Genomic DNA, 128,484 nt, shown 5'->3' with positions numbered 1-128,484 from the left:
TTCTTTTCCCCCCCCCCCCCCCCCCCCCGATTTTAGATAAATAAAATTTGTTGTTGAACTTTTTCTTTTTGTTTAAAAGGGTCAATGATATTGTTAAGGGATGCCAACTTTTAATTTTTTTGGGCTTAATTCCTAAATCAATTCCCTAAAAACATTTTAGGGTGTTCATTTTTTATTTATGATGGAAAAATAAAAATATTTACAAAATAATCTATATATATATATATATATTAGTATTGTTATTGATTTATTCAATATTATTGCAATAAATTTCTTTATAAGTATATTATTTCAAATTAAATTGTTGATAATTTTCTATATATTGATTTATTGTATTTATGTCCAAAAAAGTATATGGTTAATGATTTCATATTTTTATTGTGATATTTTAAATATAAATGTATCATACTTGTATTATATATGTACTGTGTATTTTCTATTTTCGTATTTTTTTGCCAAATTTTTTAAATGCGGTTTTTAAAAAGATACCTATCTATAGTTTCTATACCCGTCCGTATACTTACTATATTATACATGTACCGTATATCACTAACAATGGCAAGATCTATTGCTACCTCCAGTAGTAACTTACTGACACAACCATATGAAAGCTCTAAATCCACAGATTCCTTCTCTTCTTGGATTTACTACAACACAAGCACCAAAGCTTGTGACTTTGAGATCCCATTCAAAGGTTTCATATCAGCTTCACGTATTGATCTTTGTAGAAACAACTAGGTTCTACCAAAGCTTAATTGTAGATCTTGCTCCAGTAGACACTTGTATAGTTAGAAGGTACAATACCTCCTAGATCTTATAAGGAGTAACACACAAGTCTTCCAAAAGATCTCCAAAACGTAGCTAGGGTTTCCCTTTTATATGTGGACAAGTTGGATTGAAACCCTAAACGTTTTCACGGGATTAGACATTGTTTTAAACTTCTGCAAAATTTGATTTCTACAATTCTCGATAGGTCGAATCTAATTTTCGATTGATCGAGCTTGGTAGATTCTAAATATTCTTTTCTGCAGTTAGCTCAAACTTGAAGCTTGAAACACATACCTTTGAGCAACGCCTAACATATAGACTAAACATATTTTGTCCTCGGTTTGCCAACACATACAAAATAGAATTCTAAACATTTAATCCTAAATCTTTAGCACCTAACAAGATTGATTTTAAAAGACAAAGTCTTTTGGCTAACACTCCGAAAATTTTGTGGCTAATTAATAAATAAAATAATGAAGGTAATTGGAAAATTACAAAAACTAAGAAATGTAAACACAATTACAAAGACCAATAAGTTGAGTAACAACAAAATAATATTGTTGAAACAACAAAAATGTAACAACAAAAAATTTTGAGTCTAGGTAAATTGTTAATAGAGTAATGCAATGGACATAATAAAAATTAAAGTATTAATATAATTTTTTTAATAAAGTAATATTATGGATATAACAAAAATATTGCAACAAGAAAAGTTAAGTTAAGTTAAATTAAATTTCAATATAAGGAAATTGTAAAACTTGGTATGTGTGTGTGTGTGTGTGTGTTTGTTTTCCTAATGTCTATATATTCAAGTTCTCTTTTCATTAAATTTTGTATAATGTAAATATCTTAATAGGCCTCTTAGAAAAAATTTCTAGATCACTGTTGATTCAGCAAGATATTATTGAGCATAACACAATTATAGACCATCAATTATAGACCATCAGTTGATTTAGCAAGATATCATTAAACTCATCTTTTATACATTATTTTAAACTACAAAAATTTGAATTTAAACAATTGATTGATGACATGGATGTTAATCTTTGATCACCATAAAAATTTGCAAGCATAGAGAATATACGAAGATAATATAATCTAACAGTGAATTTGTCAAAATTCTCATCCAATTAAAAAATATTAAATGATGTAACATTGTTTAAAGTTACACCGTGTGTAACTCCATATATTTTAATGACAATTTTGATACAATGATATATATGTAGTTGCAATAAATAATTTACCACTTTAAATATTTCGTGGAAATAGGTTATTACTTCACAAATTTTATTGCAATAAATTACAAATAATTAACAAAAATAATCTAAGCCAAGTTAATACAACCATATTTTCATTGCAATAGATAATTATTTCATGTTTTTCATTAAAATAGATTGTAAAACAATTGACATCAGGTTATTGCAATGATATCTTCATTGCAACTTCATGTTTGTCGTTGCAATAGATTGTAAAATCATCTAATCAAGTTAATTAAAAAAAATAGAATATTTGATGTTGTAAAGTGGTGTGTTAAAATAAGTAACTTTTTTACGTGTCAGTCCTACCTATCTTCTTCGATGGGTTTTGCTCAGATTATGAGAAGTGAGAACTGGGGATTAATACTTAATAGAATTCAATCATTTTCTTTAAAGTAAGTAGTTTCTTTTAATTTGGCATTATAAAACTAAATGGCTATAGCCTCTCATCCACCACAGTATTACAGTCTTCACAGATTCACAAGACAACCTCCCTCTCACCCACCACAGTATCACAAATTCACAAGACAAACTTCAACTTCAACGTGTCTAATTCCAAAACTATTGTCACGACCACTCAATCTAAAGCAAAAGCCACTTCTTCATCAACTAATCCCAAATCAAAAGAAGAGATCACATCTGACACCAACCCCCAGCCCAACTGGGCAAAACTGAAGGACCCTGAACCTCCATAAGTGAAAACTCAATCCTTTACACTCTTTTTAATGTTTAATCAAGAGAAATCCACACACTAATAAAACTATTTATCTTCTACTCTTTCAGAAAGAGGAGGGGATTTCTATGTAGAAATGCGTTGAAACATACGACACGTATGAAGAATTATTGGCTTGCTGCAATTACCATGTTAGGTATGTGAGGAGCCTCAATCCCCTGTCATGCTTTAATTTTTTTATTTTTTTATTTTTTTTTAAAGAAAGAAAATCTCTCTTTATATATATATATATATAAGTTCTTAACAAAAAAAAAATTGGCCTGCTGAAGGAAAATATTTAGGGGTGGCACCAGTAACAACTAGGGGAGCGGGAGTGAGCTAGAGTAGCAGTAAAGGGAACAGGCAGCAGCTACAAAAGTTAACTATGTTAATTTCTACTTTAAGTAGTTTTAATTTTCTAGTCTAGTACTTTTTGGTGTTTAGTTTGTTTTAATTATGGGCAAGATCATGTTAGCCCTACTAAATTAATGACCTATTAAGCGATTGAAAATATTTTATGCTTGTTGTCAATTTGAACCATTTGCTCTTTTCTAATTTCATGTGGCCTAATGTTAATCTAGTTAACAATGAGAGCAGATTACCTCTTTTGGGAAACACAATATGAGACAACATGAAATTAGTGGTAAACAAACAAAGACAACCATCGAGAGAGGTGGCCTAGCGGTCTTAGTGTGAATACAGGAGCACCATGTCCCATGTTCGATTCCAATGGGCGAACTGTGGGATTTCTGCATGCAACTAGCCCAAGCTTCTAGCTCTCTCTTAGGGATAGGGTAAGGTCTGTGGTTACCCCTGATCATAATAGTTATGGCTCAATCCAACATTTTCTAAGGGGAGATGCCCCTATGGTCACGCCCAAAGGGGTGAGTCACAATGATTGCCCTCGCCCCCCCTCTGGCCATAATAAATAAATAATTAAAGTGCTAAGTTGCTCAATTCCATTCTAGTAATGTTCAAATCAAACTGAGCATTAAAGAAAAAATAATAATAAAAGAAATAAAAGAAAGCTACCCTTACAAAATGCCAAGTGAAACTTAAAGACCACTTCCTTAAGGTTGGAGAATGATTGCTTATAAAAAAATATTAAAATTTGAAATCAGTGAATGGAAACTTGTATAATACTTTGTCTTCTTTTTTTCACTGGGCTTAAAACAAACAAACAAACAAAAACAAAAAAACAAAAACAAAAACAAAAAAACAAAAAAAAAAACCAAAAAAAAGGGGTGAAAAACAAACAACTTCCAAATTTGTCTAGAATAGATTATATATAATATTGGCCAACATAAACATCTTGTATTTCATTTTTAATGCATTAAATTATATTCTAATCACTAGCATAGGCAAATAACCTTCGAAGGACACTTGATCTAGATATCCCAATATCCACTGGCTAACAAAACAATGTCAAACGCCAGGGACGGAACTAGAATTTGAACCTGAGGGGGGCAAGCATAACCAAAAAAAAGTTTCACAAGTGTTGATTTTAGCCAACCAAAAAATGCACACACATCATAATATTAATTTGTGGATGTATTCTAATATTAATTTTTAGGAATTTATCTTATGTAACGATTCAAAATATTTTTTGACTTGCAAAGTTAGGAATCTTTAACCTATATAAAAATTAATATATATTTTTTATTTTTCTTTCCGATATTTATTTCTTTATTTAAAAATTTTAAATTAAAAAAAAAAACCCACAAGCCACAATAATATTATTATTAGTAATTTAATAACTTTATGAATATAAGGTAGTGTATACCATATGATTAGACCCAAAAAAAAAAAAAAAAAACAACTAAGTGCACGTGGCTTTATGTTGGCCACAAGAACCACAATGAGTTGTAGTCATCTTTGCCACAATCTCCAACGTGCCTTTGTCAATTGTCATTTTGCAAAATAGAGAGAAGGCATGCAGTGAACTTTGAAGGTTCAGTGAAGTTAGAAAAAAAAATAGAAGAAGAAGAAAGCAGCAGAGGTGCAGCTGGCCAGAGAAGAAGACGATGGTGGTGTAGCTGGCCAGAGAAGAAGACTACGGTGGTGCTGCTGCACTAAAGGATTGTCTTGCTAAGGATTTGTTATTTGTACTTATCTTGTTGGTATTTTGTTTTTTCTGTACTGAATTTGTGATTGTCTAAAGGTTTTTCTAATTATCCAGTTTTATGAATTGTTTTGTTGGTTTGTCTAATGGATTTTCTTGATATGTTTGGGGGCAACACAGCAAAAGGATGGTTTGATTAAAACAATTTGGGAAAATTCATGGGTCAATTTGTAAAAATATTTGGTGAGGGGGGCAAGTATATACCATTTAGGGTCAAAAGTTAGAATTTTTGTATGGCTTATGCATACTTCTAGTTAATTTTTCAAAATTTGAGGGGGGCCATTGCCCCCCCCAGCCCAAGTGTAGTTCCGTCTCTGTCAAACACCAAAACTTGGAGATACCCCTCCCACCTTAATAACTAAGGCTAAGCAATGATATATATGTGATTGCAATAAATAATTTACCACTTTATATATTTTGTGGAAATAGATTATTTCTTCACAAATTTTATTGCAATTAATTGTAAATATTTGACAAAAATAATCTTAGTCAAGCTAATACAACCATATTTTCGTTGCAATAGATAATTATTTCATGTTTTTCATTATAATAAATTGTAAAACAATTGACATCAGGTTATTGCAATGATTTCTTCATTGCAACTTCATGTTTGTCATTGCAATAAATTGTAAAATAATTTAATAAAGTTAATTGTAAAATAATTAATATTGGGTTATTAATTGCAATGATATTTTGCAATAGATTGCAAAATACTTCATAAGAATATTTGCAAAATAAGACCTAATTGCAATCTATTGCAATTATTTTTTATCAATTGTTTTGCAATTTCTCAATTCCCATGACTATTCTCTCTACAAGTTAGAGGCAATGGTTTTCTTTCATTGTATTTTCTGGGTGTTTTAAAATTATTGTTATTATTATTATTATTATTATTTAAGTTTCTGATATGGTAGGGTGTTAAAAATAATTAAAATATTTTATTGCAGCAAAACGGTATTGCAATGAAATTTTTGTTGTGATAGTCTATTGCTAGAGACTTTATTGCAATGGTGTGCAACAAAATCTTTTCATTGCAATAGGGGTTTATTACAACAAAATTTCTTGATGCTTTTTTTTTCCCTCCCCCTAAAAAGAACAAGCATGATTAGATTTGTTTTATGGGTTAGAGAATACGCTAATTAGATTTGTTTTATGGGTTAGAGAATACGCTCCTCAAAGCCATTTATCTCTTCATTTTATGTAATAAATCCCCAAAACTCAATTCCAACAATCTCTCTTGATGATGCACAAAAATCATCAGTGAGTTGATTGCCCTTGATCGCACCAATGGTTACCTGAAGAACAAGAAAACAAGAACCAAACAAAAGGCACCAGTGGAATGCTAGCCAAAGACCCTCTGAAGGTTAAATTAGTGAATGAGAAATCTCCAAGAACTCTAAAGTAAGAGAGTTAGGGATTTTCTACGTACCTTGGAAAAGAGAAGGTCTGTTGTTTATATAGTGATGCGAAGGAGACCCAAATCCCGAGAATATAGGGGTTTTCCTTATAGGGAGGAGGTGGAGTTAATGCCACCAAGATCTTAGGGATACCCTCCATACTGGGAAGGTGAAATTCGTGTGGTAGGGTCTTTGTGCGTGGTGCACAAGATATTTCCATATAGGAACATGCGTGTAGACCACGTAAGGCCATGTGGGACTCGTCAATATGCCTCTCCGTCTGTCGATGTGATCTGTCTGCTAGGTATGGAAATGTACTTGTTTGCTTCACACGGATCCATCCACATAGCCATCAGCTTCTGCTGGTGTAGGGCACAAGTTTCCAAACGGACCTTCTTGAGACCAATGGCTCCTTCAGGGATTGGTGCCATCGGCTTTATCTTTGGTATGATAATTTTTGCTGGCAGGCTCTGATGTCAAGAATCCTTTTCTTATTCCAAAAATACTCTTATCATCTCCATTTAATTGAATTTTTTTTGAAGAGGAATGACTCTTCACTCATGAAGAGCCTTTATAACTTTTTAAAACAATTTTTGGGATTAAAATATTGTACATCTCATTTAAATTATGAGATTTACTTATTCATATGTGGGCATTTGAATGGCTTGATATGGTTTATTTTGGATGCTATTAATTCAAAGTTTAAATTTTTGTCTTCTTGGTTATGAGTGTGTCATTTACCTTTCTAATATGCCAACTAGAAACCCAGCTAAGGAACAAAATGGAAACAAATAAAGCAAACTAATATGCAAGGAATTTTTCCAAATCATGTAATTGAGAGAGAGTATGACCTCGTTCCACTTGTTTTAATTTAGCCATATGTCTCTATAAGTCTAGCTCAATTATGCCATTAAAGCTAGCCTTACTATGTAACTAAAGTAAGTGACATGGCTTTTTGTCATGAAAAAGTCTATTAGACAACACATGGCCACATCATATCTATCCACTTTGTCCTGGACCAATAATAAGATTTGTTCTTATCAACCTGTGATTGAATTTACACTTTTCAAAACAAAGGTAAAGCTCGTCCTTGTTCCCATTTTTGTGTGTTTTGAACTAGGTGATTTATAGGTTAGAAAGCAGTAAGCAGTTTTATGCTTAAATTCTTTTAGAGAGACTGTATTTTTGACATAAAATTGCAATGCATCAACTAAATTATGGTATTCACCTTTTTCTTAACAATTATGGTATGTACTTAGAGAAAGGAATTTTGGGATTCAAATCCAAAACCAACCCTATGAGTAATTGAGTTTGAATTTACGTCCCCACGTCCCAAGGATCTTGTTTTCTTGTTTAAAACTTTATTTGAATCTATTTTATCTTCATGCATATGTTTGCATCTCTTGTGTGGTAAATTCTCTCAAAGTGGCATCTCTTTATTACATCCACCTAAACCAACCACAAGTCCCTGATCCACCCTCAAGTTAACTCTTGACTAGCTGAGCTAAGTTCTTTTGGCCTCTGAAATATGAAGTATCACATAAGGGCAATCACGGTGGTCCCAAAAAATTTAAGATATATTTGGTAACTGTTTTTTATTTTATTTTCTATTTTCAAAAATAATTTTATATTTTTGAAACTAAAAAACCTGTTTGACGATTCAAAATTGACAGAAAACAAAAATTGTTCTCAAAAATTAATTTGTGAAGAAAACTGAAAACATGCAAAAAAACTATTTTCAATTTCTAATTTTCAAAAGTCAAAGAAAACGCATTTGATTTAATGAATCTGTCTCATTTAATGAGTTAGTATTAGAGTTCAAATCTTAATTGTAGGGAAATTTGTTTCAGCCCCTTGCAAGCTCATTGTCCTCTTTGGGGAGCCAGGCCCGCAAGGTTTTGTCCTCGGCCCCGAGTGCAGGCACGAGCAAGCAAGCGCCTAGCTTGGATTTGTACTCGTCGAGTCCAACATCAACGGTTTTATTTTAGCATTCAACACATTAAAATAATATAAACATCACAATGAAATAATATATCTAACACAATAAAAAACAATCACAGCCACAAAAACCACCGCACAATTGCCATCACCCACAACTGCAACACCCAACCATCAGAATCCCTACAAATTGTAGCCACCAAACCTAAAACAAAATAACCGCCCAAAACCTCCATCACCACCACCCAAAAGGGCCACAACCCCTACAAGCTAGAACCTCCACCACCCAAAATCAAATCACAAACCCACCAAAACCACATCACAATAACCAATCAAACCCACAACCCCCACAAATTAAAAATCACAAACCCACCAAAATCTAGCCACAGCTCGGTCAAGACCCAGTCACACCCACCAAACCACCACAACTCTAATTAAAAACCCACCAAAAACCATCGCGAGACACACAAACTAGACCACTTATAAACCATGAAGTCGACCCATAAAAGAGACCCATAAACCACCAAATCAACCCAAACCCACGACCTATGAGATCAACTATGAGACCAACAGTAAGAGAAGAAGAAAAAGAAGAAGAAGAAGAGAGGAGGGAGTTGGAGAGAGAAAGGTGAGAGACCAGAGAGAGGGAGAGAGAGAGAGGGAAGATTAAGTGTATTAAATAATTAGTAACAACAAACTATAGCAAAAGCATCCACATTGATGGTGCTAAAATTGCTAAAAAAAGACCTACATAGCACCTCAAATATAAAAAATAATAATAATAAAAAATAAAAATAAATAAAAATTTAAAAATCTTACATTAATGGTGCTATAGCCAGATACTTTTGGCCCACTGCAACAGTAAACTGCTACTTGTAGCAGTTACTATCGCTAGTTGCCAAAAGTGAAAAACTAATTTTTTAATACCCAAGCCCAACGTCTCTCGCTCTCTCTCCTTCTTTGTCCTCAGACTCTTCTCTCTCTCTCTCTGTTCTTTGCCCCTTTCTCTTTACTCTCTCGTACCTCTCTCACTCACAGTGTTCACTGTGGGTAGCGGCGTTTATGGTGGGTTTCGGGTTTGATGGGTTTCGGGATCGGTGGTTAGTGGTTAGTGGTTAGTGGTGGTGTGGCTGCGATATGGTTGGCGATGGTGGATTTTGACTATGGCAGTGGATTTGTATGGTTTTGGGTTTGATTAGGTTTCAAGTTTGTGTGATTTCGGGTTTGGTGGATTTAGGATCGGTGGTCAGTGGTTAGTAATGGTGGTGGCAGTGAATTTTGGCTGTGGCAGTGGGTTTCGTTGATTTTGGCTGAGTTTCGTGGGATTGATTGTGGCAGTGGGTTATGGATGAGATGGTGAGTTATGGATGGTGGTAGTGGTGGCTGGTGGTAATGGGTTCTGGGTTTCTTTTTTTTTCCTTTTTTTTTTTTTTTCTGTTGGGAGCTACAACACCGTTTAAAGCCTCTCTTTATAAATAAATAAAAAATTAACCGGTCAAACTTAGATGTACACCACAATAGAGACAGAGAGAGGCGATGAGTACACGGAGAAAGAAGCAGAGAAAGAGAGAGGCGATGAAATCAAAAGCCTAGGCAGAACGGTAAACAGAGAAGGCATGGAGTGGGGAGTGGGGAGAGAGAAAATCTGCCACCATCATCCGTTTTTCTTCGCGCTGCCACTCTCTAATACGCAAACCCAAATCATGAGATAGAGTTCGTAAGAGGGATAATCGTTTCGGTACAAATCAAAAGAAAAATGACTGGGATAGAGAGAGGGAGTTCACTAAGCCGTATGCCCGCAAAAGTCCGAGCTCCCACCACCATCAGACTCCTGTAACTCCACAGGTAAAATTTTTTTTTTCATTGTTAAAATTTATGGATTAATTATTATTTAGATTTTATTATTTTGGTCGGATTGATATCGATTTAGGTGTTTGGATTAAATTTGATTTTGATTAAGGTATCTGGGTACGAATGCTTTATTTTGGGGTGTTCGAATCCAATTCGGGATTGGGTTTTTATTTTTATTTTTTCCTCTTTTTCTTTTCTTAAGACTAAACGTGGGAATTGGAGTCTATTTTTTGGGTGGGAATGTTTTTTTTAATCTAAACGTGGGAATGTAGAATCTTGGCCACCTATTACCCTAATTTCCCATTTATTTTTTTCAATTTCTTGAGTTATGTTTTGTCAATTATTGTATTGGTTAGATTTTGTTTTTGTTTGAAAGATTTTTGTTAGATTTGTACTTTTTTGTTTGCCCCTGAAATTTGAATTGATTTATGTTTTATTGATTTTTGTATTTAGGTTACGTTTGATTTTTATTTGGCAGTTTTTTTGTTAGATTTGTATTTCTTTCTTTGCTTTCCCCTGAATTTTGAATTCATAGGAAAAAACATAGAAATTCTTTTTTCGCTTACCTACAATTAATGATGTTGTGACACATAGGAAAAAACACCAATCTAAAAATTTGTCATGTTCACAATTAAAAAGTGAAACATTAATTAAAAAAATTTCAAATTTTTTTTTTTTTTTTTTTTATGAATGGCTTTGATTATCTGTGAAGAGATTAAATTTTATGAGGACGTGTTGTAAAACCCATGTTTTACCCCTTCAACTCCAATATGCCACATCGTCTTATCACATAGTTAAAAATAAAAACAATCACACTCAATCAATTCTAATACCCTTATATAAATCCAACCAAATTGAGAATTTATTGAGATGTTATTAGGTATGGTAAAATGTATTGAATTTTAAGTAAAATACTGACATGACAATCACTTATTGGATGATGTAAAACATAGGTTTTACACTCCATCCTTATAGAATTTAATCTCATCTGTTAAAGCATAGTGGGTAACCACACGTTCAATTCCATTGCTAAGAATAGCTTAGTGGTTCAACATTCCCTGGTGGTTAGTCAGCTAACTTTTTCTTGACCTGTCTATATTTGATAGATGATGGTAACTTGGTAAAGAAGTGGACTGCTAAAGAAAATCTCTACCCAATCCGCAAGCTTGATCAGTCTAAAGTAAGTATTATTATTATTATTATTATTATTATTATTATGAGAAAGGGACTACTTTTTATTGTTTGAAATTTCCCCTTCTCTAAAATCGTTCTCCTGTGGTTTTTTTAGCTCACATTAGAAGAAAAGAACTCTGACAGGGTTTTAGTGGTTATAAGTAATGAAGATTCAAGTGATTGGATGAACTGGTCTAAAAAGTGATTTGGGTTTTGAAAGATTGGATCTTGAGGGCAAAGAGTAGCTAGAATCAGATCTTTAAGTTGCAGGACTAAATTAAATGGTTGTGTTTGATAGTTATTTGGACTGCGGTTTAATTATATATTGGAGGGTTTAATTTGAGAGATTATATAGGTTTACCACAATATTTATGTTTATTGTGCGTGAGTTCATATTAGTAGGTTTTTAAAATTTTGCTCAAGTTTTATTGACAAAAAAGTATTAAAACTATTGATTTTCATATACATATTTTGTGGCCTTTGGTGAACTTGCATTGGGTTAGTGATGTGAAATTAAGTTAAATAAAACCATTTGGTGTCAAAGCATATGAGAAAGTGGATTATTGATATATGGATGCATTTACAATTTCTTATAGCATTATTCTTGACAAATCAAAAGTAATCTATTACTCCTTTATGCAAAGCTTTTTTGTGCAATTGGCCTTATATTTTATAGAATGGTAAGCTTTGATTTAGAACCATTAGATTTTCCCCATGAGGATCTTCACTTAGAAATCAGATTGAATTGCATATTTGAGGTTTGAACTTGAAGTTACAAAAATAGTCAAGATTAATAGATAAGTTTTGAAGACAAGATAAAAATCAGATTATAGACAGATGTGCTCTAGGATTTCCGAATTTTCTTATTTGCTAGGCTTGCATTGGATTGGTTTTTTTGGGATAGTACTTTGAGATTCCTTTATATAGTGGTTTGTGGAAAATGAATTTCCACAACTTTTAGGGTAGTTTTAGGAAACTTCAAGAAGTGTCAATCAAGTTGCAAAACTTTGGCATTCTAGGTATTTTAAAATAAATATTAAAAATGCTTTGTGTTTTCTTTCCCTTTTTATTTTGCTTTCCTATTCATCAACTGTATGTATGTATATATATATATATATATCAAACCAAGGAATTTTGAGTTTTAGTTCACAATTTTACATTTTTTTTCACATCACGCCCTTTCTCCCTTCTATTCCTAAATTTGCAACCCCTCTGTTCCTTATATTTCTTATGATTCTTGCAGATTACAAACCTCTCCAACACTATAACTCTTTAGTCAAAAGCCTCTCTAATCTGTGAGATTATAATATAATCTCAAGTATTGGTTTTGCTATGACCCAATTACAAACACCCTGCTTATCTATGTAAGGAGGTCAGTTTTTCTTTGATTTTTTGGGTATTTTCTAATTATTTTTGAGAGTTTTTTCTACATATGATTGTGTAGATTGGATTTCTATGTGGGTTATGTTCTGTGTAAGTCTGTCTTTCTTGGGAAATTTCAGTTCCTTTTTTTTTTTCCTTAAACTTCTCTCTGCGATTTATCAGTTTTGAAAGATTTAAGTTTTGAAGACAAGCAATGAGTTTTACATTTTAAAAAAATATTTAATTTTGACCAAAACGTTGAAGCAAACAGAATTTGTACTGCTTTATTTAATTAATTGGGTTGGTAGAGGAATTCTGTTGATGGGCTTTGTTGGTGATAGAATGAGATATTTGAAAGATCATTTTGAACAATTTAGAAACTACAAGATGGGAACAACCCAGATTTTGTGGTTGAGGTTTTGTCTATTTTAGAAGCTATGCCTAGAGCACTGTGACTCATGAGTATTTGTAATCTATGTAGTTAATTTAGGAAAAAGTTTGTTTATTGATTTATTTTTTGTTTATGGGTAAAAGGAAATACTTTACTAATAGGAAAGATGTTTACTAATTTATTTATATATTTCACTTCTGTAGAGAACAGAAAATTGAGGCTTTAAAATAGGTAGATGTCCATGTTCAATTGTTCATCATTAGTTTGAGTAGTAATACTAATGCCAAATATTTACCCTTTTTTCTCCTTTATTCTGTATTGTCTCTTTCTGCATCATTATTGGTAGTATGTTTTGAGAAAGAATAAATTCTTTCAAACAATCCTGTGAACCTTTCACTTTGAGAGAGAGAAATGTACACACATGGAAATGAATATTTTACTTTTTATGTTTTCTAGCAAACATAGTTTTAACTTTTAATGAGCATTTTGCCTCATAAAACTTTTGTTTTTCATGTAGACACTAAATACTGAATATTAAATTTGATGTTTGTGATGTTCTTTCGTGATCAGATTTGTATTACTAGAAGGGTCATTTTTTAGTGTATGTTTCTTGAAGTTGTTCTCTTTGAATTTTGGAACTGTCTCTGTATTTAATTTAGTTTAGTGTAGTTGTTCATCTTTTCTTTGCGGGATCTCTTATTGTCACTGTCATATATAACAAATTTTTGGAGAAAACATCATTGTCTGATCCTTTAAGCAAAAATATAGATACTAATATAAAAGTGATTTGCACAATGAAGGCACCATTGTCATCTTTTATTCATGATGAGTTTCACTTTCACAGTTGCAGAACCTATTCACAATTATGGGGTGCTAATGCTGGATGGCACAATGGCAAAACAATAAGCCACATAGAGCAAACGGACGGAAGTCTATACACTTGAGGGTGGCCAATGCAATAATAGATTTGCCACGAAGTGTTCATAAAAGAAATGTTCAACCTATGTTGATGCAAAGGATAACTTCCACTCTTTTAAGTTTATGAAATTTTATATGTATTACTTTTGTGATCTATTGCCTTTATGAAATTGTAGATACGTTTCTGCAAATATTGTGGTTTAAAATGTGACAAAATGTATTAAGTGTTGTAAACTAAACAAAAAATGAGAAACCTTTAAATATTTGAATTCTTATTTTCAAATATGCCTTAGTGTTTTGCAAAAAACAGTCCTACGCTTCTTTTGTAATAAAGGCATTCTCTTTGTTGGTGTAAAAGTATAGCCTTTTTGGTTGCTATGCTAATCCAAAAGTATGCATTTATAGTCTTTCAATTGCTATTAAAAGTGTGAGGAAAATTATTAAAATACAACAAGATGCTAACTTTTGTTTTTTGCTTGACTTTGTGATTCATTAGATTGATTAGAAAAGCTTTAAGAAATTAAAAAGCTTTTGTTGGTTCTTGAAGTGGTGCTTCAATTTTATTGGTGTCTACATAATTTCAAAATCATATAATTATGATACAATTTTTTCTCTATTTTGATGAAATAACTTAAATTGAAGTATTTCACTATAGGTGCTAGAAAGCCATCTTCACATGGAATTGAAGTTGGTATTGTCATTGCAATTTTATCATGTTCTATCATGTCTGATACTTTGTACCTGTTTATAACATTTGGTGAGTTTGGATGGTTGTTTATGACGTAATCTAATGTTAAAAAATTTAGGGGAATTACCACACATTATATTTTTATCTTAGTATTAAAATTCAATTTTTTAATTCTAATTCAGATCTCAAGCTTCAGAGAATACACCTGAATTAATTTTATTTTTTCACCAAATTTCATGATTTTAACGTATTTAGCACACCCACTCCTATTCTTGCCTTTGTTTTTTTTTTTCTTCTTGGTTTTTAATTTTACTATTATTTCTCTTTTGATTTATGGCTCTGATTTATTGGAATGCTTTTTTTTTTTCCTCTTGATATTTAATTAAAAATTGTTCTATTAGACTTGGTATCTATTAATTTTTGTATTGCTCAGGCTATTAGGTTTAGTTTATTGGCAGGGTTTTTAAATATGTTGTTGTTGTTAGCTTTGCTTATTTTGTTTATTGATTTGTTTTTATTGTGTATGTCACATTCTTAGTATTAAACAGAGGCAAACCAGGTCATATGGTGCCAATGTTGTTGAATAGTAGTTAACCTCCTAACTTCTAAAATTCTTATTCCTTTTAAGTTTGACATTAATTATGATTGAATTATAGTCAAAGCTGACAGTTTTTTTTTTTTTTTTAAATGGTTGCATTTTCTATTGATTTAGGAATTACTACTATTCTGACAAGTAATAACGTAATAACTCAATTGTTACCAAAAAAAAAAAAAAAAGAGTATTGTGAAAAATATGTTGTAGATGATGAATGATTTAATTAGTAAAAAATAAAAGATAACAGAAAGATTCAAAAGACTGAACATTTACTTGACGATATATATTGTCACTATTGTTTTGCTGAAATATATATATATATATATATTGTCACTTGGATCATACATGACCCATGCATTTGATGAAAGATTTAGAAGACTTAAATGGGCTATGTTCAGTATTGACTTTGAAGTCTTTTATCTAGGAGTTCATGTTTTACCAGCAAGACTTAATATAACGATAGGTGTGGCCAGTCCGTTCAATGGAGGGCCAAGAGAGAGCAACAAAATCTAGAACTTGAGTTTTGACTCAAAAGACAATTAAAGAGGAAGTTATGTTTGACGAGAAGGAGATTCCCAGTGCATTACAGCCTTTTAGTGGTATCATCTTAATATCTTTTGGTTAATTTTTTGTTTATAGTTTGTGAAATTTCTATTGCTATGGCAGCCTTGAAATTCACCCCCCCCCCCCCCCCCCCCCNTCCAACCAACTGATATGAATGCTCTTAGGGTGTGTATGTGCGTATGTATCTATATCTTTCACACACACATTGCATTCCTATGTTTACTTGAAATTAAAAGTTACTGTTTGGCTCATATATGTGACACTACTATTCATTCTAAATAAACAAATGGATTACTTTACTTTAACTTGGTTGATTCAAGCAAATTTAAAAATTGATCATCCTTATGTTTAGTTTATTGATTTACCATCAACCTGCAATTCTTTCATATGACTTCTAATTTTACTTATCATGAACTTTCGAATTTTATATATGCAGTTATAGAATACAACTTTTATGGTCTACACAATTACTTACTTTAATAATGATATCTTGATTGTGGATGCAAGTTAATGATAATCTGGTATTGCATGCTTTCTTGACATTTGGTACCATGATAAATTTTTTTCACATAGCAAGGAAGTACACACAAGAAGTGATTTGAAGAAACAAATTTTTAGTTTGTTATAATATTGAAACTTCGCTCCAGACATTAGTTTTGATGAATGACTTTCATAAACCTATAGCCATTATTTCCATTTAAATATTTTGGTTGTAAAATTGAAATTGTCTTGCAAGTTTTAGTTCAGTGTGATTCATTGGGGTTCCTAGGAATAGTAGATTTGCTATTGGAAATTGTCATGTAATTTTTAATTGCTTAAAGTTAGATTTTTTTTTTTTAGTCTCTCATAGTAGGGAAGTACACAAAAGAAGTTTTTTTTTTTTTTTTTTTTTGAGAAACAAGTACACACAAGAAGTGATTTGAAGAAACTAATTTTTAAAATTTTTAGGGGATATTGGACACTATATGTTTAAATATACTACATTATTAAAGTTTGAATATATGTAGTAGAGGTATAACAACTAAGTTTATGTTAGATGCAAAGTTCATTAATATGTAAAACGATCTCGCGCATTGCACGGGTTAAACACTAGTTATTTTAATTGAAGCAGTAAAAAAATCGAATTATTAACGTTGGATGTATTATAAAGTGATGCGTTAAAATAGACAAAACGAGTTTTTGAGATGCTAAACGCTAAAAGTTTTAGTTCTATCATTGTGAATGCTCTTGCTACTGGTAGCAACTTACTGTAGCATGTTTGTCAAAAAATTTAGATATAGCACCACTAATGTTGGGTGGTTTTTAGTGTTTGGAGGGGTAAAATAGCAGCTATTTTACCACTTTTATTGTGACTGCTTGTAGAGTTGCTTGCTTGGCTACATTATTAGCTTAAGCTCTATCTATCATGCGTTTGTAGGAGGAAAAAAAAGATTGAATAGTTGTAATGTGCTAAGGAGTAGCCGAGGAGCAGACTTTGATGAAGGGGGTTGAACTGTCAAATGCTTTTTCTTTCTATTATTAATGATTATGTGCTTCTTATGTTTAAGGCTTGAGCAACTTGTTTTTGAATTATGATTATTTTTATTATTTTTAATGTTTTAAAAGAGCATCTGAGCCAACTTCAAGAACATCTTAGTTACAAACGTAGATTCTTAAATATATACATACACACATATATATTTATATACAAAAATTAGTTCCATAATCAGCAATTCTTTAGTTCCCTTTTCCATTCCTCGGGTCACCTTTCTATCCCTATTACCCATCCTTTCTAATAATCCTCTTGTACAATAAGCATGCTTCAGTTTGACATCCATCCCATCCTATAATGAAATCCAGCTTATGAGTTATGTCTATGCCCCCACTAAAAGCACCAGGTCCTGATGGATTTCCAACGTCATTGGCATCTGATGTGCAAGACTAGTCACTAGTGTCAGGATATATTTCATAATGGGATCATTCCCCAAAAGGAAGGGGAGGAGGGGGGGTGGTGGTCGTGGTGGTGGTTAACTAACCTTATCCTTATCCCAAAACTAGATCATCCTGAAATGATGATAACATAATATCCCCCCATAAGCTTATGTAATACTTTATAAAAATTAGTTTTCCCGTATTATAACCCAAAGATAAAAACCTTTTTTTTTTTTTGGCTAAAAAGATAAATAAATAAAAATAAAAACCTTTTTCTCTCAGAGATTATAAACCTTTGTCAGGCCAGGTTTGTCCCCCGGTAGACAAATAATATTATACTAGTACAGGAAAGTATTCGTTCGCTCAAAATACATTTTAAGTTTTTTCAATCCCCCCTCTTCTCATCACTATTATCATGAATTTGATTTAGTGCCCATTTGTTTGGGCGTTTTGAGCTCAAAAGTTGGCTTTTTAAAAAAGTCAGCCCAACTTCAATGTTTGGTGAGTACAAAACGCAACTTTTTGACAAAAGTTGCATTTTACATTTATGAAGGAATGCGCGTTTCAATTTATGGACATGTTTCGGTCCATAAACTAAAAGCTGGAGTGGGTGTTTATAATGTATCCGTTGGAGTGAGTGCAATTACCAAAATTACCCTTCAATAAAGGGCAAGGAGTCTTCTTCAAATCACGCACAGCCTCAGCACATTTTCCTCTCATCTCATCTCTCTGCTCTCCCTTTGCCATGAAGCTCACTCACGCAATAAATTAATCAAACCACAACAATAAAAGCAAAAAAATTCTTGCTCTCATAAAATTGATATAATTTAAATAACAAATCTAAAATCAAAACAACAACAACAGAAGATCAAGAACAGGAAAAAAAAAATTAGAACAATAAATGATCAAGAAAAAAAAAGAAGCCGCGATGGTTGAGTCAATCATCGTCTGCTTACACATAAAGATCATGCCCTCGAGATGGTTGAGTCAATCATCAAGGAGATGGATTTGGACTGTTGTTCTGATCAGAAAACTAAGGATTTAGGGGCGTTGGGTCTCTTTGATTTATCTAGGGTACATTTCTTCCAAATTACATCCTTTATGTGCTTTTTTGTCCATTCTTTTGTTAATGTTTGTCTTGATCTTAGGCATTGATGCATATGAAGGCGCTTCAAGATAGGTGCGTCACTTCAGATGGGGTGATCTATCAGTTTTGAAAGCGTCAGAGATCCAGAATAAGGAGCGGGATCAATACAAGGAGGCCACCGTACCCTTAACGAGGAGCTGACCGCCGATACTAAAAAGCTGAAGGAAGAATCCCGTCTCCGAGAGAAGGTGCAGAAAGCCAAGGCAAGCATGGTAATAGAGCTGACGACCCTACGTGAACAGACAGAAAAGGCCAAGGCCAATGCCGTAGCAGAGTTCAGGGCTTCCTATCCCTTTATTGACGCAAATGTTGTCTACTATGGTGACGGGTTTGATGACTGCCTGAAGCAAGTTGGGTCTATCTACCCAAATGTTGAATTGTCCAAGATTACTCTCGACGACTTAATACCGACAACTCCTATAGGTGGTGACGCCGTCAATGAAGAGTTTGATGATTCTACTCATACTGATGAGTAGATTCCTAAAGATGACGGTGTGGTTATTGCCTAACTTGCTCCTAGAGACCTCGTTGCTGCTTCGGTCCTGTCTACTCTAGGTGCCTAAAACCTGTTTGCTCAAGATGCCCAGAACTCATTTTCTTTGGATGCCCCCTTAGCTTAGTTCCCTTAATTTTTAACTTTTTATGTACCCCCTCTCATTTTTAAACAAAAGTGGGTGCTCTTCTATTTTTGGGCTTAATTGTAAACATTTTCCCTTTTTAATGGGTCTTTGTTTAATATTTTGTTATTACATCTATCGCTTTTATTTTGAGTATGCTTTTGTTATATGTTGATTCCCTATTTTGAGACATGTGTTTGTCCATCCACCTTAGGACTAGTATATATGTTAGGATGCACCCGTCCACTTAGGTGTGCCCGTCCACTTGGACTTAGTATTTTTAAGGCATCTGTTGAGGTCCAAAAAAAAAAAAATCACAATGTTGTACCAAGGCCTAAAACAATGTAAAGGATTGAAACCTAGGAAAGTAAAGCATTTAGACTTCCAATAAAGAAAAAGGAAGAGAGGTCCAAACCCATTAAGGATCCATAAGGAGGGACCCAAATCCATGAATGGGCAAGTCTCGGACCTCATGAAACAAAGGAAAGAAAAAGCCCAGCCTAGCCTTCAAAGGTCATAAAAATCACTAAGGAGCCTGGGAAAAGAACTGGGCCAGGATACTTGGGGATTCCCTGGAGCCTGGGATCCTTGGGACATGCAGCAAAGCCAGGTTGGGATTAAGACAGTTCAAGGGAGCATGCTAAGAAACACAAGAAACAAGAATAGATATATCTCTATCAGCCACCCAATGATGCAGAAAAGGGATCAGAAGGCTTGGGAACCAACAACTCATGACTAAGGGTCTGGTACCTCAGGGAACCTAGGAAGAAGAATCATGAAGGAAGGTAGCTGGGGATCTTTCAACCTGGCAGAAAGGAATCAACTCACTTGGGAAAATGACAAAAAGGAAAGAAGCCAAAAGTTGGGTCTGAAAAAGTGGAATCTAGAAGCCTTGGAGAAGGAAAGAACAAAGGTCAGCCTTTTAGGACCCCCAGAACAGGAAAGTCAACTAGAGGCTTTTGAAAAAGGAATCTCAAAAAGAAGAAAATAATGAAGAATGAGGAAAGGACCAGCCACCAATGTTGCTGACATAACATTGATTCTGGTACCCAGGGGAGCAAATTGAGGGAATCAATGGTACTCCGAAAACCCTAGGATGGCACTATGTTGAGATCCAAAATTTCACAAGAAAGCCCATTCCATGAAAAGTAAAGAATGCCCAATTTGTGCAGCAAGAAGAATCGACATCAAGGCCCTACATATGTTCAGATTTCCAGCAAAAAATGCCATTAAAAAATCCAGCAAAATCCAGTGAAAGAACTAGGCTAGGATACCCAAAGGCTGCCAAAGGCTCGAGATCCTCAAAACGTGCAACACAGCTAAAGTGGGATTGAGACAGCTCAAAAGGAGTACCACGAAATACAAGAAATGAAAAACAGATATGTCCTTCTCATGTACCCAGTGGTGCAACAAAGAATCAAAAAGCTTGGAGAGTGACAATTCATGAACAAAAGGCTAGTACCTTAGGGAACCTAGAATGAAAAACTATAAGGGGAAATGGCTGGAAGAACCTTCAACCCTGCAGGAATGGATTCTGCTCACTTGGGAAAAATGACAGCAAGAAGGACAGCCAAAAAGCTGAGTCTAAGAGATTAAAAAAAAGCCTTGAAAGAAGAGAGGGAAAATGTCAGCTCTCCAAAATGAAAAGTCAGTAAGTGGCTTTTAGGAAAACAAGACTAAAAGATGAAAACTATGAGAAACAGAGAAAGAATCAACGGTCAGAATGGCTGGCATAACAAGGGCTTTGGTACCCAGAGAGCCAATGGGGGAGAATCAATGGTATTAAAACTCTAAAATGACAATATAAAAGGGGAGAAGCAACCAACATTAAGGGAAATTATGCAGAATAGAAAATCACAACAGAATTATGCAGAAAACTCTGTCAAAATTCAAAGAAAGTAGGGAAATATCTCCCAGTATCCCAGAAACAGCCACTAGTATATACTTAGATTCAAAAGGATTCAAACTTTGCAAGTCTTAAAGGCTTAGATAGCCATCTAAGTCTGTAATTTTTAATCTTATTTGGACCTTGTATCACATCTTAGTGAGCATATTGTAATCCATAATTAAGAAAAGTAATGAAATACCTCATATTGATTTAAGGATCTCTAACAGTTATTTCGTATGTTTCTTTATTACATTGTTTTCCTTTGCTGCTTTCTGGCTGTTCAACACATATATTCTTGCTTGCTAGTTTTCCTTTTACTTAGCCAAAAGGCTGAGTCAATTTATCGAGGTCCTCACTTCAACTTGGGCCTTGGACACACTTAGCCTCTAAAGAAACATATGCCAAAACAGACACACATCAGATATCACTCTCTTCCACAAAAATCTTTCTCATCTAACTATCTTGGAAGGCAATTCCTAAGCAAAGCCACTTGGACTTGAGTTCCAAATCCCACAAGTCTTGTGTAAAAGCACTAAGTCTATAAGAATTGGAGCCAAGATCCTCATGGTTGAATCATTCTCATGAAATTCATTTACATATATGTATATGTATTAAAATGTATATCCTAATCTAAGAAACTAGCAATTATTTGAAGATATGTGTATTGTATAGTGTGTTTTTATGTAGCACCTATAGAAGTAAAGGGAAATGACAAAACTCTTTTGCATAATAAACATAGAGAAAGATCATATAGTTTAGAGAACCAGCATTCTGGGTTTTTACAGGCCTAGTACGCCCCGGGATCCCACGACAGTATGCCCGGGATCCCACAACAATACGCCCGAGGTCCTAAGTGAAGGAACTCTTTTAAATATTTATACAATAAAAGATAAACCTTATATACTCTATTTCAATCTCCTTCTCATTGTGAATATTATGAACACTTATTTTACTTATTTCGTAACAGTAAAGGGTCATTTTACGAGAATAAAACACTTATAATGGTATTTTATTGCTTAGGAGGAATTGCATTTTTCGTCTTAAGGAGCTTTATGTGACTTGCGCACAACTTGGTTTGTAATCAGCTCCATTCAGCTATGGTGAACCAAGCCCAGTCCACAAAAACAACAAGTATTTAGGCTCGGGATCCTTGTCTCTACTTGGGCCTGTGTGCTAAGAAAAAAAAAGCACTCTCACACACTATAAAATGGTAAGCAGCCAACAGTAAAGGGCATTCAACCACAATCAATTAAAGTAAAAATACTTGAGAAAACTCTGCCAAAATTCAAAAAGAGAGAAAAGAGAGAGAAAACAGCGTCCGGGATCCTTAAATAGCCACTAAAGAACATACTTGGATTCAAGGGGATTCAAACTTCACAAGTCTTAGAGGCATGAAAAGCCATCCAAGTCTATGATTTTGAACTTATTTGAACCTTGTAACATGTCCTAGTGAGCATGATGTATCATAAAAATTACGATAATAATGAAGTATTTCACGTTATTTTAAGGACCCCTGACGTCTTTTACATTATTTTCTTTTCTTTTTCTTCTTTATTTCGCTCTTTGTTGTTCCTTGCTGTTCAATACATATATGATTGTTGTATGTTAGCATGTATGTGTTATAGGATACACGCTTTGTGCACTACTTGGTTCGAAATCAGCCCAATTTAGCTACAGTGAACCAAATTTAGTCCCTTAAAGCATAAAGTATCAGGCCTAGGATCCTTGTTTCTCAACTTGGGCTTGTGTGCTGTTTTACCCAAAAAAAAACCCACACAGCATCCTTAGGACGAACTCGTCCACTCAAGGACTTAATAATTTTAAAGCATCCCTTGGGATGAACTCATCCACTTGTGGACTTAATAATAAACCTATCAACTTAAGGACTTGATATTTTCAAAGCATCTCTTAGGATGAACTTGTCCATTTGTGGACTTAGTAATAAACATAATTTTGTAGAAACGTAGACATACACATGTCATATCCGAATAACTCCTCTTATTGTGATAAATACATACATAACAAATTGTTTTTGAAAAAGAATATGAAAAGCTACCTTTGGGCTTAAAAGGTATTGTAGATAGTAAAAATTAGCTAAAAAGAAGTAAAATGGAAATGAGGAGTGTTATTGTTCGAGTTGTCGTCTATTAGTAGTATCTCTTCAGATGCTCGGTGTTCCATGGATGGGGCAACTTTTTTTCTTCTAGCATCTCCAGGTGGTAGGTGTATTTTCTCTGCCATGAAGTGATTCTGTAGGGCCCTTCCCAATTATGTCCCAACTTTCCCTAAGAAGGATTCCTTAGGATGAGGTTCCCTACTTGGAAATCTCTACATCTAACTCTGGAGTGGTAGTGCTTGGCCATGAGATCCTAGTATCGTGCTAACCTTTATTCAGCCATTGCTCTGACTTCGTCTACTAGGTTAAGCTGTAGGCGCATGGCTTCGTCTTTCCTATTCTCATCATGGTTCTCCATTCTATAGCTTGTGAGTCTGATCTCAGCTGGGATTATGGCCTTACTCCCGTAGGCTAGTTAAAACGGCATCTCTCTTGTAGGCGTCCTGGTCGTCGTCTTGTACACCCATAGTATGCTTTGCAACTCTTCTGGCCATATACCCTTTACCCCCCTTGAGCCAAGTCTTGATGATTTTGAGCAAGGATCGGTTCATCACCTCAACTTGTCCATTGGCCTAAAGGTGGGCAGGTGAGGAGTGGTGATTCTTGATTCCCAATTGTGAGCAAAAATCTCTGAATGAGTCGTTGTTGAACTACTTTCCGTTATCTAAGACCAAGACTCTAGGGACCCTGTACCTGCAGATGATGTTCCTCCAGACGAAGTTTCGTATGTTTTTCTCTGTGATGGTGGCCAGGGCTTCTGCTTCCATCCATTTGGTAAAGTAATCTATGCCGACCACTAAGAACTTCAGTTGTCTTATCGCTATGGGAAATGAGCCCATAATGTCCAACCCCCATTGAGCAAAAGGCCATGGAGCCGTTATTGGAGTGAGCTCTTCTGTTGACTGTCTAATGACATTGCTGAACCTTTGACATTTGTCGCGGGCTTTGACCTAGGCTTGGGCATCGTTTTGCATGGTAAGCTAATAGAATCCAACCCGAATTAGTTCTTGCACTAGTGACTGTGACCCTGAATGGTTCCCGTAGATCCCTTCATAGACTTCTCTCATGACATAATCTGCTTCCTTGGGGCTTAAGCATCTTAGGTAGGGGCAACAAAAGCCTCTTTTCTATAAGACATCTTTTATTAGGTCGAATCATACCACCTGAACCTTTAGCTTTCTTGTAGCCTCCTTACCGTTAGGTAGTGTGCCGTCTTTCAAATAAGAAAATATCGGTGTGGTCCAGTTATTCCTGAGTCTTTTTCCTGTACACCAACGCCATCTATCAAAGGTGAAAGGAAAAAAAAAAAAAAAGTACCTTACTGGGGATGAGCATGCGTTCTGCCGATGCGACTTTGGTAAGACGGTCGGCTCACTCGTTCTCTTCTCTGGAGATTTGAACAAACTTGGCTTGAAACTCGCCCACCTGTTTCCTTACTTGCTCCAGGTATTCCTTCATCCTTTCCCCTTTGCATTCGTAGTCACCATTCACCTGACTCGTGATCACCTAAGAGTCGTAATTCACAACCACACTCGTGGCCCCTGCGGCTTTGGCGAGATCTAGTCCTACTACTAAGGCCTCGTACTCCGTTTCATTGTTGGTCGTAGGGAAATCAAGACGAACCATGCGCTCGATCTCGTCCGCTTCTTGAGAATGAAGCACTATACCTACTCTACCGGCCTGCTTGTTAGATGATCTGTCTATGTGGATGCTCCATTGAGGATGCTCTTCTGCCCCCTAGCCTTCCATATTGGTGAATTCCGCAATGAAGTTAGCGACCACTTGTCCCTTTATGGTAGTACATGGCCGGTATTGTACGTTAAACTCGCTCAATTCTATCGCTCATAACGCCATCCGTCTAACGGCTTCAAGATTACACATTGCTCGCCGTAGAGGCTTGTCTATTAGAACAACCACAGTGTAAGCCTAGAAGTACGATTTGTGCTTATGAGTTGCAGTTACCAAAGCAAAGGCGAGCTTTTTCATCAGTGGGTACCTTTCTTCCATGCCTCAGAGTGCTCGACTAGTGTAGTATACAGGCTTCTGCACTTTCTCTTCTTTCTTGACTAAGGCCGTGCTGACGGCCACTGGGGAGATGGCCAGATAAAGGAATAGCTCCTCCCCCAACTTAGAGGGGCTTAACAATGGCGGGAAAGAGAGGTATGCCTTTAGATCCTCAAATGCTTGTTAACATTCAGCCATCCAATTGAAAGACTTCTTCAGAGTGCAAAAGAAAGGTAGGCACTTGTCCGTTGCTCTTGATACAAACCTGTTCAGTGCAAATACCTTACCGTTAAGGCTTTGTACTTCTTTCACATTCCTTGGTGGCGCCATCTCCATTATGGCATAGATTTTGTCTGGGTTGACTTCAATGCCTCTCTGAGACATCATGAACCTAAAGAATTTTCCAACTGTCACCCCAAATGTGCATTTGCTTGGATTGAGCTTCATATTGTAAGCGCGAAGGGTATCAAAGGTCTCCTTAAGGTCATCTAAATGGTCATCTTCCCTTTGGCTTTTTACTAGCATGTCGTCCATGTAAACTTGGACATTTCTTCCAATCTAATGTACAAACATCTTGTTCATAAGCCTCTGATACGTTATGCCCGCGTTCTTGAGACCAAACGGCATTAGTTTGTAGAAGAAGAGGCCTTGGATAGTGACGAACAACATTTTCTCCTGATCAACTTCATCCAATTTGATTTGGTTGTAACCAAAAAACGTGTCCATGAAGCTTAGTAACTGGTGTCTTACTGTCAAATCTACTAGGACGTCGACCCACGGGAGGGGCTAGCTATCTTTAAGGCATACCTTGTTTAAATCCATAAAGTCTACACGCATCCTCCAATTCTCATTGGCTTTCTTAACCATCACTACATTGGCCAGCCAGTTGGGATAGTACACTTCCTTGATGAATTCTACCTCTTGCAATTTGCAGACTTCTTCCGCTATAGCCTTATCTTGCTTCTGTGTGAATACTCATTTCTTCTGGTAGATAGGGAGAAAAGAGGGTTATACCTTCAACCTGTGCACCATAACTGAAGGGTCGATCCCGGGCATGTCTTCATGGCCCCAGGTAAAGACATCCTGGTTTTCTCTTAGTAATGTTGTGAGCGCTTGGAGAACTGGCAGACTGGCAAGGGTGCTAATCCTAGTCATTCGCTCAAGGCTGGAGTTATCGAGAAGTATCTCTTTCAACCCTTCAATAAGCTCTGCAACCGTCTACTGTTCTTCTATACTCATAGTCTGTAAGTGGTCATCCATCTCCAACATCGCTATGTAGCACTCGCGTGCTACCACTTAGTCCCCACGTAACTCTCCTACTACGTACTCAGTGGGGAATTTGATCATCAGGTGATAGGTTGAAGTCACAACCTTCCACAAGTTGAGGGTAGGCCGGCCTAGAATGGCATTATAAGTAGATGAGCAATCGACAACAAGTCACCGATTGTTACGGGCAATGTGAACACGCCAAGGAGGTATACTCTTGTTCCTCTGAACCCTACGAGCGGCGCATTGGTTGGTAGAAGTCGCTCTCTCTTGATCCTCATTTGCTAGAACACCAAGTAGTAGAGAATATCGGCAAAGCTTCCATTATCAACAAGGATTCGGTAATTGTTGTAGTCCTCTACCTGTATGCTAACAACGAGTGCATCGTCGTATGGGTGGTGGAGACGTTGAGCATCTTCCTCCAAGAATCCAATTATGGGTTGTCAACCCATGCCATCTTTGGGACAAAACCCGTCAGCTGGACATTTTGAACCATCCTAAGGTAAGTTTTTCAGGCCTTCTTAGATGAACCAGAAGTGGTGTGCCCCCTACAATCATTCTTATGTCCCCTATGGGTAGTGAGGGGCGCTCGTTATCCCTTCTAGCAACCTGTTCCTGCGGTGGGTCGACCTTTTCCTTGTTGACAAATCGTTGTAGTTTCTCTTGTCTAATAAGGGCTTCAAGTCATAGCATTCAGATGTGTTGTGACCGTGATCCCAATGAAAATGGCAATACTTGTCTTTGGACCTCTTGCTACGATCCCCTTTCAACTTGCCAGGCCACGTCAAGGTCATATTGTCCTTGATCTGCATCAACACCTGATCAATCAGAGCAATCAGCAAGGTGAAGTTTATGAACCTCCCAGTGGGGGGCTTGGAGCGCTTATCTTCCCATCGATCCCTAATTCTGGTCATCTTCTGTCCCCTGTCCTATCATGTGTCTTCTTGCCTTTCCCTCTTCTTGGGTTTCTCCTCCCGAGCTAATAATGTGTCTTCAGCGTTCATGTACTTAATAGCTCGATAAAGCACGTCTGACATAGTCTGCAAGTTGTTTTTGTATAAGGAGAACAAAAACTTCCCCTTACGTATTCCATTGGTGAATGCAGCCACCAGTATCTTGTCATCAGCTTCGTCTATCGAAAGGGCTTTCCTGTTGAAGTAGGTTATGTAAGACCTCAGCGTCTCATCCTCTCGTTGCTTGATGCTCATTAGGCATGTCGTGGACTTCTTATATCTGTGCCTCCCGATAAAGTGCGAGGCAAACTACGCTTTCAGCTCCTTGAAGGTATTGATGGAGTTAGGCGTCAACCTACTGAACCATACCCCTGTGAGACCCTTCAACGTAGTTGGGAAAGCTTGACACATGATCTAGTCCGCAACGCCTTGAAAGTGCATGAGGGTTTTGAATGACTCTAGGTGATCTAATGGATCCTTTGACCCATCGTAGGCTTCTACCTATGGCATACGGAACTTGCGGAAGGGGGAACGAAGCGACGAGTGCAGTAAAAGGCGAGTCAGTCTGATGGACCAACTCATCGAGGTCACTTTACACCCATCCTCTGAGGGCATTCATCATGAAGTCCATTCGCTCTTTCATCATTTGCATTTTGTTGAGGTCCAAAATTTCACAACAAAGCCCATTCCATAAAAAATAAAGAAGGCCCAATTCGTGTAGCAAGAAGAATCGACGTCAAGGCGCTATGTATGTTCAGATTTCTAGCAAAAAAGACCATTAAAAAGTCCAGCAAAATCCAATGAAAGAACTGGGCTGGGATCCCCAGAGGCTACCAGAGGCTCGGGATCCTCAGGACATACAGCACAGCTAAAATAGGATTGAGACAGCTCAAAAGGAGTACCACGAAATACAAGAAATGAAGAACAAATATGTCCCTCTCAAGCACCCAGTGGTGCAGCAAAGAATCAGAAAGCTTGGAGAGTGACAATTCATGAACAAAAGGCTAGTACCCCAGGGAACCCAGAATGAAAAACTATAAAGGGAAGTGGCTGGAAAACCTTCAATCCAGCAGGAATGGATTCTGTTCACTTGGGAAAAATGACAGCAAAGAGGACAGCCAAAAAGCTAAGTCCAAGAGGTAAAAGGACTTGAAAGAAGAGAGGGTAAACGTCAGCTATCCAAAATGGAATGTCAGTAAGTGGCTTTTAGGAAAACGGGACTAAAAGATGAAAACTATAAGAAACAGAGAAAGAATCAACAGTCAGAATGGCTGGCATAACAGGGGCTCTAGTACCCAAGGAGCCGAAGGGGAAGAATCAATGGTATCCAAACCCTAAAATGATACTATAAAAAGAGGGAAACAGCCAACATTAAGGGGCATTATGCAAAATAGAAAATCACAACAGAATTATGCATAAAACTCTGTCAAGATTCAAAGAAAGTAGGGAAAACAGCTCCTAGTATCCTAGAACAGCCACTATAGAAGGTACTTAGATTCAAAGAGATTCAAACTTTGCAAGTCTTAGAGGCTTAGATAGCCATCTAAGTTTGTAATTTTTGAGCTTATTTGGACCTTGTATCACATTTTAGTGAGCATATTGTAATCCACAATTTAAGAAAAATAATGAAATACCTCATATTGATTTGAGGATCTCTAACAATTATTTGGTGTATTTCTTTATTACGTTGTCTTCCTTTACTGTTTCTTGCTAAAATCCTTCTCACCTAACTATCTTGGTAGGCAAAGCCCAAGCAAAGCCACTCGAACTTGAGTTCCAAATCCCACAAGGCTTGTGCAAAAGCACTAAGTCTGTGAGAATTGGGGCTAGGATCCTCGTGGCTGAATCATTCTCATGAAACTCATTTACATATATGTATATGTATTAAAATGTATATCCTAATCTAAGAAACTAATAATTATTTGAAGATATGTTTATTGTATAGTGTGTTTTTATGTAGCACCCATAGAGGTAAAGGGAAAGGACAAAACTCTATTGCATAATAAACATAGAAAAAGATCATATAGTTCAGAGAACCAGCATTCTGGGTTCTTACAAGCCTAGTACGCCCCAGGATCCCACGACAGTATGCTCGGGATCCCACGACAGTACGCCCCGTGGTACCAAGTGAAAGAACTCTTTTAAAAGTTTATACAATAAAAGATAAGCCTTAAATACTCTATTTCAATCTCTTTCTCATTGTGAATATTATGACCACTTATTTTACTTATTTCGTAAGAGTAAATGGTCATTTTACGAGACTAAAACACTTATAATGGTATTTTATTGCTTAGGAGGAATTGCATTTTTCATCTTGAGGAGCTTTATATGACTTGCGCACAACTTGGTTCGTAATTAGCCCCATTTAGCCATGGTGAATCAAACCCAGTCCACCAAAACAATAAGTATTAGGGCCCGGGATCCTTGTCTCTACTTGGGTCTATGTGCTAAGAAAAAAAAAGCACTCTCACACATCTCTGCAACCATGTATGGCAGTGCCGTTTTCACGACGGATGGACGGCTGGTGTCTTGTTGCTCTTGCCTACTTAGGGCGTTGCTTCCTTCGGGTCCTTCTTGGTCCCTTCTTTCAACGCTGGTACCTTAAGTTAAAAAACTTTTACAACTCTAGAGTACCAGAACTGGGGTAAATTATGCATACCTTGTTTTGTGAAGGCTTTGGGGTTTTTATAGTATTGTAGAGCTGACATTCATTTCTTGGCGGAAAGGGTCTTTCCTTGCAAGAAGATCCTCATTAATACATGTATTTTACAGGATCCTTTCCTTATAGGGATTCTCTTGATTAGGGTTAATCGTGAGGTACAAGATATTTCCTTGTATAGATATTCATGGAGGTCAAGCTACGACATGCTAGACCTGTCGACCGACTTGTTTATTCCCGTCGGCTTCTTTATTCTCGCCGCTTCATGAAGATGTCGTCAGGTATCGAGGTGAGGTCGTCAGCCTACGATATCGTCGCTTTCGTACTTCCATGCGTGCTTGTGAAGCTGACAGGCCGTAGGAACCATCAGCTTCCTTGTGTGTAATGAACTTGCTCCTTTCCAAGAGCACCCTTATCACCTCGCATAGTTGTTGTCAACATCTTAGGAAAATTTTGGACGACTTTTGCACCTGTTCTGGTCAAATTATTAGTCCCAATAAATCTAAGCTTATTTTCTCTCATAATATTCGGCATCAAGAGAGAATTGTGTCCAGCTTCTTCCACATATCTCCATCAAATCATTTAGGTAGCTATCTGGGCACTCCCATTTTCAACTCAAGAACCACCACAAATTCCTACCAGTTCATTGTCGATAAAATTCGTTGTAAGATTGAAGGATGGTGATGTCGCGGAAGCCTGAAGAGAAACACACACGATGCTCTCTTTGATGGATAGAAATTAAACTGTTAGTTTCTGGGTAGTAAACCTCGAATCCATGAAGGGTTCCTTGAATCCACAAGGTGATAGGTCTGGAATCCACCAGAGAACACAATAGACAGAAGTCTGAATTTTTATTAATAATAAACTATGAAAAACGTTTACAAACTTAGGAGCCTATTTAAGGGCTCCTTAAAACTTGACTGACAAGAAAATATAATCTAAAATAACTCCTAATTGATACCTAACCATAACAGGAATCAAATTTGACCTAAAAACCATTAAATACACCTAAAAACAAGGAAATAAATCACCTAAACCTAAAATAACGTTTTTTTACATAAAATACCAAAAATAATAATTTACAATAATTAAATAATAAATTGTGTCCTACATCAGACCCCTCCACTTGAAACAAACTCGTCCTCGAGTTCATCTTTGAAATCTGGAATCTCCCATGCCAAGAGAACAAATACATTGAATACTTCATCTTCTTTGTCTTCTTGCCAAACTTGAAAGTCATTGACTGGGCAACTTGAACTTCTTCTCCCTTGATCTTCATGTAATTGACAATATTCACCAAATAAGAGTCAATGATCAAATCAACTCTTTCCACCCTAATAAAATCAATAAACTTTGTTTCGGTGTCTCCCAATAAAATAATAGGAGTTTGAATGTTGCAATCATCTAACTTGATTTCATCAAGATCGTTGACAACTTCCTCTGTAATTTCTTCTTTAATGGTCTCTACTATCTCAACCTCAAGATCTTTCTCTATAAAGGGGTCCTCATTAATCTCCTCCACAATCTTGATTTCAGGTTCTTCTTCTATAACAAGGCCTTCATTAATTTCCTCAGAAATATCTATATTTTCTTCTTTGACTTCTCCATATTCTTCAAGAATGATATTTTCTTTAACATGTAATTCTTCCTTTAACGGTGGAATATTTGGCTCTTCAAAATAATTCAAATATGAACTTCTTGGCCAATAATAATCTTGTATTGTATACGACAAGATTTCTTCACAATCCAAAAGATAAAATTTGATAGCAAGCATCTTTTTCATCCTTGGCCATGATCGAATTTTGTCTTTACCTTGTCAGATTCTATTAGATTGTACTCGTTCCCACTAACATAAGGCATACTTACTAAGTTTATACAAAGCAAGTCCAACTTTTCTCTCATAGCAAATATTCTCATAGTCAAATAAATCCTCTAGATCAAGTAACCAATCAAGAAAATCTTCTTTTAAAAAATGACCATTAAAACTTGCAATTCTCTTATAAGGTCTATATGAAATTTGCTTACCAATAGGTTGCCCATGAGTTAGGTCTCCGCTGCAGTTATCCCTATTGTTTCCATTCTTCAACGGCGCCATCCTAGCATAGATATTTGTGAGTGCTTGTTGTACGTCACGTAATACTCGCTAAGTTATTCGTCGTTGTTGTGGTGGTGGTTACCGTCTTGCCGGTTAGCAATCAGACCAGGGTAAGTCAAGGCTCTGATACCAACTGATGTCGCGGAAGCCTGAAGAGAAACACACATGATGCTCTCTTTGATGGACAGAAATTAAACTGTTAGTTTCTGGGTAGTAAACCTCGAATCCACGAGGGGTTCCTTGAATCCACAAGGTGATAGGTCTGGAATCCACTAGAGAACACAATAGACACAAGTCTGAATTTTTATTAATAATAAACTATGAAAAACGTTTACAGACTTAGGAGCCTATTCAAGGGCTCCTTAAAACTTGACTGACAAGAAAATATAATCTAAAATAACTCCTAATTGATACCTAACCATAACAGGAATCAAATTTGACCTAAAAACCATTAAATGCACCTAAAAACAAGGAAATAAATCAAATAAACCTAAAATAACGTTTTTTTACATAACATACCAAAAATAATAATTTACAATAATTAAATAATAAATTGTGTCCTACATCATATGGCAATCCCAATTTTTGTCCATAGCAGGAAGAGTTACCTAAATAAAATCTACATCGTTCTATACTCATTTATTCCATGCAAACAACCCTTTTACCCCCAAAAATTTGTCAAGAGATTGATCGTTTGAACCCGAAATTTCTTGTGGGGTGACACGCCTCAGAGGAGGACTTGTCACACTATCTCGTGGGATATTATATCTCAGCCCAAGGAAGCTGGAGGTCTAGGGAATTGTTCAAATCGTCATCGTAATTTGGCCATTCTCATGAATCAAGCTTAGCGTCTTTGGCAAAATCCCAATATGTTATGGGCTCGTGTCCTTAAATCAAAATTTCCAACAAAATCTTTTATTGAAAGCTCTTACAGTCTAGTACTGCATCTCACATTTGGAAAGCTATTCGCATGGGTAACGATCATTTGCTCCGAGGAACTAGTTGGATAGTTGGCTTACTCTATAAATCTCCCACAAGAACTAAAGTTATCATTGGGACTCCCCTCCCTCTATTTTCCACCCATACAGATAAACTAATATGGCCTAGCTCTATGGCTATTTGCTCGGTCAAGGAGGCCACTCAATACCTTTTTAAGAATTGGAAATGGGTATGGCAAATAATAATTCTCAGGGGATAAAATGCCGACAGTAATCTACATGACAGGGTAGTTCCCCCCTCAAGACCAATCATGTGTAGCTCAATAATTTTTATTTTATAAAAATAAAAATGAAAATTGTGAAGAGAATTTTCAGATGGTGAAAACTAGAAAGAGTACTTGATAATCATAAAACGACAATATCCACTGTTCTGTTTGGGAATGACCTATCCAAGTTTAAACCCTCAAAAGTAGAGCAGATTCTATCATGGGCACTCGGGTCTGACGGCAATAACAAGATGCCACGGGGAGTGTTACAAACAACATGCCCAGCCGAAGAGCAGCAAAAGAGACTGATTAGGGCAGCTATTACCCGTGTAAATTCAGTCATAAAAACATATCAACAATGTAAACAACGCCTGCCCGCCTATTGGACATTTCAGTCATGCTAAAACACATGCTCTACTCACTAGCATTTAATGGCCACAGAAGCCTTCAAATTTGGCTATATGGTAATTCATAACTCATTTGCCTGCATGGCACTAATTGTGCATGCCTGGACTAGAGTATATAGGACAGCATAACTATCTTTTTACTTCAATTTTAAAACATTCCAATCACCAGCAAAACTAAGGCCAATAAACTTCAGGCAAACCAAAAGCATCCATTAAATTTCCTCTAACAAGGACACTACATCTAGGTATCCTTGTGTTGGTTGATGCTGTCTAATTAGTTTACAAATATGATTGTAGTAGTTTCTTATGATAACAACAACATCCACATGTCAAACTCCAAAACTTGGAGATACCCCTCCCACCTTATTAACCAAGCTTTGTGAAGAAGCAAATTCCAAGCATGAATGGAGTCTATATTGCAGCAATGCACTCAATTTCAATCTTGGCATCCAATGGTAATGCTGCTACCTGGTATGTTGAACGTGCAGGGGCAGGCGAAGGGAAGTCTGCAAAACAAACCATTTAAGCAGGTGTGATCACGGGTATATTTAGCAACTTTTCCAATTGTATCACTATATGTAATATAGTGACCTTAGTAAAGCTAGAGATTCTTTATGTAGAAGCAAAATACCCAAATTAGGTCACCAATCCTCAAGAAATGTAGATTATATATTACATCAAAAATCAAATTTAGAAGAGTTCATCTTAAACAGCATAAGCAGAGAGATAACAAAGTTTTGGCCAAAAGACATGTCTAGCTTGAAAGCTAATACTTGCTACCATAAACTTCTTCTTTTTTTTTTTTGTTTTTTGATAGGTAATAACATCTTTATCCATACTTGCTACCATAAACTCATAGCACCTGCTACAAATCTGGCTCAAGAAATAAGAATTATGCAGAGCCCTGAAGCAGATAAGCTTTCACACCCACCAAATTGATAATTAGAGAGGGGATTACACTCCACTTTGTTAAATTAGTGTCATCCTTCTATGAGCAGGAGCCTCAGCTATCAATTAAAACCTAGAAAACTCAAGATTTCATGATCTATAATGTTCAAATTTTTTTCTGGTTCAACACAACATACATGGTGCAAAGATGGTGGACTCGGCATTTGTATGCATTCCTAATAAAAGTTTAAAATTGACATCAAAACATCTAGTTTGATTATAGAACTCACATTTAGCATAAATCTCATTCACTTTCTTGAAGTCTTTAAGGTCAGCTAACCTGCAGCAAACAGTGATAGGTAAACTTATTTGTTTAGCAACATTCAATTTCTAAAATCAAGGCAACATAGCAGAGAATTGAGGAATTCATACATAATTGTTGTCTTAACTACTGCAGCATAACTTGCACCACCGGCTTTAAGTATTTCCCCCATATTTTTGAGAACCTACATACTTCCATTGGCCTGAATAAGTATAAAACAACTGGCTTTGCAATTTGGAAACAAGAGCCATCAATTGCACACATCTTGCCTAGCTAAACGTCACCAAGAGAACTTAACCGCATTTATGACAAACAAAAAATTTCCATGATGGTTGAGTTACGAAAAGGGCTATATATATATATATATATATATGGGAAAGAGACCAGGAATTCAATATCCTGCTGAACATGCAAATACATTGAAATCTAATAAGGTAACAGCCAGAGAGGTGAAGATATGTAGATGTATCCTAAAAACATTAAAAGAAAGTGTACATGTCATTTACTTTACCTGCTCAGTTTGATCTTCCACAGAATCTGAGATGAACTTTCCAGTCTGTATTCATGTAGAAATCACATGTCATCAGTACAGTTACCCAAAACACTTTTTTTTTTAATTGGTAAGGTTATACACCCACCCACTGGGTCATGAACCCATGACCCTGCCTCGACCTTGCTCTTACGAGCGGAAGAGGTGCCATTTGAGCTAGAGCCCGTTGGCACTACTAGTGTGCATTGGCACATATCAGCAGTATGATTGCCAAGGCACATAAAAGTGCACATGTAAACCCATAAGCAAAATAAAGATAAGAAGTAATAAGCAGGATTGTCATGGTGACGCAACAAACCTCTGGAACAAGTCCAAGAACACCGGACACAAAGAGAAAGTTGTTGGCTTTTGTGGCCTGAGAATATGGTCCCAAGGCAGAAGGAGCCTTTTCTGTTTGAACAGCTTCCTTTATACCTACAGTCAGGACAAACATAAGCACACACATTCGGGAATTTGTGATACTTAATATTTGGTAATAAAAAGCAAATAAAAATGACAAACATGGCAAACAATTTTCAAACTATTATCAAGGTATTTGATGTCATTTGTTTAGTAATTAGTTTAAACAAGAAAATTTATCATCCGTGCTTGTGAGCCACCCAAAAAGATCACCAGCAAGCAACCCTTCTCTTTTAAATGAGGAAGCTAAGACAGTGGCCATACCATACACATGTTATATTGGTAAGAGAAGATGCTAGAATGCCAAATTCTGTTGAGAACAGTTTACTGGATTTCTTAGGTACTTTAATAAATCATAAAGGCAAAATGCATTTTCTTGCTTGAGCTTTTCTCTATAGCCACAAATATAATTCCCGTTAGTTCTTCACTTCCTCTTCCATTGTCTTTGGCTAATTGAAAAATGATCACAAATCAATAAAAACCTAGGAAGCACGGGTGCGTTTTGGGACTCGGGTGCGGGTGCGGGTACGGGTGCGGGACTCGGCAATTTTTAAAAAAGGTGGGTGCAGGTGCGGCGGGACTCGGCGATTAAAAAATTATTAAAAATATTTTTATTTATATTTTTAATATATTACTAAACATATTTTTTTACATTATATACACATATCCCAAATTTAAGAGTAATAGGAGATAATAATTAAAATATAATATTATTAAATTAAATAAAACCCATAAGATTAATCCTTTTTTCTTTTATTCACTACATTCACCTGCCACAGCAAGTCAACAACACATCTAGTCTCATCAAAATATTAACTTTACCTTTTATTTATTTTTTATTTTATTTCCCCAAAGCTTTTGGTCTCATCAGAGGGTCAACCTTATCTTTTATTTATTTATTATTTTATTTCCCCAAGCCTTTTATACCAAACCTTTTAAAAAAAATCTTTATACCAAGTTAGACTCAGCCATTTCCTTCTGGGTATTTTTTCTTCTACTTCCCGTTAGTCTCTGACTCTTTCTTACCCAACCATCTCCGCCTCTCCTCTCTGTCCCCTTCCCAGTTCATACCTTTTCTTCTTTTAAACTTTCTTTTGTTTTCTTAAGCCAGTCCGAGCACACACGCGGTCAGCAGCGTCCGACGCGCGTCGCCGCGTCGGGCCGCGTCCAACGCGGGTGCGGCGCCTCCGGCGCCGCGTCCGTGCTTTCCAGGTGTACAAAGCTCCCACTTTTGCAGGGTCTGCGAGAGGTGATTGATTGTTTTTGAGAATTAGAACCAAGAAAAAAAATTGTTTTTTGTTGTTTTCAATATCAAAAATTTATTTGGAAAGATGACTTAAAAACTGTTTTTAGAAAAATTCGTGAAGTAATTTCATTCTCAGTTATAATTTTTATAAATGATATTAGTGTGCGTTTCGCTCCAACTTAAAAAGCCAGCATATTTTACTATTTAGCTTAGTTTTGCTACTATTCATGAGCCCCACTGCACTTTTTAGTACTATTCATGAGTTCCACTATACTATTTTAGCTAACTTTTACCTTTATCTACAGTACTTTCAACAAAAAATTTCAGTTTTAACAAAATAAGCGGATCCCAAACAGACCCATACTATGCCCAAGTGCCAAAACCCGGACCACACATGCCCCAACCCCCTATCTACTAAAACCTTGCCCATCTCAGCTCTCACATATTGCATAACAGCCATTCCATAACCCCTTCATTTTGTCTAACACATCTCATATAAATCTCCACAAACAAACCATTTCTCAAGCCTCCAACCATTTTCAGCTCAAAGCATCGAGAATCCATTTGACTTCAATGGCCACCAATTCCAAACTCCTACTCTTGATCATCTTAAGACACTTGTTCACTGCTTGGAAATAATATTTAGCATAGAAATTTCTAAAAGTTAAGCATAGACTAATTTACAAAAGTAACAAAACGTCATAGCAATGAGGATTTGCACATGAAGATGGACCATCCATCCGACAATTTCTAAGATGACAACCAAAATGCAATTACAAGTAAATCAAAGATGCACTTTCCCTTTGTGGGGCCAAAATACAATTAACTCCGCTAATACTGCCTTGAACTATGCAAGTAATTTTTTTTTTTTTGGATACATCAATAGTTGGGGGTGGAAAGGATTTGAACCCTGGATGTCTTTGTTGGTGTTGGATTTGAACCCTAGTGTATGCAAGTGATTTTCATTCTGGATTTGAACACCAGATTTGTACAAAATACCCTGGATTTGAACCCTGGCTAATGCAAGTGATTTTCATTCTTAGTTATATATTAAATACACTTTTCCTTTGGGGGCCAAAAAAAAAAAAATCAATTTAAGTTACGGTGAATACGTCTCTTCGTTGTTGCCTAAACTGATGATCACAGTATTTTCTGAGTTACGGTTTTCAAAACGAAAATAGATAGGCAAACACCTTCTTTGTATAGTTTTCAATTCTTTTTGTTTTTAAAAATTTTACATCTATCTTACTAGTTCGAGTCCATCTACCAACAATACTAACACTAGACAGTATCATTTAACTGGACACTGTGCAGACAGTCATGATTGATGTATATAACTTAATGAGAACAAAAATCTTTGTATTCTTCAACAAGCTTCTGACAAATGATAATTGCTGCTTTCAATAACTCAAGTCCCAAATTAACGTATACACAATAAATCCAAGCAAAGTTTCAATGAATGCAGCTTTTAGATTAATGCACCGGTTAGAAAGAGTGGGTTGATTCAAATTGAGAGAACGAAAATAGACAGGGGAAGACAAAAAATAACATTAGTAGAAGTAATTCAAAAGAACATATCAATTAAGGAAGCAACAAAGGCTATGACTTTGGATAGAATAAAACGTAGGAAAAGAAAAAATGTGGTCAGCCCTAACTAATCTTGTTGAGGATCCTTAGCTGACCCCAAAAAACTTGGGACTAAGGCTTTGTTGTTGTTGCATCATTACAATAGTTGACCAGAAACACAATCCTTGTTATATTTAAGTCAACATTCATATAGTATAGTAGTCACTTTGTACCCTGTAGTGCATGTATACATGTAGGGGCCAAAATGCCAACGATATCAAATTGTCAAACTAGACAATTATAAGGCATTTGATTTTCTTTCTCTTTTTCTTTTTCTTTTTTTGGGACCAGTAATAGTGAAACTTTATTAGAAAGAGACAAGGAGAGACCTTAAGTATACAGGATGTGTACAAAAGAAACTTAAATAATATGTGATTCAGCTGGCATTTGAATTGCATATATCTAATAAACAATAAAACTTCTAGCAGGATCATAGTACTGATATTGATCTAGAGCTATAATAATCTCAAAGAAACCTCAAAACCAAAACTGGATTTCATGATCATATTACTCTTTCAATGTATTGTTGTAATTGTGCTTTAAACACTTAAGGAACTTCATACTACATAAAACCACTATTAAAATTTTTGTTTGTTGGGCCAACATTTATCATCTAGTGGCAATTTTGTACCAGTCTGATAAAGTTTAATGAGTTCATCTCTAACACTGGATGACTTAAATGGCAGATATTTCACTGCAGCAAATCTATAGTAGCAAGCAACAGCGAAATGGATTTTTCAAAACTCTTTCTTGAAACTGCCTCTTCATATTCTCAGATGCTCAAAAAGAAAGAAAAATATATGGGCGGGGGGGTAGGAGGGGTTCACATTGAATTAGAAGTTGGTTGAAGAGGCTTGTAGCAGAGGCTTGTAGCAGAGGGTTATATGTATTACATGAGTGAGTTCCTAATAGTAAAGAGTTGGTTACAAGCGAAAGGTCAGCTTGTTGCTAGTTAGAGACTGGAGCTTGCAATTTCAAGTGATGGTTATATGAATTAGATGAGTGAGTTCCTAATTCTAAAGAGTTGATTACAAGCTCCAGTTTCTAATTAGCAACAAGCTGAGGGGAGGAATTAAAATTTCCATAGCCTGACAATGGTTTTGACATGTCCACCAATTCTAAACCCTTCCAACTCCCTCTGTTAGGAATTAAAACTTTTTTTGTTTTTTAATTTTACAGTTTTGATATGCACCATTGCTTCAGTTTCTTGAAAACGGAAATCTTGAACTCAGCTAAGCCAACTAATTTAACTAATTTTAATGATTCAGAACTCTCAATGTTCTAATGTCCTACACAAAACACTTCAAAGACTCAAACTTTCTCTTCCATTTTCTATTCCCACCACATTTTCAGCACCCAAACAAAGCCAGCACTCACTAATCCAACACCACAATCAAAACCCATCTCAAGAAACACATAAAAAAAACGAAATTCAATCTTAAATGTTCTCATGTACTAAAAAAAAAAAAATAACACTTCAAAGACTCAAACTTTCCCTTCCATCTCCTATTCCCACAACCTTTTCACCAACCAAACGAACCCAACACTCACTAATCTAACACCACAATCAAAACCCATCTCAAGAAAACCGAAATTCAATCATTCAATCATTCACATAACCAAAAAAAAAAAAAAAAACCAACATTCACTTACCTCCCATCATGCAAAGCATCGAAAACAAAAGAGACCAAGACATGATCCGGGTTCTGCTCATCAACAACAAGCTTTAGCGTATCCTTAAGAATATTCACATCGTTCTTCACCTTCTTGGCGTTTTGGTGCTCCACATAAGGAGGTGGGTCCACAGCTTGTGGCCTAGGGGTAGGTGCGAGCCACCCATTAGTATGGTTAACATAAGGGTGGGGATGTTGGTTATAGTTGAAACGAGCAGTCATGGTCATGGGATTGGCATAAGTACCGCCAGAGTAGTAGTAGTTCTGGGGTGGTGGAGGAGGAGGAGGAGGAGGAGGGTGCGCAGGGTAAGGGTGGTGGGGTGGAGGATAAGGACCATAGTTATGTGGTGGCGGCGGTGGAGGTGGTGGTGGTGGTGGTGGTGGTTGTTGGTCTGAGTAATAGTATGGGGGAGGAGGAGGATGCGGATGTTGAAAATATGGGTTGTTTCTTCTTCTATTGGTGCTAAATGAAATTCCCATTTGGGTTTTTGAGAGATTGAAAAGATTGTAAATTTGGGAATTTCGGGGAAAGGGAAAAGGGTGTAGATAGGAAGAAGAGATGTGTGTGTATGGGTTTTGGAGTTTACTTTGGGTGGAATAGTTTGAAGGAAGAGAAGAGAAGAGAAGAGAAGCAGTGCAGCAGTTATGAAAGAAATGGTGTTAAAAATTGGATTTTTGCTGTTTTCTTTTGTAGAGAGAGAGAGATAACATTTTTCACCAGATTAAAATATTAATAAATTTTTGATATAGGTGATAATTGTCTTATATATTTCTTATATAATTATCAAAAATTTTAACAATTAAACTAACTCAAATCTACATTTTAGTTGTTTTCTTTGGTTTCTAGTTTGACCTCTCTCTTTCTCTATACGCAAGTTAATAGTACGGTTTGGGGATCTTCTGGAATTTCTACGGTCAAGTTTTTGAAAAATCCCTTGAGTTTTTTTTCTCATAAAAAAATTAAAAATTCATTCATCTCTTGCAAAAATGAATGGTTGGATGATGTTTTGTCATAAAAGAAAAATGGTTGGATCATGAATGATGCAATGATTGATTAAGACCAGCACATAGTCATGAACTATTTAATAAGTTATATGATTTAAATACAGGACCGCCCAACATTATTTAGGGCTATGCGAAACCTTTTAACATGTAAATATTAATTAAATAAAATTATTTAATTTTAATCAAATCAAGAATAAATTGATATATTAAATATGTAATTTAATAAATAATACCAATTAAATTAATGTTAATTTCATATAGAAAATTGAATATTTGAATCATAAATATTAATAAAAATAAATATAAATATATTACAATTAAAAAAGGTACCTTATTTTGGATATATGACAATGTATAGTTAAGTAAAATTGTAATCTAATTTTTAATTTTGTATCTTGTTTTTGAAAGAGAGATATAGATATTATTTGGTATGTAGTTTTGTAGGATATCAGTTTACAAAAATTAAAGTCTCAACTCTCAAATTATTAAGGGAAATTAATTTATAACTGATGATTAAACACATTTACAACATTTTTTTGAAACATTTTAGGGTTTCAATTGGATTAGGGTTCTATTAGTCTCATACTTTAAGAGTCTTAATATAAATGAAAAGGAAAAATGCGCTAAAAGCATTATAAAATGTTCAAAATATAATGTGACATTGACTCTCATTGATGAACTTCATCAATTTAACTAATGAATGTTTAAATTACATTTGTGATTAATAACATAGCAATTTGTAAGCCAATAATAAAATTTGTAATATCCTTTGATGGTGTAATAAAAATCCAAGTCCACGAGTCACGTCTCGTCCATAAATGTCGTCCAAAGAGGAGGTACCCCGTGCTCGTCCATGGCGACTTCGTCCATCCGTCCGTCCTTGAAGGATGGACGAGGTTGTTGTGTCCTGAGCACTTTGAGCCTTAAACATGCGTATTTTCACCAGGTATGAGAATAGATGAACCATTGTAAGCCAAATCCAACCGTTGTGAAAGGCATACCCAAATAATGTAACTTCCATGGCAGTTATGGAAGTTATCTCTGAATCTTTCGTACTACTCAGCAATAGGAATGGTTATCAAATAAGTAACCATTGCCCACATACTATATAAACGATCGCCAACAGGATGGTAAGACATTCAGAGACTTCCAATTTTTTTAGAATTACAGAAAGACTAACTTTGCCATCGGAGGATTCTTGGTCAGCTTCCACCGGTCTCCTCTGATTCTGTGTTTATTTTCTCAAGACTTACCATAAAATCATCAGCATCCGAGACTTTTAGCCCACTGGTATAACAGAATTCATCAGTTGGCGTCATCTGTGGGAAAGAAATTTGTCATCCTTGAACTTAATTTGTTGAGTTTTGCAATTTCTTTCTCTGACAAAGGGTTGAAATGGTTCGGACAAGATCAAGGGCCACTAATCCAGGCCCTCAACAGAGCAGGGACGCCTCAAGCAACCCTCATCACGACCGTCAATCGGACCCACCATGCACCCATCTCCTGTTCAACACGTGCAATCCATGGCCGCTGCTATGGCGAAGTTAACCCACCAGAATCAGGAGTTGGTGAGACAACTTAATTTAAGGAGGCAGCATCACGAATGGGACACTGAAGGATAGGCCCAGAGTCAAGAAGATGGAAGGAATGTTAAACCTAAAAGCTAGTCAAGGGGTACCGCTCCACGGAGGGTACCTCATTTGGAGAGGGAAATGGACCAAATGAGAAGAGTTATGGATGAGATGAGGGAGAATATGAGGATAACGAACCCTGTAGAAGATTTGGTTCACAGGACTATTCCCCCTTCGTGGCTTCCATCAATGCTCACCCTTTGCCACCCAAGTTCAAGATGCCTTCGTTAGATTCATATGATGGGACACGGGATTCTTTCGATCATATTGCCATCTTCAAAACTACCATGCACCTTCAAGGGGTCCCGGATGAAATAATGTGCAAAACTTTCCCTACTACCCTCAAAGTACCTGCACAAGTGTGGTTTAGCAAAATACCTCATAACACAGTGACATCATTTGAGGAGTTAAGCAAGTTGTTCGTTAATAATTTTATCGGAGGGTAAAGGCACAAGCGTTCCTCGTCCAGCTTGTTGACTATAGAGTAAGGAGAGAATGAAAGCCTGCATTCCTTCATCACGCACTTCAACAGGGAGGCCTTAACCGTGGACGAGGTAGATGACAAGCTCCTGTTAGTAGCTTTCCATAACGGGGTTAACTCCGACTTGTTCATACACAAACTTTATGAGAAAAAACCTCAGTCCATGGCTGAACTCGTCCACTCCGCCCAAAATTTCATGAACGCAGAAGACACGATCATAGCTAAGAAGAGGAAGAGAGTGGAAACAAACCCTGCTCGTCACTCTGAACAGGGTCCTCGTCCAAAGAAGGGACGAACGGAAGAAAAAAAGGATTGAGATAATAAGAGGCCAGGTTCTTCAGCGCAAAATCAACAATATACCCCTTTGAACGTGCCACTTGAGCAAGTTCTTATGCAAATTAAGGACGATACATCCTTGAAGTGGCTTGAGAAAATGAAGGGAGATCCCAACAAGCGCAATAGGAACAAGTACTGTCACTTCCATAGAGACCACGAGCATGACACGGACGAGTGTTTTGATTTAAAGCAGCAGATTGAGAATCTCATAAGACAAGGGAAGCTGAGAAATTTCCTAGGACGAGACCACAAGGATGAAAAATTGAAGGGGAAGGTAAAGGAATCATCACAACCGCCACTGGGCGAGATAAGAGTTATCATGGGAGGAAGTTTGGCAGGACAGTCATCCAAGTCAAAGAAGGCGTACTTGAAAGTAGTGCAGAGAGTCCAACTTTCCGGACAATCACCAAGAGCTAAGACCATAGACGAGCAAGCAATCACTTTCACGGAAGAAGATGCCAAGGGAATTCACCACCGTCACAATGATGCTATTGTCATCACCTTAGTTATTGCTGACTACACAACTAGAAGGGTGTTAATAGACAATGGGAGCTCAGCGGACATTCTGTATTATCTAGCTTTCCAGCAAATGAAGGTTGGACGAGACCAGCTCCGTCCAATTCACTCGCCTCTAGTGGGTTTTGGAGGAATGAAGGTACAACCTGTTGGCACAGTCACGCTGCCAGTGGTAGTGGGGACATATTCGCAGCAAGTAACCAAAAATGTAAGCTTCCTTGTGGTAGATTGCTCATCTTCATATAATACCATAATTGGAAGACCTACTCTGAATAGTTGGAAGGCAGTCACGTCCACTTACCACCTGTCAGTCAAATTTTTCACGGAGTATGGGGTAAGACAAGTACAAGGAGACCAATTGGCAGCAAAAGAGTGTTACTTGGCTATGCTCGCCATGGACAAGCAGCAGCAGACGATGAGCATTAAGGAAAGGAGAATTGTGGCCGAACTCATTGAAGTGTTAGAAGATATTTCCTTGGATGATAGCAATCCTGAAAGATGTACTAGGATTGGCGCAGATCTAAAAGAAGAAGTTAAAAAGGACCTCGTCCAGTTTCTAAGGAAAAACATTGATATATTTGCTTGGAGTCATGAGGATATGCCAGGTATATATCCCAATGTCATCACTCACCGACTAAATGTGTGTCCTTCCTCCAAGCTAGTACGACAAAAGAGAAGAGTGTTCACCCCTGAGAGAGATAATGCTATTAAAGACGAAGTTCAGAAGCTAATAGCGGCGAAGTTTATACGGGAAGTGTACTATCCAGACTGGTTGGCCAACGTGGTAATGGTTAAAAAGGCGACGGCAAGTGGCGGATGTGTGTGGATTTTACCGACTTAAACAAGGTTTGCCCAAAGACAGCTTTCTGTTACCGCGCATTGATCAACTGTTGGATTCTACTGCAGGCCACAAATTACTTAGTTTCATAGATGCTTTCTCAGGATACAACCAGATAAGGATGGACGAGGTTGACCAGGAGAAGATTTCTTTCGTTACTAGCCAAGGCTTATTCTGTTATGAAGTAATGCCCTTTGGCTTGAAAAATGCTAGGGCAACGTATCAGCGACTGTTTAACCACATGTTTTGTCCTCAGATCGGACACTCAGACGTTCGACACACTTAGATGTTACAGCATGAAGTTGAACCCCAGCAAATGTGCCTTCGGGGTAGCCTTAGGAAAATTTCTTGGATTCATGATTTCACATAGAGGAATTGAGGCGAATCCGGAAAAGATTAAAGCAATTCTGGATATGAAGCCTCCGCGAAATGTCAAAGAAGTTCAGTCCCTTACCGGGCGAGTTGCTGCCCTCAACAGCTCTGTTTCTAAAGCTACTGACAAGTGCTTACCATTTTTCAAGGTTTTTAGAAAGACATTTGAGTGGACAGACGAGTGCCAAAGAGCCTTCCAAGACTTGAAGACATACCTCGTCACGGCTCCGTTACTAAGTCCTTCTGTGATGGGTGAAGAGTTGTTCTTATATCTGGCAGTGACCCCCCATGCCATGAGTTCAGCATTGATAAGGGAGGAAAGAAAAGTACAAATGCCAGTCTACTATACCAATAAAGCCTTGAGGGGAGCAGAAGGACGATATCCAATGATAGAAAAGCTAGCTTTCGCGCTAATAACAGCCTCCAGGAAACTAAGGCATTACTTCCAAGCTCATGTCATTAATGTCATGACGGATCATCCGCTCAAAAAGGCAATGAACAAGTTGGAAGCTATAGGACGATTAATTCAATGGGCTGTCGAGCTCAATGAGTTCAACATAAAGTACCAACCAAGGCATGCCATAAAAGCTCAAGCACTAGCATACTTCATTGCAGAGTTTACCCCAACCCATGATAATATAAGAGAGATGGAAAATAAGAAATGGATCGTCCATGTGGATGGTTCATCTACATAGTATGCAGGGGGGATAGGTGTGGTTCTACAATCTCCAAAAGGGGATAAACTAAAACACAAGGTTCGCTTGTAGTACCAAGCTACTAATAATGAAGTCGAATATGAAACTCTCCTCAAAGGTCTGGAATTGGCTAAGTCTGTGGAAGTGAAGTCCATAGTTGTTTTGGGAGATTCTCAGTTAGTCATAGGCCAAGTGAGAGGGATGTATGAGGCTAAGAAAGAACAAATGAAGAAGTACTGATGCACCTTATGAGAAAATTTGAGGAAGCTAACTTTGTTCAAATCCTAAGGGAGGAGAACATAAAAGCTAATGCCTTGGAGAATGAAGCCTCAGCGAATGAAGCCATTGACAAGTTTGATGAAATTCAGTATATGCCAAGTATAGACATCCCAAAAGTACAACAAGTGAAGAGCAGATGAAATTGGATGACTCCAATTATATCATACTTAAAAGACAGACAACTTCTAGAAGAGAAGGACGAAGCTAGAAAGTTAAGAATAAGGTCGACCAGGTACGTACTTATGGACGAGGTGTTGTATAAAAGAGGCTTTTCGCAGCCTTATCTTAGGTGTTTGGCTCCCGATGAAGCAAACTACATATTGAGAGAAATCCATGAAGGGGTGTGTGGCAATCATTCGAGAGCCAGATCACTCATTCACAAAGTCGTCCATGTAGGATACTATTGGCCAAATATGCAAGCAGATGCAAAAGCTTATGTTAAGGTCTGCGATCAATGCCAACGATTTAGCAATATCCCTAAACAACCATCGGAGTATTTAACCCCAATGTCGGCCCCATGGCCCTTCGCGCAATGGGGACTAGACATCCTGAGTCCTTTTCTACTAGGTTTAAGGCAAATGAAGTTCCTCGTGGTTGGTATTGAATATTTCACCAAGTGGGTAGAAGCAGAACCCTTAGCTAATATCACACAACAAAATGTTAAGAACTTCGTATAAAAGAACATTGTGTGCAGGTTTGGGTGCCCAGAGTGCTGATATCCGACAATGGACGACAATTTGACAATGCACTCTTCAAAGATTTTTGTATGCATTTCGGGATTCAGAATCACTACTCTTCCCCAGCCCATCCATAAGCAAATGGCCAGGCTGAAGTAGCAAACCGATCCTTATTAAAAATAATCAAGACTCGGCTTGAGGGGGCTAAGGGAGTATGGCTAGACGAGTTACCAGGTGTTCTGTGGGCATACAGGACGACAGTAAGAACTCCGACAGGAGAAACTCCTTTCAAGCTAGCTTATGGAACTGAAACAGTCATACCCGCAGAAGTGCACATGGCCAACCATAGGGTGACAACCTATCAGGACAAAGATAATGAAGAGCAACTCCGTTTGAACCTGGATCTAATAGACAAGGTGAGGATGAATACTGAACAAAGGATGACAAGGTACAAAAACCTTATGGCTAGGCAATATGATGCAATGGTGAAACCAAGGCGATTCAACATAGGAGACCTTGTCCTGAAGAAGATATCTTTGGCAACAAAGAACTCAGCTCATGGGAAGTTGGGACCTAATTGGGAAGGCCCTTACAGAGTTATTAACTGCAAAAGACAAGGATCATATTACTTTAAGGCCTTAAACGGGAGGAAGTTGAAGCATCCTTGGAATGTTGAGCACCTGAGAAGGTACTACCAATGAAAACGCCAGCCTGGACGAGCGTGAAGACCATTTGTATACTTATCTACATAAGTCTATTTACCTGTTTTTAGTGTTGCTTTGTTATTATTATATTAAAGTCATGGACGAAGTTATGGTTTGGTTTGTATTTATTTTCCTAAAAATGCATAAACTTCTAAGTGTATGCCTCATTTTTGAGCAATATTTTTGCAATGTACATAATGTTGTGTGAATCACTACCATGTTATTTCTGTACAAATCAACCCATGAGAAGACAAAAAAGCTCAAAGATGAAAAAAACTCTCTGGACGCAGAGATGTAATGTCAGCTTGTCAATGAAATCAGGGTGTGCTCGTCCAAAGTAAAGGATGAGGTAAAACCCTATACCTTGAGCAAATCTCAATGCCCAAGGCATATTGATCCATATGATGGAAGAAGTAAGACGAGGTAAAACCTTATACCTTGAGCAAATTTCAATGCCTGATGCATATTCGTCCATATGATGGACGAGGTAAGCCGTGCAAATCCATGACATGGACGAGGAAATGTATGAAGTACTTATTCATGCACCAAAAACGTTCTAGCGCATGGACGCCAAGAATGTACTAACACATGGACGAGAAAAACATAAAGTCTTACCATTATTAAATGTCAGAGTCAACCAAACCTAAGGACAGGTAACGTTGATAATTACCATTTCACTTTGATAAACTACACTTAGTAAAATTCCAATAAAAATGGTTCAAGCATATATGTGAAATGTAGACGAGCTAAACAAGGTATGCATATATAAGAGAAATAGCATTCATTCAGTTGTTTCAAAAAGGCGGACGAGAAATGTCCAAACACCCTTACAAAATTAAAACTTAGTTTTATAAAAACTTGTCCTTAAACGTGGACGAGCCTAATGTGCTTGGATTACATATAAAAAAAAAAAAAAATTGATGAAAACATAAAACATCGAAATATTTTTTAAACTGGAGCATCAACATTAGGGTCGTCTTGAGGCTGGGTCATGGCATCGTCCTCTATATTGGCGTCCTCAGAGCCAAGGTGAAGGAGAGAGCTAGTGGTGGCAGCATTCAAGTTTAGTACAATAGAGCTAAAGTCTACATTGGGAAATTTTTCAATAGCGTCCATCCTAAAATTTTCAAACCCTGCTGCATAGTTAGTGTCCAAAACATCAGTATATTGTTTAGACGCTTTGAACTCAACCACTACGTCTTCCTTTGCCTTGGAGAGAAGAATGCTATGCTCGTCGCTCTTTTTCTGCAAGTCTTCAAGACGAGCATCTTTTTTCGCAGCACTAGCCTTCAAATCCTCAACCAAAGTTTTCAACTCCTTCACCTCATCCGTGGTTTTGACAGCCACTTCAGCCCATTGTTTAGCCTCATCCTTCAACTCCTGAATCATCGTCTCTAACAGGATCCTCGTCTTGTCCAATCTTGTGGCCTGTCTAGACGCTGCTATAAACTTGGACATGCTCTATAAAAAACAACAATAAATAAAAGTTAAAAAAAAAAAAAAGAGAGAGAGAGAGAGAAGGAGAATGAAAATTTAGTCAAGACGAAGTATAAATGTTACCTTGAAAAGGTCATGGACACCAGAGTATTCAAAATCTTTAAGGGACATGTCATAGCAAACGTTTATATCCTCGTCAGAAATAGCATTCTTGAAACATTCCCAGGCCAAGTCTTCATTTTCAATAATATTTGAAGGGACCTTGCGGGAAGGTTGAGACGAGGTTGACACAATTGTTTTAGACGGTGGAGTCTTGGACAGGGTGGACTCAACAGGAGTAGACGAGTCAACATCAAAGATGTTAGTGGGCTGGTGGGACGACGGAGTAGGCTTGACTACTTAGGACGAGCCATGCTTGGTCTTCTTGCCACGTCTACTAGGAAGATTTTCCAAATCCAAGTTTTTGGATAGAGTCTTCCTTTTATCTCCAGCCAATGGACGAGCTTGAAGCTCAGGCTCAAGACGAGCCCCCTCAGCACTTACTTCCTTTCCCTTGTTTCCTCTCATGGTTGCCATTCCTATAAAGAAAAAAGGGGAAGAGAGTTTACTTTGGCACAAAAGAAAATAAAAATAAAATATGCAGGGAATGTTTGGAATTTGAAACTTACTTTTTCTTACAGTAATCTCATGTGTAAGTGCTATGTCAGATGGGTTAGGGCCTAACCCCCACTTGGTAAGTCGTCTAAGATTGATCAAGGAATGAAAATCCTTGTCTGTGTGTAGACGAGCCCTGTGGACGCGGTCACGATGCAGCTTACTCAAGGAAGGTCGTCCAACGGCTGTAATGAAATAAGGGGAGGTTAAATAATAATAATAATAAATAAAAAAGAAGAGAGGGAAAGCTAAGGTACTTACCCTCAAGACGAAGGTTCCCTAAATCCCCAGTAAAACGACCAAATGTATCCCGGCCAACGTCTACGGGATTTCCAGCCTAGAATCTAGAGACGAAGAAAAACTCCGTCTTCCATTTTTTGTTAGACGAGGTCAAGGATTTCACCAGTCTACAATCTTTACCTCTGGCCGTGAATTGATAAAAGCCAGAGGATTGATGAATTTCTGAAAGTTTGTAACAGTACAGGAACTCATCTACAGTAATAGGACGGTCCCCTCCGAACACTTCCCTCCACAAAATTTTCATAGAGATAATCAATCTCCATGCATTTGGGTTGAATTGACATACTCCTAGACCTAATCTAACTAACAATTCTCTGGTAAAAGCATTTAAAGGAAACCTAAGACCTTCTAGAAGGTAAGCCTCATATACACCTATCCCAAAATAGGGATTACAACATCACTCTCCACGGACGGGCAATCTAGGATTAAACTCGTCTGGAATTTGATATCATTCCCTAAGGTTGTTTAGTCTTTCCTCATCCGTCTTAGAAGGAATATCTACAGCACAACTATATACAGTTATCTCCGTCTCGTCCAGAGGACTAGACGAAGGGATGGAGAACGAGGTGCCTACCTAGGACCCTAAAGTTTTTCTAAGTTGTTTTTGTACTACTTCTAAAGGAAGCCCAGGGACCTTGAGACATAATCCTCATCCGTGGTGTTTCCCCCACTACTACTACTGGTGTCACTAGAGTTATCACTACTCTCGTCATAATACTCGTTTATAGCTTTCTCTGTACTATCGCTAGACAAGGAGATAGTTATTTCTGACATTTTTTGAAAAGAAAATTTTGGAAACCTAAAAGACGAGAAAAGAGGGAATACCTGGCTCTAGGATGAACTGAAACTATGGACGCGAGAAAACTCTTAGACGAGGCTCTAAATGATGAATGTCAAAGAAGGAAAATCTCAGAAGTGTGGAGGGCAGTGGAGGCATTCCACTATTTATAGATGGCTGACCTAAGCATATGAAATGACACAACCAATCAAATAATGACAGGTAGTCTTCGTCTCGAAAAAATGAATCGACGAGACTGGTCACCATTGAAATGATGACACGTGGCACATTAACACTAGTTACTCACCCAAGTAACGCAAGGTCACCTCTTTTCCTTTAGACGACCCATATGGACGAGGGGGCAACTGATGGTGTAATAAAAATCCAAGTCCACGAGTCACGTCTCATCCATAAATGTCGTCCAAAGAGGAGGTACCCCGTGCTCGTCCATGGCGACTTTGTCCGTCCGTCCTTAAAGGACGGATGAGGTTGTTGTGTCCTGAGCACTTTGAGCCTTAAACATACGTATTTTCACCAGGTGTGAGAATAGACAAACCATTGTAAGCCAAGTCCAACCGTTGTGAAAGGCATACCCAAATAATGTCACTTCCATGGCAGTTATGGAAGTTATCTCCGAATCTTTCGTACTACTCAGCAATAGGAACGGTTATCAAATAAGTAACCGTTGCCCACATGCTATATAAACGATCACCAACAGGATGGTAAGACATTCAGAGACTTCCAATTTTTTTGGAATTACAGAAAGACTAACTTTGCCATCGGAGGATTCTTGGCCGGCTTCCACCGGTCTCCTCTGATTTTGTGTTAATTTTCTCAAGACTTACCACAAAATCATCAGCATCCGAGACTTTCAACCCACTGGTATAACAGAATTCATAATCCTTAATATCACTAATAAAAAAAATGCACAATCTTTAAAAAATATATATATATATATATATTTATAAAAATTTGAGTCTTTACTCATGGGAAGTGGGGCCTTTTTCCCCAAGGAGAATTTTTTTTTTCTTTGGTGGGCCTTAGGCCTAGGCCTAACTTGCCTGGACCTTGGGTCGCCCTGTTTAAATAATACATATGTGTGTTAGTATACATAATTTTTTTTTTTTTTTTTTTTTTGGTGCTGAATTGTTAGTAGACATATTTGTACAATACCTCTTAGTATCTATTATTTCCAAATCCTACCCTTGATTGAACTAAAATCAAAGAATAATTAATGTTGTCATTTGTCTCCCTTTGTTTAACGAGTTACGCCTATATATTCTTCTTTTTTTTTTTTTGGCTGAGATTTACGCCAATATATTCAAACCTACTACATGTTTTTAGTTGTATAGAAAATATAAAGAGTACATACACATTACAAAGTTTATTCATAGATCTTTCTCACTTTATATTCAAAATCCCCGATCCTCTTTTAACTCAAAATTGACTAATTGCACATATCAATTCTTGGCTACTTACTACTCATATCAGCATCACAACTCAAACTAAGGTCGATCCTGAGTCCTAATCCCCTTTTAACTAAAAAGTAATTGCACATAACAATTCTTGAATTCTTATATTGGCATGACAACTCAAACTAGGGTTGATCCTGATTTCATAGGTGCACTAAGAACTTTTTGCATGTCATCACAAACTCCATCCATCTCCAATGAACCTCACACACCTCCAACCTAGATCTTCCATTTGTCACCCTCTAGCTTTGCCATGTCAGCCCTAATGTCATCAATAGCCACATCTGCATATTTGACGCATCATCATCATCTACATCAACACTATGTGGATAGACCTTATTTGCCATGTCAACAACCTTTTGTCATCCCTATGTTAGTAATGCCGAACTCCAAACTCAGATTTGACTCTTCCCAATCTAACATAAGGGCCCGTTGGTTACTGTTGTTTAAACAACATTTTTTAGTATTTAAATAATATTACACGTATTTTCACACACTTTTTTACCCACACGTATTTCCAAAAAATACAAATAACGTTACTAGAACAACATTATCCGTGGTTCTAATTCTGACTTGAAACATGACCCAACCTTTAACTTGAGGATGATATCCATTAATATAATTTCAATACACTTAGGGTTCACAATAATTTTTATAAATTTTTTCACAACTAGTAATTTGTGAATATAAAATGATAAAGTGATGTTAATAATAAACCGAGATAAGAATTAATAGAAGTCTATTAACTCAACTGTTACAAAAAATAGTAAAATTATTTTGATTATAGCGTGGAAGTTAAAGCAAGCACAAAGGATCCAATTCGTCCCATCCCATTGGAAGCAAGGAAGGAGACAATATATTGGTGACTGAGTACGGAGAAAATTCCAAACTTGACGGGTTGGAGATTATCACAATTCACAAACAGTGGACTCCTACTTTGTCTAGTGACTGAATGTACAACATATATTGTATTGGTTAACTAAGAATTCACATGGCCACGAGCAAGTGTGAAAGGCTCAACTCAAATGAGTCAACTCCGTTGAAGTTAGGGTGTTTTATTTTAGATAAAACTTAGGTAAAGGTTGTTTGTTTTTGTTTGTTTGTTTTTTTTTCTAATGCTATATGCTTTCCAATTAAACTCAATCATATGATCTTAGAAACTACTATAGGTCATCAAACACTACAATTGATTGATTTTAATTAGAGAACATAAACTACTATATAAGTCATAAGTCAAAGAAAATGTACATAAGTTTTACTTATTTATTTTAGGCAAATAACACTATATGTTATACCATTTTTAGCCATTTATCGCTAAAAGCATAATTGGAAAGCACATTTAAAATCAATTAACTCAATTAGTAAAATTTCTTGTTGTTCAATAAGAAATTTGAAGTTTGATCCCAACTTTCATCAAAAATAAATTAGTATCAATTATTAAAAACGGACATCACAGGTTGAAATTTTTTTTTTTTTTTTTTAAATTGTATTATAGCTAAAAACATTAATCTAAGACAAGTATGTAAAAATGAAGAGGAAATATATATATATATATATATATATATGAAAAATGGCTAATCTCAGCAAAAAAATAAAAGACTAAGCAGCACCATTATCAACCCTACTTGCATGCTAATTGTAATCAATCTTATGCGCTAAATCATTCCAAAATCCGAAGGCCATTATTTGTCATCATGGCCACAAGTGTAAGTCTCTTTCTTCCCACCTAAACGGTCATGATCATAACTCATAAGGTTAATTACACTCTACCCTTTACCCTTGTAGTTTGGAAGGGAATTCCATTATGATCTTGTAGATTGAATTTTACCTGCCTGAGGTTTAATTGTATTTCTTTTATTCATAAATTTAATATATATTCATACTATCATGAGGTTACTATCTTTCTTTGTCAAGTGTTTATGTTTCAAAGGGTGATTTTAACTTGTAGACTACTTTTTATTTAAGAATTATACTAGGTAAAATGCAACTTTTCAAACCACAAGACAAGTTGCCAAATTAAATTAGGCCCAAACCAGAAAAATAGGTAGTGTGTAACTATCCATCATGTAGGCTACATCCGATGTCACTCTCTATAGCTCTCACCTCCATTATTTCATTAAGCAAAGACTCAGAGAAATCCCTCCAAGTTCAAACTATGGTGTGCCTATCTTGGAATTTTAAGTGGAAATCACAGTGCATTGAATTCATTCATTAAACTAGTGATTTATAGGCCTCATGTGATCCATGACTTTTTGTGTTCTAGACTTCTCTAGTCTCTTAGATAATACATTGAAGCAGATATTTCTCCCTATAATTATCCAATGCGTGTGATGGGATGGGAGGCTACACTCACTTGAAAATTAGGCAAGTTCTCTAAGGGCCCTGGACACCTATGTTAGCAACATACATACATAAATAAGTTGAAGAAATTTTTTGATAAATGTTACAGACCTAAAAATCTTCTTCTTCTCCTTCTTCTTCTTCTTCTTCTTCTTTTTTCTTTTCTTTTTTTTTTTTTTTTTTTTTTGGCAGTAAATTATAGTATACATTTTCATTCTCTACATGCCAGAAAGATCCCAGCATATACTAGCCAAATACAGTCTCACATAAACTAATAACTTATTAGTACTGCTTTTGCAAGATCTATTCACCAAAAGAGCAAGAAGGAACATTTTTAATTTTTGGGACTAAACTGAATTGGTAAGAAAACCAGATCCAACATCTGCACTATTTCATTCTGCAGAATACTTTGGTACATACAATAATATGACTACCATCTGAGTTCTTTCAAATACATTCACAAAACAAGAAGCAAAAGAAGATCCAGAGGAAAAGAGAAAAAAACAACAAAGAGCAAAGAAAACAAGCTCTACTGTCATTACCAACACATATCACTCAGACCTGTCATTAGTTGATACTTGGAAATAATATTTAGCAAATATCTGGCCTAGCTTTCTTGCGCACAGATATGCAGCCTCTCTGATGGTCCCTAAAGACTCTGATCTCAGAGTAGTCTCTCAGGTCATCAAGACTAATATACTGTTGCTTGACCATCCTTAATGAGTCACCACCAGTGTCATTTATCCAAACATAAGGGTGGCATGTCTCATCATAGTAATACAGCAAGCTCTTCATTCCCCCATTACTAATGCCACTCTTACCAGGCATATAAGCTTTGTATATGCTCTTGCATTTCAGTCTCTTAGAAAAGCCTGGCTTCAAAGTATGAACCTTCTTCAATATTGATCCCACCCTTATTTGCAATTCCACAGGCCGGTCGCTTAGGTTCCAGATCCTTGTGCCAAATCCTGAGGCTTGAGTGTGGTCGCGGCATCCATCAAAGCAACCACCAAATGGAAAAATGCTGAATCCTGGCATTTTTCCACAGAAGGGCTTGGAATTTCTTGCTACCTTTAACTTTGGGGCAACATGCATTTTTGTGTAACATTCACTAATTATAGCTTATATATAATAAGGTATGGAGTATGGACCCCATAAAGTTCAGTCATCAGTGTGTGTACTATTATTAATATACCAATGGCTGAGATTTTCAGCCTGTGGCCCATCCAAGAGGCAGTCATTGTGTTTGTGGTTCTGATCATATTAGGCTAGATATAGATGATAAATGGGAGTTGTACCATATAAAGTTTGGAATATTGTTAGCCCTTTCACTAAGAAATGGTAGGGTCTCAAACCCCCCCGCAAAATTGCACACAAGAAGACAGTGGGAAAGGTAACATGTAGGAACAAAATTTTAAAAAAAGAAAAAATGACACAGAATGGCTTTTCAATTGTTTCTTTGGAAAGGAAAAAGCAACGAAAACTAATAGCATCCACTTTGCAATTCAAAGGTTCATGATGAGACACTATATGATGTTGCTTCACCTTTCATCATTAGGGTTACTTTTGATTTACTCCAATTCCAAGTTTCAAACAGACGACTTTTCTTCCCCAGAAAAATTGCTCCAACATTTAAGTGCTTGCATTTTGTACCGCACCATCCACCATCTAGTCGGTGAGCCACTGTCACCAAGTCCATAGTTAGGACCACCAAAATCCAGATGAATGATGAACATGTTGCCATGGTTGTTGAATGTTGATGACAGTAGCATGTATCCAAGGATGCAACCTTGTGGTTGTAACTTGAAAAGCTTGTGACACAAAACATGAACTAAATGTCATAAAACAAAAAGCGTATGTATTTTGGTCAACACACGGTCCATCAAGTGGTGTCTTTTGTTATCCCTAAACACTCAATACTTCCAATCATACCTACTCTAAATCCATCCATTAACTCCTATTGTTTGTTACAAAAAATACAACACTTCACACTAACAAAACTTAGAATCCACCAAAGGTTGTCTACTTCACACTAATTTTTCAGGCTGTCTACTTCACAATCCTCCAACATCATTACAAACCAGCTCATATCCAACAGTGGCATTAATTCATCACGAAATTTCCGATCCACTGGTAAGCAAAAGTAATTCAATGACTTGGTAATCAATCTACCAAAGTGACAAGACTCCCTTGAATAGTAGTAGCTGAGTAAATATGAGTTCACAAATGAGTATTTGTATAAGGACTTTTAATCCAGAATACTATTCTGATATAAAACAGAAGCTTGCTAGTTGCTACCCATTTTAAATTTGGATGTGCTTAATGATCCAAACCAATCATTACAAATATCGCAAAAGGTCATATGAGCAAACACAAAAATCCAACAAGAATAATGTCAAGCCTCACTAATTAAGCACGAGATATCATATTGTTTGCTTGATCTCATTACTTAATCTTTATTTAGAAATCTGAATTTCTACTCATTTTTATAGATATATGCCAAATAATAAAACATTGAGGGGAAATAAATATTCTTTCCCATAATGGCCAAATACAGAACCTGCTCCTTACATGTGGACTGACCAGAGCAATATGTTCTGCTATTGTCAAATGCACGGTTGTATTAATGATATAGGTACTTTTGAGAGTGTGAATTGTCGAGAGAGAGAGAGAGAGAGAGAGAGAGAGAGACTTATCAAAACAAAGCCAAATACCAAATAAAATTCAGAGTTCAAATCAATACTTTCATTAATTCCTTTGACCTTTATTTTCCAGTTTCAGACATGAGCTACACTTGAATTATAATACATTCTTAATTTTAAAATCGGCCATTTCTGTTGAAACTAAATTACTAAAAGAAGGGACTGTACAGATCATGGATCAAAAGCTCCAAATGCCGCAAATGATAAAACAGACATGGCCTTATAAAAGAAGGTAGGGGAAGAATTTACACAGAACATTAATTTCATTTTTCATGATTGTCTTCAGAAGGGTCTATCTTGATTATGAGAGGCTGGTTGAGATCCACAGGTGGTTCAGCTACAATGGGTAGCTGTGGTGATGCTAAAACGCCATCAATATCCTCATTTTCAGCCAAAGCTTTTTCTAAAGCAGCCTTGGCAACTTTAGTAACACAAACCATCAAAACCACTGCAGACAAGCCAAAAATAAATAAATAAGACTTAAAGAATTGGGAAGATTCAAATACTAGTTTATTTTCTTTTTCTTTTTCTTTGAAAAAATAAAAACCAACAACAATATGGGCACATGTGGGCCCACAAGCCTCGCGTTCCCCACAACTCATGCATGGTGGACCTTGTTGTGTGACATGTTTCAGGCATTCACCAACACGACTGACTCCTTCACTTCTCTTCTTCCCCCCAACCACCCCTCCCCCCTCCTCCCCCTTACTAGAATTTTCATTTGTGATTTCACTTTGAATGTTTATAGATTGTTCCTGTAATGTGCACTTCATATTTCTCATGCTAGTCATTTGAAAGCTGAAACCCCTCTTTTCATCATAGTTACTAGAAACATAAGTTGATGATTTTATTTGGAATTGTTACATATACTGACAAGTGTAAAGGTGGGGCTTTTTCATAGACATTGTAAATAAGAAGGTAACCCTGGCATGTGCGTATGCATGAATTTTGATGATTGCAACTTACCAGATACTGCAAGGCCCATTATGATAAATGCCTGCATCCATAGTATAAAGAATGAACATGTATCAGAATAGGCTATAAAAAAGAGAGAGAGAGAGAGAGAGCATGCATCATTATTTCCTAAATCTCACTTAAGACAATCTGCTCTGCAAGAATCTTTCATGCCCTTTATGAACATGCATACCTCTGTGAGTTGCCAGTAGGCAATCAGATGGGCTATGGTTCTAGTTTCAGTAGCCATGTGCTGGGCTGGATAAAAACTTAACATGCCTAAATTGGGAGAAAAAGGAGGCGGGGGGAGGAGAGAGAAAAAAAATGTCAAGTCTCTTACCCAACGAGTCTTTGAAAACTCACTCCATCCATGTGTTACATCAGAAAGATCCTTGAGAGTTGTTCCAACATAAACTAATGCGAGTGTTATTGGCTGCAACAGAAACCATATCGAACACATCAACAAACCATTTAAACTGGATAGTATACTTCATAACTTCAATATCAGGACATACAAACTCTCTTCCATGTATACATGTCTCAATTGTTAAACTTAGACAAGTATTTATTTTTATTTAATTTACAGGCCTTCGAAAAACTAAGATTCAATAAGAAAATCTTAGTTGTCCTAGATGACCGTATACATAAAATAAAATAAACAAATTAGTTGATTGAGACACAAGAAAAATTGCATATGCATCACTTAGCTGATTGACATATTGCATGCATTTGGGGCACTCCTCAAACAAGACAGCTTTAACTCTTTTTGAATTGTCCTCATGCCAAATATCATCCCCATCCATTTGATTCAGATATTATGTGCCCAAATAATTTTATACTACGTTGTTATTTGATAAGTAAAATAACATTTCATTTAAGAGAAAAGAGGGGCATAGCCTGAGTGCACAGGAAGTACACAATGAGATACCCTAGAAGAAAGAAAAGAGAGCTACAAGGCTAACATCTAAAATAGTGTTGCATGATCACTACAGTACCATAGTAGAGATGCACACCCAGCACACCAGGATTAAAAGTAGTGTCACATGATTCAGTTGCATGACCCGGAGGACAATCAATGGAGAAGACTGCATTGCCTCGATGACAAAGCTTTCTCCACACGCACACACAAACACAAACAAAAAAAGGAATAGAATAAAAGGCAGCAATGCCCCCCTCTGCCCAACCAAATTTCTGTTTTACTTCACAAAGTTGGCATGCTGGCCCCTAAAAAGATTTATCCCCCCATCGCCAAAATATATCCATAGACTCCCTTGTGATATATATTAAACTAAAGGATGACTCTTTTTAGGGGTAAGTTAAGACATGCACCCAATGGGGTCTTGAAACTGCAACCTCATGCTCCATCCCATTATTATGGGAGAGGGAGGTGCCAGTTGAGCTATATTAAACAGCAACCTCTACTTTATATTCAAAATTTCTGATGACCATAAAGCATGTTTAACACATAAAGATCATTCGGCTAATCACTGAAAAATGAGAAGTAAAAGTTCAAGTGCAAAAAAGATACCATCATTCCCAACCAGGAAGCCAGCATGTATTCCCCTAGTGGAACGGGAGTCACAGACAGGAGGTAATTCAACATGTTAAATGGCAGTAAGGGAACAAGCCGAAGCAGCAAAACAATCTGCAGAGTGAGAAAAGAAGACTTTGAACACAACAGTAGTGCATTTACAATAAATTACAAAACAAGGCAGCAACTCTAGAGATGAGTTATTTTAAGCCAAAGATACAATAACAACAAGGCATTAGGCATCCTTTTATAAAACTTTTCAAAATGTACGAATTGACAGTAAATCTTATATTCCAAACCCCCCCCCCCCTTTTTTTTGGACATAAGGGTGTGGTTTCATATCTTAACCTACGTTCAATCACTATTTCCTAAAGTTGCATAATGTGTCTGATAAGTTTAATTTCATGATAATTTGTACAGTTTTAATCATCCCCCTTGTTCTTGTAAATAGGTATTAAAGTACTTCTCCTCCACTTACTAGGCATTTTGTTAATTGCGCTTAAGATTTTATTGAAAATGTTTGTCAACCAACACACACCAACATCACCCAAGCACTTCCAAACCTCAATGGGGATTTCATCTGGTCCCATAGCTTTTTCCCATCCTTTAGCTTGGTCTTCCTAATTCATCAAACAAATCTACGATTTCTATCCTCCATTGGGTTACCCATATTGCTCCAATCTTTCATGTCTTTTACATAGTTTCCATTAAAATAACTGTTCCATCTCTCTTTAATATGCTCTACTTTTACTAAGACTCTTTGCTCTTCATCTTCAATGCACCAAACACCATTCAAGTCTCTTGGTTTCATTTCCCTCATCTTAGCAAGTAATATTCTATTCTCCCTCCTCCGTCCCCAACTTGCTAAATAATTTATCATGAGACTTACATTTATTGGACAACCTTTTTTGCCTCCCTTTTTCGCCACATTATAATTTTTATAAGCAACATTGTCTCTACATCTAGGTAGGCTTCTATAACTATCTCCTTCTTTAATCTAATTGCTGCCTGAACCTCCATATTCCATTGCCAAGTCTCCTTAGTTGATCGCCTACGTCCTTATGACTCTCCAAGTATGTCTTTAGCCATTTTTTTAATACAACTAGCCATTTCCTTCCACATCTAATCAACATCTTCGCCTAAATTCCACTTGCCTTCTTTTGTCATTTTATCTTTAAATACATTTTTGATTCTCTCCCTTGAAACCCCACCACATAATCATTGAATTTATTAGTCTAATACCTCTTCTTTTCCATCTTCCAATACAAATATCTAGTACCACCACCCTATGTTGCGTGGCTACACTCTCTCCAGGTATCACCTTACAACCTTTACAACACCTACCATCCACTTTTCCAATATGACCATTCATGTCTCCTCCAATAAAAATCTTTTCCTAATTTGGTAACCCTTGAATCAATTTATCCATGTACTCTCAAAACTTTTGCTCAATGGATCCTTCCAGTCCTATTTGAAGAGCATACGCACTAATTATGTTAATTTTTTCTTCTCCAAGGACAAGTATTATTAACATACTTTTATCCCTCATCCTCCTAAGTCCTAACCTCAACAACTTCTTTTTTAGACATTTATCAATGATTATCCTTATCTCATTTTTATTTTTTATGTTTTCTTGTACATAAGAAACAAAAATCAGTTCTAAGAGAAATATGAATTTTACAAACCTTGAATCCAGAACCATGAATTGCAATCGCAATTGACCGAAACTGTGGATAATCCTTCAACTTGGAAATAACAAATGATCTTCCAATCTGTGCAGGAATCAAGATAAACATATTTACCCCATATGCATAAATATAAAACAAATAACTCCAAAATAAATTGTAGAACTGAAAAACGGAATAAAACAACACAAGCAAAAAAGAATCTGAACATTAGAGGAAAAAAACAAAAAATTAGTTTGGCAAGATCCTTTCATAACCTTGATTGTTAAGTTACAAATGCACCAGTGGGTCTTGTACCCATGACCTCACTCTCCACCTAGAACTTATAAGGGGAGGAGGTGCCAGTTGAGTTAGAACTCATTGGGGATCTTATCATTTGAATTTGTAGTATTGACAAACAATATATGAAATTTTAATAAATGAGGTGCCTCTCTCTCTCTATCAGCATGTACAATCGACCATTCAGTGGAACTAAAATACTAGCAAATATGCGCCGCCTTAACAGTCAAAGACTTACTGTTCTTCCAAGAAGAAATGCAGCCCCTGCACCAATACTGGCACCAATCGAGTCAGCCACAAAGCCCACGGGCAGCCCAAAAAGATAACCACCACCAAGCTGAAACATGGAGAGAAGATCAGATAAGGCAGCACTCTTTTTTTTGGGGGGGGGGGGTGGGGGAGGGGAAGGGGGGTAGCTTAACTAATGCTTTTCACAATTAGAAAAATTCAGAAATGAACAGAAAATGAGACAGGACTGCAAAGGGAAATGCTTATGAGAAACATAAGTCGATACCATCATTTGCTATTTTTGAGCATATTCAATTTTTTTAAAAGAAATCATAATGCTTCCAAAAATAATAAAAAGAAAAGAAAAGATACTAGTATCATTGAAGTTGGGTAAGGGTTTGCTAAAGCATTGCAATTGGGTATATTGCTTACAGTTAGTACTGATGCTGGAACTGCCAAGACTGTCAGGGGAATGTATGCAACAGCCCTGCCAATTATCCAAAAGAGTAGAGTTAAAAGGTTAACAAAAATCAACGTTCAGCATTAAGTTATTCATTATTCAGAGGACCAGTTTAATGCTTAAGTAAGCAATCCACCATGCCTAAATATTTCCTGATTGACTTAAAGGCTGAGAAATCAACAAGATTTCACATAAAAAATGTGCATATTACTATTTCAAAATATCGGTTGTTTCATAGAGATCTCAATGATAGGGTTCTTTTACTTCATGCCCTTTAAATTAATAACATAAATAACAGAGAAATCAAAGCTCTTTAATTTAGTTTAGAGGAATCAAGAAGCAAACTTGAAAGTCAAGGAAACAAATGAGAAACCACTTATTAATATCCAGTCCGCATAAGACTTTAATTCCTAAACCTATTGAACTATGAACTCATCTGTACTCAGACTTGTCAAGGAAACGAGATCATAAACTTAACCATTAATCTTAATAACAAAAAGGGCCAGTCTCTCAAAAAATTTCAATTAAGCAAAATAACTTTTTCGTTCTATAGCACCATTTCCAATCAAAAGGGTTAGATTCGAGTCAGTCTTCTGAACATCCCTAACCAAATTAATCAATGACAAATAAATTAAATGAAGTTCGAAATCAGCATATACGTTCCAAATATAATATAGTTTTCCATAATCCCAACATAACATAATCAGCAGGTTGGTTCAATTTGGGTTCGATTAAGCAATCTAGTTCAAAATTGTTTTTCCATTAGTATTATAAGTGGCCAACTTCAGTTTGGATATCCAAACGATATAACAAGTAGATAATTTACGAACTCATTAATATCATTCACAAATATATAGGATCTACTTTTTTTTAAAGGGGGGGAGGGGAAGCAAAATTGGTTAATCAAAACTTTCAGAATATGTATTATCAACCATTTTTAAGCTGGCCAGATCAGACTGTCAAACAGTCCATGAAACATCAAAATAGGATTAAAATTCTGCAAGCATAGTTGCATACAACTATTAGGAAAAAATTTACAAAGAATATACTTCAGGCCAATAATCAATTGAACTCTTCAAACAGCCCTTCTAACATGTGCCATCTATAACAGGGATTCCCACTTAAGCGATGAGTACAATAAAAATGTGATTTGCAATCATATCAGAGTTAAGAACCTTATTCCCAAAGACAGGAGCCAAAAATCAAGATTACCATTTGATGCAAAGTAGAATAGTGAATCACTAAGCATTAGAAATTTGTAATTGACTTACAGCACAAGCGGACCCCAAGGTCCAAGATCCTGCTCAACCCATAATAAGAAGTTCTTCAGAATCTGCAGAAAGCAGATGATGCGTAAACCCTTTACTTACTCAAAAAATATTGTAAAGCTTTTATAATAAAAAAAGGTTTTCCAGAATGTTCAGGATATAATGTTTATCAAGGACGAGATCCATAATAAAACACTCTTGTTGCAACCAACAAAATAGAAGAACAGATGCTATAGAGTAGAAGAACACACCCTAACATAAACATACTACATTGTCAAATATGATATTAAATGCAAGACTGTAGACTGAGATTGCAGGCTCTGATATAGTTACATAGTACCAAAGCACTATCCTTTTCAGGAATCCAAATTATATCAAACTTAGAAACTGAAGCTAGCATAAGAATATGAACTAGGTTTTGCGACCAAGCTGATATCCTTATCTGTAGACAGCCTGAATACCAAAGTGCTATACAATTTTTCATGATAGGAAATGAACTCTTTTGCAATTAAAAAAATCAAACTGGGTACAGAATTACATGCCTGCTTCAAAGTGAATTATATCCCCATAAAATTGGGGGGTTTTTTTAATCTTCCTTCTGTTCTAAATTTTAATTTGCAGTGACTCAGAAAATGACCATTCAGGAACAGAAACATCAGCTCAGATTTCAATCCAATTCCAGCAAATTGCTTACAAACTCAAAAAAACTCCCTTAATTGATCTGAAACCCCAACCTATCCTAACCCAAAATCCAAAAGATTCACAAACGCCCCACACAACAAAACTAAACAAAAATACCCACTAACCAATTTCACCAAATCTGACACAAACACAAGAAACCCATCTCAGGAAACCCACAAAAGATCCTCAAAACGCAAAAATGACAGAGACCCAGATGAAAAAATTGTACCTTTTCAATGGGGAAAGTGAAACAAGCGGTAACCACCGCAGCGAAGAGGAGTAAGATAAGTGTGATCCTGAGCGCTGAACCCCACGTGAACGCCATGAAAAGCCTGCGACGCCAAGGCCTACACTCCTCGTCGTCAACGCTGTAGTCGGAGATTGCTTGCTTCAGCGACAAGCGAGCCCTCAATCCTCCAAGGTTTGCCAGATTTTTCACCTTTTATTTGGTTTTGTTTGAGATTTTTTTTGTGACACTCGGAAAAAATCAAAAAAATGCACAGTAGATTTGGATAATTTGGCTTTGAAGTAATCAATTTTCCAAGTAACAACAACAATAACGCGAGGCCTCAAACAAAAATGTTCGTTCTGTCTCTCAGTCTTTGCGCTTCAGACTCATCAGATACATATATATATATATATACACACGCGCGCATCAATTTGCAATGCGTGTGATCGTGTGTTGGGTTAAAGTTAAGTAAAAAGACCTGTTTCTCAAAAAAAAAAAAAAAGTAAAAAGACCTGGGAACAATAGCTTAGGTATTATTTATTAGGTGTAGCTTTTATAGCTACTTAATTAAAAAATATATTTTTATATCATGAGAAAAAATTTACATAATAAAATCTTAAAAGATGGATTTAAGTAACAATACCTAAATACTGTACTTAAGTTTTGTCCTAAACTTAATCATAGAAACATGAAAAGTTTGTGATGGGACTGACGAAAACAAGCATAGACGAGGTAATTTGGACCAACGAGATAAGCCTGCAATGACGAGTATCTACTTCACTGACGAAGTTAAACATCTCATTTAATGCCATGGACGGTTACAAAACCAGTTGTACAGACCGTTAGGACAGAATTAAAGCAACATGATGAGGCCAGAAAATGTTACCCAGAAGGATATTAAGAACCACCATAATTACCCAACGGCTAGAGGGTACAACTATATATATAAAGCCCTCAAACACCCAAGAAAAAGGTATGTGCACATTGAGATATTCACTGTAAAATTCTTCAGATACATTATATTGTCCTTTCTTAGATAATTTCCAATACTGACTTTGGCATCGGAGACGTTGTGGCAGGCGCCACACCGGTGACCACATTCGAGGGTACATACTTACAGGAGGCCGGAGATCGTTTCTGTCTACACGTATTGGCTGACGAATTCACACTTCATCAGTTTGGCGCCATCTGTGGGGAACAACATTTTCGTGTTCAATACAGAAAAATAGTCTCACATGGAGTTTAATCCGGATTCGGCAGCCTTAGCTTAACAAGTTCAAGCCCTCGTAGCCACCGTTGAAGAACTGACTGGACAAAATCAGGAGTTGAAACTACGGCTTCAACAAGAAGAGAATCGATCTAAAGGGAACCAAAACGACGAGGGAGACAGTCGCAGAAGAAGTGACCATCAAAGGCCCGCTACTCCAACCGAGCACAACTCGAACCTTCTCCAGGAGATGAGGCGGGAGATGGACAAACTCAGAAACGCCATCAAGGAGAAAACAGATCGAAGTGTAGACCGAATGGTTAGGGCAACAAATTTGCCGTTCACCCCGACAGTACTTAAATGTCTAGTACCGTCGAAATTTCGGCTACCCCAGCTTGAACCATTCGATGGGCTAAAGGACCCTCAGGATCATCTGAATACTTTTAAGACGACCTTAGGGCTCCAGCAGCCCCTAGACGAGATACTGTGTCGCTCCTTCCCCACCACCCTCAAAGGAGCTACAAGGGAATGGTTCACGAAGCTGCCAACGTCGTCCATAGACAACTTCGAGCAGCTGAGCAATGCCTTCTTGCGTCATTTCATTGGAGGACAGCGTCCTAAAAGAACCACGGATCATTTACTTACTATCAAGCAGGGAGAAAAGGAAACTCTAAGGTCATACGTGAAACGCTTTACTCGCGAAACACTGGAAGTGGACGACGCAAACGATAAGGTGCAACTGACGACCTTCAAGGCAGGGTTGAAATCCAAAGAGCTTGTTTCGTCACTCGCAAAGAATCCCCCAAAAACGATGGCCGAAATGCTCCTGAAAGCACAGAAGTACATGAACGCCGAAGACGTATTAGTCGCCATCAGGGATGGAGGGAGACCCAGAGACAAAGAAGAAAGGAAAGATGACGACCGTAGAGGGCAGAAGCGGGAGCGCCCAAATCGTCGGACCAGTGACGGAATCAAAAGGAAGGATGACAAAGGGCCGCAAGCTGTAAAATTTACCCCTCTCGTTATGCCAGTCGATAAAATCTTGATAGAGATTAAGGACGAGCATTACCTTAAGTGGCCGCGACCATTGCACTCATCCCCTAACGTCCGTGATAAGAATAAATACTGCCGATTTCACAAGGACCACGACCATTACACTGAGGATTGTCGAGACCTCAAAGAACAGATTGAGGAGTTAATACAGAGGGGAAAGCTATAGAAGTTCATCAAGAAAGGGGAACACAGTAGATTCCGAGATGGAAACAAGGGTCAGCGCGAGTCCACCTCCGGGGGAAATAACCGCCAGTACCAGTCCCCTCAAAATGTGATAGGGGAAATACAAACGATCGCAGGAGGACCCATGGCAGGTGGGTCATTCAGGTCCCTCAAGAAAGCATATCAACGACAGGTAAACAGCGTCCATATGACACCCCCGTTGAAACAGAGACGAACTTATCAGGACATGATTTTCAATGAAGGAGATGCTATGGGAGTGAAACAACCTCACAATGACCCCCTGGTCATAACACTTATAATAGAAGGGTTCAACACAAAAAGGATCCTCGTGGACAATGGGAGCTCTGCTAACATCATTTACTTCCCTGCGTTCCAGCAGCTGAAACTGGATCCAAAAAGATTGTGCCTGTTTGACTCCCCACTTGTCAGCTTCAGTAGAGACAGGGCAAACCCCAAGGGCATAGTGACGTTGATAGTGACAGTGGGAACCTACCCGAAACAGTTGACCTGTGATCTGGACTTCTTGGTCGTGGATTGTCCCTCGACCTACAATGTAATCATTGGAAGACCAGCGCTCAACAAGTGAAAATCATTCACGTCAACCTACTGCCTGAAGATAAAATTCCCGACGGAGAATGGAATAGGAGAAGTCAAAGGAGATCAAGTCTTAGCTCGGGAGTGTTACCAGGCCGTTATGGGGGCAAAGGAGAACCATACGTGGACGATCAAAGAAAAAGAGAAAGAAAAAATAGAGGCCTTGGAGATAGTAGAATTATTCGATGAAGAACCAAACAAGACGACCAGGATAGGGACGACCTTAAGTCCTGAGATGAGGACAAAGCTGGTTCAATTTCTTAAAGAAAACTTAGACATCTTTGCCTGGAGCCATGATGACATGCCAGGCATATCCCCAGAAGTCATCCAACACAGGCTGAATGTAGACCCGGAAAGGAAGCCTGTCAAACAGAGACGAAGAGTTTTCGCACCAGAAAGGGATCAAGCGGTTACTGACGAAGTGAATAAGCTCCTGGCTGCCGGCTTCATCCGCGAAGTATATTACCCAAATTGGCTCACAAATGTCGTCCTAGTGAAAAAAGCAAATGGGAAGTGGAGAATGTGCGTAAACTTCACAGACCTAAACAAGACATGCCCGAAGGACAGCTTCCCCTCCCAAGAATAGACTAGTTGGTAGACTCCACAGCCGGGCACAAGCTTCTAATGTTCATGGACGCTTTCTCCAGATACAACCAGATAAAAATGGCAGAGCAAGATCAGGAGAAAACATCCTTCATCACAAGCTAAGGGCTCTATTGCTATAAGGTAATGCCCTTCGGACTAAAGAATGCCGACACCACTTATCAAAGATTGATAAATAGAATGTTCAGCAAGCAGATAGGCAGGAACATGGAAGTATACGTAGACGACATGCTCGTCAAGAGCAAGGAGGAACTCACCCATCTGGTCGACCTTAAAGAGACATTTGCTACTCTCAAGCAATATCATATGAAGCTGAACCCTAGTAAATGTGTCTTTGGCGTAGCTTCAGGGAAATTCCTAGGATTTATGGTGTCCTAGAGGGGAATTAAGGCGAATCCAGAGAAGGTACAAGCAATAATCAATATGACCTCGCCCAAGACTATCAAGGACGTCCAGAAGCTGACAGGAAGAATTGCAGCCCTCAATAGGTTCGTCTCTAGAGCGACGGACAAATGCCTACTCTTCTTCAAGACATTGAGACAGGCTTTTGCTTGGACTGACGAGTGCGAGGCCGCATTCCAGGAACTCAAACGTTACTTAAGCAATCCACCCCTTCTAAGCCCGTCAAAAGAAGGAGAGAACTTGTATTTGTACCTGGCGGTGTCAGATACAGCCGTCAGTGGAGCCTTGATCCGAGAAGAGGACGGGAAGCAACTTCCTGTCTATTACATCAGCCAAGCTTTCCAGGGAGCTAAGTCCAGGTATCCTCAGATCGAAAAGATCACGTTCGCGCTGATAATAGCTTCACGAAAACTCAGGCAGTACTTCCAGGCGCATCCTATCTTGGTAATGACGGACCAACCTATCAAGAAGTCCATGAATAAGCCTGAAGCGGCAAGGAGAATGGTCCAGTGGGCGATCGAGCTCAGTCAGTTTGATATTGAATACCACCCCAGAACGACCATAAAAGCACAAGCTTTGGTAGATTTCATTGCGGAATTCACCCACCTGGACGAGGACGGCTTAACCTGTGAACACCAACAATGGACAATACAGACCAACAGCTCGTCAGCCTATAAGAGAGGGGGAGTAGGGGTAGTCATAATTACCCCCGACAGAGAAAAGCTAAAATATGGGGTTCAGTTGAAATTCCCAGCGACTAATAATGAGGCCGAATACGAAAGGATCTTGACGGGGTTAAGGCTTGGAAGAGAGTTTGGAATTAAGAACCTGGTGATCCAGAGTGATTCGAAGCTAGTAATCGGGCAAGCCAGGGGAGAATACGAAGCCAAAGAAGAAAGGATGCGAGGTACCTCATATTGACAAAGAATCTAGCTCAAGAATTCGAAAAGGTGGAGTTCGTGTAGATCCCAGAAGCCAGAATGTGATGGCAGACGAAGTCTCAAAGATAGCCTCGTCAGATGAAAGAGCGGTGGAAGAAGGCCTGATGATAGAGGTTCAGAAGAACCCCAGTATTGAAGAGGTTCCAACGTTTGCAATCCAGAGCTCGAACAGCTGGATGACACCCATCCTGTCACTCCTTCAGGACGGGCATCTTCCACAGAACAAAGAAGAAGCCAGGAAGATCAGAAAGCGGGCAGCCAGATTCATAATCCTCAACAACGCCTTATACAAAAGAGGCTTCTCCATGCCTTACCTAAGGTGTGTCGACGAGAAAGAAGCAATGTACATCCTGAAGGAAATCCATGAAGATGTTTGCGAGGACCATGCCGGCCCCAGATCCTTGGCAAGAAAAATAATTCGAACAGGCTATTTCTGGCCTACTATGCAGGTGGACGCAACAGAATTAGTCAAGAGATGTGACAAGTGCCAACAGTTCGGGAATGTTCAGCGACTTCCAGCAGAGAAATTGACGACGATTTCATCCCCCTGGCCATTCGCACAGTAGGGAATTGACATCGTCGGCCCGCTGCCTCAGGGCAAAGGTCAGGTAAAATTCTTACTAGTTGCTATTGATTATTTTACAAAGTGGGTTGAAGCAGAGGCGCTGGCGACCATAACCGAGGCCAGGATCCAAAGGTTTGTATGGAAGAACATCATTTGCAGGTTCGGGATTACAAGAACGATCATATCAGATAATGGGCGACAATTCGATAGCTAAGGCTTCAAGGAATTTTGCTCGGGCCTAGGCATCAAGAATCAATTCTTGTCCCCAGGTCATCCACAAGCGAACGGACAAATGGAGGTGACGAATCGGACGTTGCTCAAGATTATCAAGACAAAACTAGACGATGCGAAGGGTGTCTGGCCAAAAGAATTGCCCAATGTGCTGTGGGCCTACTGAACAACCGCGAGAACACCAACAGGAGAGACGCCCTTTAGACTCACCTACGGCACTAAAGCGGTGATCCCGGTTGAGGTGGGAATAACCAGCATCAGACGAGAGGCATTTAATGAAGAAGTCAATGACGATTAATTGCAACTCAACCTGGACTTCCTAGACGAAGTAGGAGATAAAGCTTGTAGCAGAATGATGGAATATCAGCAGAAGATGACTGACTACTACAATAAGAAAGTGAAGCTTAGACAACTTGACATCGGTGACCTCGTCCTTCGTAAAGTAACCCCGGCTACCAGAAATTCCACTCAAGGGAAACTCGGCCCTACATGGGAAGGACCCTACCGGGTCGTCCACTACTCCAAGAAAGGCAGCTATTATCTAGAAACCATAGACGAGCAAAGACTCCCTAGGATGTGGAATATAGAACACTTGAAGAAGTACCATCAATAAGCGCGATCTCCGAATGTATTCGTTATTGGAATTAATAAATAAGTTATTCAGCTGACATTTCTCTACAAGCAAGTGTATGCGATCTCAAGTCACAAGAGTCTAAAATGACTAAGTAGCAAGATTCCGCTCTGACGGATGTAAACTACTGACGATGACAAGATCCTTGAAAAAAAAAATGTGTAAGTCAGAAGAGTCTAAAATGACTAAGTAGTAAGATTCCGCTCTGACGGATGTAAGCTACTGACGATGACAAGATCCTTGAAAAAAAGGTGTAAGTCATAAGAGTCTAAAATGACTAAATAGCAAGATTCCGCTCTGACGGATGTAAGCTACTGACGATGACAAGATCCTTGAAAAAAAGGTGTAAGTCATAAGAGTCTAAAATAACTAAATAGCAAGATTCCGCTCTGACGGATGTAAGCTACTGACAATGACAAAATGTGTAAGTCAAAAAGAATGAAAAATGACCAAGTAACCAGATCCCGCTACGAGGGAAACATGCTATTGACGCATATCATAGCTACTGACACACATCATTCCAAAAAGGATGTATCTCATAGGAACAAAAGTGCCAGTAGAAAGAAGAAGATGCAAGGGCCTCATCAAACATATCACATGAGCAGTTAAAGCATGCAACTTACAAACATAGGTAAGTACAAAAGTAAGTTAAAACCAAAAGCAAACAAGAAAATTACCATTGTTTCCACAAACCCATAAACGTTTGGTTAAAACAGTGTCTCCAAGATAAAAGATGTTCCAAAAATAGATTTACAAAGGCCACAATGGGCAATGGGCAACAAAACAAAATAAACATTTCTGGTAAAAAACATAAGTAGCAGGTTCAGGCTTCAGGAGCTGGAGGGGCGTCAACAGTAGCGGCATCGTCAACCGGTACATTTTCTGGACCTTCACCAACAGGAACTGCAGACTGAGCATCTTCGTTAGCAACCATCTCCCTGTCCACCTCTTCCAGGTCCAAGTTCTCAAGATCAACCCCAGCCGAATGCTTGACCATATACCTACGAAGGAGCTCAAATCCTTTAAAATACCAACTGAAGATTACTGTATTGTACTTGTCAGTGGTTTGGAAGGCCTCAACCGATCTAGCTGCGATTGTCCTCAACGATTCCCTGGCGTTCTGAAGCTGCTCGTCCTTTTCCAGGTTCAGCTGACGCTCCACTCTAAGGGCGTCACCCAGGGCCTTGGCCTTCTCCTTCAAAGAAGTAGCCTCGTCCATTGAGTCAATAAGGCTCTTCTTCAGCTTCGAGTTCTCGCTCTCCAAAGCTTGCACCCTGGACGATAGAGATGCAAGCTTAGCCTCTTGGGTGTGATACTCAGAGGCGAGATGCAAACCTTCTCCCAAAGCCTGAAAATAAGTGCTAAGTCCAAGTCGTCAGTAAATAAATAAAAAAAATAAATAAATAAAAAGGAGTTAGGAAGGAAGTAAAAGCGCCTCACCTGAACGAGCCTATGGACATGGCCACCGGCAACCGCATTAAAGGGAACCCCAGAAAGAGCTTTTAGGTTATCGGCCATGACGACGCTGTGAGCCCTTTCAACGGCCAGCTTCTCGTCCCCCCAAATCATCGAGTGACGAGAATCCCCCTTCTCCTTCTCCTTCTCTGTTAGGCGTGGCCTCTTAGAGACGAGCATAGGAAGCTCCTCCATCGAAGTAGATGGAGAAGCAGTCCTCGTCGTCTCAGTCCCGGAGATGAGAGGAGTGACGGAGGCAGGCGGGGTGGCAGATGGACCCCTTCCAATCACACGCACCGTTTTACGCTCGATGTTTAACAAGGGCTCATCCTTCTTCGCCCTCATTTTCGTGTATATGTCCTTGTTGAATTTTGACGTCATTTCTGTCAAATAGGAGATCATGAGACGCAAAAAAATATATAAAAACAAAAACTGATACTGACGAAGTTGAAACTTACTCTTTTTTCCTTCTATATCGAGGTTCCGCAGGACGAAGGAAGAAGGTTCAGTCCCGAGGTAGTAAAACGAAAAAGTCCTGGGGTCAACCAGATCGTCCCAGCTCTCAATGGTTTGCGCGTACTCGATAGCCCTCTGCACCCGTTCCTTGTACCTGCTCTTAAGCTTTGGTTGCCTTTTAACTTCAAAAAAAAAAAAAAAAAGAAGAAGAAGAAGAATTTAGCAGCCATAGTTGTAAGCACGACAGAATTCAAAAGACAAAGAAGAAATATTGATGCACCTAAAGTTGGGGTTTCCCACCGACGACGTAACCTTGGGAGATCACCCCACAACTCACCCGAGGGTGTCTCAAAATCGTCCCCAAACACAAAAAAGAACCTGGATTTCCAGTACCTGAAAGAGGATGGCAATCCCTTGACAATCCTAGTCTTTCTCTCCCAAGGCACTAACTCATAATACCCATGCTCCTTAGAGGCTTTCAGACGGTAAAGGTAGATAAGCTCGTCAACCCTGAGCATGTTCCCGTCATTGGCAGCCAACCAAATTCCCATACAACTCACCAAAATCCTCCACGAGTTAGGCATTAGCTGCCTGGGAGCAATACCGAAACGGTCCAAAAGCTCCATGAGGAAAGGATGGACCGGGAACCTCAACCCACAGACGAAGGCAGATTCGTAGAAATATACCTCCCCGGGGAAGAAGTGGCAGGCCCGATCCGCCTCACCTGGCAGACGAACCCTAACCCGATTTGGGAACTGGAACCTATCCCTAAATCTACCCAGAGTATCTGCGTCCAGCCCACACTCCTCCTCCAAGGCATAAAAAGCCCTAACCTCCCGAGGGTTGGAAAGGGCTGTATCCTCCTCTACTGGGTTACCGCTAGACGATAACCCAGTCTCGAGCTCACTAGACCTGACCTCTGACATCGTCCTACCCTCCTTCACTAAATTTTTATACCAATCAACTGATTGACGCAGTAGAGGCAGCAAATCAAACAACGCAACGGCCAAACTACTGCCCTCGTAAACAAAATTTTCAAGATGTGGGAAAGTTCCTAAAGCCCCCCCTAAGCGAGCAAAAACAAATTAAATCGAAGGGCAATCTAATCTAACTTCAGAGCTATTGAACATGGGAAGCTAGAAAATGCAGAAAAATAAAGAAGAACCTAAATACCCCAAAGCTAAAGAGAAGCCAAACAGAAGAAAAATAGCAAGGAAAGAAAAAATTCAAGATCAAAAATGTACGAAAATGCGAATAGGCAAGATAAAAAGAAACGAAAAGAAGAACATACCTCAAAGAAGAAGACTGTTGCACTGCACACTAATCGGAAGGGAAAATCACCGAGAAAAGAGAGGTGGAGAAGAAGAGGGTCAGAGCAATAATTGAAGTGTTTTTTTGAAAAAGTGAGAAGGGAAAGATAAGAGGAGGGGAAGTTTAAAACCAAGGATTAGGAAGCTGAAAAACTAGCGGGAAAATCAATGAAACCCATTATATGCAGCATTAACTCCCCCAATCAAAATGTGCCATGTAGGCCACAACCCAAAAGGAGCCGCCACAATGCATTTAATACGGCTCAAAAACCCAACCGCTTACAACTCAGAAACCTTTCACCTTCCATGGTCAACACGACATGTCATGACGACCACTGAATCCGGGGGCAACTGATGGGACTGACGAAGACAAGCATAGACGAGGTAATTTGGACCAACGAGACAAGCCTGCAGTGACGAGTATCTACTTCACTGACGAAGTTAAACATCTCATTTAATGCCATGGACGGTTACAAAACCAGTTGTACAGACCATTGGGACAAAATTAAAGCAACATGATGAGGCTAGAAAACATTACCCAGAAGGATATTAAGAACCACCATAATTACCCAACGGCTAGAGGGTACAACCATATATATAAAGCCCTCAAACGCCCAAGAAAAAGGTATGTGCACATTGAGATATTCACTGTAAAATTCTTCAAATACATTATATTGTTCTTTCTTAGATAATTTCCAATACTGACTTTGGCATCGAAGACGTTGTGACAGGTACCACACCGGTGACCACATTCGAGGGTACATACTTGCAGGAGGCCGGAGATCGTTTCTATCTACACGTATTGGCTGACAAATTCACACTTCATCAGTTTGCAATGGTATTTTCTCTGTGGACTTTTTTTTTTTTTTTTTTGCTAACTTATTTTTAGGTCAAATTTAATAAAATTTGCACTTTGCTTAAAGGTGAAAATATAAGAAAATGATTTAATAGGGGAAAAAAAGGAAGAATAAAGAAGATAAAGGAGGAAAATTGTGAGCTTAATGCAAATAGCGAGTTTGAATTAGTATTTATATATATATATATATATAGTTTATTTGTTTAGGACCAATTTTTAAAATTTTAATTTTTTTTTCTATGTATGAATATGATTATACTTTTTTTCCATAAAAAAAAAAAAGAAAAGAAAAGAAATGGTTATATTTTTAAAAACTTTAAATTAGTAAATACTAAATTAGGTGGTATCTAACCTATTTTTTTCAAAATTGATTCAAATTTTGATCATGAGCATTAATATTGGTGGATGCAAATTGCTAAAATGTTAAATTTACTAATCAAATATAACAAAATGCACCTGCATCAATGGAGGAAAAGCCAATTTTTTTGGCTGTTAAGCTACCATGCATAGCTATCTTTGCGTGTGCATTATAGCTCAGATGCTAATATATATATATATATATATTAAAAGATATACTATTATTCTATTGTGTTGGTGGTGGTGGTTGTTATTTATTGTAATAGATAGATATATTATTTTATTGTGTTGAATGTTAAAATAAAACCACTGATATTGAATGTTTTGTAAAGTGAGGTAGTAAAATAGATAAAGTAACTTTTTGTGGTGTCAAATTGCTAAATTTTTGGCACCATCTCTTTGGTATTTAACCTCTTTTATGATTAGATATTAATATCATGTGTCTGCATATGTGTGTGTTATATTTACATACATGATGCATATGTATGTATAATAAATAAAAAATCAATATTGTTTTTAGATTGAGAAATGATATGTCTACAACATTTTTACAATATTTTTACAACAAATCCTAAGTGATAGGTTGTTACTGGTTGTTATTGTTGGGGCAAAAAAGTAATCTTAGTGTTAGGTTCAAATTTGAACCAACTACCTATAATTTGTTGTAAAAATGTTATGAAAATATTGTAGACATAACACCTCTCCTTTAGATTATAACAATATGTGAATATATATTTTGTTTGTTATTTTACCTAAAAGCATGGCCAAAATTGGAAAACAAATATATACTAAACATAATAAATACTTAATTAGTTGGTGTTTATGACGCTGTATATTTTGAATATCTCTTTTTTTTTTGAAGAAGAAGAAGAAGAAGAAATATTTTGAATATGTTATGTGTAATATTTCAATAATAAAAGAGTTGTCACATAAGTTAAAACAAGTCATGTCATTGCGCTGTTAGACACAGACAAAAAAAATCTAACGAAAGTTAATAGAAGGACTAATTGTGCTCATTTTTAAAAAACTATAGGGACCAATAATGCTCACTTGAAACTTTAGAGATCAAAAGTGCACAATAAGCAAACTTTAGAGACTAACATTGTAGTTTTGCTAAAATTATAAAATTTGTTATATTTTTACTAGATTTTCTATTCTTGTTAAATTTTTTTGTTGAGAAGATTCTATTCTTGTTAGTTGGTTACCGAATGTTTTTAGGTTTTGGTTTGTGAAATTATTTTGTTTCATGATATTTTTAAGAGAAATGATATGTCCACAACATTTTCACAATATTTTTACAACAAATCTTAAGTGACAAGTTGTTATTGATTGTTATTATTGGGGTAAAAAAGTAATCTTAGTGTTAGGTTCAAATTTGAACCAATAACAACTAACCACATGTGATTTGTTGTGAAAATATTGTAAAAATATTATGAACGTAATATCTCTCTATTTTTAATATCATTTGGAGTAGGTCGTGTATCATGTCTTGCTTCGAATGGTAAGACAGTAATTTGAGAGTTTAGCGCATATATTTCGAATTGTTATAGGGTAATAGGGGTTCATCGTCTTTTTCTTTTCTTTTTTCCTTTTTATACATATCATGCGACTCATGTTTTTACTAATTATGCATGTGATTTGAAGCATTTGTTTATGTCTATTACTGTAGTAGAACTTAATAGAAGATGTTTGTTGGAGAAGTTTATTGAATCCCATTTCCATTTAGAGAGCTAATTTTTGGCTACCTAAAAAAGAGATTTAAATTTTGAAAATAGAAAATATTTCATTGTGTATAAAATTACATTAAAAAAAATACACATTAAAAAATAATGTGTTTTTTGAGTGGATTTTAACCATACACGATACATTCATATTTTATTTATGTATCTTTAAAAAAGGAATATACAAGTTTGTATCATAGATAGACATAAAATGTGATAGTTGGAATTGATATTAGATTTTTTTTTTTTTTTTTATATAGAAAATGTATTAGAGTAATTTATGGGTTATGAGTTTTTTTTTTTTTTTTTTTTGAGAGAGAGTTTTAATCTATGACGTCTACTTTTAATGATAGTTTTTTATCATCAGATTAAAACGCTAATCAGTTTTTGGTGTAGACGGGGGATTGAATCCAAAATCTCTTATTCAACCCAGCTTTAATTTTGAGGGTAGGTTATGAGTTCAGTTGGGATTATAAGGACTTCAACCTTATTCCAGCTCAAATCTAATATTATTGATATGTTTCAACTTAGAAGTGACTATTGACTAATTCCCTTCTTCTTGTGTCCCATTCCCCTTTATTTTCGTAGCTAGCTGGGTAACCAAATTCAGTTGTATGTCATTGGACGATTTGGGCATCAAAGTTTCCACTAGTTGATCAACATGATGTTTTGCGAAATTATTTATAGAACTCACTGTTGAATTTTCAAATCTTATTATCTGATAACTAGAGCCAAACAAGAATTCTAATTACTTGTAATTATATATTTGAATGATATTTCACATTGGCGAAGATGGTGGTGTGAGTCAGTTACCAATGCAAGTTTTGAAGAATTGTTCGTGAGAATACCCTAAACTTGTGGAAGTCTTATTATGTAATCCAGACAATTCATGGCCCAAAAAACATAAAACCAGCATATCCAATCCTACTGTTTGAGACCCAATAGTAATATCTTGGACCAATAGGATTGCTAATTACAGACAGGTCTCACCAAATAAAGGAAATGACTGCAGGCAGGTTTTAGGTCAGATAGAAAATGGGAGAAAGAACAATTTTAGGATCCCTATTTTTTTTAATTTTTCAAGATTGTATTTTTTTATTTTTTTTTAGGAGTTGGATGATTAGATAAGAATATGATAGATTGTTAGGTTAGTCCTTTCTACCCAAAAAAAAAAAAAAAAAGGTTTGTCCTTTAATAAATCTTATTTGCTTATAGTAGATAGATGTCAAAGTTTATTTGAGTTACTTTACTATCTATATAAATGTACAAGACTTAGGTACAGTACTTGTGTGTTGTTTCTTAGGCTTCTCTCTTAAGATTCTATTATGTGGCTTTTTTCTCATAAATGGAAGTGTATTTTTTAATTTAAGTAATCACATGACAGAATCTTAAAAAGGGAATCTAGGGAGCAACACCTAAAATATTGTACATAAGTTTTGTCCCTATACATATGGTTTGATGTTGATTAATAAAGACAAATTATTATTGAGTTAGTTTTCACTTTAAAGGTCTAGAGTCTAAGCTCTTTGGAAGTAATCAATTTATCAATTAAAAGATCTTGCCAATTTTGTATAAAAAAATGTATTCCATTGACTTATTGGAGTAAAAAAAAGATATGCAAGAAGATGGGAAGTAGATATTACCCTAATATTTTCATTATTCTACTTTTAATAATAAGGGTATAATAGTAATTTACTCGTTATTCTTTCACCTTTTATTTATCTCTACCAAATAGCAAATACATTGTCTAAAAATACAAATATTTTCTATCTTCATACTTTTCTCTAATTCCAACCAAAATAGAGCGTAACTAATTTACTTTCTTATTGTCTTAAACATTGATTGTCCAATGATTCTTAATAAATAAATAAATAAATAAACTAAAGGAAAATATTTCGAGCTCTTCAAATAATGAAATACTAAAACCCTGTTCTTATCTAAAAAAAAAATTAAATTAAATTAAAAAAATGCTTGTTGTTATCTTTAGTTTTTTATGATTTGTAATTTATACATAGACTCAATAAACATAGCAAATGTGTCTTTTTTTTTTGCTAATACATAGCAAATGTGTTAAATCACGTGGGTTTTGATAAAATAATAATAATAATAATCTTCTCCTTTTTGAAATGGATAAACATATATCCCATCATTTATATTAATTATTATAAATCATATCATATACTATATAATAAAAGTTGAACTTAAAAGTTGTGGTTACGCCAAATGACTTTACCAAATTATAGAAATTTTTTTAAAATTTTTAGATTTAAAAATATATATAATTTTTTTCTCCTATAATTTCTAAATTGATAAAAATCTTAATTTGATTACAATCCAAATTCTAGATATCAATTTTTTTTAACTCTTTCACGCGTATATATATAGTTTATTTTTAATGGAATAGCTTTGTAACTATCTTAAAGGACCTAAACTACATTAAAAGAAACCCCTAAAAAAACTACATTAAAAAAAATTTACAACACAACCTAAAAAAATTGCAAAAAAATTTTTAGATAGAAACAACACAACCTATTTTTCCCCCCCTCTTTTCACGAGTATATATATAGTTCATTTTTGATGGGATAACTTTGTAACTATCCTAAAGGACCTAAACTACATTAAAAGAAAAAATTGCAGTAATTTTTTTAAATAGAAACTACACAACCTAATTATTCTTATCAACTTTCTCAAAATATATATATATATATATTCTTATCATCTTTTTCTCTATTGTTTTATTAATTTTTTAGATAAATACAAAAGTTTAACTGTGGGTATGAAATTTTTTTAGAGATAATGAAGTAACACTCCTACCACAAATATATAACATTGCTACCACAAATATAATTTTATTAGGAAAAAAATATATAATTACATAAATAGTGTTTTATAGATAATAGGTTTTTCTTTATTCTTATCTTCCGCTTCTATAATATATCTTCATCTTCATGGAATAAAACGTCTCTTCCTCTAACTACACAAGTATGTATTTCTTTTCTTTTCTTTTCCTTTTTTTTTTTTCACAAAGCTACATTCTAACTCACGAGTAAGGAGCAATAAATTCAATTATAATAATAAATAAAGCCTTTAGGTAAATTTATAAATGTTATATTTTTCCCCTTTTTTCACGTGTATATATATAGTTAATTTTTTATGGGATAGCTTTGTAACTATTCTAAAGAACCTAAACTACATTAAAAGAAACCCCTAAAAAAAACTACATTAAAAAAAATTTACAATATGAGAGGGAAGGCATAAGTTTGAGTTTAAGTTAAACTCTATCAACTAAAAAATTGCAAAAAACTTTTTAGATAGAAACAACACAACCTAATTTGTATAAATGTAGTTCATTTTTTATGGGATAGCTTTGTAACTATCCTTAAGGACCTAGACTACATTAAAAGAAAACCCTAAAAAAAACTACATTAAAAAAAAAAAAATCAATATAAGAGGGAAGGCATAAGTTTGAGTTTAAGTTAAACTCTATCAACTAAAAAATTGCAAAATTTTTTTTAGATAGAAACAACACAACCTAATTTTTTTTCCCCTCTTTTCATGAGTGTGTGTGTGTGTAGTTCATTTTTTATGGGATGGCTTTGTAACTATCCTAAAGGATCTAAACTATATTAAAAGAAAAAATTGCAGTAATTTTTTTAGATAGAAACTACACAACCTAATTATTCTTATCAACTTTCTCAAATATATATATATATATATATATTTCTTATCAACTTTTTCTCTATTGTTTTATTAATTTTTTAGAAAAATACAAAAGCTTAATTGTGGATATGAATTTTTTTTAGAGATAATGAAGTAACACTACTACCACAAATATATAACACCACTACCACAAGTATAATTTTATCAGGAAAAAAAATATGTAATTACATAAATAGTATTTTATATGTAATAGGTTTTTCTTTATTCTTATCTTCTCCTTCTATAATATATCATCTTTTTCTATAATATATCTTCATCTTCGTGGAAAAAAATGTCTCTTCCTCTAGCTACAAAAGTATGTATTTCTTTTATTTTCTTTTCCATTTTTTTTTTCCACAAAGCTACATTCTAACTCATGAGTAAGGAGCAATAAATTCAATGATAATAATAAATAGAGCATTTAGTTAAATCATGTTTTTTTTTCCCTCTTTTCATGTGTATATATATAGTTCATTTTTTATGGGATAGTTTTGTAACTATCTTAAATGACCTAAACTACACTAAAAGAAACCCCTAAAAAAAACTACATTAAAAAAAATTTACAATATGAGAGGGAATGCATAAGTTTGAGTTTAAGTAAAACTCTATCAACTAAAAAATTGCAGTAATTTTTTTAGATAGAAACAACACAACCTAATTTTTTCCCCTCTTTTCACGTGTATATATATAGTTCATTTTTTATAGGATGGCTTTGTAACTATCCTAAAGGACCTAAACTACATTAAAAGAAAAAATTGTAGTAATTTTTTAGATAGAACCAACACAACCTAATTATTCTTATCAACTTTCTCAAAAAAAAAAAAATATATATATATATATTCTTATCAACTTTTTCCCTATTGTTTTATTAACTTTTTAGATAAATACAAAAGCTTAATTGTGGATATGAATTTTTTTTAGAGATAATGAAGTAACACTACTACCACAAATATATAACACTACTACTGCAAATATAGTTTTATCAGGAAAAAAATATGTAACTACATAAATAGTGTTTTAAATGTAATAGGTTTTTCTTTATTCTTATCATCTTCTTTAGGTAAATCTATAAATGTTATTTTCTATGATTGTATGTCTTTGGTACATGTATACACATATATTGCGTCTTATATTGTTTATAGGACCTTTTGTTTTCTATACTTTGTGTTGTCTTACTCTTATTATGAGCTAGAAGCCTAGAATTTGCATTTTATGAGTTTGGAAGGACGTTTTTAAACTCTTTTAAGAAAGGTAGATTCATATGTTGGCTTAGTTTCTAAATCATGAGTTATTCTCTTTTGATAAATAATTCTCATATATATATATATAGATATATATATAGACAAATAGACACATGTTGTGGTGGTTACCTAATGATGTACAATATATTTTATTCAAACAAACTACATATATCATGTATTAGAATAATTAATTTAGAGTTTCAAGTTTCTCACTACTTAATTAGTAGAGTATTTCGTAAATAAATCCCTTTTTTTTTTTCCATTCAATTCTAATTAAAATAATTTTTAATTTTTTATAATCTATATTTATCATCAAAATATATATTTTTAATTTATATACAATTTTTTATCAAGGAATTTAATTTATATATGATTTTTTTTACTAAGTCGTGCATCACACAAGCATAATACTAGTTTTTATTAAAAATTTCAACATATAACGTCTGTTTTTAATAATTGTGCTCTTTATCATCAAATGAAGATATTAATCGATTTTTTTTTTTTTTTTGGCATTGTGTAGACGATGATTAAACCCAATTCTCTTATTCTTATTAAAGACTTATATAAATTTAAATGGATACATATACACCTCATAATTTGTATTAATTGTTATAAATCTAATGTGTATAGAAGACAACTTAATTTTTCTATAAAAAAAAATACAAATTTCAAATGAAGTGACATTCTTAAATATATTAATGTGAAGTGAAGTCTCTCCATTTTACATGGCAACTTTTTGACACAACAATAAAATTTAAGTATATGTTTAACTTGACCTTAAAATATAAAAAAAAAAAAAAAATTGTTTTTGTTTTAAGATATATCCATATTTTCATTCAAATTATTATTGAATAAAATAAACCAATGCTATCCCTATCAATCAAAATTCAAAACTGTAGCTAAGCCTACTGATTATACCGACCATTCCTTTCATTTCATACTTTAGATTGTTTTAAAGTGGCAACTTGGCCGAGAAGATTCTTTAGTCTTTAGAGCCAGCGGAAGAGTAAAAAGTTGCATTAAACGACAAGAAGTTGACCTCAATGTCCTTCACTAAAACCAGAAAACGACACTCCTTTTGCCATCATTTACAACGGTACAAACGACAAAGTAGGGAACAACCTTTTCTGGCCGCTGCCTACGGTGGAAAAAGGCAAGATTTTTTGTTGTCGTTTTTTTCAAGGGATAACTAGATTTTCTTCTCTTTTTCTTTGCCGTTGATTACGGGTCCAAATCTTCTATTCTACTTTTCTTACTCCACTCTATATTTCATCAATAAATACTTGTCACGTATTTACCTAATTAATTAAATACCACAATTAATTAATAATTGTAGTATTAATAAGTCAATAATGATAGTATTTAATTAATTAGGTGAACACGTGGCAAGTATTTATTAGTGGAGTATAGAGTGGAGCAGGAAAAGTGGGATAGAAGATTTGGACTCGTTAATTACGTTCAATTTTTTTTTTAATTAAAAAAAATATCTCCTTCAGAAAATTAATTATTACAAAAAAGAAAAAAAACAAATAATACATTTAATTTTTTTTTTTTGATAAACAAATGATGCATTTAATTTGTTAACATAAAGAACAAATATAACATATAATTTACACAAATTAAATGTTTAATATTAATCGGACCATACTTTGTCAATAGTTTTGTTGACATTTTTTTAGTGTCAAAAAATAAAAATAAATAAACCATACCTCTTACAACACTACATAAAAAAGAATATAAATCCTCTATATCACTCTATGTTCCATCAATCACAACTTGCCTTATATCGATTTTATTTTCCTTATAAAATAAGTTTTTTTTTTTTTTGAGAAGGACTTATAAAATAAGTTAAATAACTGAAATTTAAGATGAAAAAAAAAAATCAATACATAATAAATTGTGATTGGTGAAACATAAAGTAGTACACAAAAAGTGGTATAGAGGATTTGTATTCCATAAAAAGGTTTAGACAAAATAACATATACAATTTACGCAATTAAGTGTTTATTATTAATAAATAGAATCTTCTGCCAAGTTTAAAACTGAAAAACCCAAATCTAATGAACAATGTGGGAATATATATATATATATATATAAAATATATTTTAGGTAAACAATGTGGGAAGTGAAACCCTATGGAGTATGGATCAATGATCATTAACACAATCCTATATTAAAAAAGAATAAGCTTTTCTTTAACAATTAATTGTAAAACTTTCTTCTCAAAAATTTTTTAAAAAAAATTGTAAAACTTTCTTCTCAAAATTTTTTTTAAAAAAATTGTAAAACTTAAAGAGTTTGGTTAAGTGCTTTTCAGACCTCATAAGATTTATGAGTTTATGGTTCATGTCTTTATTTTTTGAAAAAAAAAAATGTATAAAACATCATTTTTATAGAGCATTAAATATACCTTAATTTATGTCCTTCGAACACTAGTTAACAAAAAGAGCTTGCATTTATTTAAGATCTCTTTGCTAGTCAAGATTTTGCTTTGCGTAGATTGTGAAAAAAAAAAAAAAAAAAAAGATGTCGAGGATGCATATAAACCCATGATATATATATATATATATATATATAATGAATGAATATAATTGGTTTGGATTCCCCAAGAATCTTTTTTTTTTCAATGGTGTGTGTGAGTTTTGGCCCCAGGCCTCCAAGGCAAGAATCTTTCTTATTGTTCATAAAAGTAGCAGTAATTAGCATGAACATGCAATTTGCAGTCATTGACTCATGCGGCTCCAAGAGCTAGCATAGTACATAGTACATATATAAAATAATTTGTAAATTTACTTAGCAATTTGCCAAATATAAAGCTTTTATTAATTGTATATGCCTCAAAAAACAATTAAGAGAGAGAGAGAGAGAAGCATGTATACGCCTAAAAACAATACTCAGTTATTAAGTTAAGATGCAGTTTAAGCAGAACGGCAAAGTATACACTAGAAATATGCAACAACTATGATGCCCTATATTGATATCAGCCAGTACTTATTTCTATTTCTGACATTCTGGACATCTCAAACTCTACAAGCGTGATAACCATATTTTATCTATATTTAAATGGAAGAAAAAGTTTATAAACAAATAAAGAATGCCATCTGATCTAATGAACATTATGAACCAATATATATAACTCTCATTACCTCATACTTTTTCCTCCCCAGTAGCAACTCAAATTTCTATCAGCACTCTAACAATGGCCTTCAATCCTTTTTTTTTTTTTCCTTTGGCTTGGTGTCAGGAAGGACCTGCAATCCATATTCTCTCTATAGTGTCATTACGCTGCTATCTAAGTGCCCCATCTGCTAAGGAAGATTGCACAAAATTCATCCTCTGCATGTGTCAAACCTCTCTAAAGTGCTATGTTGCACAAAGTGCATTGAGCAACACATGAACTAACATGAGGTCTACAAAATACTGGTGCCCAATTTGCCCATCTCTCCACTTCATCTTTGCTGGAGCCCGGCCATAATGCACTCCATCATTGCAACGGTTATCAAAATGCCAAGGAAAAGTCATATCAAAGTCATCAATCACGCCAGAAACTACCCCGGCTTGCTTCAATTTCTCCACCAATACCCCATTAAACGCCTCCATCTTATTGGGGTTAAATGCAAGTGACCGTGCATATCCACCAGTTGCTATTGTGGTCCTGTAAAAAACCTTTGGCACTGCCAACCCTCTCTGCTTCACTGACTCCAAAACTTCTGCCCAAAACGAAGCTGCATAATCTGCCCCAGCAGAGAAAGCCCTTATGTTTTTCCACTTAACACCATCATGTAATCCAGAGTTCATGATCATAGTGTCTGGAACAGTGTCTTCTGAGAAGTACTGTTTTAACAAATTCCTAAACCCTTCATCTTGCAACGAATTCAAACCTTCATAATTCTTTGTATCATTCCAATGCCCGTTGAAAATGCTAGTAATTCTAACCGTCTGAGACGGGTCTTTTGGGTTTGAGAAGTTCATATCAAACCGCCTAGGCACTGAGGGGATCTCAGGTAAATCTAGAACAAAATTGAGCATGTTTCTTATCGTGTCAACATGATTCGAGTCGCCCCAGAAGAAAATCCAGCGATTCTTCAAGCAATTCCAGGCAGAATCAGCTACAAACAATCTAAAAGTACAGTGCGTCGAGTAGACCCAACCATTACTCTCTAACAATCCTAATGAACCACTACACCATGGACTCTGGCATGGAAAGTCAGGTTTTAGGCATCGGTACCGCCCATCATTACCAATTTGGCAATCATCATTCTTACCATGCCGAGTCCACCTCCCATACCAAATATCCCTGCTAAAATCAGATTCTTTACAAGTTTGTAGTTCAGGTAAATGACTTGAACCGTTGTAAAACCTGATTGGAATCCTACGAAGCTCACGGTCAACTGCAAACCGCCAAGGTGAAAACTTCAGACCCTCAAAGTGCCCATAAAGCAAGATCACAGTGAGATGGTAATCCCCAACAAAATCCGGATGAACCTGAAGTGAAACAGAATAAGACCCGTTGCCAAAATCTTTGACTAAAGGCCTAGATTTCCAAGAATCCCCGAAAGATCTGTCTCAAAGTAATCCCCACCTAAACACCTAGGATTTCCAAACTCATCCAGTGCTTGAAAACCAAACTCATGGATTTCACCAGTTGACAAACTAATCAAGTTCCAACCTCTATTATCCAAACCAGGAATTGAAATATTCAGTGTCTTAGAATCCTTACAGGTTCACCTCCTGGAGCTAACCACCTGGCCAGAAGATTGGAGGTCAAGTTGGGTTCCAATTCAGCTGAAACCCAACTCAAATTTGACAAAGCTATGTGGTGCATTGGATTCTTGGCTGGATTTTAGGAAGCCCAGTTGAATTCTTAACAATAAGTGGTTCAACAATGTTGGAATTGAAGTGGGTCGGATTAGATGCAATGTCGGATGTGTTAAGATGCAATTTTTGATGGGTTTGTGTGAGATTCACAGGACGAGTGCTGACCTTCATGTTTCTGTAATCTTGCCTAAGCCTCCAAGCTTCAAGAAAGCTCTTAATGGTGCACCCATCTACGCTCCAAACAACAACCATCCCAACAAAAACAAAAGCTGTCAGCAACCCAAAGCGCCAATGAAGCAAGGGGCCTGACCTTGACATCCATGGATTCCAAGGTGGTGAATTCACTGCCTTCTCTGGCATCTCTAATCCACACCACCACCACTACCACAAAAGCACCAACCTAAAAAAAGCACACCCAGAAAATGCAAAAAGAAAAAAAGAAAAAGAAAACCAGGTTAACAAGTAAATTTCTTTCTCAACAAAAACCAACAAACAATAATAAAAAAACACTTATTTTCTCAAGAAAATTGAACACATGGCACATGCACATGCCCAGAAACAAAAACAAATAATAACAAACAAAAAAAATGGAATCTTTTTGTTTTTGTTTGATTAAAGCATAAGTTTTGATATTAAAAGAAAGATGAAAATAACAGAAAATTAAAAACTTGACTTTAACTTACAGGTTATGTTTCAAGGTAGGAATTTTTGTTTATTTAAGCTTCTCTAACAGATAAAATCCCTCCGAGAAGGGAAGCCCCGAAAATGAAGCACAATGCAGCTCTCAAATATTGGACTTTCCTCTTTCTTTTCTGTTCCTATGGTCTCAACTTTCAACAGAAAGAAAGAGAGACTCAGAGAGAGAGAGAGAGAGAGAGAAATGGTTCTTTATTTTTTACTCTCTTTGATTTTTATAGTAATTACAAAAGTATTTTTGTTTTTTTTTAAACATGATAATTAGTTATAATTACAAAAGTTTGTTAGCAATAAATTTGCTTTCTCAAAAATAGTGCAGCCAAAGACAGATATTGAAAAAGAAAAGATAAATAAAGGGATGTTTGTATTTTTGGATATAATAAAGATTTAAGGGCCTGCTTTGTATATATTCTCAATCCCACATTTTTACATTTTAAACAATATTATACATATTTGTACATATTTTTTCATCTATACATATTTCAAAAAAGCTATAAAAACATTTCTCAAACTACTCTATCAAACACTCTCTATTTATTAGATGATTTTTTTTTTTTTACACGATAGAATTTTTTTCTAGTATAATGTAAGTATATATATGTGTGAATGTGAAGCACCCTCTTGAAAACTCAAACTCGGTCTCTTATCCCTTACACCCTACAAACATTTATACTTGTAGAGTGACTATTGCACCAAAGGTGTGCGATGATTATTAGATAGTTATTAAAAATGGAGGGAGTGAGGTAAAGTAATTTTAGAAATACTATATGCATAATATTTTCACAACACTTCTATAATAAATTTAAGTAAAAGATTGTTATTGACTGTTAAAATTTGTTGTTAAAGTGTTGTTAAAGCATGATGGACTAGCATTTCTCAAGTTTTTTTTTATTCATAGATAAAAAGAAAAATATTATGTTCATAATATTTTTACAACAAATTTTATGTAACAGATTGTTACCTGCTATTACTAGTAAGTAAGAAAATAATTTTACCGGTAAATTCAAATAAAAATCCTATAACAACCTTCTAACTAATATTTGTTGCGAAAATTTTGTGGACTTTGTACATCTCAAATAAAAAAAAAATGTTTTTATTTTTAGACAATAAAGATTAATTATTAGATGGTTATGAAAAATTGAGAGAGTGAGGTGAAGTATTTTATTTTATTAATAAAAAAACAAAAAAAGAGATTTTTTTTTTTTTTGTATTTTAAGACATAATAAAGATTAATTAATAGATGGTTACGGAAAATGGAGGGAATGAGGTGAAGTATTTTATTTTATTTTTGGGGGGCTAAGAAAGAAGGAAAGAGACTTGTGTGGGAGACAAAACCAAAAAAAAAAAAAAAAAAAAGACTTTGTGTGAGAGAGACGACAATTTTTGTAGCGTTTGGACCAAAATGCCCTTGATATGTAGAAATAATGGCAGGAATGTACGGATGAATAATGGAGGACAGAGAAAGATAAAGCCGCGTTGTGACTTGTGATAGATTGGAAAGGCCAATTCGTCGGTGATTGCGGTGATGGCATTTATGTCTTTTTGGGCACATTAAATTAATTGTTGGGGAATGTGCATGGTGGGTTTGGACAAATACCAAACGTGGCTCAGCTTTAAAAGCCAAAGGCATCTTTGTAATACGCAACCACGTGTACTGTTTTCATCATCTGTGCGGTGTCCATCACAAACAGTGCTTGAAAATAAAACTATTCCAATAGGTGGCTTTGCCATTGTGGGTCCAAACCAAAAAAAGAGACAGGAATCCAAAACTAACAAATAAGATCTAAAAAATTTTAATATGTAAAAGAGTACAATATATTTTGGTCTTAAAAGTTAAAAGTTAAAAGTTGGAATTGCTTATTGTCGGTTAGGGAATTTGTTTGTTTGTTTTTATAATTTTTGATAGCTTAAGAGTAAGATATCATTTTTGGTAATTTTTTGGTTAAATGTGTTATGAAAATTATGAATTGTTTTATTTCAAAGCAGCTAAAAGCTACTTTATTTGCAAGAAAGACAAGACAAGAAGCAAAAAATGAAACTTATTTTTAACAATTCTCAAGCTCACACTTTATTTTGTTCCATTATACTTTAAAATTTAAAATTTTAAAAGTTCATGTTTGATTTTGTTATTATATTGGTTTTTTACTTTTTCAAAATTATCACTTTGTCTTCGTGTCTTATATATGTAAAAGACTAAAATATACCCTTAGCTTTTAAAGGTTGAGATTACTTTCATTTTTTCTTTTATGTTTTAAAATTATTATTTTGATTTTTCACGTTTTATTCTATTTTTATATTGGTATTTTATGTTTTAATACTATCATTTTGTGCCTTCCTATTTGATTCAATTTTTCATTTGGTCATTTACATTTCAACCCTTCATTCTAGCACTTCATGAAAAAAATAAATTGAAAAGTAAAATAGAAAACTAAATCTAACATGAAGGGGCAATATGAAAATTTTGAAACATAAATGGCCAATATGAAAAAGAACCAAACATAAAAGGTAAAAATGAAAATTTTGAAACATAAAGAGTTAAAAATATAAAGGGAACCTTATGACATTATGGAATGTTTAGAGAGTAATTAACTGATATTATATTGTTTTTAGACCTATATTAATGATTGTTTATACAATGTTTGAAATCCACAATATATTAATAATATCAAAATAATAGGTTTCTCAAAAAAAAAATCAAAATAATATAATAGTATGTAAAAATAACAAAGAACAAAATTTGATTACAAATTGATATAGAGCTATATTTTTCATCCTATTACATAATGATTTATAAACTTTTTCCTCAACCTATTAACTCATTAAAAGAACACTTAACAAATACCCTACAAATATTGGTTTAAGAAATGTTTTTAAATTTTTTTTATCCAAACTAAAAAAGTAATTAATTTTTTTATTATATATATATATATATTTTTTAATATAATATTAATAATTTTTAATAATATATTAACAAATACTCTCTAATATCTTTTGACAATACCTATTCATTAATTAGGTGCTTTGTGATTCGTACTTATGATGTTTCTTGTTGTCCAAACTTGTCATTAGGGCCACAATTTCAATTTTCTATTTCACAAGGGATATTTTAGTTGCGGGGACACATTGAAAACTATACGTCGCTATGAATTATGAAACATCCTATTCCAACAAAGCATGGGGATCTACGCCATTGCCATTTAAAAATTGGCATAGGTGTGCAACCGTGGACCATACCTTAATACTAATCGATACCTTCCACGCACAATATTTAAGGTAAATAAAATCTTTTATAAATTGTTTTTAAAAAGTTTGTATTAATCCATTCAAAATTAAATAATGAGATATTTAAGAAAATAAGAGAACATTTTACCTGAAGGAGTAAAACCTATCGTGTAAGATCAATTTTTTATTTTGTTTAAAAATAAAATTTGCTAGATGATTGAAATAATTTAAAATAACTAATAAATTTATTTTTATTTTTTCAAACTGTTAGTGAAATAATTTCATTTAAAATATTAATTTATTTTTTTTTAGAAATTTTGATAAAAATTTCACAAATACTATAACTAGTTCGATAATTTGAATGTAATTAATAGTTATATGCAATGAGGAGTACTCTTCTGTTTATCAAGATAAAAATTCTAAATGTTTAAAACGAAGGTCCCTGGGATATAAAGAAAAGAAAATAAAAGAAAACCATCTATTTCAATTTCACATAATTACATTGTGTAAGACACAATTTTTCTTATATAGCAGTATAAAATAGTATGAAGAGTTCTAGGAAAGCTTGAAGGTAATACACCTAATATTGATCCAATACTCCATATTATTCCTATATATATATTTATATATAAACTCCATATTATTAACGGATATATTATTTAATATCATTTATTTCTAGGACACTTTTTTTTTTTTTTTTTTAAGATAGATCTTATATTAGATGAATATTGATACAATAAAATTTTGACAACTTAAAAAAAAAAAAAAAAAAAAAAAAACCATGTTGGAGACGCAACTAGTGTTACATATTTAATTCATTGTTCCACACTGAAATAAAACTCACTAATTCTTTAACATGGTTTTTGCTAAAAAATAAGTCTTGTAGTTTCAAGTTTCAACTCCATTGCAAAAATGTTAAAAATAATTGAGGACTTTTGTTATGAACTCAATTATGAAAATTTTATTTTTGAGAAAATGGAACGAATTTTACAAAGAGGAGTCGTTCTTACAATTACAATGGATTTATATATAAATGTCTTATTTATTTATTTTTATTTTTTTACAATATATAAATGTCTTTATTTTTTTGAGAAACTAAATGTCTTTATTTTTGAGAAGCGATATATAAATGTCTTTATATAAGAAGTTGGATAAAAATGGACTATACACCTTTGATAAGATCTTGGTATTGATATCTCATATAGTTTATAGATATAATATTATTTTCGTATGGTCAAGAATCAATTTTTTTTTTTTATGAAAGTAATATTTTATCTGTAGTGTCCTGGATCATTTTCTACTACCTTTTTTTTTTTTTATTGATTGATCATTTTATACTACCCTCAAGCATATACTTGATACCAAAATTAAAAGGACATTGAACTCATATGTGTCATGGTGTACTTTATAAAACTCCATCGGAAGATATATTCGTATACAATTAGGTTGGTTTCAAGTTATAGAGTAATATTAGATAACTCAATTTTTTTTTTAGCGAATGTGAATTTTGACAGATCCCAAAGTTGGATTTTATTTTTTTTATATATCTTTTATGCTTACAAAATTGCAAGATAGTCAAAGATTAATAACTATATTATCTATCAAATGTTAAAAAAAAAATTTAATTAAAAAAAAGGGAAAGATACTACGTCCACAACATTTTCATAACAAATCATAGATAGTTAGTTATTATTGGTTCAAATTTGAACTTAATACTAAAATTACTTTTTTGCCCCAACAATAACAATTAGTAACAACTTGCCACTTATGATTTGTTGTAAAAATATTGTGAACATTTCATTTCTCTAAAAAAAATGGGTAGGGGGCGATCAAATATTTAAATTTATTAGGTGGTGTAACATTGCTTAAAGTTAAATTTATGTATACTTTGCTCCTCGCCACCCCCCCTTCTCACAAACCCTCTCACACACACTCACACGCACACACATATTTATATATAGAAGATGACATTACATATGGAATAATGACACAAAATTCAACATGGATTAATAACTTAGAGAATATGTAATCCAAGAGTTAGATATTTTCAAAATATAAATCTAATACAAAGTTATTCAAGGTGTATAATTTATTTATTTATTTATTTTTTTTTTTTGAGAAGGATCAAGGTGTATCATTGATAGAGAGATAGTACGATGTTGCTATTGTCGTACGGAAAATTATTGAATACTCCGGGAATACCACACTTACTTCCTCATCTCACATAAATTGTGGGTTCCACTATAAATTTAATTAGTGAGACCAATAGTTATGTGAGTAAGAAGAAAGTATATAATGTTTCGGTAATACCAACTTAGCATCTATTTTGGTATTTCCTACCCAATAAATGAGTGACATCTGTTTCAAAAAACCACATTAGACTACTCTAATAAATTAATCACAATCTTCTATACTATCGGGAAGATAAATTAATCATTTATTGGAGTAGTCTGATATAGTTTTTTAAAATAGGCGTCACTCATTTATTGGATAGAAAATACCAAAACAGATGCTGAGTTGGTATTACCGAAACATGATATACTTTCTCGTGAGAAATAAAAATATGCATTTATGATACTCTAAGAGTACCTAATAATTACCCTTGTCGTACTTGCTAAATAAGAATGATGACATTATAAATGCTACAGAGAGAGAGAGAGAGAGAGAGAGAGAGAGAGAGAGATTCTAAAATAGTAAAATGACTTCACCATGTCAAGAATTTTTTTTTATTGGTTTTGATTTTTTCCTTTTGTTTCAAAATATGAGAGATGTATTGTTTGACAAAAATTCACTTGAAAACTGTCCTTTGTGTGTGTGTGTGTGTGTGTGTGTGTGTGTGTGAGGGGGGGGGGCAATATTTTCAGTCATTATTATGATTTCTTATGAATATATAGGTTATTTAATTTTTTGTATTATCAAATAATTATCACTTAAATTATTTACGGGCATTCAATGTTCAACAACTAGCAATGGCAGAGCAACTAGACTCTTTAATGTCTATTGTGACTTTTATCTCTTATACCATTTTTTTAGGGTTTAATTAACTCAAATATCTGACAAAATATGAGTCCACAATTCTCCAACCATTTTTTTATGGCTAATACGAGAAAGAGAAGCACATTAAGATGAAAGTGTATGCCTTTTGCAAGCATACATCCCTTTTAGTCATATGTTTTTTTTTTTTTTTTAACTGAATGAATATTTAAGTACTAATTGCCAAATTTGCCAATATTAATAGCATCCAAGCTAATATTAAAGGGTTGACTTAGTGATTTTTAAGGCCTCATGAGATTTTGAGTTTGTAACCTTTTGTCCCCATCTTGGGGTCACCTCACGGAATTCCTCCTTAAAAAGGCATCCATAAAGAACTGTATAAAACAAAAAGGAATGATCAGATATTTAAAAAGGTCTGGACACCATTGTTTGTAAAAAAAAAATAAATAAAGAAAATAAAGAAAAAAAGGCTGAGCTCCAACAGTTTTCATCTCTTTTTTAATAAACTCTTGTTTAATTCAATACATTTGCCAAATTTTGTCAGACTTTTTCAGTTTTTTCCTCAAACTTTCCATTAACATCGTAAAAGAACACTCTTGAAACATCAACTGTCAAAATGAAATTGAACTTTTTTTGTTCACATGTAATTGAATTTATGGATTTGAACTTAGTATTCCGTTGTCACTCTTGGTCAAAATCTGGGATACATGAAAAAAAAAAATTACAATCTAGTTTAGCACAAAGTTTAATAAGCTGCCATCAAGTAATTTAATTCACTTTCTGTAAATAATTCAAGAGAAAATTGTAGAGCGCATAAAGAAATTAATGTTACATTGTTAAGAATTTAAAAATAATAAATTTGCAGAATGCTTATCAATATAAATTGTTTGATTTAAGTTTAACAACATAAAGCGATTTAAGTTTCAAAGATTTCGTAAATACAAAAACATTTATTATATAATAATTTGAAACGACTTCCTATATCTAGTTATTTCAAATTCATATGTTAATAAAACTCAAATCTATTCATAAATTTCATTAATAAAAAATTGTTAGGTCATAATTTAAAATTAAAATCTATCCAAACCAACCTTAAGTCTATCTTCTTCACACTTTGAAGCAAATGAGCTCTCAAATGAAAGCTAGCCAAACACAAATTCAATTTTGAAGATCTTGATAGTACCATCATTTTGTACAATGACCACAAACTTTTGAAGTAGGATTTTTTTTGGTTGTGGAACACCAAAAATATTGTCATGATTTAAATCAATATCTTAAGGGGGGACACCACATGGTTCCAGGTTTGTCTGGATTCAGGGTGCTATAAATGAAGGTGAATATATATATATATATATATATACGTACCAGTAGGAAGCTGGTGGATAAAAATTAAATGCCATCACACATATCCAAGCAACAAAACAAAACCACCATTGAATGAATTTTCCATGGCCTTGGGGGGCCTAATTGGAGATGTGAAAACAGTAACCATGGATGGGGTCTCAGATATGATCTACAAAGAAAGCAACAATACCATGCAAAGCATTTAGTTATGTGAAAGGGAAGTGGCAACAAGAAGGATGGTGCCTGAATGTGAAGTTGTGACTTGTGGCCCATTGACAAGACATCTACAGGCAAAAGTGATGTTGAAGTATGTGAGCCTATTTGCTTGACTACAGCTGGTTGGTTTCTTTTGAAATTTTTATAGATCCAATGATTTCATTAGGCAAAAGTAGGAGATATTATTGTGGAATTTGGCTTTACTCAAAGAGGAAAATTTTGAACATCCTTTGGTGGCACTAGCTACTAGCTAGCACCAACTCCACCAACCATGCATTTCCATCCTTTTTATTAGCACTGTTGTAGAAAAGGTTCATATGGATCAAAAATGTCAAAAGTCAAAAACGATATTGATGAATGAATATTTGGCTGCTTCTTGACTAATTGTTCGTTACTTCAGAAAAATGTTAATTAAACAATATTTTAACATGATTTTTACACTAAATAGTAAATATTAAGTGACAAATTATTACTGTTACTAGTAAAAAAAGAGTAATTTAAATAATAAATTTAAATTAAAACTAATAACAATAACTACCAAAAATTTGTTATGAAAATATTTTGCATGTATCGTTTCTTTTTCTTTGGAGGCAGTTCCTGATTCTTAAAAGAGTCTTATTTCCTTAGGATGCTTGAAAGAAAGCTTTTAAGTCTATTCCAAGTAAAAAGACAGGTTAAAAGGTTAGGTATCTAGAGGTCAGCAATGATGTACTAGCCTTTAGACATTATTGTTTGGATTGACAAGTGTTTAGTCGAGAAAAAAGTAAGTTCTCCAGTTTGAGCTTTTATCCCCTGCTCTGTTGTACTTCAATTTCTTGCTATAATGAGTTCAGATATTTTCATAAAAAGAAAAAGAAAAAAAGAAACAGAAAGTAAGTCCTGTTTGTTTACTTTCCATATTAGTAATCTTCAATAAAAGTATTTATAAGACCTGATTTATTATTTCTTTTGCAAGTGGGGCTTAGAGCTAATTTGCTATCTGACAGACTGACACTATATGCATGTGTATAAGGGAACCTTAAAACTAAGATGGTTTAGTTTAATTTCCAGGTACTATATATATTTTTTTTTGATAATCAGCCAGGTACTATATGTGTGAATAAAGTAAAGCAGTACCAGAGAAGAAAATATGAACAATATTTCTTAAAAGCACAAACAATGACAATAATCTAAATGTCTATTTATAACAATTTATCATTAACTGTTGGTGTAAAAAGACTTGAAATGCGTATACAAAAACAACAAACAAAACCTGAAAAGTGAGAACTTTGACACCAGACAAGCTAAAGCCATGGAATGGTGGAAGAAAAAAAAAATTCAAAATTTTCCCTAATAAATTAATGCCACCACTAAGTTCTCTCTTTTAACTAAAGTTCAATAAAGCAAACTAAAATCATACCTTCAATAAATTGGACAAATTAAAAATTCCCCACCCTCTAATATACAGAAAAACAAAGCTGAGGCTCAACCAAACGTGGAAAAAAAAAATAAAATTATAATAGAAAGGGTAAAAAGAAAATGAAGAGGATTAAAAGGCACCACACTAGTGCCATGGATCATCCCACCCACTAGGCCCCTCTCTTTTAACAAAGTCGATTATGGCCTGGACAGCTTCGCCAACTCTGTTAGACAGGGAGTGATTCCCATATTCAATTTCAACTTTCTCTGCACCACCCAGTGCTCTGCACAATCTACATAAGTTTGAAAGTAAGGTCAAGCTCATTTGATCAAATCTCAAATCTCTCTCACACGCACACACAATATTGACATGACAATAGTATTGTTGTATTGTTTCAGACAAGTATCATCAATCTCTCTACTACCATAACGCACCAAGTTTTCAACTTTGGAAAAAAAAAAAAACATATAACAAAATTGTGCGTACCAAAGTTAACCATGCAAGAGTTTTGTTCTTACCTTTCAACCAATGCTTTCTTGTCCACATACTCTGGTACATATTCATCAGCCATGGAAAAGATAACCTGCAGAGAACAGAAGACATACCACCTAATTATATATATTGTCACATACCATCACTAAACAAAGAAATGACATCCTTCTGGTATTAAGGCAAACAGCTTAGGCTTGTTGCTAGAGGCAAGGATCATAGAGGCTGATTATATAGGCTTAATTACTAAGCTGACTGCTTAAAAATCATTCCTATACATTTATTTATTTTGGTGTGTTATCTTTTAGGATAGGTAAGAAAATAATTTGTTTTATCCCAAATATGTCAGAATATTTGCTTTACTTAATTCATGAACATATTGGATGAAGTAACCCCGAGGGGTAGGCCGGGAACCACGCCTCATAAAGCGAAGGTCATTAGTTTAAATCTCCCTTTCCCCCTCCTCCCTTTGGGCCAAAAAATCACTTACCAACAATTTTTTTTTTTCTTTTTCGAAAATAACATATTGTATAAAGTGTCTTTTTGTACTGGTATACATTATAGTAATTTGTGTATCAAACAAAAGAATTCAAAAAAGGCATACCTGGCAAGGTGTGTTAGACATGTGGCCAAGTCGCAGTCTCAGCTGGTCATCACTAAGGTCAGAACTGAACATGTCATCATCCCCCATATATGCACAGAGGGAGTGATACCTACAAAGTAAGTGGCTTTTTAGCAAAGTGAACAATAGCAATTAAAATGAAACTCTTATATGCAGTAGCAATATTTTAGTGCACAACTCCACTAAAAATGAATGGGCTTATTAATTGCTGACTCAAAAAAGGAGTTAAGACTGATCAATTTCCATATGAGATGATAAAAATTGCAGGCACATCACAGTTGTTTTAATTTTTTTTTTTAAAATTGATCACGTTTGCATTCTTGGTCCCTACAATAAGACTTAGGATTTTTATTTAAAATGCAAAAGGGAAATCATGACTAGAATTCCCAACTACCAATATTCTGTTTAAGCCAATCTATGACTCTTTTCTTCACTATCTTCTCAGTAAATATTAACCACATTTATATCTAATCTAACCAGTAGAATAAAAACTTAGTATCTAATAAACAGGTTCAGGGGTCCAACATATACCTTCGAAAAATGATAATCAAGACAGGATAAGTGCAATGAGTTTATATTTGTTGGGTCAGAGCAAAGTAGTTGGTGAGGACACAAGATGTAGGCCTCCAATTACACAGACTTATGGGCATAGACGTGAAAAGAAGACGCTCCAACCTGTGGCCTTATAGACGTAGCCTGATAATAATTGGGCCTAAAGACCTACTAAGCCCAATCATTTGATAATTAGGGTTTCTTTTATGTAATTTGTTATTTTCTTTTCCTATTTGGTTTAGGAGTTTAAATTCTTTTCTTGCAAGCATTGATTAGGTTTTCAAACCATGTTCAGCAGCAAATAATCAGTGAAGCTTTTGATGCTTATAGTGAAAAAGAGAGTTAAAGTAAAAATAAAAAATAAACAAAGCTCTTGACATGGAAGTACACTAGCAGAAATCCTTATTATTGACCTGTAAATATTTTTCTGTTTAACTAATTACTTAAAAAGCTACTCCCAATATTTTGAATCTTAAACAATAAAGGAAAAAACAAAGGCCAACCCCTTACATCCTGTTCTGTTTAAAGTTATTTATTTTGGCTGAACTGTTTTGTTTCAGAGTTATTACCACCTATTGGCTAGTACACTATAAGGAATGCCTTGATGGTGTCTACAAATTTAGGACAGAAACAGAAAAAAAGGTTGGGGGAAGGGGGTTTGGGGGGGTTAGATAGGGGGGGGGGGGTTGTGGGTGGTGGGGCGCTTTAAAGATAAATTCTGATGTGAATATGAAGCATTCCAGTAAAAGGCCCACAGACCCAAAATAAAACCAGCTCAGCTCAATTCATTTGGACAGTTTTGCAAGTATAAACACAACAAAAACGTGAAAATCAAGAAGATTTAGTATTGCAAACATGATTACACTATTGGAAGAATCGAGATAAATTTCTATTGAATGAATCAATGTTTGGACCGAAAACAATAATAAGCAAAGAAAATATTATGAAGATAAGAATCAACCCTAAACTGCCAATAAAGAATTCCAATTATATAAAGTTAGAAAGGATGGTAACAATATGGTCAAATACCAACCTAGAAGCAGTTATTGGGGATCCTGAGTCTGCTTCCGTTGGCATTAATTCTGAACCCCGGCCTTCACTTATCATGGTAGAAGCCAAGTCAATCATAGCAGCTGTTTCTGGAAGGGTCGCTCTATATTCCCGATCACTGACTGGAGCCTGAACATTCCAATTGCCATTATGACAAAAGGCTACAATTAAATGCACTGCTTCTAGGCAATTCAAGTATTAAAATGCTGCCACAGGCAACAAAGAAACTCTATATTTCAATGTTCAAACACCAAAAGCAATGGGTTGGTATAAGCATTAACCTATACAATCTGTCTCCACTAATTGTAATCCACACATCCCTCAATGCATACATGTAAAGGATAAGTCTAAAAATCTACCAAGGACGAAGCACTTGTTTGATAATATCATAACTTTTCCCAAGGAATTCGTGCCTTGGAATTTTTTAATGGCTAACTGATGAAAAAAATTGCTTAACCTTCACAATCTATTTGGATACATATCAATCTACATTTAGACATTCTTAATGTTGCAAAAGAAAAGGCTTTTCTCAGCAGGATTTTCCCATTTAGACCATCCAATGAACTGTCAAATAACAAACAAGATAATTGTTCTTCTCATTCTATATATAAGAACCCATTCTTATGTATCCTGTCTTCTACTGAGGGAGAAAGGGTTCTTTTCTTTCCCTATCAAAAGAATCCATTCTCCCTATGTACCAGAGAGGATGGTAGATAAAGGTCATCCTTATCATATAATTCATCTTCCACAGTTGACTGCCAATGAACTCCAGCTCATCTGACACCTTTTCCTCTTTATAATGAGATGGAGGGTAAGTTCGTAGGTTCAACACCCATAGGGTGACTGTGTAACTTATCCAAAAATAAATAAAATCATCATGCACCGCCACCATTAACAAGGCACTCACTAGGCAATAAGGCAGAATCCACTGATCAATGGATCATCGAATCAAATATCATAGAAAAGAAAAAATTTTGCTTTTGAAAAGAATATGATATCTACAAAATATTTTAAATAAAAAACAATAAAGTAGGTAATTCATAGAAGTCCACTGTACACAATTAACAAGTTAACTCAGCTCATCCCAGCTATTTCAACTTTGCTACATCAATGCTGTATTGCCACGCACCTTTGAGACTCTACCATTTCACGCACCTTTGATAATATGAAGATTTTATTGCCATTGCATTCAATTGAGGGCCATATTTGTTTTAAACTGAAAATAATATTTTCATCTAAGTACCTCAAAGAACACCTAATTGTCAAACTTCCAATATATTCCCCAATTAAAACAACATCGCCGTTAGAAGGGGGCCAACAAGACAAGCATCAGAATTAGTTTACCACCCTGATTAAAAAATTATGGCCAACACAACAGCCATAATTTCTTCCAAACCTGTCCAAGAAGACATCTCTTATTTGAAAACAAAACATCTTATGACCACATTCTAATATAATTCTAATTTGTATCAGGCTCCAAAGTGGAAATCAAGATTAGTACAGAAGAAAATGCTGGAAGCCAAACTTACACTTAGGTGAAAAGATAGACTTCAATTATTTAATTTCAAACCAGGCACTTCACTTCTAGCATCTCGCATTTTATAAAAAAAAAACAACAGTGAGAGGCTTTGCAGCACTTGGAGACATCCACAAACTGTTCTATTAGGTAGGACTGAGATAAGGGATTTCCCATGGGAGCAGGATCATTAGAACAAGAGGGCTGGTCAATTGAAACCACAGAGCCCGTCTCCAGCCAAAGTTCAAGTGAAGGCATTTGTTTGATTTGATGTAGAAAATTTCATGTCATTTATGGCAGGAGGTTATATCTCATCCCCCATGTATATATAATCAAGGAATCACAGTTGCGCTGTTTTGGCCAGCACACCTGAGTCGGATTCGTGTGGATATGCAGTGCAGCCGTGGACGCGGCTCCATGCGCATCCACCAACGAATTTTTTTTTTTTGACGTGGCCCAATTCGGTCCGAAACGGTTCAAAATAGGACCTGATATGGGTCCGATTTGGTCTGAAATGGTCCGAAATTAAACACGATATGGGCCGAAATACTTATAAATTAAAAAAAAAAAAGTTAATTTCAAATTTATCTTTTATTTAGTTTTAGTTTTAAACATTCGATATTGTATTCCAATTTATGAACATCGTGTAATGGTTATGTATTCACTTTATTATCTACTATTGCTTTTAAATTGATATATGTTTACCATTATATGAAAAAAAATACTTAGCGATATATTGAAAATATAAATAAAAATATATTTAATAATAAATTAATAAACGTATCATGCTGCCTCCGCGTCTTACTTTTTCAAAAATTGCCGTGTCGCCGACCTGAATCCGCACTGTGCTTCCTAGTATATAATATACCTGTTTTGAGAAATTTTTTATACAGCTGATATCGCTAGTAGTAGTGATGTACTAGTACCGCTAAATAGTATTTGCTACCCAGGTGGATTGCACCCAGGATTCAGATGCAAAAATTAAGCAAGGACACAAAAAAGCCTTTGTTATCAGCTAAAAGCCATGCCATTCACTGCAGAAGCTCATTCTAACATCAAGAAGCACAACTAACGGTTTACTTTTAGGAATGGATATATAGATCTTTGAATCTATTACATTACAAGGAGCAGAGCACGGTATTGGTAGGTGAGTACCTGCAAAATGGCAGCACGGACTGCTCTGGAGCATGCAGCATTTGTACGCATATAATGCACAATATCCTAGATATTCAAAGACGGTCTTGTGAGTGATCCAATGAAATTATGATCCAGTTTTTAGATAATAATGCAACTGGTACTAACCTGACAACCAGTACTATGCCCCAGTAGTACCACACCTTCAGAATCTTCTTTGTTGATTAAATGACTGATCAGCTGATCAAGCTCCATTGCATCCTTCAAGGTAGATGAAACAGCGTCATAAAACCAGAGTAGCATGGATAATTTCAAAAGAACCAACCCCCTCCACCCTCCCTTTCAAAAGAAAAAAGGCAAGCCCAAGTTCCATACATTAATACCTGACTCAACACAGTATGAAAGTAAACCTGAGCTCAGTATCTAAATAATCTAAAATCTGAATAGTAAGTTCCAACGTAAAATATCCATGTCCAAGGTCAATGCAACTGTAAGAAAGGAAAATTACCATCTCTTTCTCACTTTAGGGTTTATACAAGCACTATACATTTTCCAATTAGAGAGGTGAATTTTTACAATATTTATGGTGTAAAAAATCCAATTGAACTGAATTTTTACATCAACAAAAAAACACCTCTAGCTTCTAAATGTACTTTCAAAACAATATTAGATATTCAGATTTGCAATGTCTAAAATTCAAATAGAACAAACCGCCCAACTGTGCATAGGAATAGCTGTAACTCCCTATGGCATGACAAAACATCAGAAATAACACATATGAGACCTAACAGTTAAAAATATGATTGATCAGGCATCATTAACATTAAAAAGCATAACAGAAGTTACTTGTTTCAAGTTGGAGGTGCCATATCCACTATATGAGGATGACAAAAGTAGTTGAACAAGTGACCATTTCTCTTTCTCCAATGCAATTGCAAGAGGTTCCAAGTATCTGCAAATCATGTGAAAGAAGAAAGAATCAGGAATTTCAAGTTTTCAAATTTAGCTTTGAATATTCAGAATAGTTTAAAAGAGCTGGTGTCTTTGTCAATTAGTTGAAGAACTGCCTCTCGGTTCTAATCAAAACAAAAAGAAAAAAAAGAACCGTCTCTCAATGACCATCTTGAAAAAGATATTATCTCATTCACCGCAAAGAAAGACTGAGACATCAGTTCTTTAGGAATCGGAAATATTTCACTTCAATCAAAGTAATTATGTAAAAAAAACAAAGTAAAAACATACTCTGTGGCAAGAAAGCCATCAGTTAATCCACCAATAAAAATTACTTGTTGTCTATAATCACCTGTTTTAAATGCAACCTGCACAATGAGGAAAACAATCACAAAATCATGAAGTTTTAAAATAGATGTACAAATAAAAGTTTAATATCTCCAGGAGAGCACAAATGTGGCAATTGAGCCACAAACAGCAACAACAAAACAGACATAAAAGCAGGCTCACGCATACGCACACTTGACACACCTTCATATTGTGCAAATCACAAAATTAGAGAGCCATAAGACGCATCTTCACATTGACCTTTTGTTCTAGTGATGCAAATGAACCTGACCTCTGCTTTCTTTCTTGTTAGGTAAAAATATACAAAACCCCCTTTGGCTTCCCTATAAGACACAAAACATCTCTTGAGGCTTTGAGTGTAACACTTAACCCCATGTGGTATTGTTTGATGTGTAAACTGTCAATTGTATAACACTTAACCCCCTTGGAGGTTTTGAGTGTAGTACACTAAACCCCTATGGGGGGTTTTGAGTGTAACATAAACCAAAACCCCACTCCCCTCTAGTGATACTATTTTATGTGAAAATAATATGGGCAAGGGTCATTACATGAGCTAGTCACTGTTTGTTTGTTTTCACAGATATATTACGGTTTACCATGATTAAAAATTTCACCAGCATTCACATCAATTTTCCAAAATTAACTACCTGGACAAACTATTCTCAACCAACACACAATCAAAATTCAGTAACAAAGAAAACATTTTTCAACATTTATTTTGATTTTAAAGTGATTTAATTGCAGAAACCTTAACATCTCTATCTCTCTCACCAAATATTGGGTTCAACATCAAATCAACTCACCATCACATGACCCCCAGCCCAAAAAAAAAAAAACATAAAATTTATTAATTACAAAATCGAAAATTTCCTAATTCATTTCATTATTGAATCATTTCAGAAAATTGACTAAAAATACTTAATTTCTACAACCCAGAATCCAAAATAACCAAATTTAAGACTGAGATCGAGTACTCAAACCAAATCGAGAACCCAATTAAAATCAAAATCTCCTAACCCAAAAAAAAAAAAAAAAAACGTGAATTCGAATTCTCATTCCCAGGGTATTATTATTTTTTTAATAATTAAAAAACACGAACCTGAATAGGCTTGGGACCATACTTGAAGAGCACACCACGCCAGTGATTCTTCTTTACAATCGGAGAAAGACTGTCAAAGCCGGCGGCGGCGGAGGAGTTGCTGCTCATCTTGGCGGAGGCGGAGCGGCCTCTGACAATGCCAGAGAACCACGACGTCGAAGAAGAAGAAGAAGACGAAGACGATGTGGTTGATGAGGTCGATAAAGAAGTGGAGGAAGAGAGCGAGAGATTCATAATCAACGGCTCTGATTCATCACCATAAATAAATAAATGAATTTCTCTGAATCTGAATTGTATTTTGGTTTTTAATTTTTGTTCGCAGAGTTTAAGGAAGTGGATATAGTTTGCAGTTGTTGTTTGAGTTTGAGTTTTGAACTTCCGTAGTTCGAGTTGGTCGTCTGCTTGTGTTCCTTTGCTGACGTGGGCTCCACATGAAAACAACTATTTAACTGGAATATGCTACGCCTAGGATCAGGATCAGGATGTCTTTTCATTTTAATTTTTTTTTTTTAAATTTTATATTAAAGATAGAATTTTTTACTTAAATTTAGAACTTCAGTTTTAAGATTTTCTTTTTCTAGAAAACTTAAGGTTTCAAAATTAACCACCGTGCACTTTTAATGCAATAGTCACTCTATAAGTATAAATACTTATAGAGTATAGAGGATAAAAACTGTGGTTCAAATCTCGAGAAGAGAGTTTGACACAAATATACGCCATTAACCTTTAAACATTAAAGTAATAAATAATTTAATTAATAATAGTTATTATTTTTAAAAATAATAGTAATTTTATTTATTTCTTATTTTTAAAACCCCATAATTATAATTATTTAAATAGAACTATGGTGTTTTAAAAATACTATTTAAAGAGAAGTGCTATGTTTATAATATTTTCACAATACTTTCATAACAAATCATATGTGGTAAGTTGTTATTGATTCTAATTTGAATTCACAATTTAAATTACTTTTTTGTTCGCTCGTAATAGCTAAACAGGAGAAATGCCTAGTGATAGATGTCTGGAAAATTAATAAATGTATTTGCATAGTAAAAATTATGCATTTCCTCCATAGTCGGTTAATATAAAAGTGAGCCCATTATAAGAAGTAGATAAGAGGAAAATGATCCAACAGTAAATATGACAAACCTCCATTGGTAACGTCTGATAAGTTAATAAATGTGTTTACATGATACAAATCATATATTTTCCTTATTATTATTAAGTCAATTATAAGGGAAAATTTTCATAGTATCCAAGACATTATGACCTTCATTATAATAGCAATAAACAAGGATTAAAAGCTTCATAATTACAAGTAAAAGAGGAAAAATTAGGATGGAATGAAGGGAGAGAAAGAGTGTCCATCTAGTGCAGCAAATGTTTAAACAAGATCACTATATGCCATATTATGCCCATAATGATGAATATATGTGTATAGTAAGTGGTGGGAATGATTTATGGAAAGTACGAGTGAATATATGGAACTATGGAAGAGACACGAAGTGGTGTTTACCCATTTTCATGTATGGTGTAAAAAGGGGCTGTTTATGACTATTTTAAGGTGTTGAGATTTTCTGAGGAGATGGAATGAGATGTTTATAGGTAAGTGTACATGAGTATTTATGGATCAAAATCTGATTTATGAACTAATTTGACTTATGAACTGAAAATGACATGATAGATGAAGAATTTTATGAAAAAATCTTGTTCCCTTTCTTGAGTTGATGGTAGTTCCCTTTTATAGTGAAGCTTAAGAGATTGATTAGAAAAACTTAGAAGGGACCAGGTCTAACCGTAGCAAAATCCCAGAATATCTCTTCTGAGATTTGACCCAAAATAGTGAGAGTTGCTTTTAGAGTGTTTTGCTTATTTGGGTAATGCAGCTGGAGGCTGAAATACTCCTAATCTAGGCATTAAATGATGGGATTTGGAGATTAATTTTGCCTAATAGGATTAGAGCATGTATGAGGACTAGAGATCTTGCTTGCTGCAACTAGGAACAAAGCTTAAGAGGGTTGGTTGACACTCTAAGCCAAGTGTCAACCATTGATGCATTTGCTGAGAGCTTCTACTGGACACCCTTATGCTTTCCAAAACACTTTTCCCTAATTTTTCCCTTTTGGGATTTATGGGTTTGGTTCATGAATCAATTACATACGTTTTTAGTAATAAAATAAAGGCGTAAATGCACTTTTAGTCCCCTACATTTTATACTTTTTCCATTTTGGTCCCTATATTTTGTTTTTACCACTTTTAGTTCTTAAACCAATTAACACCGGACATTTAGGTCATTTCTGTCACCTAACTAACAGCAAAAACTGACGTGGCTGATGGTGGAATAAAAAAAATAATACAATCACATAGAATATAATGCCACGTTAGCATATAAATTTAAAAAATTAATTTATTAATTTTAACTAAATAAAAAGCAGAACTAAAACCAAAAATCACTAAAATTAAGATCTAAAAAGTATCTTGACTCAATGATCACTTCTGGGAAGAGATCATAAACTGGGTTCAAATTATTTTCTCTTCCTTCTCACTTTATTAAATTAGTTTTTCTTCTTCTCTCTCTCTCTCTCTCTCTCTCTCTCTCTCTCTCTCTCTCTCTCTCATCTGTGTCTCTCACTTTCTATCAAATTTTCTCATTCTCTCTCTCTCTCTCTCTCTCTCTCTCTCTTTCATTTGTGTTTCTCACTCTTGTGGTAACTAGTGGTGCAGTGGCTCATGGTGGTTATGGTGGGTGGTGGTTGGGGTGGATGGGTTAAGATTGGGGTGGGGTGGGTTGAGTTGGTCTGGGGTGCGTGGGTTGAGACCGACTAGGGTGGCTTGAGTCGGGGTGGCTGGGGTTAAGTTGGGGGTGGGTGGGTTGTGAGTCGGCTGGGATGGTTGGAGGTTGGGTTAGGTTTAGGTCAGGCTGGGGTAGGTGGGTTAAGACTGGCCGGGGTGGCTTGAGTCGGGGTGGATGGGGTTGAGGTTGGGTTGGGGTGGTTGGGTTATGAGTTGGCTGGGGTGGGTAGAGATCGGGGTGGCTGGGGTTGAGACCAAGTTGGGTTTGGTTGTGGCGGTTGGGATGGTGGGTTGTGGCGGCTGTGATGGTGGGTAATGGTTGTTTAATCGGTGGAGGTGGCGGCTGGATTTTTCTGTGTTTGGGTAGAAAGAAAATTTCTTGGTTTGGGTTCCAGTGGAAAGAAAATTTTTGGGTCTGTGTTTAAGCTTGTTGTTTGGGTTTGTGTTTATGTTTGTTGGTTGGGTTTGATTGGTGGAGGTGGTGGCTGGATTTTTCTGTGTTTGGGTAGAGAGAAAATTTCTAGGTTTGGGTTTGATTGGAAAGAAAATTTTGTGTTTAGGTTTGTGTTCTTGAGTTCTTTAATTTGGGTTCGAGTTCTTGCTTTCTTCATGTTCTTCCTAAAAACTAATGAGTTTTTTTATTTTTTATTTTTATTTTTATTTTAATATTTGTTTTTAATTTAATTAATTAATGTGTGATTATATTATTTTTTTTATTTCATTGTCAGTCACGTCAGCTTTTGTTGTTAATTGGGTGACGGAAAGGACCTAAATGTCAGACGTTAATTTTTTAGGGACTAAAAGTGGTAAAAACAAAATATAGGGACCAAAATGGAAAAAGTGCAAAATGTAGGGACCAAAAGTGCATTTACGCCTAAAATAAATTATTTAGTTGAGGATTTCATGAGTTTGGAGGTCTTGGTTATGGCTTCCTTGAGTTGTGACCAAAACTTGGAGAAGAAGGGTATTTATTGCCCACTAGCTTTTAGGTGTCATCTCAGCCTTTGGTACTGTTTATGTCAGAATTTGCAGAGAGGTTGATGGGACAGTTGGTCAGCTCCTAATTTGGTTTAGGAGCTTTGTTGCTTCTTGAGGTGTTTTCCAGTGGAAGGCAAAACTAAAGAGAGTTCTTCAACTGGGTCAGTTTGCACACAGGAGTTGTTTTGACTAAGATTTCATTTTGGGATTGGCTATAAGGGCTGAGTATTTTGATAAGCCTTTGACTTGGTGGTTCTCTCCACCTAGGCCCATCCTTTTACTTACTCATTGTGACCTCTACAAAATGGACAAAGCTACCATATATTGCCATGAATTTTTATTCCACATGAGGTTTAGTCATTAGTAAAAATGAAATATATTCATGAGCTCTAATAAATATTTATGATAGGGTTTGGGTATTGTGAGGGTAAACGAGCCGAGTAAGAGTGTTAGGCCGTGGGCCATGCTTGAGGACCTATAGCAGCCTTAGAATGGTTAAGAGGTTTAATAAGTATCGAGGTCAATGAGTTGAGGAGAAGAAAAAATGATAATGAGTTGTTGGTGTCTCTCGAGGAGCCAGGCTTCCTCGGGAAAGTATTGTGGAAGGTTGGAACTCGAGTGCCTAGAGGATACTGTGCAAGGAACAATTGTACTTCTGAAGATAAGTTTTCAGGGAAAGGAGCCAACAATAACCTATGAAATATCAGAGAAGATGGTTGCTACCACCACATTAAATGTTTTGCACCTAACCAACTGGCCACATTTATGTGGAGATGACCCTTGAGCAAGGATATCTCAGTTTACAGCTACTCATAAAGCTTCCAGGAGATTTTTGATGGGACAAGTATCCAAAAGATTGCTTACACGATCAACAAGTGGAAGGCTGGGATTGAAAAGAATAGAACTATGTAAGGAAAAGGCCCCTCTAAGAAATGGGGCATGTAATGAGAGAGAGAGAAGAAGAAGAGCAAAAGAGAAAAGAACACCTTGTATTGAAATAACTTGATTAAATATAAAAACACTTCCTCCTCGGACATGACTGAGGAAAGCTTTCCTTAAATATTGTGTTTGTCTTCTTGGCTTGAATTCGAACAATTAAGGCCCATATTTGATTTATTGAGCTACGCTCTTATCTAGCCCATTCTCTTACAAATATATTGTGTTGGGCCCTTATCCACTATTAGTAAATAGGAGGTCAAATTCAAGTCCTTATAGGAATCAATTTCCATGGGCTTTAAATAACAATCTGTATAGTTTCTCATAATTTTTGTCATGGATTATTTTGTAATGTTATTTTCTTTGGGGCTAAATCGTAACCTCTAATGTTTCTTGTGAATAATATTTGCCATGAGTTTTAATAGAGGCAATATCCATGAGTTTCAAATAAAATAGGTTAACAACCACTATAGTGGAATAATGTGATATTCTCATGGGTTTTTCTATAGATAATCATAATGGGCTTGTAAGGTGAATAATTACCATGAGTTTTGGAAATAAATATTATAAATGTTATGATATGAGATAAATAGCGACCATGGGTTCTTATATAAATTTCATGGGTTTATAATACGGTATGAAATAAATAAATGTCATGGGTTTAAGATAAATAATCATAACTTTTCATGAGTTTTTATATTAGTAACACAAATTCATAATTTTCCATGGGTTTGATATATGTTTGCCAAGATTTTTTGGAAAAATGAATAGTGTTACATAACATAAATAGTTACCATGGGTTTATAATATAAATAGATTTCATGGGCTTGTAATATTATTGTAATAGGTCTAAGAACTTAAAACATTGTTCTTCATTGGACTTTAAGTGAAATACTTATGATATAGTATTTTGCCAAGTATTGATAACCTTGGGTTTTTTACTAAATAATTCCAAGTAGCTAGCTTGGACTTTTAATAGTGTCAACATAAATTGAACTTTTGATATTTCCAATGAGAATTAGGCTTTTGAAATATTGTCAATCATAAGTAGCCTTGGGTTTTAAAAAGAATGTGATGTGTGCATTGGGCTCATAGGACTGGTTTTGGGCTTAGCTGAGTAATGATAATGAAATTGAATAAGATATGATTTTATTGGGCTTTTGTGATAGTTTATATCGTGACCCAATTTAGATAATGAAACAGGAAATATTTGTGGGCCAATGGGATGAGAAATATTCATGGAGGCCCAAAATAATTTATGAGTGATATTTTGGTATTTTTTTGTGAATAAATAAATGTGATTAAATAGGATTGTGGCACGTTGCATGAGTGAAAAAATTGTACTTCAACAATATTTATGGTTCAAATCTTCCCACCCATTTGTAACAATCAATTTATTAAAAAAATGGCAATTGAGATTATAACCTCCCTTTAGAGAAATGGTATGTTTACAACATTTTTACAACAAATTTTAAGTGATAAGTTGTTATTGATTGTTATGGGTAGGTAAAAGATAATTTAAGTTGCGAATTCAAATTAGAACTAATAAAAACTTACCACTTATAATTTGTTGTGAAGTGTTGTGGGCGTAGCACTTCTCTATAATTTATAAGAGCTTATAATCTAAACAAATTTGACTCAAAAACTTATAAATTTACCAAACTTATACCAGGTAATTTTTTTTTTTGATAGGATATACCAAGTAATATTTTTTTTTATAGGAAATACCAAGTAATATGAATAGTTATAAATTGTAGGATTTTATTTTTTTAAATAAGTTAATTTATTTGTTGAAATTCGGCTTTTATTAGCTTAATGTAATTTTAATAGGACATGACATTACCACTTTTTTTTTTTTTTTGGGTTGAGAATAGAGGTCACTATGGAGTGCAGGGATATCAAAACTATTATGTAACAGATAAAGGATGAAAAGTTCCATAGGTTTTGAGGTCATGACAATAATTTAACAAGAAAACTGAAGCCTTTCTACTTCATTTCACAACTGTATCCCATTCATAAAGACTTCAATCACCACAAATGTCCATTGTCCAAGATATACATGATTGAGTTAAACCAAAGTTCAAAACGTACAGGTATGTGAGAGTAGTAATATTTCCCAACTCCTTTGGAATTTCCCCTGATAAGCGATTCACAAGAACAGAGCTGCACATCACTTGCTGGTTAATTTAAGATAAAAGCAAATAGATATAAATTTTATCAATATAACTTTACATAAGCTCACATAAAAGTTAATTGTGTTGAAGCCCATTCCAGTGGTATTGTTCCGTTGAGATAGTTGTACGCAAAATCACTACAATTAGAGGAAGACTGGTGTAAATTGAAAAGCACTGGAAAAAAATGTCTTTATTCAAACCTTGTGAATTGTGCTAGAAATTGGTGCTGCAAATATTACCATCAAACATGTAATTGAAGCATTTCAAAACGATCTTACATTTCTCGGAGGTGAGGAAGTTTGACAAGTTGAGGTGGAAGCATGCCAGGAAGACTATAACCCTTTAGCACTCTATACACATGAGAAATAAAATATTGAGTCTTGGCAACTATTATCATGAAAAGTAAATCAATGATAACATGCTAAGAGATTTAAACAGATTGCTTTTAAAAATAATGTTTACTGGACTAAATTTACAATGTATGGTCCACAACAAATTTTTTCAGTTTCATGATAAAAAGTATTTACAATAACAATATATAGAAGAGTAACTTTTAGACTTGTATCCATCATGTGGAGACATAGAATGATGCATAAGATAGAAGAATTGCAGTAAAAGTAATTAGTAATAAGCTGAGGGAACTATACATCTTTACGACATTACAGACAGTGTTGTTGTTCTCAAAGTGACAATCACAATTGATGCTGCTCTCAGCATTCTCTGGTGGCTCTGGTGTTACCCCAATAATTTGGCAAGAATTAGCATCAAACCTCCAATCCTTCACACCCATCGTACTAGTTATTTCTTTGAGTGCATCAACTAAACAACATCCACAATCAAATAAACATAACATGTCGAATCAGTGCTGTACAACTGCACTAATGTAAAACAATGACAATTCAAATTGATTCCCTATTTTGGCTACATGAACTTTAAAATTCACATTAAAAAGCACCAAGGAAGATATTTATCTTCTCATTTGAGTAATACAATTTTTGCTGCCTAATTTCAGATTGGAAACACAGTTAGCTTAACCTTGTCCAGTAGTTCTAACTTCTAAATACCCAAGACTTGAAGAGAAATAAGAGGAACATCAAGGACATTTCTACCATTCTACACTTAAATTTAATTTCCCATTTTGTTTATACCTTTCTCTTTTTCTTCTTTTTTTCCTTGAAGGGACACATCAGCTCATAATCAAATAGAAACTAGAGCATGTAGATTGATTAGAACTCCCAAATGATAACAAATTTAGACTTTTATCAACCAAATTTCATGAATTAATTCCTACAATTCTCCAAATCACTTCTTCCATACAGAACATTGTGGAGGAAAATATGAAAAGTAATAATTCAATACGACTTATAAAAACCACTACAATTGGGTTTTCAAAGTAGATTACTCCATAAGGGGGAAAAATCAATTTTTTATAATTATGTGATTTTCAGACCAATAAGGACATGAAAAAACCACAGAGAATGGAACTTAGACACTCTAAACACAGACAACCAGAAAATCAACACTAGTGAATTACTCTATAGTCATATATCTCAATGCAAAAACACCCATTTGTCCTTTTGGTCACCAAGAAGATTATTTCGGTTTCTTCTAACGAAAATGACAAGCTCAACCCAACTAGTCCAACCAGTTATGGTGACACCCAGTTGGACCAACTTCCCAAGATTCAAAATTTTCATTTTCCTCAACAATTAGAATGGAAGTATTATAGACCCCACCAAAAAACAAGAGAGATAGAGAATGGAAGAGTTAGCTGGTACCTTCTTGTTGGGGTACCTGTGCCTCTGCGGATCTCTTCAACCAGAAGCAACTCAACGCCATAATCATGAAGACAAAGAAGAAGTTTCTTCCCTGCATGATGATCGAGAACTGTCAAAACTATTGGCCCCTGAAGGGTACTAGTACAACTTAAAAGTATGCTTTGAAAAGTGAGGTTTTTTTTGAAAAGTATGCTTTGAAAAGTGAGTTTGTTTGTACACACTGACTTTTTTGGTTTTGTAAAAGCTTAAGTATGAGACAGTCCAAAGCTCTGAGCATACAAAAGCAAAATTATACAATACATTATCAAGTTGCATTAAATTAGCGTGTGTGACTGCAACAAATTGTCAAAATATTGTCCCCTTTTCAATGTTCAGTTTTTTGTTTTCAAGTGGGATTAAAATTGTCATATAAATCCTGTCTCGCCCATTAGACAATAAATTTTGTAATATTTTCACAGCCTGGCGAGTTTTGAATAGTGTGAGTATTTTATTCTCTTCATTCTGGCTTTTTGGTACGTCTGATTTAGCTTTACTTTGATTCAATTTAGCTTTAAAACAAAACAAATAATTTTTTTTTTGGGGATAATATATAGGACTCTCTGAGTCTCTTCATAGTTCATACCCCCAAAACCACAAAACCAAGAGAGAGAGAGAGAGCTAAAGACATAATTCATTGAGAAAAACATTAATAAAGACAAGTGTTTGACACACTTTTCATTGTTGTACGAGTTACTTCACTTCACTCTACGTCTATGCCAAACATAAATGCATGTGCAAGTGTTTCAACGTCTATTGCTCGCTGGCTCTTCTTAAGAGTTGAAGTACACAGTGGCAATCGGTAAACCCAAATCGAGTTGTGTTGCAAAGTCCATAAACAACGCCAATATGTAGCCGTGAATTCCAATTGGGGGTCGAGGCCCTACATAAGGCAGTATGTCCACATCCCATTTCAGTAAGTCCATAAACCGTGATTTTGATATTTTATGTCCAGGCAGTGTTTGTCGCAACACGCCTGTTTGCCCATGCACTTTGGTCTGCAAGTGCAAACAACTGAAAACATGCATTGAAAACACGATTTCGTGTTTTCAACTCATGTTTTCATTTGTTGTACAACAGTGTGTTCGAGCACATTGACGTACAAGTAACAAGTTTTTTAGTTTTTATTTTAAACAAACAAAATAAATAATATTAAAAAATCATCAAAATTTTATGATTTAGAAATATTTTGCTAAAATATTAGTATTATATACCATCATTCAAAATTAGAAGATAAAATATTATAATAGGTTCTAGTTAGCTCAATTGATAACTTCTTCTTTGGCACCATTGTAAGCAACAATATAACAATTTTGAGATTTTTACAAATTTCACCCTTCACTTTTTATGTGGATTTCAATTTAATCAGTGGACTTTTTATTTGAACAGTTAACTCTTGGACTATAGAGAGAGTTTAAAAAAAATAAAAATAAAAACTCTTGGATTATAGGTTTATGCTCAAAGTTCTAAACTGCTGTTAGCATTTTTCAGTTAAGTCGAACAAATCATGAAATTGGCTCATAGTAATAACAACATTTCAAAATTGAGAAATTCTAAGGAAAAAAAAAAAAAATCTTACAATATTCTTATAATACCTTTGTTTTGAGTTGTGATGGGTCCCATTGAATATAATTTTTTTTTTAATTTTGACCTATGGTAATTTGATACCTCACTTTGTAAATATTGTATAATTTTGTTGTATCTATAGAAAAACTCTTTAAAATTATTAATGTTATGCTACAATACAAACATTATCATATTGCATTAAATCATGTGCACTCCACTTTCTTAATTTGTAAATTTTCATCATGGAATACTAATAAAGGGTTTTTTTAATAAAAGAATACTAATAAAATATTTAATTTGTCACAAACCTAATATCACAATCCTATCCTTTTGTAAAAATTTTAAAGACAAAATAAAAATCTTACATTATTTAACTTAATTTAATTTGGGCTAATATCAAATTATATTCCGTAAGCTTATGCTTTTGTTTATAAAACTGGAAAAGATGATTGGGAGGTCGGGGAGGGCATTATTAAATATTAATCTTCTTTTTAAAAAAAATATTAATCTTCTTTTTTTTTTTGATAAAAAATATTAATCTTATTATTGTAAGGTACCGTACATTAGTCGCCGCCATTAGTGCCACGTTGTATGTAAACTCACAACTCCCCCTTTTTTCTTTTTTATTTATTTTTTCTTTGGGTTTGGATATTTTATTTTGCAGAAAAGACTACCGACGCATGTACATGTTTCCATATTGGTAGATAGACAGTGTAAAAATGTTTCCACATTTATGTACTATAATATTACTGCACGTTTCCATCAAATATATATATATATATATATATATTTTGCTAATCATATATATATGGACTCAAAAAATATTCCCTAAAAAAAAACTTTTTTTTCTTGAGGGAGGAAAATATATATTTTTTTTAAAATATATATGTACACGTTTTAATTTATTTATTTACAGTAAATCTAAGGGAAAAAAAAATATTTCGAGTATAAAGACTAAAGAGATACTTTATAAAGAAAGCCAATTAGACATTGAAAAGATAAGGTTTGCGTGTCAAATTAACATCACTATTTTAGTCAAATAATACAAACCACTATAATAATCAAACAAAGAAAATGATTAGTCAAGTTTTCAAACCTCAATGTTCACTTTTCCTCTAGCATCTTCCTCATAAATAAGGGGGCTGCTGCGGGCGGAGAGAGGAATGAGTCTTTTTGAACTGCTTTAAATATGCTCTAGTCTTGAGCATTATCTAGAATTAAAGTGGAGCTAAAGAACCATGCTTAAATGTATAAGGAGGTGTAGCTGGAGTGCTTGGATCGTCTACCATGATTGGAAGTTTCAAATAAGGAAAGAAATCAAAGAGGCAGAATCTGAAAAGGAAAAATCTGATTTGAGCACTGATCAGTATTTTAGGTGTATCTCTCTCTTCAAAAATCCAATTGACACAAGGCTAGATGGGTTGGAACCATGACTTAAATATCTACAACTTTCCAGTTTCGAGATTTTCGAAATTCCCAATTTTTGAAGGCCGAAATTAACTCACAAGTTACTGCTGTAAACCTGAACGGAAATTAAAATAGTATAAATTTTATTTTCTTTGGACACTTAGACATTAGGGTTTGGAAGGGAGGCTATGGAGAACAAATTTGGGAGAAAAAAACCTTGTATTTTCCTTTCTCTAATGGCAGCCTAAATTCTTTGCTAGGGCTAGGTGTTATGTTCCTTCTATACAGTATGAATATTCAATGTGATTCTTTCTAGGATTTTATCAACGACATATTTGATTGTTCAATTAGATTTCTTTTGATGTATTAGTTCTTCCATGCTTTCAATAAGTTCAATCATGTTTTTCTTATTGTTTAGATGAATTTCTGATAGTTTCAAATAGAAATCAGGTTTTAAAGTGAATGAGTTTTTCTGAAAACTTTTCTAACCGCATTATTAATCGAGGTTATCATGCGTTCTTGAATTGTCTCAGTTCAACCGAATCATAAGTTTTTAATTGTATAAGAACAATCAATTATGAAATATATATTTTCTTAGATCACAAAGAATTTCATATCGATATAAGGAAACACTCCGATGCCCTGGTATTTACATATATTGATTTAAATCAGTTTTTATTATTATTCTTGTTAACAATGACCAAGCAAAAGTATTTTTCTTCTTTACCCAAATTTTTGTTTAATTATATTGTCTTTGAATCTATCCTGCTCCTTGTGGTTCGACCTCGGTACTCCGAGAATTATATTGCTACGATCTCCTGCACTTGGGAGTGAGCAAGCAATACTTTATGCATGCGCACACATACTCATGATATGCATATGCATGCTCTATGTATGCGCATGCATATCCCTACCCAGAGCACCCTAATCCTTTCTGCTTTGTGTTCCTTGTGTTTCTTTCACATGTTTTAATTTCTGTTTAACCTGTTTTGTCTATCATTGAGGCTCTATTCCCCTATTTTGTTTTGTTTTGTTTGTTTTGTATCTTTTATGTCTATTAGAGTTTTGATTTGTTTGAATACCATGAACATGCATATGAATATAAACATGCATTAATACATAGGTGCTGTGCATGCAGTGATGTAAGTCATGCACTCCCATGAACATGCATTTAGTTGACGAGTATGATATGGATGATGAACATGATATGCTTAATTGAATGCTATGCCCTTCATGTCTAGATGCTTTAACATGTTTGTTTTTATACGGTATGAATATTCAATGTGATTCTTTCTAGGATTTTATCAACGACATATTTGATTGTTCAATTAGATTTCTTTTGATGTATTAGTTCTTCCATGCTTTCAATAAGTTCAATCATGTTTTTCTTATTGTTTAGATGAATTTTTAATAGTTTCAAATAGAAATCAAGTTTTAAAGTGAATGAGTTTTTCTGAAAACTTTTCTAACCGCATTATTAATCGAGGTTATCATGCGTTCTTGAATTTTCTCAGTTCAACCGAATCATAAGTTTTTAATTGTATAAGAACAATCAATTATGAAATATATATTTTCTTAGATCACAAAGAATTTCATATCGATATAAGGAAACACTCCAATGCCCTGGTATTTACATATATTGATTTAAATCAGTTTTTATTATTATTCTTGTTAACAATCACCAAGCAAAAGTATTTTTCTTCTTTACCCAAATTTTTGTTTAATTATATTGTCTTTGAATCTATCCTGCTCCTTGTGGTTCGACCTCGGTACTCCGAGAATTATATTGCTACGATCTCCTGCACTTGGGAGTGAGCAAGCAATACTTTATGCCTGCGCACACATACTCATGATATGCATATGCATGCTCTATGTATGCGCATGCATATCCCTACCCAGAGCACCCTAATCCTTTCTGCTTTGTTTTCCTTGTGTTTCTTTCACATGTTTTAATTTATGTTTAACCTGTTTTGTCTATCATTGAGGCTCTATTCCCCTATTTTGTTTTGTTTTGTTTGTTTTGTATCTTTTATGCCTATTAGAGTTTTGATTTGTTTGAATACCATGAACATGCATATGAATATAAACATGCATTAATACATAGGTGTTGTGCATGCAGTGAGGTAAGTCATGCACTCCCATGAACATGCATTTAGTTGACGAGTATGATATGGATGATGAACATGATATGCTTAATTGAATGCTATGCCCTTCATGTCTAGATGCTTTAACATGTTTGTTTGATTCTACCATGCGATGTTTCTAGATGAATGATTAGGTATGGGATGATTATGCCATGTTGTGTGTCTTCGATACATGCTAGCGTGTGTGTGAGTTAGAATAACATATTAAACTTGCCTTTAATAAAGATTAAGATTTGAAACACAATGAGTGGAAGTCAATTCACGGGTTGGGTGGGGTTAGGTGCCTAGCACCTTCCTATCCCCATACCTAAACTCTGGACACGTGCTCTGGTAAAAGACTAGTCCTTCCATGAAGGGTGCTATATTTATGGTTCCTAGACCTAAACTAGGTAGCGACTTCATTTACACCCTCTGCCATGGTCCACCTTAAGCTAAGGCGTACTTCTCAATCACAAGGATGAAACCACGTCGTGGGTACTTGTGCCCACAATGACTTAAAGAGAAAGAAAGAGACTATCGAAAGTGACCGGGGTGAATTAGCCAAGGACCTTCCGACAGTTAAGTCAGTTTTCTCTCTACAACTCAAATATAATGAGTAGATGAATAGTAGAACATACCTTGGTTTGGTGAGGCTTGGTCCTTTTTATAGAGAGTTTGAAGTGAGTTCGCTTTTTAGGTGCTACTAACATCGTGGGAGATGTGTGGACTTAATGGGGAGAGTGGAACGAATTTCAGGGAATTCACCCCACGTTTTGAGATGAGTGATCATGGTTTAACCATTTATGATCAGTAAAAATATTCAAAAATTTACTAAGTGTTGATTGATTGTCTATTCCTTCTTATGGTGTGGACGACTAGGATCTATTTGGATGACTCGTTTGATGAACATGATATGCTTAATTGAATGCTATGCCCTTCATGTCTAGATGCTTTAACATGTTTGTTTGATTCTGCCATGCGATGTTTCTAGATGAATGATTAGGTATGGGATGATTATGCCATGTTGTGTGTCTTCGATACATGCTAGCGTGTGTGTGAGTTAGAATAACATATTAAACTTGCCTTTAATAAAGATTAAGATTTGAAACACAATGAGTGGAAGTCGATTCACGGGTTGGGTGGGGTTAAGTGCCTAGCACCTTCCTATCCCCATACCTAAACTCCGGACACGTACTCTGGTAAAAGACTAGTCCTTCCATGAAGGGTTGCTATATTTATGGTTCCTAGACCTAAACTAGGTAGCGACTTCATTTACACCCTCTGCCATGGTCCACCTTAAGCTAAGGCGTACTTCTCAATCACAAGGATGAAACCACGTCGTGGGTACTTGTGCCCACAATGACTTAAAGAGAAAGAAAGAGACTATCGAAAGTGACCGGGGTGAATTAGCCAAGGACTCTTCGACAGTTAAGTCAGTTTTCTCTCTACAACTCAAATATAATGAGTAGATGAATAGTAGAACATACCTTGGTTTGGTGAGGCTTGGTCCTTTTTATAGAGAGTTTGGAGTGAGTTCGCTTTTTAGGTGCTACTAACATCGTGGGAGATGTGTGGACTTAATGGGAAGAATGGAGCGAATTTCAGGGAATTCACCCCACGTTTTGAGATGAGTGATCATGGTTTAACCATTTATGATCAGTAAAAATATTCAAATATTTACTAAGTGTTGATTGATTGTCTATTCCTTCTTATGGTGTGGACGACTAGGATCTATTTGGATGACTCGTGACATGTTTTGACGTCCTTATTTTATGTTTATGGTACACATTCTTCCTTTCTCCATTCTAAAGAATATCTTGGACGCCAATGGTCTTGGACGACCATTATGGACGAAGACTACATGTTGTAGATCACCATCATTACTTATTTTTAATTGATAATTATTTTTAATGCTTTGGCCCTAAAAGATGAAATCCTGGTCTCTCTACAGATTTGGATTAAGGTTGCGTTTGTTTTGGTAGTAAACAGTTTCCGGAAAATATTTTACACCACTGGGCGTGTTTGGGTTGTCCCAGAAAATGATTTCCGTTGACTGTAAATCATGTCCCAAAACCCTGTAAAATATTTTACATTTGTATTTTACCTTCAATTGATTTCCACCCCAAGAAAATAAAAGAGAGAAAGAAACAGTAAGAGCTCCGATTGAACATCTAAGCATCGACGAGAGCTCCGATCGCACATCTAAGCACCGGCGAGTCGCACCCCAGCACCGCCTAGATCGTCACCACCCAAGACCGATCCACCCAAAACCGATCTCGTTCTTGACCCAAAGCTCATCGTTCTTGCTCTCGTTCTCGACTGCCGATCTATCTCTCTTTCCCTCAATCTGTCACTCTTTCTCCCTCAATCTGTCACGAATCTACCCTTTTTCTCTCTACCCATATCGAGCAAATCACCGCAAGACGAGCGACCCACCGGGCGATCTTGCCTCCACCGCGCCGAAATCGAACCCAGTCGCCTCTCTCTCTCTTCCTTCTTCTCTCAATTTGACCAGATTTGATGAATTTTTTTTGTTGGGTTTCGTTTCTTTTGTGTTTATCTATTGAGAAATGATATTATATATTTGTTTGGAAGCTGAAAAAATGTGAGAAAATGTGAGTAACAAGTAAAAAATGTGTTTTCTATAATATTTTCAAGAATACAACCAAACACCAAAAAATATTTTTCAAAACATTTTTTGAAATGCAATCAAACACTTAAAAATATTTTCATTTTTCGAAAATATTTTCACTTGAAAATATTTTACGCCCGAAAAAATATTTTACACTAAAACAGTAAATTTTTTTCTTGAGTAAAAGTTGGATGGATTAAACAGGACATTGACATCACGGATTATGGTTTGACCCAGTCCAAATTGGGTACTTTAGTTAGGCATATTACGTGCATGAGGTAGTGTTATAGTACTTTGATAGTACTACTCAATTCTACCACGCAAAGTAGTCCAAAAACTTCAACCATGCAACCATCTAATTATTTCTAGTCAAGATTCTTTTGAAAAAAGAAAAAAAGAAAAAAAAACCTTAAATCATTTTGAGAGAATGTGTTTTGGTGTTGACCATTGCCCATGGCCAATCAAACTGGACCTGTTGTGTTGTTTGAATCAAATTTGGAGAAATATTTTTTAACCGCAATTTATAAGATTTATCATGTGAATTATTTAAGTAAATTATATAATTCATTAAAAATGTCATGTGATTGTATGCACAATGAATTTTATTTTTAATTGACACTTAAAAGGAAATTTTCTCTAAACCAGTTTGCATAAAAGCTTTTTGGTATGTGTTTGTATTGCACGTTTTGCGCATCTGCGTTTGCGTTTTTTTTTTTTCCCTGCATTTGTTTCTGTTTTTAGAGACAAAATGCACTATTCATGAACAGTGCGTGCATTGTTTATGCACTGTTTATCAGTCCAATAGTACTATTCACACCTTTAAAAATTATTTTATTACAATATTTTCAGTTTTTAGTAAAATAAGTTGTATTTTGATATATTCACTCGAGGAAAAAAAAAAAAAAAAAAAAAAAGGTTCACCGACCTGTTGTCTGGTTTGCACACCTTTTCGCCTAAAACCGCAGGCTCAGCGACCACGCAAAGCCCATAAATTAAATGATGGGCCTGAGAGAGAGGTTTTATTAAAGCCCCATGTTTGCGAAATGTTAAAATTATATGTATATATTAGCATGCCACACGTTTCTCAAAAAAAAAAAAAAAAAATTAGCATGCCACACTGATTTCGGGCAGGGGCAGTATTCATAAGGGTAGTTTTTATTTTTTTTGATAATCAGAAGGGTAGTTATTATTTGGGCATGGAGTGGGGCATATATTTTTTATTTATGAAAAAATCCAAATTACAAAAATAATTTATTTTAATTCCATTCCCTAAAATTATGAGTTCCTATGACGGCTATGAGCGATAAAATACACTTAGATTACGTCTTTTATTTTGGGTGTTGCACTTAGACCCCTTTTATATATATGTGTGTGTGTGAAGAAGGTAAAAAGGTTTTATTGAAGTAAATCACTTTGGAATACATCCTCCAAAGCTAGTGGTGTTCTTTTTCTAAAGACCAGTATACCCTACAATTCTTCAATCTTTTTATAAAAAATATACCTGTAGGGTTCAAATTCTTTACGTAAACCCAAAGACAATTAATTTGTAGAGTATGGGTTGAAGAACTAGAGTTGACAAGGGATTCACAACAAAAGATTATCACTCTTTTTACTATTCATTCATCAGTTTCCATACATTCCATGGTTTGTTTCAAACCCTCTCCCTCTATTATATAATCATTCTCACCCTCATCTCCATCGTCCACGTGCTCCCCATCCATATACTTGATCAAGTACCTGTCACGTCAGGCAGCTTCTTTTCGTCTCTGTGTGAGTGGCGGTAGGTTAGGAGGCACTGTTCAAAGGTCTTCTCCACATAAATGCGGCCAGAAAAGCTGTTGTAGTGCATTGAATACGGTGGCAGCAGCCTTTCCCTCAGATATTTCCTCATCCTTATCGTTCATGAATATGCTTTGAGCTTATCTTGATCAGGTGGAGTCCTCGGACAATCAACCAGGCTTTTCCCCTACTTAATTAGTCTCCGACATCAGATCAGAATAAAACATCTTCCTCGGACAGGAGATGTCCTCCTCGGATTGGAGATATCCTCCTCGGACAGAGATGATCCCCTTCCAAGAGGATTCCAATCCAACCTGGGCCTTGCATTCTCCGCATCCTTCTCTTCGGATGTGAAACAGTCTTCTCGTGGGTGTTCGGCCATCAACTTGGGCCTGATCCTCTTATCCCCCACAATACCCTACAAATCAAAGTTGTTTGTTTGTTTGTTCAAACTTTGTCTTAGCAGAAAACTTTAATTTTGCTTCAGCTTCAATCTTCAATATGGAATTGAAGCCTGTATTGCTCAGTCTTCATAAGCAGTAACCTTCACACAGCATCTACAGATTTGAAAGCTCCGGTAGTTACGCTTTGTTTGTTCTGCAAAAGTACAAAGTTTACAAATTGTGAGAAAAGTGAAATGTACTGGTCCAATACATTTCGTAACGCACATACAGAGAGACGATAATATATTGGCCTAATTCATTGGTGCCTTTCAAGAATGTTCACTCATCCTAAACACTATATATGGCCCGTCGATGTCTTTGATTTGATGTAAATAATTGGGATAATGATATGGATAAATTATTATCATATTTGATATATCATCTATTAACATGCCTTGACCTCTTAAAAGAAAAGGAACCATGTACATAGCTAAATGAAAAGTCAATAGTTATAATGGGATAGAATTGAACTTTGAATATCATGAACACATTAAGAGAGCATTTGGTTCGTTGTGATATACCCTGGATGTGATGCATATTATGATGATATAACACATATTACGATGATTTAATATTAAAGTTTTTGGTTATTTCTTCTCAAAAAAAAAAAAATTGGTTTAATTTTTTTTTTAACATATATTACTATAATCTAAAATTACAAAATATATCACATCACCTTAATCTCATCTCCTTCCTAAACAATATTATATTTATATTTTTGTATCGAGATTATATTAATGTAAGATTATAATAATGTAATATTACGGTAACATCACAGTGAACCAAACGGCCCCGCAACCAAATTGAACTACAAGTATTAATAGAGTTGTAAGTAGATCAATTTTCTAATCTAACAATGAAGTCACCCAAAAAATGAACTTTAACTTATTAATCCCTAAATAACCTAGAAATCAAGAGTGAGTCCACTGACCTTTCTCAAGATTGTAACTCCAAGCTTGCAACTTATCAATAGGATTGTAATCTTTCCACTTATCAATAAGATTGTAATACTGAGCTTTCCAGTTATTAATAGTTTTGTGTCCTGAGTCCAAAAGTATTTTTAAATTTTATTTGTTACAATTAAAAGTGTTCCCAGACATAAATAATAAAACTAACATATAGATATACGAATCCATACCAGCTTAAGGTATTTAGTTGGCATGAGCTCTTTTGCCACATCTACAAGATTGGATCTTCTGGAAAAAAATTTCAATAAAATTAATAATACTATATTTTCAGCAACAAAAAAGAACTGAGCATATATTATAGCATCCATACGAAAGCCTTTCTAAAATTTATCCATTTATAAAACAAAGAATTAAGTTTTATTCTTTTTTTAATTCATAAACATGTACTAAAAATTTGGTTCAGGAAATAAATAAGAACAACATGGAAAAGAAATCACCTGGAAGTCCCACGATGACTGTGTACTGCCGGCACATGATTAGTCGACATGGCCTCTCCAGCAAGTTGGGATCTTTTGGAAGTAAAATTCAAGAATTTTAGTAATATATTTTCAGCAACCAGGGAAAGAAGAAATTTATCCATAAGACATGGAAAAGAAAATCACTCACCTGATATTCCCGAAATTCGTGATAAACAAAAACAACATGAGCAACGAGAAAGCAGCAACAAGCCTCAAAAACATGTAACGCACATACAGAGAGACGATAATATATTGGCCTAATTCATTGGTGTCTTTCAAGAATGTTCACTCATCCTAAACACTATATATGGCCCGTCGATGTCTTTGATTTGATGTAAATAATTGGGATAATGTTATGGATAAATTATTATCATATATGATATATCATCTATTAACATGCCTTGACCTCTTAAAAGAAAAGGAACCATGTACATAGCTAAATGAAAAGTCAATAGTTATAATGGGATAGAATTGAACTTTGAATATCATGAACACATTAAGAGAGCGTTTGGTTCGTTATGATATATCCTGGATGTGATGCATATTATGATGATATAATGCATATTACGATGATTTAATATTAAAGTTTTTGGTTATTTCTTCTCAAAAAAAAAATGGTTTAATTTTTTTTTAAACATATATTACTATAATATAAAATTACAAAATATATCACATCACCTTAATCTCATCTCTTTCCTAAACAATGTTATATTTATATTCTTGTATCAAGATTATATTAATGTAAGATTACGATAATGTAATATTACGGTAACATCACAGTGAACCAAACGGCCCCGCAACCAAATTGAACTACAATTATTAATAGAGTTGTAAGTAGATCAATTTTCTAATCTAACAATGAAGTCACCCAAAAAATGAACTTTAACTTATTAATCCCTAAATAACCTAGAAATCAAGAGTGAGTCCACTGACCTTTCTCAAGATTGTAACTCCAAGCTTGCAACTTATCAATAGGATTGTAATCTTTCCACTTATCAATAAGATTGTAATACTGAGCTTTCCAGTTATTAATAGGATTGGAATTTTGAGGTTTCCACTTATCAATTCTATGTTCAATCTTGTTCCTTGTGTCCTGAGTCCAAAAGTATTTTTAAATTTTATTTGTTACAATTAAAAGTGTTCCCAGACATAAATAATAAAACTATCATATAGATATACGAATCCATACCAGCTTAAGGTATTTAGTTGGCATGAGCTCTTTTGCCACATCTACAAGATTGGATCTTCTGGAAAAAAATTTCAATAAAATTAATAATACTACATTTTCAGCAACAAAAAAGAACTGAGCATATATTATAGCATCCATACGAAAGCCTTTCTAAAATTCATCCATTTATAAAACAAAGAATTAAGTTTTATTTATTTATTTATTTTTTAATTCATAAACATGTACTAAAAATTTGGTTCAGGAAATAAATAAGAACAACATGGAAAAGAAATCACCTGGAAGTCCCACGATGACTGTGTACTGCCGGCACATGATTAGTCGACATGGCCTCTCCGGCAAGTTGGGATCTTTTGGAAGTAAAATTCAAGAATTTTAGTAATATATTTTCAGCAACCAGGGAAAGAAGAAATTTATCCATAAGACATGGAAAAGAAAATCACTCACCTGATATTCCCGAAATTCATGATAAACAAAAACAACATGAGCAACGAGAAAGCAGCAACAAGCCTCAAAAACACTTTAAATAAATTTATTGACGTCTTGGTGTTGGTGTTTTCGGAAAATTTAGACCACAAAGCATTCACGAATCATCGTGTAATCACACACTACATGAGACAACACTGCTACGAGTGCAAAATTAGCACATATCTGTAATAGTGGTGTGTCCAAAAGCCCCTTTACCTTAAGAGAAAACAAAAACACCACCACGCATACAGCATTGCACACTGACTTCGGACAGGGGCAGTACTTTTCTTCCATTGGTTTGGGGAAACCTTGTTCTTCTTTGACGAGATTCTCCATGATCATGAAGCACCGATTCAATTCTTCAGAGTTAGTACTTTCGCACTAGGTTATAAATATGTACTATATTTAGAGAGGGTTGGAAGGCCTTGCCTGAGGCAAGTAAGTCGGTTTGGACATGAAGCAAACAGTACTAGGATTCATTTAGGGACTATGGTTGTTATTATTTGGAATACACCCAACAAGTTGAGAAATCTAGTAACCACACGGCTAGGGTTATTAATTGGAGTGGGGGCACCTTGTGTACGTTGATCATTAGACTTAAATAATAAATCAAAAAAAAAAAAAATTCCTTAGGAATCAATAAAAAAAGACCTTATAAAATAATTTCTACCCTTTAGCAAAAAATAAAAAATTCATTATAAAATAACTATATTAACATGAAATACATCAAGAAATTTTAAACTTACAGTGGCATTAGCTAAAAATAAAGAGTGAGAATCAACAAAAAATTAAATAAATAAAAAAATTGCGTTCTGTCCATGTTTATTAGGTGCCTTGTTGTGGCGGTGTTCCAACTTCAACACACACTCTCTCCATATAATTGAAAATAATTTTCTAAATAATTTTTGTAATTTGTATTTTAAAGAAATTCAAATTTTGTGTATCACTCACCTTCCGGAAATCCGAGTTTTGTTTAGTAATAATAAAGACGAGGGGGCCAGGGTTTGGGTTTGCATTCTGTCCAAAGACTCCAAGCTGACTAAGTATAATGTCAAAACTGACTATTATAACTCTTTCTCACTTTATTTAAGTATTTATGTTTTATATATATACACACTTATAACATTGCTGCTCCAAAGTACACACTGATTTTTAAAAACATGAAGAATTAAAGAATTGTTGCTTTCCTTCATGACGAAATTCCTCGTGTCACTTATGCCACTACAAGAAAAAATGCATGCTACAATGGAAAAAATCGTTGCAATAATGTATTATTGCAATAACAAAAAAGTTGGTGCAGGCCGTTGTAATAAACTCCAAGGTAACAGGTTTATGCAACACAAAGAGCTCGTTACAATATGTAGAATTTTCTTAATTTGTATTGTTTGTTGCAACAATACAAACAATAGGTTTATGTAACACAAAGATCTCGTTACAATAAATTTTACATATTGTAACAAACAAGTTGCATGAGGTTATTGTTCTTTGCAGTTTTGATCATCTTCTTCTCCGAAAATTTAGTTTAGACGTTGTCTATATTACTCTGTGTAGTAGTGATTTTGTTAT

The 128,484-nt window shown here is 35.2% G+C and overlaps 9 protein-coding genes and 1 long non-coding RNA gene across 10 annotated transcripts; 3 read left to right on the top strand and 7 right to left on the bottom strand.

The window, feature by feature from the left end:
- The first annotated feature begins 9,110 nt into the window (after positions 1–9,110).
- LOC111986012 (uncharacterized) lies at positions 9,111–14,173 on the top strand. Its single transcript, XR_002880105.2, has 3 exons — positions 9,111–10,038; positions 11,151–11,224; positions 13,815–14,173. It is a non-coding gene; the product is annotated as an uncharacterized LOC111986012 (long non-coding RNA).
- A 20,209-nt stretch (positions 14,174–34,382) lies between these two features.
- On the bottom strand, positions 34,383–36,207 carry LOC111986011 (reactive Intermediate Deaminase A, chloroplastic-like). The gene is made up of 5 exons (XM_024017649.2): positions 36,061–36,207; positions 35,724–35,768; positions 35,323–35,396; positions 35,181–35,230; positions 34,383–34,508 (listed from the first exon to the last, which is right to left on the bottom strand). Exons 1-5 carry the CDS (start codon positions 36,205–36,207, stop codon positions 34,414–34,416), a joined length of 411 nt encoding a protein of 136 aa, XP_023873417.2. The 3' UTR covers positions 34,383–34,413.
- Positions 36,208–37,371: 1,164 nt separating this feature from the next.
- On the bottom strand, positions 37,372–41,424 carry LOC136066650 (probable E3 ubiquitin-protein ligase LUL4). Its single transcript, XM_065771330.1, has one exon. It carries the CDS (start codon positions 41,184–41,186, stop codon positions 40,683–40,685), a length of 504 nt encoding a protein of 167 aa, XP_065627402.1. The 5' UTR covers positions 41,187–41,424; the 3' UTR covers positions 37,372–40,682.
- A 14,154-nt stretch (positions 41,425–55,578) lies between these two features.
- On the bottom strand, positions 55,579–56,566 carry LOC111992273 (uncharacterized). Its single transcript, XM_024024144.2, has one exon. The coding sequence runs from the start codon at positions 56,314–56,316 to the stop codon at positions 55,813–55,815; it is 504 nt and encodes a 167-aa protein (XP_023879912.1). The 5' UTR covers positions 56,317–56,566; the 3' UTR covers positions 55,579–55,812.
- A 1,378-nt stretch (positions 56,567–57,944) lies between these two features.
- Positions 57,945–65,637, bottom strand: LOC111992274 (uncharacterized). The gene is made up of 9 exons (XM_024024145.2): positions 65,239–65,637; positions 64,332–64,393; positions 63,033–63,087; positions 62,611–62,709; positions 62,094–62,180; positions 60,406–60,522; positions 59,218–59,310; positions 58,890–58,920; positions 57,945–58,371 (listed from the first exon to the last, which is right to left on the bottom strand). The coding sequence occupies exons 1-9, from the start codon at positions 65,332–65,334 to the stop codon at positions 58,187–58,189; spliced, it is 825 nt and encodes a 274-aa protein (XP_023879913.1). The 5' UTR covers positions 65,335–65,637; the 3' UTR covers positions 57,945–58,186.
- A 1,070-nt stretch (positions 65,638–66,707) lies between these two features.
- Positions 66,708–67,664, top strand: LOC111992266 (uncharacterized). The gene has a single exon (XM_024024134.2). The coding sequence runs from the start codon at positions 66,708–66,710 to the stop codon at positions 67,662–67,664; it is 957 nt and encodes a 318-aa protein (XP_023879902.2).
- Positions 67,665–70,265: 2,601 nt separating this feature from the next.
- LOC111992265 (uncharacterized) lies at positions 70,266–70,787 on the top strand. Its single transcript, XM_024024132.2, has one exon. It carries the CDS (start codon positions 70,266–70,268, stop codon positions 70,785–70,787), a length of 522 nt encoding a protein of 173 aa, XP_023879900.2.
- A 14,832-nt stretch (positions 70,788–85,619) lies between these two features.
- Positions 85,620–88,462, bottom strand: LOC111992277 (uncharacterized). The gene is given in 5 exon segments (XM_065771329.1): positions 85,620–87,293; positions 87,296–87,466; positions 87,469–87,579; positions 87,717–87,961; positions 88,245–88,462. Coding segments are annotated over 4 exon segments (1,674 nt in total). The 5' UTR covers positions 87,922–87,961; positions 88,245–88,462; the 3' UTR covers positions 85,620–86,106.
- An 8,736-nt stretch (positions 88,463–97,198) lies between these two features.
- LOC111992269 (UPF0613 protein PB24D3.06c) lies at positions 97,199–105,589 on the bottom strand. The gene is made up of 9 exons (XM_024024137.2): positions 105,194–105,589; positions 104,038–104,114; positions 103,642–103,747; positions 102,964–103,056; positions 102,817–102,882; positions 100,129–100,274; positions 98,526–98,634; positions 97,951–98,015; positions 97,199–97,724 (listed from the first exon to the last, which is right to left on the bottom strand). The coding sequence occupies exons 1-9, from the start codon at positions 105,425–105,427 to the stop codon at positions 97,577–97,579; spliced, it is 1,044 nt and encodes a 347-aa protein (XP_023879905.2). The 5' UTR covers positions 105,428–105,589; the 3' UTR covers positions 97,199–97,576.
- Positions 105,590–111,909: 6,320 nt separating this feature from the next.
- LOC136066671 (probable LRR receptor-like serine/threonine-protein kinase RFK1) lies at positions 111,910–114,051 on the bottom strand. Its single transcript, XM_065771356.1, has 5 exons — positions 113,853–114,051; positions 112,722–112,893; positions 112,353–112,424; positions 112,143–112,211; positions 111,910–112,063 (listed from the first exon to the last, which is right to left on the bottom strand). Exons 1-5 carry the CDS (start codon positions 113,947–113,949, stop codon positions 111,925–111,927), a joined length of 549 nt encoding a protein of 182 aa, XP_065627428.1. The 5' UTR covers positions 113,950–114,051; the 3' UTR covers positions 111,910–111,924.
- Positions 114,052–128,484: the final 14,433 nt, after the last annotated feature.

This window comes from Quercus suber, unplaced genomic scaffold (assembly GCF_002906115.3).
Source record: "Quercus suber isolate HL8 unplaced genomic scaffold, Cork oak 2.0 scaffold_42, whole genome shotgun sequence".
NCBI classification, from domain to species: Eukaryota; Viridiplantae; Streptophyta; class Magnoliopsida; order Fagales; family Fagaceae; genus Quercus; species Quercus suber.
The sequence above is the reverse complement of the archived record's forward strand: the minus strand, read 5'-3'. Positions and strand labels throughout refer to the sequence as shown.

Coding starts and splice junctions, on each gene's coding strand:
- LOC111986011 (XM_024017649.2), bottom strand. CDS start 36,207: ATGTGTGTGCTTATGTTTGTCCTGACTGTAGGTATAAAGGAAGCTGTT. Junction 35,231..35,322: donor GTAGTTAAGACAACAATTAT/GTATGAATTCCT, acceptor TGTTTGCTGCAG/GTTAGCTGACCTTAAAGACT. Junction 34,509..35,180: donor GAATGAGATTTATGCTAAAT/GTGAGTTCTATA, acceptor TTTGTTTTGCAG/ACTTCCCTTCGCCTGCCCCT.
- LOC136066650 (XM_065771330.1), bottom strand. CDS start 41,186: ATGGGAATTTCATTTAGCACCAATAGAAGAAGAAACAACCCATATTTT.
- LOC111992265 (XM_024024132.2), top strand. CDS start 70,266: ATGGCAGACGAAGTCTCAAAGATAGCCTCGTCAGATGAAAGAGCGGTG.
- LOC111992273 (XM_024024144.2), bottom strand. CDS start 56,316: ATGCATGTTGCCCCAAAGTTAAAGGTAGCAAGAAATTCCAAGCCCTTC.
- LOC111992266 (XM_024024134.2), top strand. CDS start 66,708: ATGGACAAACTCAGAAACGCCATCAAGGAGAAAACAGATCGAAGTGTA.
- LOC111992269 (XM_024024137.2), bottom strand. CDS start 105,427: ATGAATCTCTCGCTCTCTTCCTCCACTTCTTTATCGACCTCATCAACC. Junction 104,115..105,193: donor ATGGTCCCAAGCCTATTCAG/GTTCGTGTTTTT, acceptor CTCATTGTGCAG/GTTGCATTTAAAACAGGTGA. Junction 100,275..102,816: donor TCCGTGCTGCCATTTTGCAG/GTACTCACCTAC, acceptor TGGAATGTTCAG/GCTCCAGTCAGTGATCGGGA.
- LOC136066671 (XM_065771356.1), bottom strand. CDS start 113,949: ATGCAGGGAAGAAACTTCTTCTTTGTCTTCATGATTATGGCGTTGAGT. Junction 112,212..112,352: donor CTTCCTCACCTCCGAGAAAT/GTAAGATCGTTT, acceptor CTCTAATTGTAG/TGATTTTGCGTACAACTATC. Junction 112,064..112,142: donor TCAACACAATTAACTTTTAT/GTGAGCTTATGT, acceptor AGTGATGTGCAG/CTCTGTTCTTGTGAATCGCT.
- LOC111992274 (XM_024024145.2), bottom strand. CDS start 65,334: ATGGCGTTCACGTGGGGTTCAGCGCTCAGGATCACACTTATCTTACTC. Junction 62,710..63,032: donor TTCCAGCATCAGTACTAACT/GTAAGCAATATA, acceptor TCCATGTTTCAG/CTTGGTGGTGGTTATCTTTT. Junction 60,523..62,093: donor TTCATGGTTCTGGATTCAAG/GTTTGTAAAATT, acceptor CTCACTCTGCAG/ATTGTTTTGCTGCTTCGGCT.